This window comes from Lytechinus pictus, chromosome 8 (assembly GCF_037042905.1).
Source record: "Lytechinus pictus isolate F3 Inbred chromosome 8, Lp3.0, whole genome shotgun sequence".
Taxonomy (NCBI): Eukaryota; Metazoa; Echinodermata; class Echinoidea; order Temnopleuroida; family Toxopneustidae; genus Lytechinus; species Lytechinus pictus.
Window position 1 is genome coordinate 2,029,894 of NC_087252.1, and position 130,658 is coordinate 2,160,551.

Genomic DNA, 130,658 nt, shown 5'->3' on the forward strand with positions numbered 1-130,658 from the left:
CATAACTTTTCTCATTTTACATCCGATTTTGATTAAATTGTCAGTGTTATGCATGTTGGATTTTTCTCTTTTTATTCAAATCAACTTTTTGTTGGGGTGGACTTGTCCTTTAAGGGTAGGGTTTCACACGCCCATACTTGTTAAGGGGTGCATTTTCAGAAAATGGAAAATACGTGTTTAGGGTGCTTCTCGAGACCCCATGGTCGCGCATGGTATCCACTTGTCAATGGAAGTGCCCCCCCCCATGGGGATTGATCAATCATATAGCTGCAAGATCCAGGCCAACACGCCTGGAAACGGAACAGAATGGTCCATATTAACTCTAACAGATCTTTCACGTCATGACTGCTCCTGGAGCTGCGCACTCAGGATTGATCCAAGTAAAAGCACCTGGAGACGGAACTAACATGTCAAAATCAACTGCTGCACGTGGCATTAGGTCCGGGAACGGAATGGTGAGCTACCTGTATTATGATCTTCATTGCAGGCTACAGAAAGAAGTGGGTAAACCAAAGCAGAGTGTAATGGTTTTAAAGAGAGCAACTAATTAACAAGGGATACAGTGGTATCCAAGCACTCATTTGAAAATTACCTTATGGCGAGAATTTGGTGTTTGAAATAATTTCAAACTTAGTTGACTCAATCAATTATTGGCCGTCATTCATCTCTCCAAGATCAGAGATATTTAGGTTGTAAGCATACATGACCTCCTGGTGAGCTCTTGTAACCGTTCTTCTACAAGAGTGACCTCTTGTTAAATGTTGATTTTATGAAATTCTTTCCAAGGGCATTTGTAGGTATTATACAGGATCTTAAAGGATATTCCTAGGGCCCCTCTTGAAAAATACATAGTCAAAAATCTCCAGAATGTCAACGGTTTCTAGACTTTTAATGCTCGATGATGCAAATGTCGATTAATTCTACCTCCACTGTCAATCACTCAGATAATTAAACATGAAATCTATCATCATCCAATGATAGTACGTACAATTAAAAAAAACAATGATTTTACAGAAAAAAAGAAAGAAGATTTTGCAAAAAGCAATAACAGAATCATTCTGTAAATTCATAAAACAGGAATTTTTCTGCAACTTAACAGAACAGGTCTGTTTAAAAAGGGGAAAAGGGTGTTTTATCAAAGGAAATTTGTAAGGTTCTATACACCAAATACCAATTTCCTGTAAGATTACGCAATCTGGTAAGATTACAGGTGTTCTCGAGACTCTGCTGCAGGAACTTATTTTATTTTAAGGATAAATTTTCTTACAGTGTAACTAAACCCCTCAAAAAAAAGTTTGGAAATCTGTATTTGGCCATTAATTTCTCCCAATGTTGATGTTAAGGTGCATGAAAATAATTAAAAGAAACCGCTGAGAAACTCACTCATCACCACTGAAAAAAGAACAGTGAATTTCAATATTGTGTCATTTTGCAACTTTTGAATTTTGACCTACATTTCAAGACACTGCACCTCCAGTGAACGATAATCACATCATGTAGGTTAATGTGGAAAAATAGCAACCGTTGCTATGGTGCTCAATGGGTCTACATGGAAACATTCATCACATGAAAAATCTATTTCTGATCTATTCTGAGTAAATTATATTGAACATATTGATCTGAACTATGATAAAAGATTTGTTGCTATGGAAAACGGTCCCTTAGTAACCGTAGCTATGAATGAATGGATTAAAACTGTTGTGATACGAAGAAACATGCTTTATGATTAAAATTTATTTAAAATATCGCTCATGAAAATGTTACTCAAGCCCAATCATGCTCAGTTACCAAGGGAAATATGTTACCTAGCAACCGTTGCTATATTTGGTAAACTCACGTTGGCACCCCCTGCTAAAATATTTTAGAATAACCTACTCTACCTTTGTGCCAATTTTCATGCTTGTACAATTTTCTGAACATTTTTTCACCAATCATATATGTTTCATCTTTATTAATCAAAATAAGTTATACTTTCAACCCAGGTCCATGGCACAGAACTATAACAATATAATCATTGTGCCATTGGCAGGGTGTAATACATAGACAATACATACATGGCATACATACAATAATAATACCATACAAAGATACATACATGAAATAGAAAATGAAACTTTTAAAGACCTAACTTGAACAAGAGATTACGTATTAATTCTATAACAATAAAAAGAAAGTATATTAATTCAATGATATTTCAACATATTAAGAATCGTGTATAAGTTATTCATTAAACAATAATATTACTTAATTTATAATAGGTTAAGATGTTGTAATAAGTTATATGGAGTGGAGTAGGCCTATTAAATTTACAATTGTATAAAATAGTTGAAATGTACAGGGATAATTTGTTTTGGAAATAATTATATCGGTATTATTAACGTATCGTAAATTAGACAAGAAAATTAATGGTATATTTCATTGTTGCACATTCAAAATTTGATAAGCAGCTAGATATTAATATATAAACAAGGTTATGTTCTACGGCAAATGTATAACTACATTTATACAGTTTATTTTTTTTATAATGATATTTCAACGTGGTAAGAATTATGTATGAGCTCTTCATTAAACAATAGTAATACTTAATGTATAATACATTAATTTTGTTTTCCTCATCAGCAATAAGACATGATACGATAGTTCCGTTCGAGACTAGCATATCGGACAGTCACCATTAGGTGATAGTACATTTTATATAAATTCAGGGGTGTCGCTTATTTCAAAATTAGTTGGTCCGGGATTGACATATACGCTATGTCGTTCCAGTGTGGTTAATTTCGTGCGTTGTAGATACCATAAGACGTTACGAGAGCTAGTCTACTTAATGTCTGGCATATGTGTTTGATTTGATCTTTCAGGTTCTGTACATTGACCAATTGGAACATGGCTTTAAGCGTTGCTCTATTCTCTTCGGAAATGTGTCCTCGTGATCCTACTTCGAAACACCATAAAGTACATTTGTAACCAGAGTGCCTTAAGTCATTTACCAGGGGTGTGTACTTGTTCACCTTGTACCGGTGACTATTGGTCATGTTCATCTCGAACGGAACTGTCAATTCGAATATGAATATTTCTTTTACTCTTGGCCGATATATTACTAAGTCTGGACGGTCTGTTGTTGGTAATATGCTAACTGGTATAGTTGAGGCACTGGACAAATTACCTGTCAGGTCTACGTTTACGCACAATTCCCCCTGTGACACTAGCTCAGATAACGTTATTACTTGAAATATGTAGTTCAATATACTATCATGCCTCCATGTATATCGACCTTGAGTCAGCATTGTTTGACAGTGGTTCAGTACACGGTGGAGGGTTTGTGTGTTGGAACACAGATCACATTTACCTGATAACCTCTTGCCCCATCTTTGAAGGTTTCGGAAAGTGGGTAGAGCATCAATAGGAGCCCTGACGGCGAAACTTAGTACCCTTCTTGGAAGATTGTAAATGATACTTTTCCAGGATATATCAGTATCTTGTTCATTTAGTAAATTCAAGTATTGACCTTGTACTACTAGTGTTTTAATTTTACTAGCCCATTTTCTGTCTCTCGCCTCTTTAACGTTGGATTTGACACCCTTTCTCAGCGTTTTCCAATTACTATCTTGCATTGAACTCATGACATTCTCGACAGTAACAGCCGCATTTACATTTCCATAGGATTTGTTGGTGTAAGTTAACTCGCGATCGAGTATTTGTTCTACGGCGGCCTGTACCCTAGGGTCTGCTCTTGTAAGACCATGTGCAATGCTCATACAGTGACATTCAAAATATACATCAGATAATTGTGGAATATCCAGTCCAGTTGGGATATGGATAATTGCAGATGTTGCACCACGTGAGGGAAATTCTAGCCACTTTTTCAAATATCTAGCATTGAGGGAATCTAGTTTGTACAATTGTGTTTTGGTAAGATCGTGCACTGTTAGGAGAAATTTTACAGAAGACAGAATGTATCTCTCGTAGATTTTGAGCTTTAATTCTGGTCTCACAAGAGTAGACTGCACATTATCTAGCATTTTTTCCAACTTGTTGTGAATGAGCTCATACGCCTCTTGGGATGTACCCTTAAAAGTAATATACGAGCCTAGAAACTTTTCTGGTGAATCTTTGACATTCTCAGAACCTCTCCATTGATTGTGAAATTCACTTCCTTTGGTTTTCCACCCGAGATAGACATAGATTTACATTTGCTGATTTTAAGCAGAAAATTCATACTTTCCGTAATGTCGACAATTTCGTTAAGAAGTTTTTGATGTCTTATTTTGTCTGTTGTTATTAAAATAAAATCGTCTGCATATGGCAAGGTGATGTATTTTTGTCCATTGAGTGAATAACCATGCGTATTTTTCATATTGCTTAAGACGATCTATTATCGGGTTAAAAACCAAGATGAATATTATTGGAGAGAAAGGGTCACCCTGGAAAGTTCCTCTTGCAAAGCGGAACTTATCCGATCTCCAACCGGGCCCTTGTACATAACCCGAGAGACGACTATAAAGATTATTCGCGTAGTCGACTTTAGAGGGCGGTATTCCGTTTCTCTCGAGTGTGTGTCGGATCATTTCGTGGCTAACGGACCCAAATGCATCTTTGAGATCAAAGAAAGTTATATGAGCCGTCCGCTTGACATGGCGGGCATGCGCAATAATTTCTCTGAGACACAAAGTATGATCGACACACCCACTTATTCCGGGCAAAAAAGCCTTCTGTGTTTCATTGTCAATAAGTTTGTTTTCGAGAAGATACTCGATTGTCCTATTTGCCAGAATTTGGTGGAATAGTTTAGAAACACATGATGTTAAGCTGATCATCCTAAAGTTCGAAGGGTCATTGGTTTCACCGCCTTTATGGATGAGAGTTATTCTGCGTTGGGACCAAGCTTCTGGGGGGTTTCCGAAGAGGAGCTGTTTTGAAAACATTATTGGTCATAATCTGTAAGTTTGTCTCTCTTCGTTGGCATGCCTACCAAATTGTTCGCACACTTCAATCACTGACGTCAGAGACTTCAATTGTATGTGCGTATCGAGTAGACCAACGAACATAGAGGGCAGCAACACACGACCGAGTTGCTCTAAGGAAGGTCAACTCCGCTCGAAATTTGTAACCTATCCAATAAAAAGGGAAGTCGATTTTTTTCTTTTAAGAGTTGATTTTTTGTTTCATTCGTTAAATTTAAACACGTTTTAATTTTAAAAATGTATATTGTTTGTTTTGATAAATAATATTAAAAATACAATTAGCATTTTTGAAAAACAAAATATTCAGCTTAAATAATCATGATTTTATTGTTTTGCTCATTTTGGACTAATAAGCATTTAACAATAATACGGATGATTCGTTATTTTCTTCTGCTAAATTTTGCTGCACCCCAAAGTAACGCAAAGGCAACCACCGGCCAAAATCAAGGTCGTTCTTCTGGCCTGGATTAAAAAAGATCCCCAAAACAGCGCCTGAAAAACCCAAATTCGACCCCAAATCCCCAAATTGTTAAAATCACAAAAAATTATAAGAAAGTGAGGACAGTTATTTTGGTTATTGCCTAAAAATTGTCAATCTGTGGTTGTTTGTTTACATCACGGCAGATTTGTTTTATTTTATTTTTTTAGGTTTCGATGCAATGTAGATTGGCAACACTACCAATGTATCGTAAAACTAAGTTTAGTCATGTTAGTGTACTGAATTCATCGGTTGAATTGCATAGGAAATGCGCTGATGTGCATTCTATGCATTAACTATCTCCACTGCTATCGTATGCTGTTATCGTTATATTACTGATAAATAACGATTCTTACTGCTTTTCATCAAAATAAAAAAAAAACTAAAATGGATGAAAAATCCCCAAATTTGTTTTTATTCCAAAACATTTTCTTTTCATCCCCAAAGTCTTCAAAAAATCCAAAAAATTCAAATTTTTGATGATGAAAATCCCTAAATGACAACGCTGCTAGTTAGGCCCGCGCTGGCATCTAGCAACCAAACTTCCAAAGGACTAAGGGCCATTCTTCGCATTGCACACATTTTTCCGGGTTTTCTTCAATAATTTTCTAATAAAATCAGCCAATTGAGGCAAACTTATTGCGATCTCACATCGTTTGGAAGTTATGCCCAAAAACCGTTTGGCCAGACATAAATTTAGTCCTAGTGCTAGGCAGTTCTGTCACTGTCTCGGGACAAAAAAAAACATTTTTGAACTTGCAAAAGGCCTATTGCATGAATGAGTGACCTCATCACAATCTGATGCTTTTCTCAGGGCCTGACACCGAGTAACTCCATTCAGTCCAACTATTTTTGACTAACGTTAGATCTATGGTCGCATACAAACAATTTTTCCTTGGCTTGGCAGGTACAATTTTTACATATTCTAAAATTTTCAAGATAGTTTTTCGCGCGAAAACATCATTTGATTTGTTTTCTTTTGAATTGACGGTTCTCTCAATACCAAGACAGCTTATCAAAAATTTTGATCAGAATCCTAGCTCTGAGGCGTCAAAATAGCCCAGTCTTTTTATGGTTAAAGGTGAATCCAACCTGTTATGTACTATTCAAGAAGCTTTGAATAGAAATTTTAGAAATTTTAGAAATGTACGTCCACATAGTGGACTGGTACGAGACGACGTCATTTTTTGGCGTTCCATATGCCTCAGGTCCTCACACACGTCCACTATCAGAATCGAGAACTTCGCCACATCCATTTTGCGGTTCTCCTAAATCATAGTGGACGTGTACTGAGTGACGTCATTTTGACCGTTTCAAGCCCAGCATGAAGATCAACCTTTCCCTTTTAAAACAGTTTTCAGTGATTTTTCACAAAATTAATACGGTGCATTATGTTTATCATATTTGGAATTGCTTTCTGACGTCCAAAATCTATATCGATACATATCCTAACTCGAGTAAAAAGTGAAAGGGCAATGTACAATCAATCTTGAAAATCAATCGTACGATCAATCGCTAACCTTTGTGTTACGGGGCCCCTGTGTATACCCACTTTGTCTAAGTTATGTTTGGCCTCAATCCACAGGGTCTAAAAGTTTATGTACAGACAAATCGTTTATAAAACATTTGTTCTTGTTGCCGTTTAGCTCATTAAAAAAATTGTCTATGTAGACTACAACACGTATCCGATTAGTCTACACCACTTATACGATTAGACGATCAAATCATAGAGTTACAGAAGTAGTTGGGTTAATACTAATGTAGTAAATTCGTGGTAGTCGGTAGTAGTAGCAGCAGTAGGAGTGCTGAATTTTCTAATTCAAATTTTAACTAGACAAATCATCAATCCAAAGTGCAGTCACTTCATTTTTTAGTGTGTGAGAGAGGGAGACAGATAAGGAGAGAGAGGGAGAGAGAGAGAGAGAGAGAGAGAGAGGGAGGGGAGGGGGGAGGGGTAGGGAGAGAGAGGAAGAAGACGGTGTACCAAATGCACGTTTGTATGTATATAACTATGTCACGACATATATATTTGTATTCTTATCATACCAATAGGCGGTAATAAACACTTGACCTTAATACCCATGCTATATAGCTCGTAATGAGCGTAAATGATTAACCAAATCAGCAGACATAATGCTCCTATACAAATACGAACATCATAAACTATATGATATCAACTTGATGAAGCAAATGGAATTTATGACACTGTGAGAGTCAGTGTTTGCATACATTATGTATATCATGCATGTACACATAATAGTGCTAAATACACCGATTGATTCCATCATAATCTTCATCTTCTTTTCTCTTGCTTATCTCTCTTATCTTCCTTTTCCTTTTCTTCTTTATTTTTTTTTCCTATGATCATCATTTTCAATATTATCAATTCTATTATTCTCATTATTTTTCTCATTATTATTATTAATATTATTATTATTATCATTATTATTATTATCTTCGTCATTTAGAATATTTATATATTTATTTATTAATCAATTTATTAATCATTTTATGTTGTTATTTATTTACTTAATATTTTTTGGTTTGAGTGTGAGGGAGGGGGGGGGGGGGGGCTATGATAATGAAGCAACCACCATTTCCCTGTTTCTTATCATTTATTAATTTGACATTACAGCGTATCATGTATGCAAAAAGTATAGTATCATGAAAAAATAATGATTGAATAAGCGCACGTGTCATTGATGTATTTTTTTCAAAGAACTATAGCATTCAATTATTTAAGTTATACGATTACACAGAACAATAATAACATACTCAATATAGATATTGCCAAAGGACCCCCAAAGCAATAAATGAATACAAATAAAAAAGCAGCATAATGATAATAAAAGACCGGAGGTGTTTTTCTTAGCTTAACGTTGACTACTGCATTACCAATAATTGTGAAATTATACTGACGTAGCACATTCCCATTCCCTCCTTGGTAAAGATATCGAAAAAGATCATCGTCTTATAATAATTAAATTTTTCATTTTCATCTTTATTTTACAAACATCATTTTTGCCAGTACTCGTTTCGGTTGCAACATCCAAGCAGATGGTGTCGAACCATTCTTTTTAATACTTCTGACTCTTCGCTTTCTCTCTCAGTAACTTTGATTATATCTCCTGGAACCGCCAACCATGTTGAAGACCGCATACCGTGAATGATTTTGTTGTTAGGCTAGGAAGACCATATACGGTAGGTCCTACTTCTCACTCATTAAGTTCGTATATCCAGTAATTCTACCTCTTTCCAGTATTTCCAGTAATACAGGCATTCCAGTATTTTTATTATCTCAGTCATTCCAGTACTTAAGTATCTTACTCATTCCATTATTTTCAATATCTCAGTATTCCCAGAATTTTACAGCATCTCGGTAATTTCAGTATGTCACTGCACTCATTTCAGTCCTTCTAACATTCAATGAGAATACATGAGAACTTATAAATGACAGATCTCAACGAAATAAGTACATTTGTAGAAATTTACTGAATCATGGTAATTGTCTTATCTTCTTTTTTTTCCCCAAAATCGTGGAAAGTAATTAAAAATGCACAATTAACACTATCACAAGTTATTAAACATAGTTTTTTTCTCAGCAGATATAGTACCTAATTACATTTTAAAGAAAGTCCCTACGTAGTCTATTACAACAAAAAAATACTGAATTTCCCTATGCAATGTTATGCATGGATACAAAATTATTCTACGCTCTCCACCGCTCCGAAACCATACTAAACATCAATCAAACCGTTTATTTTATCAATATATATACATACACACCATCACACACACACACACAACACACCCTCACACACACACCCTCTCACACACACACACACACACACACACACACATATATATATATATATATATATATATATATATATATATATATATATATATATATATATATATGTGTGTGTGTGTGTGTGTGTAGAGAATCACACAGAAAGACGAATACACCCCCACACACAGGGCTCTGGGAACTTTTTTTGGTTTGGGCGCCGAAGTGTTAAGTTGACAAGCTAAAAATAAGTTTTCACTCCAAATTGAAAAGTTGATAAGCAAAACAAAAATTAAAAGTTTTCACTCTGAATTGAAGGTCGTTTTGGCCTCAAGAAATTTGACAAGCAAAAAAGAAAACAAAAAGGGTTTAAAAACAAAATGATTGTTTTATTTTCTCAAATTTTCTACATCTATATACCAGAATTCCAGGGGGTGCTGCCTGTGGGAAATAATACTGTGTATTGTTGATGTTGCTTTGGTTCTCTACATTCTCATATACTTACTGTAACTATTTACTATACAATCTCATTTCTGGTTTGATCATCAGGGGCCCGTTGCAGAAAGAGTTGCGTTTAAACGCAAGTCAAAAATGCGCGCTGTTGATTGGTTGATAATCAAGTTGCGCATGATTTTTGGAGTTGCGATTGATTGCAACTCTTTCTGCAACGGGCCCCAGATCATGTTCAGCTCAAAATGTCGGGAGCCCTGCTTTTATAAGTGATTCTAAATGTTTCCACCACTCACCACTACGTTTACAAGTTTCCGATGCCATTTTCTCTACGTTTCTTGTCCCCCAAAAGCCTTTCACATGCGTATTCGTGTGTTTTCGGTGTTTCCTTAAGCTTTGTCTTTAGTTTTCATAAAGGGTTAAAATTGTGAACTATCCTCGTGTATCATCGAACAAACGAATAATACCAGAGCGCAGTAGTCAATGAATACATTTCCTTACTAAACATGATTTTAATTTGGCATTTTCCGGCCGTTAGGATTTGAATCTAAATCTAGCACCCTCTCTCGGCTATGATTTTATTTGTATTTGTTAATGGCGTTTGAGCAATTGCTTTACATACCTAGTAATTTGATATTAGAAAGCTGCTCAAATTTTCAACGCATTTTATGCTTGAGATGGCGTCTTATTTGAACAAGACAAATACGTAGATGTTATTTTTTGATCGGATACCAAAATCTGATGCAAAATCGGTAAATTTTATTCAATAAAATAACACATTTCTGAATTACATCTTTCACTCCACAACTGTTTCGTAGAACATGAATTAAAATAATCTACCAATGAATTTCGGAAGTGACATCCACTTTTTCGGGGAGGGGGGGGGGGGGGGTAACACTAAACATAGGCTTTAATTATCTCCGACTTGATCTGCTTGGTCTTCCTGGTTTGGTTTTGACAATGACACACTTGCGGTTGTGTCTTTATCGCTGTTATTGCCTCCGATGTCTGTATGGTCCTCATCGGTTGCTTCATCGACATTTGGCTTGGATGTGTTCTGATGGTCGCGATGTAAGCTTTGGCCATGCTGTCCTTTAGGCGACTTTGCCGTTTCTTGATCTCTTTGCGCCTTTGACCTCGGTTTGAATCCTTACGAGGAAAGACATAGAAATACATTACGAACGTCGAATTATATTATGTTACTGTATTACAAATTTGAACAACATTATTGTAGTCATATTTTTTCTTATAGTAAAGTCAGTCAGCGGTTTGTCGTTTTTCTTGCAAAACATACCTTATGCTACTGGTCACAATTTACCTAGATCTTGTTACGTATGAAGTGACGCGTGAGAGAACTATTGAGTGACAAAACAAAATTGGATTAGACGAACCTAGGGCACTCGTAAAAACCATGAGGGATGCTCCAGGCTGAAAATATTTATATTGTAATAAGTAGAGTAAAATTCGCATAGGAATGCTGAAAATTTGATGAAAATCGGATAACAAATAACAAAGTTATTGCATATTAAAGATTTGCATTATTTCGGTGAAACAATTTTAGGCATGTCTTCATGAATATTCATTAGGTGGGCTGATAATTTCATATCCCCACTTGTTCTTTAGTATTTCATTATATGAAATTAGGTTTATTATGCTACTGGTCACAATCTACCTAGATCTTGTTACGTATGGTCTGAGAACACACGTTAAGTGACGCGTGAGATAACTTTTGAGTGACAAAACAAATCGGTTTTCTAGATTAAACAAACCTTGGGCATTCGTGTAATGCGTAGACTGAAAGGGATGCTCTAGGCTGAGGATATTCATATTTCAATAAATAGAGTTTTATTCACAAAATAAAATGCAAAAAATTTAGATCGAATCGGATAACAAATAACAAAGTTATCGAATTGTAAAAATTTGCATTAATTCGGTGAAACAGTTCTAGGCATATCTTCAGGAATACTCATTAGGTTGGCTGATCCTACTTGTTCTTTTGTAATTCATTATATGAAATTAGGTTTATTTAAACATTTTCTCCCAAGAATTAAAACAATTGGATTGACAGCTGATTAAGTGCATTAGTTATTTATTACTGTAACTTATTTCATCATAATGTAGACACACCAATTACAAATGTATGAAAAAAACAAGTATGACTTCATGCAATATAATCATGTAACATAAGAAAAAAGATGTGGGGATGTGACATCATCAGCCCACTTAATGAATATTATTGATGACGTGCAGATAACCGTTTTCACAAAATATTGCTCAACTAAAAAAACGATATCTTTGTGATTTGCTATCTGATTTTGATGAAATTTTCAACATTTTGCTCTGTGAATTTTACTTTATTTATGTAGATGCAATTATTCTCTGCCCGGAGCATCCCTTTAACGGCCAATGTAAAACCGACATGTACTTTATTTTTACGGTGAACATTCGAACTCAGCATGAAAGTCCCAATGGACATTTTACTTCTGAAAGAAGCTTTAAAATTTTTGAACTTGGTATTAAATACACGTACAAAGATTAGTCATCGTAAGATAAATGTTAATAATAAAGACAAAAACCTTGAACAAATTTATTATTATTTTTTTTTATATTGTCCTATCTAATTATCGATAAGCGTAAATTTTTTTAATTTCCTTTTCAGTTTAGATTTTATACTCCACAATAGTTGCCGTTTCTAACTGAGGTCTAAAGAAGGTAAATCTCGTGGCACAGAAGTGACAAGAATACGTTTTAACATGTTCCGTACCGATCATTATTTCCAATGCTAGTTCCTTGAACCCAGCCTTTAGGAGTCTGTTACTCAGCTCTATCTCTTCATCCCTTGCCATAGGATTTTTAAAGATCATTCCTTCCCATGTCTCGAGGACATGCATAAGAGAGTTTTCTTGAGTTTTCCATATCTTTGTCGTCGTTATATCAAGAATCTGAGCTAATTTCATCGTGACCGCTAATTTGTACTTGGCGACATCATCTGCATGATCCGATTCTATCTCTTTGCCTATGTTAAGAATACATAAAAAGTAGAAATTTACATTAATATATATCATAAAACATAATCATTGCACTTAATGAAACTCTAGTAAAAAAAAACCCCGAATCCCCGGCAATTTTTAAAGTACGTGAGTATTTGTCATTCAGAGTTGTAAGAAGCCATATTAAGAAATGCTTGAACATGGAATCGGCAAGACGCGGGGTCAGGTACATAAAAAGTAGCAATGGCTTTTACTTGATTCCGTATGCATAAAACTGAGCGAGAAAATGCTTTTGATAGTAAGTTCAAGCAATCGCTTACTGACTGCTAGTATTTCCTTGAGAATTAAGCTATTGCTAAAAAGCGTATGCGTAAAGCGAGCATTTTGCTTGTGCGTTCTAGCAGTTGCTTGGTTTTTTCCAAGCTCCGTCAGAGCATCGTAAGCGTTTGCTTGACCAGGGCGTTCGAGTTTTTTAATCATATTTATGCAACTGAGAGAGAACCCCAAGGTGTAAAGTACAAAGCAAATGCCAAATATGAAAAAAAAAAAAAACGTATTTTGACACCAAGTCTTAGGAAAAGTTGTTATAAGAAGAAGTGCTAATTTGCACTGCCACATCTTTGCGCTCGTAGTCCTGCCTTTTCTGCGAGTCGCGTGACGTCGCTTTTGTTTAAACCGCTAGCAATTGCTTTCTGAAGGAAAAAGGTTCAAGCACGGTTATGCATAGGCAAATAAAGCAATTGATGAGGCATGATCTTTTGCTTGGCCAGCTGTTGCTTTTGTTTAAATCAACTTCTTGCCACCGATTGTTACTTTTTTAGGCACCTGACTCAATCATGAAAATGAACGTCTTGCCAAAAATTAAAATGTGAAAACATTTTGCTCCAACGTAAGATTGGTAGGGGGGGGGTTGTGGGTCGAGATAAATCTTTAACCCAGATCATTATCATTACGAAGGTGAAAGTAAAACGCAATGTGTTCATTAGATTACATTATCTGGAAAAAGAACGATGACCATATTTTTATCATTCCTACCACTATGAAGCTTAATACGTTCTGATGTAGGATCTGTTGAAGAATCAATGGATATCTTTTTAGCCCTGTCTGTATCAACTGTTCGCTGGATGTCATCTTCAGGAATTGCCACTTCATTATGGGTTTGGAGCGCTTGATCAGGTAACTTATTTCGCTCTCTAACTTCGAGGATCTTCCTGACCAATGATGGCTCGAAAGACTCTATATTATTGATTAACTCCTGAAAGATAGCTGCATTCTTACTGCAATCTCCAAGGTAAGTCCCTGCAAGAAATGAATTGACATGGTAGCTATCTGTTTGATATTGCTATGAATCACACTAATTCTCCAACATAAAAACAAACAAACCCTGATAACATTCGTACTAATGCCAAATAATTCTTTTTCATGAGGACGCATGAGAGATTATGCTCTATGTTGACTGCAAGTTCAAATTATGATACAACTCTTGAACTTCAAAATGCTCAGCTATAATGGAACGTGGAATCTGAATCAGAATGTGGGTTCTTTAGAAGTTCCGTTGGAATTCGTTTTATTGTCTCGTCCTAGTATGAACTTCATATGAAGCTGCCAGGTGTGCTCATCATTGACCGAGATCGAGGAAAGAGGAGAGTGTACATAAGTTATTTACCTAGGATCAAACTTACCGAAGAGGATTCCATCAGCTATGTCTTTACCTTGGACGGGATAGATGGCATCAGCAAGAGACGTTCTTGAATTGAAAGATGGTGGATGGACCATGAACTTCCAATCTCTTATCATGGTAATCACACTGCTCCTTTGGCCCATTCCTAAGTTCTTAGAAATTATATTTAGAGCTTCTTGATTACCCTTTGATTTCTCAACTAGTGCAAATGCATCAGCTAGGGATGTTTCATGGCCTATAATGAGGGGAATAAACATTAGGTATTTAAGGAAAATCATACTTATTACGTAACGTTATATCTTGTTATAACGTTGTTGCATGGTGGTGAAAAGTAAAGAGTAGTTTTTTCCTCCTTCGAAACAATGGTGACGTATGTTAAGGTCTTAAAGGCGACCCGAGCTTAACGTGTAACTCGCCGGGTAAGTTCGCGATAAAGTGTTCCATTGCAATTATAATGTACGCGCGCGCACTGAATGGGGAGTTTGTGCGAGAAAATCACTTCAATTCAGTAGTACACAGTACCCCGACGGCATGGGTGTCGATCACGGGGGGGGGGGGGTGGGGGATATACCCCCCCCCCCAATATTTCAAGTGGGGGGATGGCCTGTATTATCATCCCCCCCCCCCCAATAATTCAGGGTAGAAAAATTGTAATAATGATGATGAAAAAATGAAAAGTTTGATAATGATGATTATAGTGATGATTATAGTATGCCATCAATCAGTTTGTTTCCCTCGCAATTTGTGTATATTGTTATTAAATAAAAACATTCTTTTCCAGGACTTTTAAACAGATGGGTGCAGGTTCAAGATGAAAATGAATGAAATGTTTATGTACCGGTATATGATATTTTTTAAACACATGACATAAAAGGACCCCGACGAAAAAAAAACTTTTGTTTATAGGGTGTTCCATCCCACCAGTGGTGAATAAATTGATTTAAACAAATCAATTAATTCAAAAGGGTGGAAAAATAAACGGGTGGAAAAGGGTGGCAAGATAAACAGGGAAACCTCCATGGACGTAAATCCTAGAGGGGTAGATCTTGAAAAAAATACAAACAACTTTTCTCAGATTTACCCCTCCCCACATCCAAGTGCATGATGTTTGTCCCATTTAATCTACAACCCTTTTGAATATTAAACATTTTATCATGTGACCCCATCAGATACCTCTCATGAAAATATTGAGGTTCAGTGAGCTCAATATAATATGATCATATTTTTACAATTTTTTTATAAGTGAAATCAATTTATGGTTTCAGAAAGAATAATCATTCAGTTCTCTCTAAAGCGTATCTTCGAATATGAACATCGGAGGGTTTTTTTCCATGTTATTCTTGTTATTGTCATGGACTTGAATAACCAAACTTGGTTGATTTTTTCTTATTTTGGCAAAAAGAATTTTTTTTTTGAGTTTGGAAAGGGATGACAGTTTTGCATTCTATATGAGCACACTCATGCGGTATGTTAATTTCATTTTAACACATATATTAGCTGATATTACACACTGATGAGTCAAGAAGATGTTGGAGAAATATCATAAGATGACAGTTGAGTTTTGATTGTTTTTATGTTTGTTTTTGTTTCATGCACTTATAAAACATTTAAAACGTGTTAAAATCCAGGGTTAAAATTGTCTAAGGAATGACGGTAAGCCCAATGGCGCACGAGAAGCCACACAGTTTGTAATTTGTGTTAGTCTTAATTTGTCCGAATCTGCATTTTATCATCATGCATTAAGAAGAAAAAAGATATTGCCAGTCGGGTTAGATTTAAGAGAGAAGTTGTATACATCATGCTCAACAAACAGATCACTTTGTACATGGTCCAGACAATTTTTGTCATTTTTTCTTTCGTATGAGTTTAGAATAGGCTCACTCAGTGGGGTAACTACGGGGGGGGGCATGGGGGGCACATGCCCATGCACCCAATCGGCTGACAAAAAAAAAAACGAGGAAAAGGAGAAAAAGAGGGAGAGAGGAAGGGAAATGTAATGGGAAAGAAGAAATTATTGTTCATTATGATGTTATATTATACTATAATTCTGTTATATTACATAAGACGCATTTTTTTTCATAACTTTATGAAACATAATTTGATTAGGGCCCATGTCTTCATTGTTCCTGGTGCTCACATTGTCTGTTTAATTTTGACGAGATATATAATCCTGTGGTACTAAAACCTCCTGTTTTCAATATACTTCCTCGCACTTCGAATTATTATTTTATGTGCAATAGTATGCTTCTTTTCATGACTACTTAAAGTGATTGCCACATTTTAAGGTCTTAATATAAAACATTTCTTGTCCGTGCTTATGTTCGCATTAGTGAGATATGTCTGCTCTCCATGAATTCCTATAATCAGTCCTTAAAATGCCCCTTTTTCTGATCTCAATACCAAAAATTTTCAGGTCGCGCTTCGCGCTCGCATCATTTGGTTAATGAAATACGTATGGTCTTAGTGAATTCCTACAAACAAACTTTAGAATGCCCCTTTTCAGGTCTGAATTTCCTAAATTTTCAACTCGCGCTTCGCGCTCGCAATACTTGATTATTGCGATGCGTATGTTAATAATCATGATTACAATGACTTCAAGTGCTTCATGTGTAATTTCAACAAAATCAGCAAGCGCTTAGCACTCGCATTAGATGACTGTGGTGAGATATGTAGTGGATTCCTTAAATATAGTCCTTAAATCTCCCTGTTTGGGGTCAATATATACAAAAATTTCAGCTCGCGCTTCGCGCTCGTACTGTTTAGCGAGATAGGTACGTATCATGATTACAAAAAGTTGATTATAATGTCCCTTTTTACGTCCGAATATCAAAAATTTTAAGCTCGCGCTTCGCGCTCGCATTATTTCATCAGTGAGATACATATCTGTTTAATATATGGCACTGTCCTTAAAATGTGTCTATTAGGTCAGTATACCTGGCAACTGAGCGCGCTTCGCGTGCTCACTGACTCAAATTTTTTGCTGGTGCCCCCCGATGCCATGACCCACGGTACGCCACTGGGCTTACTTGTATAACACAAATTGAATTTAAAAAAAAATTATTTAAATACAATACACTGCAACAATGAAGGGATTTCCAAGAACACCATGCATATCAACCACTCCTAAATGTCCTAACTTGTGATTTTAGTGGGGGTAATATTATAAGATCCCCATCCACAAGAATATTTGTGTCAATCATCCCCCCCCCCCCCCAATCAAGAATACCGATCGACACCCATGCCCGACGGTACCATCAATATTCCATAAAACACGTGAGTATTAATACAGAGCAAACTTGTAATACCATTGACGAACCTCTTTGTCTTAGAGCGAAAACAAAAGCACGTGACAAACACTGTTCAACAGTCAAATTTGAGATAGTCTTGAACATATATTAATTGAAATGATTATAAATGAATTCTAGTGTCTTCAAATGAATCCCATTGTCTGATTAAAAACTATCAATGACCGACAACGCGTGAATTTAAATGCACTTTAATAAATTTAAGTGACTCCTAAATGATTTGAACGGAAAAACCTATGATAATAAGTATCAGGGGCAGTGGCAGTGGCGTAACAGGCGGGGGGCAGGGGGGGCAAGTTGCCCCCCTGGCGGATTTCACCGGGAAAAAAAAAACGGGAAAAAGAAAAAAGGGAGGGGGAAGAAAGAGAAGGGGGGAGGAAAAGGGAAAAGGAAAGGAGGAAAGGGAAAATCAAAAGAAAACGAAGAACTTATTATTTTTTTATGAAAAAGGAAGGAAAGCGGGAAAAGGAACGAAAGAAGAACATTCGAGAAAGAACAAATCATTTCAAAATAGGCCTAAGTAAAGCAATAGCATGATGGGAATAAATTTAAAGATGACAAAGAGGCAAATAATAGCGGGAAATGAAGATAGATTTCGTCAAAAGCTAAATTGGAAAACAAAGAACAAGAAAAAAAATACTTTATAACACGACCGGGCTGCCGAGGATTGAATATAAAGAGCGGGAAGAAAGACGGACTGCATGCATATAACATTCTGCTATAGGCTTGCTAAATTTTATTAAAAAAAGCTTTGCCCAAGACCCCACGCAGTAGGGGCTCCTCATCTAAAGGCCTAACATTCAAATGGCTCTATAACGTCCCCCCCCCCCTTGTAGGGACCCTTCCTACATTAAGCTTTTCGTTCAATCACTGGCGTACAGGCGTGGGGTCTTGGTTCCACACCCAAGGGGAAATAAAAGAAATATAGGAGACAAATTAATGAAACGAATGGAAACAATTAAGTGTGTTATTTGCTGAATATAATGGAAAAATCTATCACATAATTATTATTTTTTTCCCAGCTCGCTTGCTCGCTGGCGACTTTCTATAAATTTTCCCACATCGCTATGTTTCGCCCCCTCAAAACATTTGGTTCATTACGCAACTGGGTTGAATGAATGTGTTGTGTAAAAGCTATATCCTGTATATGCCCGCGATTCGATTAAAATGGCGGCAATCTGCGAGGTTTAAATGGCTTTGATATCAAGAAGTTCCGGGGGCTCCGCCCAGGACCCCAACCACATAGCACTGTCGTATGTGAGTATGGAAGGGTTGGGCCATGGCCCCTAAAAGTTCTGCAACAAAAAAGAGGAAAGAAAAGCACAGAAAAAGTGTAGGACTATGATTTTATTTACTGAATATATTGTAAAAAAAATATAGCAAAGTTAGATTCTCATGAAAAGGTGATTTTTTTTTCTCGCTCGCTTCGCTCGCTTCGCTCGGGATTTATATTAAGCAGCTTTTTAGTACATGTGCCATACTGCGCCCCTGTTTTTTTTTTACTCTTCACGCTACTGCTGCAAAAAATCCTATTCACAATGGCATACAGACCACAACAAAAGAAATGGAAAGAGAGAAGATTGATATATATTCTCTGGATATCATGTCAAAATCTATCACAAAATTGATTCTTTGTATTTAAAAATGTCAAATTTTTTGCTCGCTCGCTTCGCATTCTCGCAACATTTAAAAAAAGATAAACTCTGCCCGATCCACAATATCTGGCCCTCTCAAAATAGTCGCCTCATTACACCATTACGCCTAGTACGAGGTTACGGTATGCTATATGACCGGGAAATTTTTGGCTCTTGCCCCCCCCCCCCCCCCCCCCCCCCCCTGGTCACCGACCCCTGTTACGCCGCTGGGCAGTGGAACGTATTTTTGTTGAGGGGGGAAGCAAAAAGGGAACTTATATGTCAAAATGGGCATTTGGTGCAAACGAATATTTTCACCGAAAAATTATCATATGCGTGAAGTAATTGTGAGTTTTGTGGTACTAAATTTGAGCACAGCCTTTTTGAAGGGATTTGTGATTGATTACACATAAATGTATGCTTTATTTCTTCTGCGAGCAAACGATTACCGAAAAATTTAAAAATCTGTAAAAAATTAAATTCGATTTTTGGTGAATTTTGGTGAATATTAATGTCAAAATGTCACCTTTGCGAGATGTTACAAGCGCGAATCACCATCTCAAACTTCTGGATATTTTATGTAATAAGACAAAATAAAATACATTACGACCAGTTTTTGTTATGAAAAAAATGTCTAATCTAATTAAATAACTAAAGAATTTACGCAAGCGCGAAGCGCAAGCATTTAGTGACTGATGAATAGGATACATCTAACAAATCAGGTATGGGAGAGCGGGGCTAATCCGCCCCAGGAGCAAGTCCGCCCACAACTTGATCTGACACTTTGCCGTGACTGGATGAATTACAATTCACAATAATACATACATACATACATACATGATAAACAAAGAATAATTGGATTAAGATGTCAATTTCAAAAAGTGAACGTGTATAGAAAATTAACTAAGTATTCAATAACTAAGTCCAATAAGTCGGAGAAGGTCCCTAGATCCCGAAAATACGAATAGTAGGCATATAACTATAATTTTTCGTAAAATCAAAATATATAATTAGCCCAACACTGCTTACAATGACTGCATATATTGAACAATTACACAATGTTACATATGTAAATACAAATGAGAGGCACAAATAAAAATTATATAAAAGTGCAAAAATAATTGAAATGAAAAAGCTGATGCAAGATTTTAAAAAAAAGAGAGGGAGAGACAGAGAGAAAATAATTCTTCAAGTCAATCACTGTTGAGTTTTATGTATTTGGAAAACGATATGCTTTTCAGCTATGGTTTAAACTAAGCAAGCTTTGGGGGAACCTTTAATCTATTAGCTAATGAAATCCAGAAATAATCTATTGCCCAATTCATATTTTAAGTGGTAATTCAGTGTTCTGTGTTGATCATTTAGTCACACATTGAGATATCACTATATCACAGGGGAGGCGCGTACTTGGAGCAGGGGACACATGACCCCCAAGTGCCCCCCACCCCCCCCAAAAAAAAAATAATAATATCCGCTGGAAACTAATCCTTTTCCAAAATAGGATGCATTTCAAAATTAAATATGTCTTTTTCTAACGAATATACGTTTTTAGAAGTAAATTATACATTTTTGGTTAGAAAATCAATACATTTTTGGCACGTGCTTCGCGCTCTATCAATTATTAGTGAGAAAGGTATACCTTATCATGTTTATGGTTTTCAAAATGTTTAGAATGTCCAGTATCTAAGTTTGAAATAATAACAAATTTTTCCTCGCGTTTCGCGCTGGCATCAATTATTTTTTTAAAACAAATGTTCATTATATATATTTTTGGTTTAAAAAATGTTAAAATTTTCAGTTTTCAGGGTTGGGATATCACAAATATTAAACTCGAGCCTCGAGCTCGCATTATTTCATTGGCGAGATATGTAGGCCTATCATATTCATAAGTCACTAAATGCTGACCATATCAGGTTCCTTTTCAGGTCAGAAGGTCCTATATATAAACAAAATCAGCTCGAACCTACAGCTGGCATTAATTCATTAGTTAGGTACACATCTTTTTTCATATTTAAAAAATACTCGAAATGTTTCATTTCCATGTCTTATTACAAGAAATGTCCGAATGTTTGAGGTCGTGATTCGACCTCAATAATTAGAATTAATGCCCTTTTATCTTAACAGTGAATAGCACCATGAAGCGAGTTTTGAAACTTCAGATTGGAATTTTTCCAAAGCGCTACTCTCTCGCGGAAAAAAGAGCCTATATATCTCAGCAATCAGTTAAAAAAGGCTTTCCTCAACTTACAAATTACTACAAAAACAACCAACTACTCCACGCAGATAGCAGTGTCATATAGGAACATTATACGTTTGCACCAGATGCAAATGGAAACATATGTACCCTTATTATCTTTGCCTCCCCCCTCTCCAAATGAAAATATGTTAAGTGCCGGCCCAGATTTACTTTTTAAATCCATGTTATTCTAATTTTTAAAATATTCACGGACAATACACTCTATTAATTCTGGTTAAGTTTTTCTTCCTTTTTGGTTTGTAGTCCATTCTAAAAATACAAATAAAAAAGAGATTTAAGACATATGATAACCTGGTATTAAAGTACCTTTATTGTCTTTGCCTACCCCCCTCCAAATAAAAATATGTTAAGCACCGCCCCAGCTTTTACTTTTTGAATCCATGTTATTCTAATTTGTAAAATGTTCACGCACGAAACACTCTATAGGCTTCTGGTTAAGTTTTTTTCTTCTTTTTTTTTCGTTTTTAGTCAATTCTAAAAATACAAATAAAAGAAATTCAATACATATAATAACCTGATGAAAATAAGTTCCCTTATGTCTTTGCCTCCCCCTCCAAATGAAAATATGTTAAGCATTGCCCCAGCCTTTCCTTTTTCAATCCATGTTATTCTAATTTGTAAAATATTCACGCACAAACCACTTTATATGCTTGTGGTTAAGTTTTCCTTCTTTTTGGTTTGAAGTCCATTCTAAAAATACAAATAAAAGAAATTCAATACATATAATAACCTGATGAAAATAAGTTCCCTTATGTCTTTGCCTCCCCCTCCAAATGAAAATATGTTAAGCACTGCTTCAGCCTTTCCTTTTTCAATCCATGTTATTCTAATTTGTAAAATATTCACGCACAAACCACTTTATATGCTTCTGGTTAAGTTTTTCCTCCTTTTTGGTTTGAAGTCCATTCTAAAAATACAAATAAAAAGAAATTTAGGACATATAGTAACTTGGTAAAAAAAAGTGCAGCATATTAGAGGCAATCGTGTGCTTGTGCATGTAGAGGATCCTATGCGTGCATCCGATCCCAAACAACACAGAAGCAAACACGGAGGCACTGCGCACACACACTGGACACATTTTCAATAGGCTAGGGAGCGAGTTACGCTATAGCAGTAGTTAACACTTTAAGACCTTAACAGACGTAAACAACTATTAGGTTGGACGAAAATATTCGCCTTTCCACTCTGACTTTCTACATGTCTGTTGTCATGATGAAAAAATGTACAGTCCAGTGATAACGAAGAGAATCACACACGTCTCATGAATTAAATACTGATTTTGCAATACGAGACTAAAGAGAGAGAGAGAGAGAGAGAGAGAGAGAGAGAGAGAGAGAGAGCAGAATAGAGAAAGACAATGGTTTCCTCTATCACGGGACCATGTGGAATATTGAGGAAGAGATTGTCAACATTATACCTATCATCTGATCATACGATAGGTATTATACATGAATGAAACGATTGAATTACCACATCCAATTAATACAGCTATGTCCTTGTATCCAATCTTGGAAAGCTCTTCACTTAATTTCTTCCTATCTCCTTTGATGAAGTCATGAAGTTTTATTAATACAGCAGTAGTTCCCTTAGTGAGATGGTCAGGTGCGTACTGGACTCTGTATTTTGTTAACGTCTCATCAGGAATTTCAAGAGCCTTCGCTAACGGATACACATCTTCGAGGAGTAGGCGGAAGGCAATGTCAAGTAATTCGCATAGCCCTACGTTGTCCGACCTCGAGGTGAGCAGATCTATAGATAAAACAGAAAATTATGAACAAGAATCTAAGCCAAGTGGCGTTGTAAAGTAAACTTCATGTTTGGCATGTTTGGTTGTGAGTAAAGTTAGGTTTATGACAAAACGCAATTCGACGCCTAAAACGTGTTTTTTTTCTTTCAATACTTTTCAGGATAGTTTTGTTCTGTGTGATATTAGTAGCAAACTAAACTGAAAGGGTGATAAACGAACTTTCCCTCAATGGAAGACCTAATAATACATACCATTATCCTGCAAACTACTATATCCTACTCGGCACCATAGTAGTATGTATGGTCAAGATAGACCACATGTCAATCACATGTGATTGACAGGTGTCAATCACAATAGTGAATAGGCTAATCTCCTACTTGATTAATCCCCAACTGGTAATGAATAAGACAAATCCTCTATTGTAATGAATAGGGTAATCTCCTCCTTGATTAAACCCCCAACTTGGTAATGAATAGGACAAATCCTCTATTGTAGTGAATAGTATAATCTCCTACTTGATTAAACCCCAACTTGGTAATGAATAAGACAAATCCTCTATTGTAATGAATAGGGTAATCTCCTCCTTGATTAAACCCCCAACTTGGTAATGAATAAGACAAATCCTCTATTGTAATGAATAGGGTAATCTCCTACTTGTTACTGAATAGGACAAGTAATGAATGGGGTAATTATCCTCATCCCAAATGAATAGGGCCATCTCCTCCTCAATGAATGGGACAATCTCCTACCTAATGTTGATATCAGTGAGGTCAAAAGCGGAGAGTCGTTGTGGGGATGAACATAATTAATTTTTAAATTTATGTTAGACAAAGCGGTCAAGTTGGACATGGAGATTTTTTGTAATGTGTGGAGAGTAGGGATTGATGATGGGACAATAGAATTAGGGTAGTGAGTTGGTCAAGTTCACTCTTTTGAGTGGGGATTTTGGATACAGGCAGATGTTTGCCAATCAGCTCATCTGTGTGTGTGTGGGTTTATGGATGCAGATTTTGGATGCAGGTAGATGTTTGCCAAGCAGCTCATCTTTGTGGGGTCTTGGATGCCGACAGGTGTTTGCCGTTTGCCAAGTAGCCTCATCTTTGTTAGGTTTTGGATAAAGCTATTAAAAGCCAAGTAGTTTTCAAGACATCTGCAAGAAGCCATATTGTAATTGGATAATTATGAATTAACGGTGACCTCGTGAAACACTTGGTTAAGGTGACCATAGGGATGCATCATTGATTAGTGACCCTCGATGGTCATGAAGTTAGAGTGGAATAGTATTATTGGTTACACAGTGAACCTAATTTCAGGGGGGTCGCTTACAATTTAACATGACTGTTTCCACGGTTTCATGCAGGATAGCTGTCACCCAATCGGTATGTCTCATTCCGCCATTTTGGCGTTGCAACGTCTACGGCGAAACATCAGCATCGTCATGATTGTGGAGTTGTGGGGGGCGTAATAAGAGAGTTTAGCTAGAATCCACTTCATTCCCTCACATTATTCCAGCAGTGTGGCGTTGCGGCGTCTAACGGCGTCATGGGGTTGCGGTATAGGAGGATCGCAATTTACCATTTGGCAATGAGTTCGACGATGTTTGGTGATTAATAATGTCAAATGTCGGTCCCAATTATAAATCATCATTTCTCATAGATGCATGTCTGTAAAAACTTATCACACGCACACTCTACATGTAGAACAGAAACACACACTCTCTATTTATCGGATAGTGGGGGTTAACACTTCTTCCAATTGTTGTCACATGACCCTCCGTTTATTTTCAAAATCTTCAACCTCGAGAAAACAAATAATTATTCAGATCGAGTGTCAATTCAAAGAGCAGGAATGTATCAATGTTGTCGATAGACTCGGGGCACTTTATCATTTGGAATACTTTTTTATTCAATTTTGTACTTCCCGAGATCGAAGTTGAGAATATCTCATTTTTATGGGAAATATATTTACAGAGGGCAATAAATCGGATCAAATCGTCAAAGTTTATGTTTGCAAGGATTTTATCAAATAAAACAACAAAAACTTTCACTCTTATGTCTAAGGAAAATTATTTATATTATCATTGTTATAAACACAAACCTCAGTATGACACGATTTTTCAAGTGTCATGTTTGCTGCGCCAATGCAGTGCAAATAACAGCAAGATTAACACAATGTAGACAGAGAGTATGAATGAACTATGACACTTCATGAAGTAGATATTCAGACAATCTATTTCATTGAAAGAATTGTATTGCCAACAGATGGTTCGCAATTGATGAGCTATTGTATTCATTATTTGGATAATGTGGCCGATAGAGGGCGTGCTATATCATTTCAGATTTAATTAGTTTGGAAACTGTACTTTCAGAGAACTTTAGAATATTTCCTTGACAGTAAAATATAATTCCAGATAGAATTAAGGCGCTCAGTCGCATCGGCAAATCTGTAAATTTCATACAGCGCGTCCCTAAAAAATGTCCCTCTGACATAAGGCTGAATTAATTTAAAATATGGAAATTATTCTCGAGTAAAATAATGTATAATTATAGGAAGCTCATCTCAAGTCCTCACTTCTCAAACAATTTCATTGGTCTTGCTTCAGCGGTTTTGAATATACAGTAATTATGTAACAATGGTGCTTTTCAGCCTATTCCAAGTTTTCATACATGCATCAAGTTAGATTATGATCATGATATAAGCTTTCTACTCCTGTACATTATTTTGATTGAATGAGAGTACTACAACACTTTGGAATAACTTCAGCTTGGCTATGTCAGAGGGACATTTTTGGGGGGGACGTGCTGTATGTAGGTCTACATTCGTAGACATGGTAGAGGTGACATGATTGAAAACACTTCATTGCGGCGTACATTGCTCTGTTTTGACGGCGTTACGGCGGCGTACGGTGGCGCTACGGCGCATCTAACGGCAATGAACATTGCGCCATGGCGTCATAGTTTGACAATACTCACCATGTAATATAAAGTGGCGATGCAATTGTTGCACTATCATTTGCAAGCTTAACATCTTCAAGTCAACATGAATACTCTCTCAAACCGATTTGCTTGTTCCCTATGCGATAAGACGTATAGTCGCAGGTTTGACGTGAAGAGGCACGAACAAACTGCGCATCGAGAAATGGAAACGGATGAGGAACCGAATGAAACTAAATCTGAGAATGAAGACTCCAGTGATAATGAAAATATCATAGAGGAAGATTCTAAAATGATAGAATCAGAAAGTGAAGAAGAAGACAATGGAGATCCTGAAGACAACCTAGTTTATCAAGAATGGTTCAAACTGGCTCTAGCAGCAACCGATGAGATGAGAAATGAAAAATACGAAAAATATATCTCACGGGGTATGGATGAGGAAGAAGCTCGAGAGAATGCTCACACAAAAGTTTTATGGGCAGTCAAACGAATCTTCTTCGACCACTACTCTTACTTCTTGCGACATAGCTTGTATCTTGAAGAAGATGACAGCAATCTTGACATTCTATCTGATATCAAAGAAAGAGTAGAGAATGGAATGGATATTCGGAAAGCAATACAACGCGTGTTGGCCAGACACGGAACAAAGTTTGATGTCCTATTTCAATACCAGGAAGAAGAGGAGTATGAAGAAGAGATGGAAGGGATTGAAGAAAGTGACAACTAGTGCACATAATAATACAGAACAAACTTTGTAGATTGTAGAAAGCTGAACATGTATTATGATCATGATGAAATGATATTTTTGTCCATGCTGATAAGTTCCAAGAGAGTGACCACATATAATATATGAATGTACTTTTTGATACCTACAAATTAAAAATATGCATTGCTTGTTAATATATTGTTTCATACTGCAATTAAAATAACAAAATTTGCTGATGTGAAATATATTTTTGCATAAGATGTGTTTTTTCCTTCTCTTGTGCTTTGTCGTTGGACGGATTGATGCGATTAAACGCTTTCTATCAACAAAAATAAAAATTGAATTCATGACTTTGCCGTTAGTTGCGCCGTAGCGCCACCGTACGCCGTCAAAACAGAGCAATGTACGCCGCAATGAAGTGTTTTCAATCATGTCACCTCTACCATGTCTACGAATGTAGACCTACATACAGCACGTCCCCCCCAAAAATGTCCCTCTGACATAGCCAAGCTGAAGTTATTCCAAAGTGTTGTAGTACTCTCATTCAATCAAAATAATGTACAGGAGTAGAAAGCTTATATCATGATCATAATCTAACTTGATGCATGTATGAAAACTTGGAATAGGCTGAAAAGCACCATTGTTACATAATTACTGTATATTCAAAACCGCTGAAGCAAGACCAATGAAATTGTTTGAGAAGTGAGGACTTGAGATGAGCTTCCTATAATTATACATTATTTTACTCGAGAATAATTTCCATATTTTAAATTAATTCAGCCTTATGTCAGAGGGACATTTTTTAGGGACGCGCTGTATGAAATTTACAGATTTGCCGATGCGACTGAGCGCCTTAATTCTATCTGGAATTATATTTTACTGTCAAGGAAATATTCTAAAGTTCTCTGAAAGTACAGTTTCCAAACTAATTAAATCTGAAATGATATAGCACGCCCTCTATCGGCCACATTATCCAAATAATGAATACAATAGCTCATCAATTGCGAACCATCTGTTGGCAATACAATTCTTTCAATGAAATAGATTGTCTGAATATCTACTTCATGAAGTGTCATAGTTCATTCATACTCTCTGTCTACATTGTGTTAATCTTGCTGTTATTTGCACTGCATTGGCGCAGCAAACATGACACTTGAAAAATCGTGTCATACTGAGGTTTGTGTTTATAACAATGATAATATAAATAATTTTCCTTAGACATAAGAGTGAAAGTTTTTGTTGTTTTATTTGATAAAATCCTTGCAAACATAAACTTTGACGATTTGATCCGATTTATTGCCCTCTGTAAATATATTTCCCATAAAAATGAGATATTCTCAACTTCGATCTCGGGAAGTACAAAATTGAATAAAAAAGTATTCCAAATGATAAAGTGCCCCGAGTCTATCGACAACATTGATACATTCCTGCTCTTTGAATTGACACTCGATCTGAATAATTATTTGTTTTCTCGAGGTTGAAGATTTTGAAAATAAACGGAGGGTCATGTGACAACAATTGGAAGAAGTGTTAACCCCCACTATCCGATAAATAGAGAGTGTGTGTTTCTGTTCTACATGTAGAGTGTGCGTGTGATAAGTTTTTACAGACATGCATCTATGAGAAATGATGATTTATAATTGGGACCGACATTTGACATTATTAATCACCAAACATCGTCGAACTCATTGCCAAATGGTAAATTGCGATCCTCCTATACCGCAACCCCATGACGCCGTTAGACGCCGCAACGCCACACTGCTGGAATAATGTGAGGGAATGAAGTGGATTCTAGCTAAACTCTCTTATTACGCCCCCCACAACTCCACAATCATGACGATGCTGATGTTTCGCCGTAGACGTTGCAACGCCAAAATGGCGGAATGAGACATACCGATTGGGTGACAGCTATCCTGCATGAAACCGTGGAAACAGTCATGTTAAATTGTAAGCGACCCCCCTGAAATTAGGTTCACTGTGTAACCAATAATACTATTCCACTCTAACTTCATGACCATCGAGGGTCACTAATCAATGATGCATCCCTATGGTCACCTTAACCAAGTGTTTCACGAGGTCACCGTTAATTCATAATTATCCAATTACAATATGGCTTCTTGCAGATGTCTTGAAAACTACTTGGCTTTTAATAGCTTTATCCAAAACCTAACAAAGATGAGGCTACTTGGCAAACGGCAAACACCTGTCGGCATCCAAGACCCCACAAAGATGAGCTGCTTGGCAAACATCTACCTGCATCCAAAATCTGCATCCATAAACCCACACACACACAGATGAGCTGATTGGCAAACATCTGCCTGTATCCAAAATCCCCACTCAAAAGAGTGAACTTGACCAACTCACTACCCTAATTCTATTGTCCCATCATCAATCCCTACTCTCCACACATTACAAAAAATCTCCATGTCCAACTTGACCGCTTTGTCTAACATAAATTTAAAAATTAATTATGTTCATCCCCACAACGACTCTCCGCTTTTGACCTCACTGATATCAACATTAGGTAGGAGATTGTCCCATTCATTGAGGAGGAGATGGCCCTATTCATTTGGGATGAGGATAATTACCCCATTCATTACTTGTCCTATTCAGTAACAAGTAGGAGATTACCCTATTCATTACAATAGAGGATTTGTCTTATTCATTACCAAGTTGGGGGTTTAATCAAGGAGGAGATTACCCTATTCATTACAATAGAGGATTTGTCTTATTCATTACCAAGTTGGGGTTTAATCAAGTAGGAGATTATACTATTCACTACAATAGAGGATTTGTCCTATTCATTACCAAGTTGGGGGTTTAATCAAGGAGGAGATTACCCTATTCATTACAATAGAGGATTTGTCTTATTCATTACCAGTTGGGGATTAATCAAGTAGGAGATTAGCCTATTCACTATTGTGATTGACACCTGTCAATCACATGTGATTGACATGTGGTCTATCTTGACCATACATACTACTCACCATAAATTACAGATGGGATTCAAACAGCCTCGAAATATGCATTAAGATGTGTTAATGCGCAACTATTCTGCCTTTCCTTCGTTGTCCATAGATCCAACCCAATGTAAACCATGTACACTGGAAATTTTTTTGGTGTTAACTGTTTTTAAGTTTCGGCCTTCAAAGCAACAATTTAGATACTTTCAGATGTATGAATAATGTCTAACAGCAAAATGAACAAACTTTCTACACGCAAATGCATGGAAACAAGATCCTGCTAAAACCAAGACGTCATAATTATTTGGCATGTTTAGAGCGTTTTCGAGTGAAATTTTTGTATTTTGTAGCATTCCAAATTAACTTCCAGAAAGTGTGTAGGCCTTTTTTCTATAATGTCTTCGACCCGTTTCCGCGGAAAAAGTGGTTAAAAAACTAATGACATGAATAAAGCAAGAATATTTTGACCAAATCCTAATATACTACTTGTACTACTCCAAAAGTTAAGTAGTATACATGTCCAATCAGAGTATATTTACCCATAACTTTTGCGGATTTCAGCTTTTCACGGAGTTTATTCTCAAAGTTCTCTTCCGGATGCTCCGTCATCCAACCCCGAGCATACGCTCCTATCACATCCGCACAATGAACACCTTCTTGATCTTCTCCGAATGTTCGTTTGATTTTGTCATGCTTATATGTGGGAAGGCAGGCAGCGATTCTAAGAACTTCGTAATTGATGGAGTCACTGAGCAGAATATCCGGAGTCTTAACGGTGTTAACTGGGGATTAATGTGAATTGAAGTTATCTATTAGGACATTATTGGCATTTGTCAATATTCTTGGTCGAAACACAAAAAGTAGCACAAAGCAAATATACAATTTGAGGAACATTAGTAAATGAACAAAAACATATTAACAGTATTTCATGAAATCTTAAGTTTTCTTTCATTAAATTAGACATGAATAATAGAAAAGAGGGTCAAACATGGAGGGGAAAAAGAGAGATAAAAAGAGAGTGTGTAAGTTAGAGGGGGGGGGGGGGGGTGTGGCGAAGGATGATGAACAGAGTGATATGAAGAAAATAGACGAAAAAAAAATATCGTCAGTCATTACCTGAATACCTAATGTAAAACACAATGTGATAGCCATATAAAGTGTTCAAATGCAAAAAAAAAAATAATGATAACAAATAACGCGTTGCATTTTATTGTTAAGTAAAATAATAAATAAGCCCTAAACAAATAGTCTATGAGGAGGGGATGGCGGATGACAAAACCGATGAGTGGACATTTCCAAATTATGTGGTCACTCCAAATTACAGAATATTTGTAAATAAACGTGTTTAATAGGTGTAAATAATGCCATACCATCATTCATTCTCTGTGATGTTATCAAATAAAGGATGTTAAGGGGTTCCAGTAAACGAAAGACAAAGAAATTAAATAAAACAATATGAAATCTAATTTCACTGTGACATACCGTAGGGAACGAATCCTTAAAAGTTGCTTTCAATATGAATGTAATTTGCCTTTATTTCATCCTCAATTAGAAATATACATAATACAATATATAAGAAACTATTAACAAGTAAAAATGAAATTGAATATGGATAGCGGATTGCATAAAGCCACAAGGCATTGTATAGATGAAGTCCCCCACAAATAGACACATGGTAGATGAGAAGCGCTTAATAAATGTAACTATTAGTATTATTGTTATTAATATTATGATGATGATGATGATAAAGAAAGGATAAGATAAAACATAAAACAAGATATATAAATAGAAACAAAAATTAATGTACAAATCAGGCTTCACTAATTCAGTATGGGATAGAAAAAAACCTCCGGGTTATACATTAGGACGCAAATGATGAAGAAATAGTGGACATTTATCAAGGAAACGGTCACCCCCTTATAAAAATCGCCAATGGTATTTGAATGGTGGCGAATGGTAGTTGAATGGTGATCTGAATGGTAAATGGTACGCGAATGGTATTTCAGTGGTGTTTCAATGGTAAGTTCTTAATGGTAAGTGGTAGTTTATGGTAGCTGAATGGTGATCTGAATGGTAAATGGTACGCGAATGGTATTTAAGTGGTGTTTCAATGGTAAGTTCTTAATGGTAATTGGTAGTTTATTTAATGGTAAATGGTATACCATATACCCAATGGTGTCTCAGTGGTATGTGTCTAATGGTATGATTGGTATGATGAATGGTATACCATACCCAATGGTGTCTCAGTGGTATACAATGGTGTCTCAGTAGTATGTGCCTCTAATGGTATGATTGGTATGATGAATGGTATACCATATACCCAATGGTGTCTCAGTGGTATTCAATGGTGTCTCAGTAGTATGTGCCTCTAATGGTATGATTTGTATGGTGAATGGTATACCATATACCAATGGTGTCTCAGTGGTATACAATGGTGTCTCAGTAGTATGTGCCTCTAATGGTATGATTGGTATGATGAATGGTATACCATATACCCAATGGTGTCTCAGTGGTATTCAATGGTGTCTCAGTAGTATGTGCCTCTAATGGTATGATTTGTATGGTGAATGGTATACCATATACCAATGGTGTCTCAGTGGTATACAATGGTGTCTCAGTAGTATGTGCCTCTAATGGTATGATTGGTATGATGAATGGTATACCATACCCAATGGTGTCTCAGTGGTATACAATGGTGTCTCAGACTCTCAGTAGTATATGTGCCTCTAATGGTATGATTGGTATGGTGAATGGTATACCATATACCCAATGGTCTCTCAGTCGTATTCAATGGTGTCTCAGTAGTATGTGCCTCTATAATGATATGATTGGTATGGTGAATGGTATACCGTATACCCAATGGTGTCTCAGTGGTGTCCAATAGTCTCAGTGGTATATGTGTAATGGTATACCATATGCCCAATATGGTGTCTCAGTAGCATGTGCCTATATAGTGGTATAATTAATGGATAGTTGTTGGATAATTGTAACGCAATTGTGGCTTAGTGGTGTGTGCCTAATGAATGCTATTTATGTTAATGGTGAATGGTATGCCCAATTGCATTACCCAATAACATAATTCCGAAGATTTAAAGAAAAAGAAAATCAAAGATTAAAAATTAGAATTATTAAAATTTTTGAGTTGTGACTTTTATGCGAGCAGCTTCCCCAAATCAGGCCCATTCGCTCATGATGGCAAACATGGTCTGTTGCATTCTTTTAAATTGTCTTTGTCTTAATTAAGTAAAAGGCCTATATGTGTTTAAATATCATTGAACCAGTGCTTAAAATACAATACTATTAATTTGTTATATTTTACAATTGTACATATTACCTTCTAAATTTATATCTGAAGCATTGAGTGCAAAAATAAAAGGAGTCAATGAAATCTTATTTGATAAAAAGGATTTTATTGTACCTTAATATCAACGGACAAATTATTTCACAGCCGCTCCCGAAAGGGAAGAATATAATCATCATTTACCGTAAAAATCTTGAAATTGAAACATGCAAGTTTTAAAGAGCATGAACAAGATGTGTATCGTACTAAATAGAAAATTGTACATTTCACCATCCTTTCTTTTCTCTTTTTGTTTCTTGGTATAATTTGAACGGCACACCACCTCTCCTATCTGTATGGTATACAGTTTTTTTTATGTAACGCCCCCCCCCCCTTCTTGAAAGTTTTGTTCTATTTTTAAATTAATTTTCTTATTTAATTATGGCCACTTTTTATAAAGAGAGCTATGGGGTGTTGCAAGGAAATATTTGCAGTCAATCCCAAAATTCGGTTGCAAATTTACAAGTGATAGACTAATTTCATCTAAAGTAAACCAATTTATAGATTTATTGATGGAAGAAACAATAAATCAGTTGCAAGTTTGCAATGAAAAGTAAGACTTTCAATTGATTTTGGAGTTTGAAATTCAATTGCAAGTTTCTTGCAATGTCCCATAGGTCATTAGTTTGCTTAAAATGAATTCACTGTTGGTTGTCTTCCTCCCCCAACCCCTATTGAAATTCCCATCGGCAAACCCTGATTTTGGTCTGCAACGACCAAAGCCCCCTCCCGGCCAATTTATATATCGCTTCTACTGCTTTTGATCATAAACCGTTCCTTTTTTTTTTCTTTACAAATTGTGTTTTAATTATTTTTTCTCACTCATGGATGGTGTTTATAAAGAGGAGAGCTATTCTAGGCCGATCATTACTTGCTTAATTGAAATGATTTGTCTGTTATTGTCTTGCCCCCCCCCCCCAGTATCAAAATTCCCTGCCGCCAGGCTAGTACAATATGTAACAGAAAAAAATCTAATGAACGAAATTCTCAATTGCAATCAAAACAAAAGCGAAATTAAACAAAGAGAGAAAAGGAAAAAAGAAATAAGTAAAAAATATATATATCGAAAAACAGAAAAATAAATTTAAAAAAAGAAAAGAAAAAGACTAAGACAAAGAAAAGAAAAAAGACTGAACAGAAAAAAAGAAGGAAAAAGAAAAAAAGACAATGGAAAGAAAAAAAAGAAAGACATGGAATTATAGAACAGAAAAAAATTGAGCAAAATTATTTTTTTCATAGATCATTTCAAAGGATAAGCAGTGGCAAAAATTGACTGCATGGTTAATTGCCAACCCAGAACCAATCAAGAAAAAGACACCCCTGATTTGGTCTTACATGCAATTCACTCCTCCCCCATATCGGGATTATCTTGGCTAAGAAGCCCCCTCCCCCTGATTTGGTTTTGATTTACCCCCCCCCCCCCCAATATCGGGATGTGTTGGCTGCGCTGCTAGCTAGCTCGCTCTATATGTACGTATGTAAGTGTTGTTCTCGCACGCGCGCGCGCACGTACGTACGCATGTAACCGCCAATTGCAATATTTGAAAAAAGAACCCGATCAACCACTGTTTTGCTGTTCAGAAGTCCGTCTATAATTCATCATAAACTAAAGGAACACAGGTCAGATTCGGACAACGACTTCAAATTCATTCGCAGAATACGCTAAACAGTAAGTTAGATAACAATTTTCTTTGATATTGTTTTCGTAGTTAGTGGCTCGGCCTGATTTTCTAGAATGTTACTGTTACCGGTAGGCCTACTGTAGTGTTAGATGTCGTTGTACTGCCACGGGGTTTCACTGCCACCGTACCGCCACTGCCCCGTTGGCGCGGGCACGCCTGTCTCTGGCGAAATGGATTATGGGGTGCGTTAATATGCTTTGTATAGGCTGAGGTGAGCTGAGCCGAGCATTATTGTCATTGAGTAGTAATTCGCTCGTATGGCCTGATATCTATTTTCAATGTTTTACAAAACCATCTCTGAATACCGGCGGTATGAATTTATGAATGAAAGACTTGTTATTGTTAAATTAATGCTGTACAGTGCAGTACTGTCATGACATTGACTGTCAAAGACAAAGTGTCAATTAGGCCATTGGTTACTGCACAACATTGACATTGTTTCACTGAAATGGAAACCTTGCCGAAAAATATTGCTCTGGAATGAGGCCTATAATTTGTTGTTGTTGGTAGATAATGTTGGTAAATTAAGATGACATGGACATGGTAGTGTAACAGTAAAAACAGACTGAAGTGTAAGATTTTAGAGTGTACAAACGGTCATGTTACAGTAGTATTAAGGTGAAACATGGTAAGGTGTCCTAAATTTTAAAACATAAAATAAAGCATTAAAGGCTACGCAGGCCCTAAAAAGCTACGCACCACTTATTGCGCATGCAATTTCAATGGTAAAATGTGCACTTTGTGTGCGGAACTGTGACTGGAGAGAGTGACAAACGATTCCTATTCAATTTTTCTAGAGAGACTGCAATAATTATTCAGAGAAAACCTACAACTGTTTGGAATTAACATATTTTAGAAATTGAGGCAGAGAAATATTCCATGATAAATCAAGAAGTGTTCTGAAAACATGGCGGGGTTTTGGTATTAGTGAGTTATGTGATATTTTCTTCTTGGTTAGGCCTAAGGTTTTTTAGAATATTTATTACATATGAATACGATATAATTTGTTCAAATATAAAAATTGGCATAGTTTTTGACGTTTGTAAACAAAATTCGTAGTTTACATAGTATATGCAAATGTATCCCCCCAAAAAGGGCCTATACTAATCTGAACTCAGCCATGCCAGCTGACTAAAATCACAATTTCTGAATTTTTTCCTTGGGATTTTTCCGCGGGATTGGGCGCTAATTTCGCACCGACCAACTTCGACCAAAATTCACCACCAAATGTTGTTCTCAAATGTCATATCAAGACTGAATTGCATTTGAATGTCCATATGCCCACCGCTTTTCCGAATATCGGGAACAGCTGTATATCGGCTTCGATCTCTACGTCATTGTTTGAATCCTCATGCGTTGCTTTGCCGTAATTTTGATATGGACTGAAGTTCGTAACCAAATCATGCAAACTGCCGCAGGCAAATCTTTTGGTCGCTAACTTCAGTCCTTATAAATAATGGCAAAGCCAAGCAAAGTGATGTCTGACTGAGAATTTGAACGATAACGTAATGTTTAATGTTGGGGCCCGCAAAGATAACCTGGCTTGAGCCCGGACCGGAAGGTTTAGCAAAAAAAATTCTGGGTCCTGGATCCGCCTGGAACTCGGAGCCACCGGTCAACAATGCTGCTGCAGCCCTAAGAAAAACCTGGCCCCGCTAATCCCTAATGCACTTTCGTACCCTGCGATGTTAGCGAACTAATTTAACCTAAATATTTGTCCGAATCAATTCACTGAGCATCAGGAACATCTTTATTCCGGCTTCCACCATGATTTCATCATTCGAATTATCAGATTTAGGGTCTCACTCCACCGTATATTTATTTGGATATTTGCTGAAGTTAGCGATTACAACGCGCAAACACGAAGTCAACAGTGTTGCTGCCCTCTGCGTTCGTTTGGCAAAATCTGACTAAGAATTTTAACTAAGACGTCGAGATCAAAGCTAAAATAATGCTGTTTCCACTGCTCAAAGTGGCTGAAATTCATGTAAAGGATGAATTAAGTTAGATTATTCGAGAAAATAGATGAGCTTGGTTCATGAATAGTGGTAAATGGTCACATTATCTTGGTATTTATTTGGTATTTTTCGGAGACATAACAGCTTCTGATCTTCGCTGTCTTGGCTCTCAACCCGGACCGGCTTGGCCTGGGGAAAATCCCCCCAACTCACTGGTCTCTGAATTCCACCCCGGCATGGCTCCCACCATTACGATAATATCGGGAATGGAGCCAAAATACCGCCGTTCCCAATCGTGATGTTTGGAAAAATGGTGGACATATTGTGTATTGACCTGTATATTGACCAACAAAATACGCCATAATAAAGACAACGCTGGATCCATGCGCTTACAATTATGTCACAATAGTAAAGTAAATGAAATGCGCACCAATTTCCGATGCAGAATCGGCTTTCTGTTTACACGTAGTAAAAAAGCCGATTCTGCATCGGCTCGCGGTTCTGAACCTACTATTTTGGTGGTGCAAATTGCTGATTCTGAACCGCGAGCCGATGCAAGTTAATCGTGTTTTACACGCTATGAAAAAGCCGATTAAGTGTAAACACGGTATATATTTCCATTAGAAATATTTGCTGTAACTTTCAAAAGGAGGGACACACTTGTGTAAAGACTCCATATTTACATTAAACACATAGGCCCGAATTCACAAAGGTGGTTTTGCAAACCCATGGTTGAGTCCATGGTGTATGCAGATTTCCTGTATAAATTACGCTTAATTTAGCACGTATCTGGCGCGTGTATAAAAAATGTCCAATTCTGATGCGCGCTTTTGTCGCAGTGAGCCAAATTGACGCCTGTTACCATGGTTAGATATGCTATTTTATTCATGAGTCCACTGTTTGAAGAGTGGACTCATTAATTCAAAACAGTGGACTCGTGATTAAAATAGCGTGGATAACCACGGCAACAGGCGTCAATTTGGCGCACTGTGACAAAAGCGCGCATCAACATTGGACATATTTTGATATACGCTGTAAATAAGCTTAATTTATACAGGAAATCTCCATAAAACATAGACTCAACCGGGGTTTTCAAAACCACCTTTTTGAATTCGGGCCATTGACTATTGCTCTCAAGGGGGGGGGGGGGGGCACAGGTCAATTGTGCCCATCTGGATCCGTTACTGTGATTGTCAATACCAAGAAAAGAAAATCATATTGAATGTTATCAATTAATTGATTAGGCCTACCTTTTGAAAACTGCTGCTCTGGAAATATGACTTCAGATCATTCTTTTTCTATTAGATAATTTTCTCTTGCATATCTACATGATTGCTGATCAAAACACGTTACGCAGCAGAGTAACTGTGTTATATTGATCTATATATTTCAAGCATGCACACACAGAAAATCTTTGATGGGGGAATTTTATTTCTGTGACATCAATTTCAAACATATTTTCAAGTGAATTTGCTGCATATGTTGAAATAAAAATGATCATGATGCTGTATATGAGTGAATCATTGCATTTTGGAGCTTAAAGAAAGTTTTACTATAATAGTATTATATTTTTGTTTTTATCTGCACATGCATATTTTCCAACACTCAAATTGATTTAATTTCATTTAAGATTGGACGACGGATACACTGGATGATAATGTAGATGGTCCAGGATTATCTGGGAAGGAAACTACAGGTGTTGAACACAGAAAACCGTTTACAAGAAAACAACTGGAGTTTGTGAAAGGTAATTGTGTAAGAATTCACTTCAGTGGAAAGAATTGCAAAGCTTCATTAAATAAAACAGATTGTACTCCTGCAGTGGCATAGCTGAAAAAAAAAAACTTGTGAGGAATGGTAAAAATACTGAAAAAGACCAAATGTCATCCCCATTTATAGGATTACACGTCCTTTCTAACACCCCCCCCCCTGGAAAAAAATCAATATGCTGGCGGGGGAGGGGGTGGACACTGGCCCCAGGTATGCATGTGGTATGGTATTTGTCATCATTTGGGCAACCTCCCATTAATATAACGGGTTATTTTCTGCTAATCTATGGTTAAACATGAATTTCTTTATCATATTGTACAAAATGTTTTGTATATTTGTTAATTGGTACTATTCAATTGAAGGGTAGTGTATTATGCAAATTTCTCGATATTTTAGAAAAATATATCAATTTCTCAAGAAAGCTTGCACGCACGACAAGCATTGATGTTTTGAACCCGTAGCTGACATACTGTCCTTTGCATTGTTTTCATCCCATATTCCTTATTACAGCTGCAAGAAATTAATCTTGCCGGGTACGCATTCACTTCACCTTGGTCGAGTGCAGCACAGTGGATAAATGTGTTGCTGAAGGAAAACACCATTGCTAGGATTCAAACCCACGACACTCTGTTGAAAGGTGAGAGTCAGAACCACTAGACCACGACGCATACACAGTTAACAAGCTGATGTCATACTCCCACTTGTTCTTTTGTATCTTATAACAAGAAGTCATGTTTATTCACATTTTGACCTCCAAGAACTAAAAAGTGGAGTGAAGATTTATTTAATGTAAACACATGCATTGCTTGAAATTATTTTATGCTACGTGGGACATATCATACACACGTGTACGAAAATATGAAATTATTATGATTTCATTTTATAACATAAGCCTAACACATATTCCTGACGATCATGTGCACATTCCAGTAATTTTTCCCAAAATGTTGCTAAACCTTCAAATCAAAGACTTTGTTATCAGATTTTAACGAAATTGTCAACATTATGCTTTTCTGATTAATTCTCTTCCTACCTAAATCTCCCCTTTCCTCATGCTTTCTTTCTATGGACCCTTCATTCTCCTTATAACTATGTTATATGTAAAATGTAACCGGTCGTCCAACCCATTTGATTGAAGGGCTAGGTACTCTAGACTGAAAGTTATGTGATTTAAATTCAAAGAGTACATCAGACAAAAAAAACACTGAAAATTTCATCAAAATTGAATGAGGATTAACGAAATTATGACGAATTAAAATTGTTATTTTTTGGTAAAACTGTTCTCTGCAAGTCCTCATGAATATACAAGATCCCAATTTATATATTTTTTTGTATTATATGAATTCAAATTTTGTCCAAGCTAGGTTGTAAAAAATTACGATTGACTACTGATATACTGTGTAAGACAAAAATTATATTATTTCTCACACATAGTTGAGTTATTCATCTGATTCAACACAACAAAAATAGACAAAAAATAAATAAGTGGGAATCTTGTATATTTGAACTATGGGAAATAGTTAAAAAATAGATGTGCTACTAAGAATTATTTTCTATATGATTTGCAAAATATTAAAAAAAGATGTCGCTATTTTCTTGTTTTTTTTCTATTTTCATGATATATTCTTTATTTATTCTATTATTCTATATATTCTATTTTTGATATAGATATTATTTATTCCTTTATGTATCTTTAATGTATTTATGATAAACTTTTGGCATGTTTCTACAGAAAATCATTAAAAACGATTTATCTTTTCCGGACTCGAAAAACCTTATCGCCCTTAAACCAACCTGCTTCTACAAACCTAATAATCTGATTAACTCGCTTTTCGCGTTGCAAATACGGCGGAAATCAGAAAATTCAACCTATAACCTCACGTTGCATTGTACATATGTCCAAAATTGCATCTTCTTAGGAAAATTTTCAAAATTTGTGGTAGATCTCACTCAATGTAGCAGGTATACGTGTTGCACGATCAGCTGGCGAGATCAAAAAGGCCAGAATGTGCAAATTTATTTACTGCGAATTTGCACTTTTGGGATTAAGCACTTCCGCCAGACACGATACGCTATTTTGCCGTGTGTTTTTACAGAAAAGTTAAACGGATTAACATGGCAATAACCACCTCTCAGAGATGGTTATGAGAAACCATATTTTGCTTGAAGCAGTTTATCAATAAACTGCATCGCGTCTGTTTCTACAAAATTCTACAGGAAAGTTTTCCGGGATTCTGGATACTTACGTGGGTAATACCTTTTAACGATTCTATGTAGAAACACGCCGTTTGATATATCTTTTAGGTGAAAAGAAAATAGAGAAATATTAGGAGGTTCTATTTTTATGGGGGTACTATTTTCCCCTCTTTTGGGGATATTTATTTCCTCTAAGTTTGGTACTCTTTACCTTTAATCATTTGGCCATGTGAAGGCTATCACACATTTTGAGTTTAATCTTCGAAATTTGGTGTTCATTAGTTTGTTGTCCAAACTCTGTCTTACATTTAGATTTGTTTATAGGAAGATTAACATAATATCTATGTGGAGTGCAATCATTGACCTCTTGTAGAGTCGTGCAGTCACATGTATTCATAATGCTGGTGCTTTTATGCCATACATGTACTTGTCAATACTGGGTTCCACTCTTTTGTACTTGAACTTATTAGTAAAAAAAATATTTTATTAATGTCATTGAAGTAGCTGTGTGAAAGCAATTACACACAACAGATTTAAAATCAAGGTTATTGTATTACAAGTATCAGGTTTGTTTGCAGAACAGTGGTTTTGCCAAGTACTCAATCCACGTAAAAAGCCATCAGAGAGAACATGTTTATTCTTGGAAATGTTATTCATTTGTTGTGTTTTTCAATTAAACTCTGTCTTGATACATGTTTATTTTAGATACCAAGATTGACAGAGTATAGATGTCAACGAGGAGCAAAGTCATATATATTCATAACTTATGTGCTTTAATTATAAAGTCTATACTTGTGAATGCTGTGTTCCATTTATGCTGTACTTAAACTTCTTATAGTAAAAACATTTGACGTTCTTGAAATAACTGTTTTCATCATTTTTTCTTGTGCATACTTAATCCATTATCAAACCTACCATTAACCCGAGCTATATATGCTGTTCACCATTGGTCTACCATTCACTGTACTTTATTGGCCTACTATACATTGTACACCTTTGGTCTACTGTCTATCATTCAGTGTAAACCATTGGTCTACCATTCACAGTACACTTGTGGTCTATAATGTATGGCCAATGGTGTAAATTGAATGGTTGACCAATGGTATAGAGTGTATGGTATGACAATGGTGTACAGTGAACGGTAGGCCAATGGTGTACGGTAAATGGTAGGTCAACGGTGTATGGTAAGCCAATGGTGTACGGTGATTGGTAGGTCAATGGTGTATGGTGAATGGTAGGGCAATGGTGAACGGTGTATGGTGAATGGTAGGTGAATAGTGTACGGTGAATCGTACGCGAATGGTGTACAGTGAATGGTAGGCGAATGGTTTATGGTGAATGGTACGCGAATGGTGTACGGTGAATGGTACGCGAATGGTGTACGGTGAATGGTAGGTGTACGGTGTATGGTGAATGGTAGGCGAATGGTGTATGGTGAATGGTACGTGAATGGTGTACGGTGAATGGTACGCGAATGGTGTACGGTGAATGGTAGGTCAACGGTGTATGGTGAATGGTAGGCGAATGGTGAATGGTGTAAGGTGAATGGTAGACCAATGGTGTCCAGTGAACGGTGGCTGAATGGTAAATGGTAGGCCAGTGAATGGTGGCTGAATGGTAGTCAATGGTAAACCTGTCTATAGTGGCCATGGTAGATCAATGGTGAATGGTGTTTGATCAATGGTATATGAATGGTAAATGGTGCTCATGAATATGGTAATAGTAACGTCCCAATTATTTAAATTAGTTTGAATGGTATACCATTGGGGCTTGAATGGTATACCATTGGTGTATGATGGGTGCTGTGCGAATGGTATTCCAATGGTATATCAATGGTGTATGGTGTATGGTATTTCAATGGTATACCATTCAATTTTTTTTATAAGGGCCTACTCACTTGTCAGAGACAATATCAAAACGAAATAGTGCCAATGCTTTAAGAGAGAAGAGCAGTGGTAAAAAAGACGTTCCAGTATTCACTTTGATTAGAATGAAAAATAAAAACTGCCGAAAAGAAAGAGTCCATATAAAAATTTTCTCTTTAGGTCTGAAAAAAACTAACTCTTAAGATATATCTTTTTAAGATTCAGTAGCGTAGATATATATTGTGAGTCAACTACGAACTTTTCCCTTGAAACATTATGCATATTCCCTCTTATAACGTTCATGTATTGCTATGTATTGTTTAATCAAATACTGTACATGTACCAACTGGAGTAACCACAGTTCAAAATTTGTTAGAAATATTTAATTAATGAACCACACATTATCTTACAAAAAATATTTCGTAATGCCATAGATAAGTCAAGTAGGGAACACTTACTGTATGTTCAAATAATTTTTAGATAAATTCGAGGAAGCTTGGCGACGGAGAGATCTTTTTTTATAATCACAAAGAAGACCAATCCAAGCATTTTGATATCATTAAAATGAATATATGCCCGAGGCTAACTATATAATATTAATGATTTGATGATTTTTTTTTTAATGAAGAGTGAGTGTATGTGGGAAGAGGGGGGGGGGTGTACAGGCCAATCCCTTATCCGAAAAGTGCGCTTGCGTATGATGACCGGTGTGTTGGCTAAGTTGGTTTAGCGTCCGTCTCACAACCGGGAGGTCGGGGGTTCAAACCCCGGCCGCGTCAGACCAAAAGACGTTAAAAGATGGGAGTTGCTGCTACCCTGTTTGGCGTTCGATGATTAAAGGGATAGAGCCTCGTCGATCTAGCGCTGCACAGCGGCTGCTGGGCCCACGATCAATTGGGCAAAGCAAATTTTCGGAGTATTTAATTTCATGTCTATTTCGAACAATAAAATATGGATTTTCATGGATTATCTATCCCCGAAATTTATGATTTTGTACCTTTTACATGTTTTACAAGGCCAGATGATCTTGTTCCATGTTGAATTCCTAGGTCTCTGCCAGGGTTAAGGTCTGTCCACAGCTCATCTGTATGAAACATATCATACATATGTACATGTAAGATAGGGTAGTTGATATCAGAATTTAAAAAACTATTTTTTTTTGTATTATGAAAAACATTACAACTGAAATTTCAATATTAACGTATTTTAGTCTGGACTGTTAGTGAAATTATGTGGACACAGTGGGAAAAGGCATTATTTCTTCTCCAGACCTTTGTATACATATACGGGTTAAAGACAGGTATGCTAAAAAAACCTGACTGCAGGAAGTGAAAAAAATGGGTCAAAATGTCAAAATTTAAGGATAAAAAGTGGTCTGATATATAGACTAGTAGCAGTGCGAAACTTCGTAGCAGTGTAAAATTTTGCATTTGCTTTATTAGTCTTTAGATTCAATTTGTTTTTTAACAGAAATTTTGTCTGTCCTGAAATCCCAATGCACCAGAATAGTTGAATTCAGATGCATAAACGGGCCGAAGAGTGGTGGTGGAGGGGGCTGTGGTCGTGTGTGTGTGTATATATTGGTTTCGGGGTAAACATGTGCAAGACATATTTTTTCGCGTGTGTTTGAAATTGTGTTGCCATGATAACAATAATTTATAGCAAATGTTAGGTAAAAATCTTGCAGTTAGAATAATTATTCTTTTTTTTAAAATCCATTCTATTTGGCACACATATTGGTTTTGAGGTGAAGATGTGCGAGAGACACTTTCTTGAGTGTGTCAGAAATCTTGTTTCCATGGTAACAAGATATTATAGCCAGAAATGCAGGAAAACTCCTTGTGAATCAGACTAATTCCCCATTTTTTAGCCAGTGCTCATAAAATTTGGCACAAACATTCATCTTGGGCTAAAGATTCATATTCATTATTGTTTGTCTTCAAACCGCATTACAATGATTAGGTCATAGGAACCGTTTAGCCCGTTTATGCACCTGAATTCAACTATTCTGGTGCATTTGGATTTCAGGACAAACATAATTTTTGTTAAAAAGGATTTGAATCTAAAGACTATTAAAGAAAATGCAAAATTATACACTGCTATGGAGTTTTGCACTGGCACTCGTCTATATATCAGACCACTTTACATTCTTAGATTTTGACATTTTTGTCACTGTTCCTGCAGTCAGTTTTTTGGAGCATGTTCTTCTTTTAATCCTCATAAAAATACAAAGGTATGGAGGAAAAAATCATGCTTTTGTCCACCTTGTCCACCTCTGTGATATTTTCCGCGCTAAGAGACCAGACTATTTATGCCTATCATATGAGACAAATCGGGCTAATCGGCTGCTTTATTAGACAATTTCTTTGCTCATTATAACTAAGGCACATACGTCATAGCCATGGATGTCTCGTCATCTATTTTTCATGATGATTCTACTCTCCAAACATTAACCACGTTAACCATCAACATATTTTAGTCTCAAAATCAAGTTTGTTAAATCATATATACATGTAACAATCATACTAATATGACCTTTTATGTCTTGTCGACCAATGCTGACCACTGCCTCATGAAGTTTCAACCTTTTTTCGTAATTGCTACACGTCGCCTGTCTGATCCATTCATTCACCATTGCATCCGTGTTGAACAGTGTGGCATTATTTGCAGTAACTATTGCGTCCTCTTTCGAGTCCATATCTACACACTGCAACAATGATTTGACGTGCCTACTTGTCAGCCTGTCAGCAAAGCCTTCAACCTCACATTCGATGAGGTCCCCTACGAGGTGATGTGGCACTTGAAGTTAACAAATGAAATCGAAATTAAATTCGAATTAAAATATTGTATCAAATAAAAAAAAATAAAAAAAGCTGTAAAAAGTTCAGAATATGGAGGAAAGTGATTAATGGTACAAATTTTTTTCTCAAATTTGAGTCACATGATCAGATAGTGAAATTAAAGTAATAAGTATTGGTGACTATCGCTTTAACAATATATATTGAAAGGACAACATGTATTTAAAAAAACACCCCACAACAATAACAGTTGCGACAAAATGTTTACCTTTGAAAAATGATCTGTCTGTTGGTTTACATTCAGTCTTCTCGAGAGCATGACTTAGCAGGATATATGGATTTTCATCAAGATCTTGATGCTTCCACTCTACAACCTGCTGCGTTGCCTCCTGGATGGTGTTTTGTTGAATTATTTGTGAGGAACCAAAAGATGGGACCTTGCCTGTTAACTTCTGAAGGAAGCGTCGAAGTTTGTCAGGATCTTTTATTTGCCAGAGGATATGTTCGATTGTTTTATCTGCGACATCGTTAGTTCTCTTTTCTCTGAGTTCTGAACAAAATATAATGTGTGAGTTGGTAAAACAATCTTGAATAGATTACAATGCTTTATTTCATACAAAACGCTGTCAGATTTAAACCATAGAAAATGGAATACATGCATGTAAGAAAGTAAATATATGGCCAACATATTCGCTCGAAATTTATCAATGAAATGTTGAGCTTCCAGAGTTCTTCCAAAAAATTGAAAAATCATTTTTTCTTCGAGAAAAGGGGTAAAATAAAATTGTGCATTTAGCCTATTTTTACCTTTCCAAAATCGCGAAATAAACACTACAAAAATTTTCAGTGTTTGTAATTCCTTAAGTTAATATCTCAATAAGTATGTCCCCCCTTTTCGATTTATAATAAACTATGACTTGATCTGATTGTTATGGATAGAATCGCAGTTCCTGTATTAACCCCAGAGCTATTTCAACATTTGCCGTTTTGAATTTGTGTTTTAGCAAAGTCTGCGAGATTTTGTGAAATCATTAATTCTTTTGGAAGAATCTTGGAGCAGTAATCTTCCAAAATAACAAAAACAAAGAACGTTATATATAAACGTCCAACTTAAACTTTATAAATTTCATGTTTAAAGGTCAAGTCCACCCCAGGAAAATGCTGACTTGAATGAATAGAGAAAAAGTAAGCTAGCATAGTGCTGAAAATATCCTGAAAATCGGATGGAAAATATTAAAGAAAGTTATGACATTTTAAAGTTTCGCTTATTTTTCACAAAACAGTGATATGCACAACTAGGTGAGTCAGTCGATGATGTCCATCACTCACTATTTCTTTTGTTTTTTATTGTTGGAATTATACAATATTTCATTTTTTATAGATTTGACAATAGGGACCAACTTGACTGAACCATATAGTATTAAACAATACTAATTCCACATGTTAAGGGAGGAATTAATCGTTGTATCACTTGACACTGAGGAGAAAACTAGAATATTTCATATGATGAAATACAAAAGAAATAGTGAGTGGATGACGTCATAGTCTCCTCATTTGCATATCAGCCAGGATGTGCATATAACTGTTTCGTGAAATTAAGCGAAATTTTAGAATGTCATAACTTTCTTACTTAACATCCGATTTTGATGAAATTGTCAGTGTTATGCTTGTTGGATTTTTCTCTTTTTATTCAAATCATCTTTTTGTTGGGGGTGAACTTGTCCTTTAAATTTCTCTTGGCGACGCACCCATTATATCTTTCCATGCTTCCTTGAAATTAGCCTTCGTTAGTGCATCAAGTAATAGCTTTCCTTGGTTAACGGTTGTGTTTTTTTCTTTCCAATCACACAGATGAACATATATCTCTTCGTCTGTCCTACTTCGTCCTACTCCCAGGGATAAGTTTTTCAGAGTGGCATTTGCTTCAACCATATGTTCAGTCATACTGCGGCTTAATGTCCAAAGTTCAGGGAACGATATCATTCCTGGAAAGATAGGGATATACGAGAACGATTTATTGTATTTGTTATTCCTTTCCCAAATTGAAATTTGACAATAGCACCATTTATGCAAATAATCATCAAACATACATAGAACAAATGCAGGGAATGGTTTATGGTTTTATAAAAAAAATATGCACATATCGCAGCCAATTAGGCTGAACTGCATAAGTTTTACAATATATGATAATGATAAAATGATGATAGCGATCAAACATTACAAATTTACTATTTACAAATAAAACGATAAACACGTTGGGTAACCTGGCAGATTAAGGAAAAGATGACCAGAGTATAAGGTAGAGGGGGGGGGGGAAGATTCAACAGATAGGGATAAAGTAGACGAGGAAGGGCGGGGAAGGTATTAAGAAGGATATAATAGAGGGGAAGAAGAGCAGTAATACACAGCAGATAAAACTATAATAAAGGGGAAAAAAGAGTGAGAAACATAGCTCGTTAAATTAAGAAGGGTTTAGTAAAAGATAAACATTCGGTAATGATATGTAAATTAAATATGCAATGTGTTCGAAATTAAAGACAAGTCAGGTCTAAAGTCTATTATGTAGAGAAGACATGTCGAAATAAAAAAAAGAAAAGCAGGTGAAGTTAAATAATTATACAGATCATATAAAATAATCAAATGAAAAATTACTGAAAAATTTGAGTGCTTAGATATGTTAAGTTTACATAAAATGTGAATATCATAAGACCTTGAAAAAATATACCATACATTAAACTTAAAACAGGAAAATCATTACAGCTGAACAAATAATCGGATATGGAAGGAAATATGCTAAATGGACAGTTTTGTGGACAAGAATAAACATAAATTAACTAGGCCTATATTATTAATAAAACATAAGCCACCTGTGCAGGAACATTTCATAAAGCGCATTGGCATATCTAACTGTCTAATGTCATTTAAAAGCCTCACGAGAAGCAGTAAATCACTATTGTGGTAAAGATCTGTCCTAGCTTGGCGATATTTTTTTGTGTACTGGAGTTGGAGACAACCAGTGAGAAAATCCGATTGTCATTTGTCAGAGAATTCCCAAATTTTGAAGACGGTTACTCAAGGTTGTTAGACCAAGTGTGGATGGAGCACTGTCATATCATGGATGGTACTTCCCTTGGAGTATTATTCGGATAGTGCGTTTCTGGTTCCCTCTAGCGAATAAGCTTGTTGAAGGGTTAAGGCAGCGTGTCACAACGGTGCACAATACTCCAGAATAGGCCCAATTTAACATTGATAAACAGTCATAAGATCGTCATTTGAAGCACCGAATCGTTTCAACGATCTAGCGGATAACATTCAGTTTTCGTGCGGCCTTAGACTTAATGTATTGAATGTGATAATTCCATCTAAGATCTTTCTGGACGATCACTCCGAGGAGTTTTACATTATCACACTCCTGTATCTGATTCCAATTTATTTCTACCTTGACAGGAGAGGGTGGGTTACGAGCAAAGCACACTGTCTTGTCCTGGCACAAGTCTCAAATTGGTTCTTTCACATCAGTCCTGGACCGAATTGACTACCTCAGGAGTTGAACTGGGTGATGTGATATGACGTTTTTCTGCGATGGTCAGATCATCGACGTACTTATATCAATGGGATAAACAGAGTCGATAAAATAAAGAAGAAAATAACCCACAGCAACCACCTTAACATTGCATGGGTGTTTCTAACAGATCGCCATGATTATTATGCAATTGGGACATTAATGTCTTTGAGAAGAAATCTTACCGGCGAAAAAGTTTTTGCTGATTTCCGAGCATCCAGACTTGCCTAAAGCAAGGCTTAGGACAGCATTCGGATTTTCACTGAACCTGCTGCACCGCCATTCCATGAATAGCTTCATAGCTTCATTTGGGTCTTTTATTCCTCCATGTAAATTGGGTAGATCAGCTTGACCAGCATAAAGCTTGAAAAGAAGTTGTTGAATTTTCTGGGGATCTACAATGTCTGTTATTATCTGTTCTACTGTTGCCTGTGAAACTTTTTCATCTGTTCGTTTTCGGTTCTCTGTAAGAAAAAAAGCATACACTGATTAATAATTATCAATGGTTATTCCCATATATTCCCATCTATCGAAACGCAAACACATCATTTATATGCAAAGTAAACAAAACAATTCGAAACACGGTATACTTGTTGACGGGAACTTAAAGAAAAGACTGAATTATAAATCAGAAGTTTGTTATTGGACACCTTCATAATAGCGATTGGGTTTCATCCACTTCCATATTTCATGAACATTGCTCTGATTTAATTGTCTTAGTTTATTAATCAACAATTTATTACATCATGTGTTCACTAAAATTTTACCTCGCATTTCATTACAGTATGGAAGCTTAAAAGTGCCACCGAGATGTCCATATAGTCATCTCGTCATCTATTAGGGAAAATAATAAGATGACGGGGTCTATATTCCGCGTGAGAGATGATCAGATGACAAGATCTTGGATCTCGTCATGTCTAGATCTTGTAGAAGAGATGATCAGATGACAAGATCTCGGATCCAAGATCATGCCATCTGATTATCTCTTCTAAAATATGTAGACATGACGAGATCCAAGATCATGCCATCTGATCATCTCTTCTGAAATATGTATACATGACGAAATCCAAGATCTTGTCATCTGATCATATCTTCTAAAAGATGTAGACATGACGAGATCCAAGATCTTGTCATCTGATCATCTCTCACGCGGAATATAGACCCCGTCATCTTATTCTTTTCCCTAATAGATGTAGACATGACGAGATGATTATATGGACATCTGGATCGCACTTTTAAGCTTCCATATTACAGTGCAGCATTTTCGACCCTGTTCTGTTGCATGAAAAAAAATAGAAATATCTGTTTTGGTAGTAATAGCGAAAGTAGTAATATCAAAAATGTAAAAGTACCACGTAGATTCTGCCATCGCGTCCCAAAATTTGCATTTTGCAACGCTGATTGAAGTTTGTTGGCATGTTTATTTTTTCTATGTTCATCTTTCCATTTGCAGAGAAGATTGTATACTTCAGGTGCCCTCATCTCTTCTGTTGCATCCTTAATACCAAGATTAAGAAGGGCCTGATGTAATTTCTTCATATCACTGCTTGGTGTGTCATACGCGAGTGACCATAGCTCATAGAATGATATGTCTCCTGGTAATGAACAAATCAATTAATGAAACAATCTTGTCAGTTGAAAAGCAAAGTTCGGGATAATATGTATTCAAAATATATAAAATGCACAGGACTGTATGCAAATATTCAATATCCACAATAAAACATGTCTTTACACACTGGTAGTTTGATCACACCCTTAGCATTTCACATTTTAGAAAGTCAATAACGTTCAAAATTCCTTTTTTCTCTCGCAAGGGTACTTTACACATGACTAAAAATAAAGCACTAATGTACTAAGATTGGATAAATAGATCACAGATACAATTTTGCAGCACTATTGAAAATAGTGGAAAATTTTCATTATTTTAATTCATGTATACTTTCACCTTTTAACACTTCAGTTAGAAGTTGAACGAATCATAAGATTGCTACAACAAACATTGCCGACGGAAGCAAAAAAAATTAGGGGGGGGGGGAAACCACCAATTTTTTTTGAAAAGCAAAAAAAAAAGGTTAGCAACCGAAATTTTAGGGGGGGGGGGTGACCGACAAAATTTTTTGACAAGCAAAAAAAGGGGTAAAAATCTAAGGGGGGATCCACCTCAAATTAAGGGGGGGGGACAGGTCCCCCGCTTCCGCCGCCTATGACAACAAACATCATACAGACCTCACTGCCAATCTTACCATCAATATGTGCTTGTTCAATCATAGGGATACTTTCCTGGCCATCATTTCTCGCGATAGTACGATCTAAATGAAATAATGTTTCATTGAATCATTAATAGTACAAATAAATATCTAATCACAATATATTCGTACGTTTGAGAAATGACAAACAAATTACAAGAGAGCGAGATCAAATTTTGCCTTTATATAATTTCAAAAAAATTATACATGAACACAATCAACACAGAAACTCACCCGTCAACCGAAGGGAACATGCTAAGAAAAAAAAATCGAATTAGAGAGAAGCATATTTATTGCAATTCTTTAATATCGGGTTCCTTGATATCATCATACCTCATTTAAGGATTTACTGTCAGCAACATAATTTTCCCTCAATAATGTAAATCATTACCTTCACACTGCTCTGTGGCTATGTTCGAAAGATCGTTAATCCTCAATTACTGTTTATTTCTTGCACGTGCTTAGTTTTATTGGCTTTAATATTGCGCCGTGGATTTTCCCGGCATATTTCGAATAAAGTTTTATATCAATTATCGCCTTAGTCTACAATAAGAAATGGATTAATAAATATGCCAATCAATAACTGCACAAACCAATATATTCAATGTTCATACCCGTTGTTGTAGTGCCATCAAAAGTGTTCTGCCGAAAACACGCAATACGTTTCAACCGAAGAAACACTGCAATCGCTCCAAGAAGAATAAGGACGAACAGTGGAACAACTGCAGATCATCAGTGCGTTGAAAATGATTTAGAGAGGAAAGAAAGTTTTAATCAGCCAGACAAGTCAATAAAAGGTTCGTAAAATATTAGCTGTATTTTTTAAATCAAAGAACATACATACAAATACCATCACGCACATACACATGCAATAAGTTCCCTTTTTCTAATTTCCCTTTTTAACGAAACTGTTGTGAGGTAATAATTTGGCAGGATTGTTACGGCAACCATTCACTAATATGGTGTTAACATTCGATTTATCAAACGTCACGTAATCTAATCGTTCCAAAAGTTACAAGGGACATTCAGGGGGACATGAGGAAATTTATCGATTTCCTGACATTAAATTATTTTTAACAGTTTATTGAGCTTAGTTAAAACGTTGTCATCATTGTTACATTTTTCATGCCAAAATTCACTATTCAATTTCAAAATGAGATCTGATCTTTATCAGCAAAATGTTTCCTCTCATATTGGAGGTAGCAGCCATGTTATGGTTAACATTCCATGCAAAATGCTATAATTTTGTTCTCCTTTGATAGACATGTTTACTTATTCATTTGGTAGGGGAGGGATATTTTCAAAATTGACCAAAACGGTCGATCACCGAGATATTCTTCTTTAATATATTCTACATTTGTGAGTTGTACAGGACCACTTCAGTCAACAAATTATGTGGTTATAGCATTTATGAACAAGGAGTCATGAAAAAAAGAAAATTAAAGAAACGGTCGACACTTCCTTCACACATACACACAGCCAACAGCTGCACACACATGTATCAACAACTTTCCCGTAAGAATAGAAAGTTACCAAGAAATATTGCATATCATTGAATAAATACATAAGCATACTTCTTATTATTATATCAGTTACATTTCTTCTTAATAAGTGCATTGATAATCTTCACTGGAATAGGCGTTTTGTGGTAAATATTTTACGTTTTCCCTTGAAATCGTTTTACAATTTCTGTAATAATAAAGTAACGAATATTACCAATTTTGGCTGCATGGTTACCACTTTTGTCTTCTTTCGTAATATCAGTTGTGAATGCTCTACTCGTTCCTGTAACCGAGTGCATTCCAGTCGATGATTCCACGAAGATCGTTGCGGCTTGCTGTTCTCCTGTCCCAGGAATATTAGAAGCAACACAAATGTATTGAGTTTGACTCGGCTGGGCTTCAATGGAAATAGACTTATTTTTCGTCCCGTCATCATTACCCCATTCCTTGGCAACGGCATTCATCTTCTGAGAACCGTGCAAGAAGAAAATGTCTATCTGAGGGTAGTAGTTCGTCACTGAGCAAGTTAAGACGATGGTTGTATTAGTCAAGACACGACATGATGGCTCTGTGGTATTTAGTCCAGGTGATACTGTATCAGTACACTGGTTGATAGTTGGAAATGGTTCTTGTGGGGGAGCTGAAAATAAAGAAAGAAAAGATACAATGTGAAAATCATATGGCAATTGCAAGGCATAATGAACATATGTATTTGCACGAATTCCCTCGAAGTGCATTTCTTTATGAATAAATTGTTTTTCTTTACGGATAATTATCATTCGCGTTATTGAATGCCAAATGGATTGATAAACATCCTTCATAGAGAAGATGTATTGTGTCATGAGATTCAATGGCACAACGTTCAAAGGTATCTTTGAAGCTTAGCTCAATTTGAAAGCAAAGTCTAAGAGTGACTAGTAACTTCCTATTATGATAATTAGGGGAAATCATGTAGGGCTTAAAAATAAACGCCAGTGGTGGTAAGGTTAAAGGAGAATGAAACCCTTGAAACCAGCTGAATTCATATCAAAGAGAAAAATCAAAAAAACATATTGTTGAAAGTTTGAGGAAGATTGAATGAATAATAAGAAGTTATGAGCATTTGAATATTGAGATCACTAATGCCATGTAGTTCCTCCCATTGGCAATGCGACCAAGATCTGTGATGTCACACACGTACAACTCCCTCATTACTTAAGTACTTATTTCACTTATATTCTCACTTTTATAGAGTCTATCACAAGGTGAGGTGTCCTCTTTATGAGAGGACAAGTACAGAGGTTCTACAACATTATATCATTGATTAATCGTTTGTCATATGATTAGAATGAGCAAAAAGATATGTTTTGGGGTATATTTTCAGTGTCCAAAAGGGAAGAGTTGTTCATCTGTGACATCGTAGATCTTGGTCACATTGCCAATGGGAGGATCTCCATAGCATTAGTGATCTCGACATTCGAATGCTCATAACTCTTCTATTGCTAGTCCTATTTTACTCAAACTTTTGTTGATCTTATTCTTTGATTTTTCTGCTTTCACAAAGCTAACTTGCTCCAAGAGTTTCATTCTCCTTTAACTATCTCAAAATCATTTTGAACAGATTCCATAAAATTACACCCGAAGTGTATTATAAAACCATGAAAAACAAATAAGCCGCATGATTCCGATGAAAAATATGTAATTGCTGAGATATTGGCCAAACAAGCATGTCATTTCAGTAAGATGTATGTAAATAAACCAGATCTAGATGTTTTTGATAAAATTACATGTAATCTCGAACTTTAAAGACTATATGATGAAATCAATTGTTGCTGCAGCTTGCAGCTACTTTCCTTAAGCTTTGAGATCTTAATTCGCTACATTATCACAAATATCATCCTATCCTTACCAAAGATTTTCACATCTGTTTGGTTGTATATCAGGATACCAAGATAGTTCGAGACCCGGCATATGTATCGACCTTCATCTTCTATCCGGGCATCTCTGATGGTCAGAGTGTAATTGGAAGCCATGCCATACCGACTGTCCTCGGTGCATGGTCCGGAGATTTGCCCTACCCCGTCCCTATCTACCCAGATGAGAAGATTGTCTGCAGTTTCCGGTTTATCTCCTTTCTTCCAGTAGACAGCCACGGGCGATCGGTAAAACTCACAGTTAAGCACAATATCGTCCCCCTTTTTGATGGATTTGTGGAGATCCGTGCGAACGAAACCGTCTGGTACATCTCCAGCAACACCTTTGAAATTCATATACATATGAGTACGTTATTCAAAGGGGAATCTAAACCAAATAAAAGCTTCTTTCCAGAGGAAAAGGGAAAAATCAGTTAAGTTGATAGGTGAAAGTTTGAACAATATCGGACAAAAATAAGAAAGTTTTTGAAAGTTGTAGAAGATACTGGTTATCACCCATGGAAATTTCCAATTGGCCGCATAAGTCATGTCATAGTGATGTAAGGCAAGGACTACTCTTCCGTGTACTCAATAACATGAAATGTCTAAAATTTCATTTTTTCAAAAGTTTTACTTCAAGTTATATATTTTTCTTTCATGGAGACAAAACACTAGTAGTACCTTGAATATATTTATATTACTGCCCATGGGGAATGAGTATTTAGGGGAAAACAACACATTCCTGATAATTAGTTACATGGCCTATGGGAAACTTGTCCTTGCCCCTTGTCATTATTTATTTACCCAATGGCCAATTTGATATCTACATAGTCTTAGTGATCTCAATTTTAAAGCAGCCATAACTTTCTTATTGCTTGTCCGATTTCTGTCAGACTTTTACCATTCTCTTTGATTTATTTTTCTCCTTTTAAACACAACATTTTGTGACCAAGGCTGGATTCACCTTTAAAAACTTATTTGATAACAATGAAATATAAGCGAAGGGAGAGCAATAGAGGGAGAGAAAAATGAAGAAAAATGAATGAAGGAAATGCCGTAAATAAACCTGATAGATGAAAATATCATGTTAACAGGATTTTATTTTTATAGTTCTATAAACATTGTACGGCAATTCGGCATGTCCCGTCTCCACCTAATATATCAAGTTGGTTTGCGATTCCCGACGATAAAAAATAACCAAGTCACACACACACACACGCACGCATTCACCTTCTTCACACCCATCTCACCCACATTCTCACGCACAGACACAAACACACATTGCCAAAACCCACACCAACCCGAAAACACAGACCAAGACAGAAGTGTTCATACACACATACGCACCCATACTCACACACGCCACTCAACCCACAGCAGAAAAATGCCCTTCATTACAAATGCCCCAAACATATGCTATATGTGCCCTCCTTGGATGAAAATCCCCAATACTTTCCAAATAATACGCGTACAAATCCCCAGTATATAGGAGAACATACAGGGAGACACACATTGACACACAAGGCTTCATTGATTCACAAAACACAATTACCCAATAAAGAAATGTGCTTAAAGATAAAAGGGTTGAAATAATAGGATGTTTATCTCATTAATTAGTAGTACTTACGCCATATGAAAGATGCAAATAGAAGACACCCCACGCACAAAGAGAGTAATATTTTCTGTGTATTCTCCATTTTGTAGACCTTCTATTACGCGATGAAAATAATGTGCAGTTTCGAGCCGCTAACGCTCAAAAGTTAATATTGACACTGTTAGCTGTCGCATCATTAATCATGATACTTTGATCATGTTTATTCCTATATTTTATGTTCATCGGTAAACAAATGTGTGGCTTAATTTGGCGAGTAAACGATTTTCGAGGAATGAAGGTTACTTTCTTAAAGAGAGGCCCAAAAAATGGAGAAATAAAACTTGCGGAACATTCTTCTCACTGTTATACCCAGGTGTTATACAAATCTTACACTATGCTTCTGGAGGTAGTTCTTGGTTATAGTGATGTGTTGAAGACTTAAGGACCGGAAAATAAAAAATAAAGGAATATGTTAAAGCAATATTCAATTCAAAATAATCAATTAAAAGGATAACGTTAGCAGTGGTGCAATGAGCCAAAAAATTATGAGGGGCCAGATATGGCGTATCGTGCAAAATGTAGAAAAGAGTTGCGATTGAGCAAAATTTTTCAACATATTTTGATGTAGAGGAATGAAGGACATGAATGAGAATATGCTAATATAGCCTACTGCAAAGCATAAATCTGTACAATAAGATATACATGACTAAGAAAAACTATTTGGGTCACTGGCATGGTACTGTAAATCAATGTTTACAAACAAAGACTGAGATATCATAATGGGGAAAATGGCAGTGTAAACCACGATTTTTTAATGGAAGTTTTGAATCGCTTTAATATGGGAACAAAATTTATTAAGTGGGTAAAAAACATTTATTGCGAGAGGAAAAGTTATGTTATGAATAATGGATTTTTAACTAAGGTAATTAATATGGAAAGAGGCATATTCCAAGGGTGCCCAATTTCCCCCTATCTTTTTTACTTGTAATTGAAACAATGGATTTTGCTGTGAGACAAAATGACAATATCAAAGGTATTCCAATCCAAAATGAAGAAGTGAAAATTTTATTGATGGCGGAGGATTCAACTTGTTTTTTGGATGGTTCCTTGGAATCTTTTAATATTTTATTTCAAGTGCTTGATAAATTTGCTAGTAGTTCAGGGTGTAGGCTTAACTTATCTAAGTCAGAAGCTATCTGGATGGGAAGGAAAAAAGGTTGTCAAGATTTCCCATTTGCTGAAAGAGGTCTAACATGGAGAGATAATTCTTTCAAAACATTGGGTATTCAATTTTCGTAGAATTTTAATTCACTGTATAGTCTTTACTATGTTCCTAAACTGAGGCAGATAGAGAATATATTGAATTGTTGGCGCTCAAGAAATTTGTCTTTTGTTGGAAAAATCTGTGTTATTAAAACTTTATTAATGCCTCAGTTGCTGTATTTATTATCTGTTTTGTGTATTAAAATTCCAAGCATTTTTTTTAAAGATCTAAATACTTTATTTTACAGATTTATTTCGAATGGAGGCAAGGACAGAGTAAAGAGGAATTTTTTTTGTAATGAGTTTTCTGCCTGTGGGCTCAAGATGGTTGATCCCTATACATTTTCATTGGCTCAGAAAATGATTTGGGTAAAATTTTTGTTAAATGATAATTACAATAGTGGATGGAAATTAATTGAAGTTTCCTTTTTTAGACAAATTTAATGCAATGAGGGACATTTTGTGGAAGGCCCATGCACCTGAACAAATTTTGAATTATTTGAATTGTTCCCTACTTGCAGACTCAATCCGGACCTGGTACTTGTTTAGAGATAAAGCTTCCAGAAAAGAGTTTGGTTATGATTATTTGTATTTGGGTTATTCACATTGTATTTGGTTTGACAGAAATGTCAGATCCAAATCTAAACAATTTTTCTTTTTATGAAAATTGGTTTAATAAGGGCATAGTTTTTATAAGTGATCTCTTTAATCCACCCCATCCAGGTTACAAGTTATATGAAGAGTTAGTTCTCGACTTTGAAATTTCAGCAAAAGATAGAAGAAAGTATATTTTTTTATTACAAAATATTCCTGGTCCATGGTTAGATTGGCATAATAATCCAGATTTAGATATCCATTCTGAAGTTGTAGATAAATTATTAGAGGAAAGGAAAGTTAGCAGTTATGCATACTCGATATTTTTCGATCAATGTCTCCCAGATAATTGTATTTCCTTTTGGGAAGAGTCGTGCCCTCCTAACGACAAAGTAGACTGGGAGAAAATACATATGCTGAATTTTAAGAGTACTATTGATAGCCGCCTCAGATCATTTTATTTTAAGGTGTTTCATAAGACAATTGCCCTTAATGCATTTTTATTTAAAATCAAGAGAAAAGATTCCCCAAACTGTTCATTCTGTAAAAGAGACCCTGAAACAATTGTACATATATTTTGTGATTGTCCGGTGGTTAACATTGTATGGGACGACCTGTTATCTATAATAAACCAAAAACAACATTCAAATATTATCCTTTCCCCCTTTGTAAAGATTTTTGGTATTCAAGATGATAATTGTCTAGCATTCATTTTCCTTGCTTTCAAATACTATGTTCACTTTTGTAAATTTAATAACAAAACCCCCAATATTGTGGAATTCAAAGCTCATATCCAAGGTATTAAGGATATTGAATATGTTTTGGCGAAGAAAAATGGTAAATTACCTGTACATTTTAAAAAGTGGAGATTTGATATCTAATTTGTTTTATGTATCTGTCTTGACAAGTATATACCTACATGTATGTAAGTGCTGCTCTGTTTAATCATGTAAAAAGCTTGTTGATTTGTTTGATTTGTACTGTGAATTATTTTTTGATCAATAAATATTGAAAAAAAAAAAACATAGACTGAGATATGCGTTTAACTATTTTTATCAATGTTTACAAAGTCTGAGATAGACATGACTTGTAACATATACAGTCCTCCATTCTTTATCCCTAACCCTTCTGACTCTATCAATTATCATCATCTAGAACAGAATGGGTGTAAGAGATCTAAACTCAAATAATATTAGTTCAGGTGGTCAAAGCTTGATGGAGTTCAGTTCCATTTGGGCTATATCTAAGAGCAATGCTCGTCGATTCATGGACCAGTTCGGTCAATGGTCGATTCAACAAGTTCAGACGAGAGAAAACAGTAAACAGCATGAATGTAGAACCTTGGAAAATAGACCATTCAGCTTACCAGTCAACGAGACTTATCGGACACAAACTCTAAAACGTATTTTTTATTCCACAACTCCTATAGAATGATTCGTTGAAGAACGCAACGCTTGAGATACACACCTCCATGGGCGTATCCAGGATTTAAAAAAGGGGAGCACATGTTTTCGAGGAAAAAAATTGACAAGCAAAAAAAGGGGAAAAAAGGTCTTTACTTTCAAAAGGGGGGCACACTTCTGTTCTTATGGCATTTTTACATTACAAATTTTAATTTTGCTTCTCGAAAGGAGAGGGGGCACGGACCGACTGTGCCCCCCCCCCCCTGGATCCGGCAGTGCACACGCCATTATTCTATAGTGAGATAGAGATGGACAAAATTTTGACATGACCGTCAAGTGTGGTCTGAACTTTGTTTTGCTCATATTCGTAGTCATGGACCTATCCAGGGAGGATTATTCTATTGTTACTGGTGGTGCTGAGTATTGTCACAGCACCCCCAGTAACAATAGATAATCCTTCGTGGATAGGTCCATGGTCGTAGTATAGGACATCTACTCATTTTTTTTCTTTTGACGGCATCAGCCACGCCAATTTTCAACTTTCCTCTTATTTAGGATTTTCTTACTTTAAAGAATAAGCATTTCGCGTTTGGTATCAAATTAAAGCCAATTGCGACGGAAAGTTATTTATCTATATGCAGTTTATGGAATGAAGATATCATACGTGTTATCAAGCTATAGCTAATTAGCCAATGGAATGTTAATTTTTAATACATTTATTTGTAGAATCTGATGACACCGATATCCTTCCCACATGGAACGTGTTTCAAAACTTCCTAAAGAGTAACCACTATGTGATGGACAAGGTACATGAGCTTCCTTCTTACTAAACTACATGGGACGGACAGTAAGGTTTGCCGGGTGACCTTCTGATTAGTTGTTCTCGAGTTAAAGCTCCTGAAGACAAACACATTTGACACGCTCTTTTGTAGGAAAATTGTTAATATTTGAAGCATCTTTATTCTTGCTAAATAATAATGAAAAAGAATAATGTCAGATATTCTGTTTCATTTCCACATTTTATCAGTGAAAGGAAGTATGAATCACAGTTTTTAACTAGTCTACTTCTTCTGCATCAGGCTATATAAATTTAGATGGTATTGAAACAGTAAGTACAGTGTGGAAATCTTTCCCTTGCCGAATGGATATAATACGGTTTCACATCCGGAAATGTCATTTTTTTTTTCTTATACAGTGCGTCCCAGAAAAAACGAAACCGAGATTTAGCGATGATTTATCATAACTTAATCATAAATAAAATAGACAAATGACCTACCAATGTAAAGCTTAGAATCTCCTCTTTTATCTGATACTACTTAGATTATTCCTCATTCACGCATGATTGAGCAAAAACAATTCGAAGAAAGGATGCCAAAAACTCATTTGGCGGGGGGTATCTGAATTTCAAAAAGAAAATCACATGACTAAAAAGTTCAATATCTTCTCTTTTCTTTGATACCTAAATCACAGAAAATGGTCAAGTAGTAAAAAAGTTATGATCCCTCGAAACAATGCTTGTATTTCCATAATTTCATTAAATAAACGTGTTTTCACCGGTTTCCCACTGAAGCTATCGCACGGTAACAAAAGACTTAATGCATGGCTGAACGTCAACAAAACGGAGTGTCGAGTGAGTTTGAACGCTAGCCTGTAAAACCTCTTCATTTTATGAAATTATTGAAATTCAAACCTTATTTCAAATAACCAGAACTTTGTTATTTCTTGACCATTTTCTGTAATTGAGGTATCAAATTAAAGAGCAGATATTGAACTTTTTAAAAATGTGGTTTTCTTTGTAAAACCCAGATACGGCCCGCCAAGTGACTTTTTGAAATCCCCTTTTAAAATTGTTTTTGCTCACTCATGCGTGAATGAGAAATAATCTAAGTAATTTCAGATGAAAGAGGAGATTCTAAGCTTTAAAATGGTAGGTCATTTGTCTATTGTATTTGCGATTAAGTTATGATAAATCATCGATAAATCTCGGTTTCATTTTTTGTGGGACGCACTGTATACACTTAAAATAATACTAGTAGAACACATTAAATTGCATGTGCCCTCAGTGAGGACTTATATGTGCTTCTTCAGAAGACAGTTTTCACGTCAGCCTCTTGATAATCACGATACTCTTAATCATGTCATATATAAGCTGCATTTGATGGTTGGTTCTGTTGACATCGTGTTACGGCAGATTTTGGCTACTGTTCATATCGGTAAGAGAAATTTGTAGCGAAAATGTGCAGTTATATATTGATGTGCCTGTACAGTGGATAATACGCAACATAACTTGAAACCCAAATTTGACAGTTATTAAGAACTAAAGGTTGATAATTAATGGTATTTTTATACTTCGTGTACCTAGTCTACTGCAGATGATATTCATAAAATGGTGATTATTTTTCATTCTTATTGGTCTGCTTAATTAGTTTAGGGTTTGATTTACTTGTTAAATGGTTTGTATTTCCATTAATAAGAAAAGCAAAAGATGAAAAAAAATCCACAAAGAAATACATAAGCAATGTTTAAAACAAAGAAATAAATCAGAAAAAATGACTTTTGCCATTTTTCTTTATGGAATTCCTTGAAATGGATTTCGAAGATGACATCGGGGGAGGGGGGGGGGTGAAAATTTGCGATGAAATTGGGTGTTAACTATACAAATAATGTTTTTCCTGAATAAATTTGCATTTTTTATACTGGCTTGTAGTTTATGTGATAAAGAATGTGCGAGCTGAAATTTGGCGCGATCGAGATCAGAGTGAGGGGGGGGGGGGGGGGGTCATGCTCCCAGCCTCGATACATCTCAAATAGCCCAGTCCTTTTAGGATTAAGCAGTAAAGAACACTTGAACTTGATACCCCACGCCGTAGCGTGTAATAAACGCAAATGATAAATGAAATCAGGAGACATGATACATGTACCTGCACACCTCGAAAAGACGAACATCGCAGACTATACATGTACACATAAACTTGAAAGCAAGTAGTATTTATGATTCCGTGTGAGTCATTGTTTACATAGTTATATTTCTAAATATACAGATTGATTACAGTCACCATTGATCTTCTTCCTTTTGTTATTTTCCATTTTGTTCTTCATTCCCTCCTCCACTTCTTCTTTCTACAAGAAGGCACTGGTCCATTTGTTCAGCAGTAATATTTCTGTCAGTCCGAGGTTTAAAGTTTTTGTCTTTCATCACGGTTAAGTTAAGCAGGATAATAATAATAATAATCCGCTTTCATATAGCGCTTAATGCATCGGAACAACGTGTCTAAGCGCTTTACAGATATATTATTACCCCGGTCATCCGATTCAATCGTCATTCCCGCACACAATGTGTGCAGGATAATAATAATAATAAGAATCCGCTTTCATATAGCGCTTAATGCATCGGAACGACGTGTCAAAGTGCTTTACAGATATATTATTACCCCGGTCATCGGATTCAATCGTCATTCCCGCACACAATGTGTGCACATCCTCCACTCCCTGGGGAGTATTCCAGTCAGTCGCCGGTGAGGCGCATACAGTACTGGACAATATACAATGACTTTCACATCCTACCGGGTACCCATTTAGCACCTGGGTCGAGAGTGGCAAAGTGCGGATTACCGCCTTGGCAAAGGACGCCAGACCGCGGTGGGATTCAAACACACGACCCCCTGTTTACACGGCGATAGTCAGAACCATTACACCACAGCTCCTCCGTGTAATGAGATTCCCTTTTCCCGACTCTACTGATGAATGAATAGCTTTTTCAACTTCTACGAAGTTCAGTAATATTGATTTTATTCTACATCTGTTTCTAAACAGATCAAAAGAGTACCACCCTTATCTTTTTTAAAAACATCATAATTTTAAACAAAGTTGACTTTAGGAAAATAATTGTAAAGCTTTTGATTTGTTTAGACATTCGTGAAAGTGCACTCATAGCAGAATTAACACTTCAAAGTCACCAAGGTCAATTTGAGGGATTTGTGATCCACAATATTTTTTTTTCATGATTCGTTTTTTACATTTCGATCCCGGGTCAATGAGTTCAAGTTGACAAGACCACCTTTCTACAACTTTGAAATGGTAAGGTCCATTTAGTTTATTAAAACAAATATCAACATTATGCTGCACTCGATCCAGGTGATGAGAATGGATACCGGGCAGGATTAATTCCTTAAATGCACTGAGCGCCGTTGATGGTAGCTCGAGCTAAAGCCGGGGTAAAAAAAATAGCAAGCACTTTGTACCCTCAGGCAATTTAAGTGCTTTATATATCCAGCTATAATTTTTTTATTTTCATCAAAATAAATTTAATTATTTCCTTGAAAAATAAATTGTTCTACTTGAATGAACACCGGGCAATGTAGCCAAGACGTGGTTCAGTAAGTATAATTTATGAATGAAAAAAATATGTTTCATGTATGAAAGGGGAACAGGGAACGGCAGAGATAACCGAGAGAGCGTGTTGGGTGTATGAGTAACCTTTGTTCAAACAAACATGTTAAAAATTATACAGAGACCGAATATTATGAGACAGGCCAATGAGGTCTTGACACTAGTTAATAATCAACTACGATGATGGGACCGTATGTAATATAATCGAGGTAAATATAGCTACCGCGCGTTTTCACCTGGTAATATTGTAAGAGCTGAAAATGGAGGATCGAAAAGGAAGACTGGAACTGTCTCTTTGTGTGTGCTGTATTTTGTCAGTATGTGTCACATCTGGAATATCAGGTAAATTTTAAACGACCTTGAATTAATACAGAATGTCTTAATAAACGCCCTGATTTTGGGCATTGATTGCTAGCTTAGTCTTAATGCAAGTGAACACGATCGACGAAAAATGTCGCGGAAGGTGGTATGTTTACAACACATGCATGCTGAAGGAAAGCAATATATTGCTTTATTTCTTTGTTTTAGATATGGTTTGTGAAGGTTGAATGCAAAACGAGAGAATGAAATGAACAAGTGAAATCGTAAGGTGTGGTATGGACAAATGTGGCGTCATGCTATGATGACATTGTCACCATATTATCTTGACTATCAGTGCTACTATTGTTTTCTTTTTATAATAGCTTGAAAAGCATATTTTATTCAACATGTGGGAATTCATTAAAAATGATATGAATGTTCAGTAAAGTTTCATCTTGACGCAAAATTTACTCGTTGTTATCGTTTGATGAGCAGTATAATATTATCAAACTTCTTTCTACTCACATGTTTATCACTCTGTTTATGGATAGTTATCTAAAAACCATGGTAGGTTGGCATGGTTGAGGATTCCATGTCAAGACACTAAAGCAGAAAAAATAGATTGTGGTATTTTTCTAAATCGCTTGATAAAAAAAAGATCACAAGTTCCTGAAATTACCACATCGTCCAGACAAATAACCGAGGGGTCTATGAGAGCTGCTTCCCTTATTCATTCTAAGAAATATATTTTCCGACTTTTTATTTCTTCCTTATTCAAGAGGAGTGTTTTCATCCCTCTTCAAGGTTCCTACATGTACTACCCATCGGTTCCTTATGTTATTATTACTTGCCTTCAACCATTCTCACTCATTTCAAAATTCTTATTAATATGTCTTTTTTTGTATTTAGGGGTCGCTGGAGAGATCAAAGATGGAATTGTTTTAACAGACCTACACAAGACAGTTCAGAGAGGAAACGACGTCGTGCTAAACTGTGAATTTTACAAAGAACCTGTTGCCGTCTATTGGAAGAAAGGGGATGACCCTGAGGGTGGAGTTAACGTTGTAACGTGGGTGGACGGAAGAGAGTTCTCTGGATACTGCATGAACAATGAGAGATGTGGGATTGGAACTACAAACTACTCACTGATCATCAGAGACGCCCAGATAGCAGACCGAGGTCGATACATATGCCGGGTTTCGAACTACCTTGGTATCCTGATTCACAACGTCACAGATTTAAAGATCTATGGTGAGAAATTGCAAAGAAGTAATTCCCTCGCATTTGAGAGAAACAACGCACTGAATTTACTGTTACGAATAAGCCATAGTTCCAAATTCTCTGATGTTTTTAAGCAATCTTTATGTTTTCGCAATAATCTGAAAGGTTTTTGCTTTAAAGATGTTGTTTAGTTAGTAGTCAAGGTAATTGTGTGGGTCATAATTTGGCTACTTTTCAAGTAGCATGATAATAACTAAATATTTTATACACTGTAATCCGTAACTAAAATATTATAGGCCTGCACAAGTGTATATTAATAATGAAATTGTTTACAAATGCATATTATGTTAAAACAGATTCTTGGTCTTGAAAGTTTGTCTCGTACAAGTACTTGTGCAAATAACTGTAGGGAACTAGTTTGTACATTATCCAAGTTTATTGCAGCCTGAGTTCACAGAGTTCTTTAACCCCTCTCTCATTTTCAGGCCCTTGCTCTACTCCAAAATAACCCTAATTTAATTTCCCCTTTTCTTCAGTCTCCATCAGCATTCTTGCCTTTTATCCTCATGTATCTTTGTTATCCCCATCTCCTTTGTTATCCTCATCCATCCTTCATCCCTTGCACCCCACACTTGATAATTTATTTATCTCTTGGTCCTCTCAGCTATGTTACTCCCCTCCTCTCTCTTGGTTGATTGAATCATGAATATTTATGTTGTAAGACTCCTTATGTGTGATTGGTTCTTATTCATGATGATGCATTACTTCTGTTATTGTCATCCTCCAATTTAATTTGAATATGTATTGAAATCTAGTACCTTGTACAAAGAAAGCCTAGAGAGGAAATGAATAATAAATTATGCCCTGCCAAGCTAAGGCAGTTGAGCACAGACCTTTAAACCAACAGCATCTACCTCTTCATCTGTTCTTGTTCTGTGTTGGAAGAACCCGCGTATACTTAGAGCTAATAAAATATAAAATACAGCTCCTACAACTGGTGGCAGCGGTACTCCAACTCAACAGACAAGTTTTGCAGACAGAATTATTCTTCGAGCAAGAAATTGTGAATCTCCCTTCTTCGAGGAAAGCTAGTAAAGCTAAGCAAAGCATCCTTCTTCTAGTGTTTCGCCCTTCTTCTTGATCAGCTTGGCAAGCCTTAGATATAATTCTCCCTTCATCTTCTTCGGTGAGCAATTTCTCAAACCTAGGTCGATAGTCTGCATCTTCATTCAACACCCTCCTTCAAATTAGGTATGTCGATATTAGATGATACATGTTATAGCCCTTTTTTTGTGCTCATTGATACAGCAAATTTTAAATTGCATGTCTGCAGGTTTGTGCCAGCCTGTTTCATTTTGCAGTTTCCTATACATTACTTCATATAGAAGGTAGCTACACCCTACTTCATTTTGCAGTTAGTTGTATTACAGTTACATAAGCTATCTGCTTAAATTTGTCAGCTGTATCTGCACGATATGAATCAGCTTACCTCATTTTTTTTCAACATGGTTGCTGTGTATTAGACAATTCTCCCTACATCTTGAGATATTTATAGCTACATTAACCTATCACTGTTTTGAATACTATAATTAATTCATAGCAGTCAGAACATTGTGCTCATTTGCAATGTGAACGTTTAGAATGGATTTACCCGAGATTTTCTCTGGTGAAGAGGGTAAAGACTTTCACCAGTGGATAAAACGTTTTGAACTGGCAACTGAATTTATCCCTAATGCTTTTGATCAAAGGCACATACTATTGCCAGCACGATTATCTGGACCAGCTTTTATCATCTGGGATGGTCTCCCTGAATCGGAGAAGAAAGACTTTGCCAAAATCAGAGACAAACTCTCCCAAGTCTTTGGTAGAACTCAGTATATGCAGTCCTTCAGATCATGTATTACTGCAAGAAAGCGACTACGAAATGAGCCACTTGAAGTTTACGCATCAGCCATCATTACAATGGTAGGAGAAGCTTTCCCCAAAAACGACGCTGAAGCGAAAGATGGTGAAGCATTTAAGATATTTCTCGCTGACCCAAAGCTACAAGTTAAGATTCACGAGATGGGTGGAACCACACTATCTGATGCACTGAACATTGCCCTTAGAGTAGAAAGAGCAAGCGAGCAACTTTCTCCAACAACAAACGCCACCATAGCATCAACAGAAGTAACACCTACGCAAGATATCGTCTATCTCTAAGTCCTAAAGCGATTAGATGAACTGGAAAGAAAATTTGAGGAACTGAACTTTTCACAAGATCACAGCAAGCCAAGTGATGAGCAGACTACACACACTCAGAGATTCCCAGTCCCAGAGACAACCGCCCTGCCTCACCAAACCATCGCTCAAGATGCTCCCAACACTACACACACAGGCCATCCGATAGACAGAGTATGAGCTGGTATAGATCACCAAGCCCTATGCCATCAAAGGATGACTACCGACATAATCACCATCATCCTCCATCTAGTTCCCAAGATAGATATTCCCGTCAGCACAGACAGGATCAACGATCTCGATCGCCAAGTCCACGACCAGAATATCGCCGCAGATCCCCAAGTCCTCATGCCCACCCCTACCAACATCAAAGCCAAACCAATGAACATTTTCCGAATAGATATTCTCAAGGGTATGGCAATGCAAGCGACAGATATGACAACCGCCGATACTCCCCAAGAAGAGGTGACAGACAACCCCAAGAGAATGTTCGCCCTAGTCGTCATGTCCAATTTGCAGAATCAAGGCCGGAAAACTTCTACTAGTTGATGATGAGGGCCAGTCGTCAGCTGCTACGTCAACGGCCCAAACCAACAGACGCCATGATCCATCAAGTGAGCAAATACCACCCTACATCCCAATCATCTTAGAAAATACCTATGTATTAGCTTACGTAGACTGTGGTTCCTACACTTCGCTCATTAACAGTGACTTTTGGGAATCTATCCCAAAACATCATAGGAGTCCTCTCACCAAGTCAGCCATGACAGCTACTTCAGTAACGAAAAACCCCTTAGACATTCTGGGCACCGTTGAGGCATCCTTACATCTAGGGAACACCACCAGACAGCACACCTTTGTTGTCGCCAGAAACATTTCACACCAGGTCATGATTGGATTGGACTTATTTTGGAAGTATGACGCCTCAATCTCCACGACAACCTTCATCATGCCATGAGTGAATATACCTCTTGTGAACAAGCACCAATACAAAACCCCGTTGAAGTGTAATGTGTGTCTAGTGGGAAAAGCAGCCATCCCTCCTTCATGCGAGACACATGTAAATGGAAGATTTGTATCGACACAAGCCGATGTCATCCCCACCAACTATGATGGTATCTTTGAACCTAAATTTCAATCACATCTACAAGTTGCAAGTGCTAGAAGTCTATCTAGACCTCAGGACGGTCTCATCCTCATTCGACTCATCAACCCATCACAAGATGCTGTCGAGATACCAGCCGACACCAATCTTGGCCAGTTTTACTCTATGACGGGTGAAATTCAAGAAGAGTACGGAATAGTAGATAGTATTGTTGCAAGTACACAAACAAGCACACAAAAACCCAAACCACCACTTAAAGTTGCATCCATGCTCCCTACTTCAGATATGACTCCAAGTCAAAGAGAGAAAGCAGAGCAACTACTCTCCAAATATGATGATGTTTTCAGTTTTCAGTTCGTCATCTGACGATATTGGCCAGACTGACTCATCCTACCATCACATCAACACAACGACCGAGGTACCAATCCAGAAACGAGCATACCGGACCTCACCAGCCTTGCGATTGGAAATCCAGTCACAAGTAGATGATCTACTGCGCAGAAGAATAATTGAAGAAAGTCATAGCCCCTGGGCAAGCCCCATAGTAATGGTTAAGAAGAAAGACAATACGTACAGATTCTGTGTAGATTATCGTGCCTTAAACGCAGTGACTGTAAAAGACTCACACCCGATCCAAAGGCAAGATGATTCTATTGATGCACTATCATCCTCAACCTACTTCTCTGTCATGGACTTATCTAGTGGTTACTGGCAGATTCCACTCAATCCTGATGATAAGGAGAAGACAGCATTCACAACAGGTACAGGGCTGTATCATTTCAATGTTATGCCCTCGGTCTAGTCAATGCCCCAATGACGTTCCAACGCCTGATGGAAGCAGTTCTCCACGGTCTCCACTGGTCTACTTGCTTAATTCACTTAGATGATTGCATTGTACTGGGAAAGATATTTGACGAACACCTACTCAATCTCCATAAAGTACTCCAACGCTTCAGAGAAGCTGGACTTAAACTCAAGCCATCTAAGTGTCAGTTCTTTTGTAAGGAAATTACATACCTGGGTTACGTCATCAATGATAATGGTGTACTTCCTGACCCCAACAACATCAGCAAAGTAGCATTTTTGCCAAGACCAAAGAACCCTACCAATGTCAGATCCTTCCTTGGACTAGCCTCCTTTTATCGGCGATTCATCAAAGATTTCTCAAAGATCGCCTCTCCCTGCGAGGACAAGAGTTCACTATCTTCACAGATCACCAACCAATCCTTGGCTTCAACAGAGTACCAATTCAAGACGATGTTTCAGGTCGTCGAGCCAGATGGATAGTTGAACTCAGTGCACACACTTTCCAAATCAAACACCGGAAAGGCCGTCAAAATAGCCATGCAGATGCCTTATCCCGACGACCACCATCCTCTGAGCAGAGCGTTAACCTGGTAGATGTACTAGAAGACAGCCCAAGACCAACTGAAGTAACCAACCAAGCAGAGCATACATGTAACATGGTACAGACTCGTTCAGCCTCTCGTCAAGCCATGAGTAAAGAAAGCCGGACCATTGACAAACCTATGCCTGCACCACCTAAAGTACCAACTGAAGCTGAATCTACCGACACCCCCAAAAAATTCAGTCTTTCAGGACAAGATAATGAGTTACGCCTACATCAACAACAAGACAAAGATATACAGGCAGTAGTTAGATATTTGACTGATGAGAAATACGCAAAGAAACTCCCGGTATGAGACGGTACTTATGGAACTATCATCGCCTGACCATCGTCAATGATATCCTCTATCGCCGGATACAAAATAATATTGATGAAGCTACATTCCAAGCAGTAGTACCGCACTCCATGGCCTCAACGGTTCTCAACCAACTACATGGTGATCCAGCTGCCGGACATTCTGGTACCCGAAGAACACTTCAAAGGGCCAAATCCACTTGTTAGTGGCCATTTATGCACAGAGATATTGTGAACTATTGCCAGACCTGTGCAGCATGTGAGTCGATGCGATTGCCAAATCCCAAGTACCGAGCACCTCTTCACAATATCACCACAGAGCGTCCTCTCCAGAAAGTATTTGCCGACGTTGCAGAGCTCCCAACTTCCAGAAAAGGCTTCCAATATATACTGGTAGTTGTTGATCATTTCAGCAAGTACACAAATATCTACCCAATGAAATAGCAGACAGCACCAACCATAGCTAAACAATTCTTCGAGGACTACATCAAAGAACATGGTGTACCAGAAATCCTCCACACAGATCAGGGAAGAAAATTTGAGTCAAGACTAATACAAAACCTATGCAAAAAACTTGGCATAAGAAATACACGATCATCTCCATATCATCTCTAAGGAGCGGGCCTAGTTGAAAGAGCCAACAGAGTAATCAAGGAACAGTTAGCCAAATACCTTGCTGACAATGGTGGAGAATGGGATGCCCATATATCCCAAATCCAACTTGCATACAACAGCAGCATCCATTCAAGTACGGGTTTGTCACCATATTACATCCTACATGGTAGAGAAGCAAGGATACCACTGAATGTAACCTTTCCTATTCCTCCTCCGTCATACTCATCACCACAAGAGTATGTGACCAATCTGCAGAGCCGATTGAAGAAAGCATTCAATCATGCTCAACAACAAACATCTCAAGCTCAACAAATGCAGAAAGATGACTACGATCGTAAACTACGTCTGACCAAGTACAGTACTGGAGATCTAGTATGGCTACACGATCAAGTTAAGCACAGAAACAAGCTTGAACCAAACGGAAAAGGCCCCTTTGAAATAATTTCTTCCTCACATGATGGACTAAATTACAAGATATCTGATATTCATTCACACCACAACAGATTGAAAATGTTTCGTTCCAGAAGTTCACTCCAACGACCACTGTCTTTTACCCAATCGATAACAACTGAGACTCCATCTCTTCGACCACACAAAATCCAAACCACAGGAATCATTCAGTATAAAATAGTCACTCTCAGAGGAAGAAGCAACATCCCCACATCTCGTGTCTGACCAATCTTCATACGTCAGATTCCAGAAAAACCTGACCAACAGCAAAGACCAGGCACATCCTCTCTTCATTCTAACCATGATGAAAACACAGCTCCGTCTAGGAAATGAATTTATATCTCATCGACAGAGCAGAGAAATATGAATTAATATAAACTTCTTGTTGACGACATCAGGAAATTATAATTAATATTGATATGAACTCATCCTTGACAACATATAAATTATGAACTTATTCATAGCACATGATATTCGATGAAGAAAATCTAGCCACATGGACGTTTTGAGACAAAAATTGAAATTGGAAGCACAAGAAGTGAAATATATATGATTTAAAAACTGATCTTCATAAACTCAATATGGACACTTAACTGCACCCAAGTGATATGAACTGATAGTCAACGTCTTCACGAGTGATATGGACACTATTATACATATGTTTGTGATACATTACATGTTTACTGAGATTTAACATTTAATATTTTTGTATTTTTTTATAACGTTACTTTCGTGTGAATTAATAATTGATATTTACATTTGATGCAGAAATTCCAAAAAAAAAATCAAATTGGATATTCTTTATCTTGTAAAAAACCAACATATTTTCAATTTTGACAAAGAGACTTGACATTTTTTGAATAAATTAAATGTATATACATATATTACAAAATGGTGTAGCTCACCGATATGCGTATGCACTAATACAGAGATGCCTTTGGTCAATACTACAAACTGATCTACCAAATTGATCAATTATTGTTAATAGTGTATTTCTTTGTCTAACAAAATGTGAAAAAGGACTCTATACTTGATACAGAGATTAGTAGTATTTAGGTCTATGATTATATTATATGACTACTCTACAAGACCTAGTGAGGAAAAAATGTGTTGTTGACCAAGTTCGAAGTAGAGTTATAAGAAATTATATTTCTCTTGATATGTAAGATGTAATTCCAAATAGACAAATGCATTTAAAGCCCACAAAGATTTACGGAAAAGAGAAAAGACTCTATCATGTGTATATGCTAGAGTACCAAACCGCACGAGGTGATATTTAATTTTCATATGACCACATGTAAACAATTATGTGATTGCGATATTTCAAATTATATTCATATATATTTTAACAGAGTTTCATTCACATACAAAACTCTGCTTATTTTGATAAAATTGGAACTTGTTAAAGGAGAATAGTCGTATGTTTGAGTATACATGTATGTTGTATAAGATTATCATGGACGTTGCCTTAATGTTAAATACAAAATAAATAAAAAAAATATAATTGATTTAATATTGGAATCCCGTTTTATCATTAAAATCATTTACCTTTGATAATTTATTTGCCCACTTATTTTGTGTAATGTTTTCAAAATATGACAATCAATGGAAATGATGAAATATTAATTTCTATCATACATGTATGCACATATCTGAGACAGGATTTTAATATTCTTAGAAAAAGGAAGAAATTGATTGCATGATTATTTTTACTGAAATTTGTAAAAAAAAAGAGTACTATTACGGACAAGTTTGTCATGTCAACATGTTGTATTTTTGGTTGATGAAACGTTTATAAGAAAAATATACAAACAGAAAAAGAAATAAAGTTATTAGTTTGAATAGGTCCAGGCATAGAACGAGGATTTTATCATGAAATGATTTCTTGTGTACTTTATGACTTGAAGATTCTGATGGAATATTGTCATATTAATGATTTACAGATTTGAAAAATCATTTTCTGTGTACTTTTATATTATAGTTTATACATGACCATGGTTACTTAAAATTTGTTTTGAGATCCTAAAATGAGAACATTTTATTTGGAGAAAGGAATATTATGTAGGCAACTAGTTTGTACATTATTCAAGTTTATTGCAGCCTGAGTTCACATGATTCTTTAACCCCTCTCTCATTTTCAGGCCATTGCTCTACTCCAAAATAACCCTAATTTAATTCCCCCTTTTCTTCAGTCTTCATCAGCATTCTTGCCTTTTATCCTCATTTATCTTTGTTATCCCCATCTCCTTTGTTATCCTCATCCATCCTTCATCCCTTGCACCCCACACTTGATAATTTATTTATCTCTTGGTCCTCTCAGCTATGTTACTCCCCTCCTCTCTCTTGGTTGACTGAATCATGAATATTTATGTTGTAAGACTCCTTATGTGTGATTGGTTCTTATTCATGACGATGCGTTACTTCTGTTATTGTCATCCTCCAATTTAATTTGAATATTTATTGAAATCTAGTACCTTGCGCAAAGAAAGCCTAGAGAGGAAATGAAGAATAAATTATGCCCTGCCAAGCTAAGGCAGTTGAGCGCAGACCTTTAAACCAGCAACATCTACCTCTTCATCTGTTCTTGTTCTGTGTTGGAAGAACCCGCGTATACTTAGAGCTAATAAAATATAAAATACAGCTCCTACAATAACAAATGAGGATATTCTTTTAGTGGAAATATATTTTCAGATCCACTGTCCTACATGTACATGTCCTGCATGTCATAGCGTAGTCGTTGATGACAGATGTGTAAAATGGGAATATCTAAAAGTCACAACATTGTGTGGTAGCATGGACCTATTTGTAATAGGTCCATGGTGGTAGAGTGTAAAGTGAGACCTTTGATATCTATAACCATCCAAACCAATGCATGAGCCATATGTTTGTTCCGTTGTAGCTCGTCCTGATGAACCTTACCCAATCATCAACGAATGCGAGACGAATGGAGGTTCGTCTTCTGCTACTCGTACAGGAGACTGCAGGATCTCAACCAACTCCACAGTTATGAACATCACATGCTCAGCCTCCGGATTCTTCCCGGATGTTAACCTGTTCTTCCTACATGGATCTTCAAAAGTGATTAACATCGGGAGCAATGGGTGGAAAAATGAAGACGGTTCTAAGAGCAGATCTATAACAATCAACGCAAGGGTTAGCGACAAACAATACGTGTGCGTTGCGTCAGACATACCTGGTTCCACAGAGGAGAAAACGGCGGGGGTATATATTGAGAGTTATTTTTCTTCTCCAAAAAAATCAGACAATGCATCACGTTCATTCGAGAAGACAACTGCCAATCCAAATGAAGCTGAGATGAGGAGTGGCACAAATCCTGCAAAGATCGGTAAGTTAACTTAATATATCTTTGTTAAGGAGACGTTCGATTCGATCGATGGACTTCACGCATTGACCTACAACTTAAGATAACATTTTACCATCAACATAAACAATGCTCTCACAATCTCTAAATGGATGTTGATCGAACTATGACTGTCTCTTTCAAGCTTTAATAAACATTGCCAGTAAAAATACAATTTGATTGTCAATTAAAAACCCAATTTAATTCATAAAAAAATTTGAGTGGCCGTCATAATTTCCATTGCACTGATTCAAAAAAAAAAGTTTGGCCGTTGTAACAGGGGCGTCAAAATTTTTTCATGATTGATCAAACAAAGAACAGGGGGTGGGGGTAAGTCATTGTTAACTCACAACAGATCACTCCTCCTAAATGTCCTACGTTTTGTCTCATTCCATGCATTCCATATGTTTTATAGGAACAACACTTAATATTAACGAATACAAAAGACCCTCGCCTCGCTCTATCCACCTTTTAATCTAAGACTCTGTGATTTACTGTTTGGAATGATCTAGATCTAAAGTGTCGCCGATTATGTATCTACACACACTTAGATTGTCTGACTATGAAGTCAAGTTGCACAAAAAAGTAATAATGTCTGAATTTTTTTCTTTCCAGTTGTACCAATATTAATGATACTGTTTGTCGCCACGGCAAGCGTGGTATTCTTGTGGCGGAGATCAAGGAAACGGCTGGCCAGAAGTCACATAGGTAAGCACTACCATTCCTTCCGCGATCGATGTAATCTCGATTATCATTACCACAATCTTTAAGTAGTCACTACTGGTATACGGATTGGGTGGGGGATTCTTGCTTCCAAAGAGCTGCACAACCTAGGGGGGGGGGGGGTGAAAAGTAAGGACAAGGATGGGAAAAGGGTTAATATGATTCAATATGTTTAATACAGTGCGTATCAAAAAAGTTTAAACTTAGAAAAAATCCTGTAAAATTGTACATTTGTAAAATCCTGAAGATTTTCCCATGTTTTAACATTGGTATATATCCATTTAAGCAAATGACGATAGAACTGTCGAAAAGTATTTCCGCTTGAGTGAGCACCACTTACTTTTGAAAAGTTAGTGAAAAATTATTTGCGAAGAACTTTGAAATAGTTATGCGAATAATAGTAGACCTTAATCATGAAGAACACGTTGAATTTAGCTAGTAAAATTGATCTGAAGATATATTTTACCTATTTAACTTGTTTCCCTGCCAAAAACACTTCGAAGAGTGCATTGCGCCCCATCCCACTCCCCCAAACACCGAGGCCATCGTGACGATATTTACTTTACACTGAGCTGTGATTTACATGAAAATGGCTTAGGCTTGATTTTCATTTTGTTAATCATTGTCAAGCTTGAAAAAGAGTGGAGAAACAGGTATTAAATGAAAGATGAACTGTAAACCCACTTTAAATGCTAAAAACTTAGTGAAAAAATGCTGGAGATGTCTGATATAAACTTTTGTTCAGATTTAGTTCTGTCCTCAGATCCAGCTGGCACAAAAAAGGGTAAATGTTGTGCTTACTAAGTGTTGAAATTTCAATTTGGGTGGCAAAATTGTTACAAAATGCTTGGATGTACCCATGTATTACAGTTGACAAAAAGTGCAATGGGAAATGTATGAGAAATGTTTCGCAGGGTAAACTTGATTTCGCCCTTTCCTTTGACACAGCGTGAAAACGAGCATTTCTAGGCAAACAGATTTTTGCGAGCTTTACAAAAATGGACAGTGCTCACTCAAGTGTAACATTCTGTCAATACTTTTACTTTCATTGGATAGCTGAGACCCAAACCCAAGGTTATATGTGAAAAATTACCCATATGTCGTATATTTTTTAATTCCCAGGGCTTTTTCAAAGTGTAAGCCTTTTTTTGATACGCATTGTATAGTGCCCAAATTTATGTCAGAATTTCATTTCCATATAAAAGAGCCAAAAATTTCGCTTTCGAGTTTTGAAGAAAATCCCCGAATCCATTAAACAGCGTGTCGTGATACTAAAAATCAATAAATCATCGGGGGGGGGGGGCACAACCGGCCGGACCCCCTCCCTTGAGAGCCATAATTGAAATTTGTAATGTAAATACCGTTTTTTCCTCGAGTGTGCCCCCTTTTGAAAGTGAGGATGCCTTTATTTTTCTTGTCAAATTTTCATCGGAAAATGTGCCCCCTTTTGGGGAAAATTCTGGATCCGCCCCTGCATCACCGTGATAGTTTGGCTTTAAACTGACGGACTAGAATCTCAAAATTTGAAATACCGCACCGTGAAAACGGTATGTGATATCTGAAAAGGATTCCTTTCATTCATTAGAATTTAAAGACCAGCGGATCGTTTGTAGCAGTCATAATATATCAATTCGACATTTTTTCACTGTAGGTAAACGTGATGTCGAGGAGTCAGAGTTATTGATGCAAAAAGTAAAGGTACAAGGTAAGTGTTGCACGAAAACACATTGGCTTAGCATTGAATATTATAGGGAAGGAATTGTCTTAATCCTGATTCCTCATCACCATGTGTGATTATTATCCAAATTTGACACCTAGATAGATCTTTGTAATTTGATTGGTTGTTTGATATCGTTCAATCAGCCCATTTTGAAATGAGGTTATCAACCGTGCAATTTTGGATCCATTCATCGTGCAATTTTGGATCCATACGATTTTGTACATTACACGCGCGCACCGAGACTGCTTGCAGCTAGGCACCATCAGTTCGCATGTTTTAATGACGTAACAATGAACAGACCAAACTCGCACTGCATGAGCATGATTAACATCGAAATTTATAAATTTCATATGAAAAAAAAATAATGTTTTAGGTGTCATATAAACCAAATAATATTTTTTTTTATCCGTGCAATGGACAGAATACTTCATTCAGTGAGAGATGAAATAATGATCCATTCAACTCGGCTACACCTCGTTGAATGCATCATTTCATATTTCACCTTATGAAGTATTCTGTCCATTGCACTCATAAACATTCATTATTTGTATAATATGGCACCACGCCGACGCGCTTGGTGTAAAACAAAGAACGGAATCAAATGATAGTATAATGTCAAGAGGAAATAACTTAAAATCGAAAAAAAAGGGTATTAAATTCACCAATATGTAGCTTAATGGGGATATATCTGTGAAAGCGTCCAAAAACACCACAATACTTCTTTATTAAGAGTTCCGCAATGTCCTAAGGAACTAAAATGCATGTACTGTCTTAATTGATAGGGAATTATTGATAAAACTCAAGCGCAGTATAAATCATAGCAAGTTAATGTTTTGAACTAATATTTTACAATTTTTTCATGTACAGGGGTTGTCTCGTTTTATGAACTGTGGCTACTGGCTTATGACACTCCGAATGATGAGATGGCAAAGGTATATACTGCTCTTGTTAAGCTGGGTATTAAGAATGTCAAGGGACAGATGGATAAAGGACTTGTGTATGATGCTCTTTGTAAATGGAAAGAGAGATCATATGCACGTGACCAACCACAGATGTTAAGAGATGCCTTAGAGGAAGTGGGCCTTGAAACTAGATGGCAAGAGATTTACGGTATGTATTTTGATATCTTCCATTAAAAATTAACAACATTCTTATTTTCAAACAACTCGCCCTTTATCATGCGGTTTTACACCATTGCCTACATGGGTTTTCACAATAATGTTACCTTAAGTTCGTCACAATTTCTATGTTTTACCATTTAGCAGCATTATATTGGCTACAGCACATGTTCCATCATTAATTATTTCCTACATTATTCATTGATTATTTCTCACAATGCAGACCACGTACGGCAAGGCAATGATGTTACCAAAGTACCTGAAGGAACACTCGAACAAATCCTGCTTGACTTGAAAGGCAAAAGTTCAATAAAAAAGTTCCTGAATAATTTGTTACAACGTGAAAGTAAAGGTTTACAAAATGAGATAATCGTTGTCGCCCATGGCAGTGAAGAGGACAAAGGAAAGTCTGCCAGTGAAGAGGGCAACATAGCTATGGAAAACACAGCTTCCGTCAAAGAAATCAGTGACACCAATGACGGCGAAGGGAACAATAAAGTCTCAGTTCCCGTCAAAGAAGTAAGTGACACCCATGACGTTGAAGGGAACAAAGGAAACACAGTTTCCACCGAAGAAACCATTGACGGTAAAGGGAACAAGGAAGACTCAGCTCTCACCAAAGAAACCGAAGACACCCGTGACAGTAAAGGGGACAATGAAGACTCAGCTCCAGCCAAAGACACCCATGACGGTGAAAGGAACAAAGGAAACTCAGCTTCCGCAAAAGAAACCAATAACGGTAAAGGGAGCAAGGAAGACTCAGCTCTCACCAAAGAAACCAATAACACCCATGACAGTAAAGGGGACAATGAAGACTCAGCTCCAGCCAAAGAAACCAAAAACACCAATAGCGGTAAAGGGAGCACAGGAAACTCAGCTTCCGCAAAAGAAACCAATAACGGTAAAGGGGACAATGGAAACTCAGCTCCCACCAAAGAAACCAATAACCCCCATGGCGGTAAAGGGAACAAGGAAGACTCAGCTCTCGCCCCAAAAAACAATGACAACCATGATGGTAAAGGTAACACAGAAGCAACAGCTCCCGCCAAAAAAAACGATGACACCCATGACGGTAAATGGAGCAAGAAAGACTCGCATCCCGCCAACGTATCCAAGCAAGAAGAAGTCTTTCAGGCAATTGAAGGGGTCGAATACAGTGACGGCATGCACAAGTTGAAGGAATGGAATAATGGTCCTTTCAAACAGAATCCGTTTGTTCTAGTTAGTCTGGCACTCGAAAGAGCAGGGTATCTCCATATCTCAAAGACCTTCTTTGACGGTGAGTCTCTATCTATTTGACATATCCAATGCAACTAATACGGTTCACTTATAGTCCATAGTCCATATAATTCGGGTTTAACTTAGACCGTGGTCTAACTCTGTGCTAAAATTAATGGAAGCCAAAATGTCAGAATTTTGTTGAAATTATATCTTTCCAATGTTTACTGTATTTTTGTCCTTCTAATTCTGTAATGGAGACGACACTATCTTATTCAGCCTTCCCAGGCAGCTAAGGATGATTTGAAAGCCAAATGAGCCGATACATTGAACCTTTATCATTAGAGATTTATGCCACAATTGGCTATCCATAGTTAAACCACAACTTTAAACTAGAGTTTCATTGGAATCTGACATAAGCATACGGGCCATAATGTTCATCTGATTGGTGTGATGACTTGAGAATATGGATTTTGCAATCATGGAATTTTACGTCAATAAGCTAATTAGTTTGTTTGCAATACTTAAAAATGACACAAAAAAAGATGATATTTTGTGATTGTGGAAAAAGGAACCCTTTTGTTAAATAAAACAAAAATACGCCAGGTTTTTCTTCATGATCTAAGTGGTTTCAGGTCTACACTAACTACAGTCTGCTTGTTTATTCCGATTTAATAAAAAGAGAAATTTGTGGTACACGATGATTTCAGGGGAACAACATTAAATATGGTGGATTGTAGTGACTTGAAGGTTCAACAGAATAGTACGTTGTGATGATTTAAAAGTACGAATACAACCTAACTGTCAGAACAAGCCTACATAATATATCGTTTTAATAATGCATGTACTGTATAGGTCCTATTGTACATAGGCATAGGGGGTGGCTAAACAAGGTAAAATCTATCGAATTGTGCCTTGTTTGTCATATTAGACGGTGAATAAATATAAAGATTAGACACAATATATATTTCGTTACTTTGTTCATGAATGTGAATGTACAAAAGAGGCATATATATTATTAAGCACGCTCTAACACGTTTCCTTGCAGGCCCTGTATCATTTTATGAACTTAGATCATTAATGTACAACGTGAATACACCTAGCCTAGAGAAGCTAAGAAAAACAATTTGCAAGCTAGACATGCTAGAAGTCGATGCGACGAGTGCAGATAAATTCGGTCCACAACAAATCTACGACTCGCTGTGTCAGTGGAAAGAGGGACACCCTCAGGTAGATCAAGGAAAGATATTACATGATGCACTTTTAAGAGCCAGACATGAGGAAGCATGGTGGAAAATTCTAGGTAAGTTAATCGTTCAACCTTTATATACATTTTTGTTTTTTTAATTAAATGTCCATATACCGGAATCTCACTTATCAAATATAACACACCGGATTAGTATACTGCCATTTCATGTACAAACTCGACAACACAATTTTGACCGAAATTACTCCATCATCGGAGGTTTCATTACCAAAAATCCCACCACACCAATGAAAAATAAATAAATGTACTATAATAAATTTAGAAACAGAAGGAACACAAAACAGGCAAATATAATGTAAATACAACAACATGTTCTATCGTATGATCTCAGGCGCGTAGCCAGGGGGGGCGCCCCCCAAAAAAAAACGTCCCCAAAAAGAAAAAAAAAGAAAGAAAAACAAGAGGGGAAAAGGAAAAGCGAAGGGAGGAAAGGGAAGAAAGGTAGCTTTGTGGGTTTTTTGTATTCTTTTTTTTTTTTTTTTCAAAAGAGAATCTCCTTTACTCTTGCTCTAAATTTATATATGAATTTTGCTTCCGCGCTGCGCGCGGTTAAATGACAATATTGCAGTTCTCCATTGTTTCCCCCACCTTTTCTCTAAACCTGTTTTTCCACTTCAGCTATATGTGTTTCTTGCCAGTTAAAGTTCAAATGTGTACATTAGGGCATGGAATTCGAGTAAGGTTAGGCCGAAGTATATGAAGTTACCTTTTTTTAATTCTTTTTTTTTATTGATCGCGCAACTTATGGTCAGGTCTGCTCCGGGCGGGTAAAATCTTTATATCAATTTCTGCCGTCGCCTCCATATAGGCAACTTCTCCCGCTTTTCAGCTCATTACTAAGCAATCATAATTTGGGGGGGGGGCAAACAGGTTCCTAATTTAAAAAGAGGAAGGTATAAATTCGTGTCGTATTAAATAAAAAAGTACAATATTTTTTTTTTCAAATTCTATTAAACTTCCGTGTCATTTCCCTGCACATTCATCTCCTGTTCTTTCTTGCGCACTCAGTTTGAAATTTTGAATGACACTTAAGTTTCGTTATCATTCAAAATGAAAGCGCTTCAGGATAAGTCAAAGAAATTATACATATCCATTTTAATATAATTTCAATAAATCACATGCAGAAGTTTCAACTTTTTGCGCACTATTTTCCTTGTAATGAAGTTCAATAATCTTAGAAAATCAATTGAATTAGAGCCGATGGGGTATTAGAGATATCTGCATTTGATGAAACGTCCACCCTTTGAAATATCAGAGTTTCATTGCTCTACGCAAGGAGGAATATCTTCCTCCCGGCATATACACTTCTTCTCTGTTTTGCGAGTTAAAAATATGCACTGTCGCTAAATTGTTTGTAATCGAATCTGATCTTTCCAAGGGAAGTATTCAATATATTTTAAAGAATGCCCTTTTCTCGGGACCCTTTTCTTTGTAAAAAAAATTGATAAAACGCTTTAGCTTCCGCGCTTCGCGCGGGGTTATTATTTTAATATCCTCCATTGTATTCCTTTTTCGTGCGTTCACAATGTTCAAAATCACAATATAGTCAACTGAATTGGAGCTGATATAGGTACTAGAGACAAGAGAGACGGCTCCTTTTCATTTTAATTTATGAAACACCGAAAGCTTCGCGCTTCGCGCGCTCTGTAAGTGTTGGCACGCTTCGCGTGCATTTACCGCCCCCTCCAAAATTAAATCCTGGCTACACGGTAGTATTATGTAGGTGCGATTTTAACGAACGAAACATTGTAATTACGTTACGTTATAACAGCCCGTAGGCAGTAGACCTTCTATATAAAAAAAGGCTTATTACTTCCATACAATATGACAATCTACATAAACATATATGTTGTTTTTAAAATAGTGAATTAATTTTATGATACATCTTTCCCTTTAAGAGCAAAGAAAGGACAAATCAAGTGTATGTGAAAGTATGTTCAAGAGAATACTCCGTGATATCGAAGACCCAGCAATGATACAGCAGCTCCTGCAAAAGCTAGCCCCAGACTTGGCAAAAGATGTGGGAACCTCACTGGAAACAGATTTTATGGAAATAGCCTTGAAAGCACTGAAAGAATGTAATGAAAGTTCTCACAATGAAAATAGGATGATCTTGCTAAGCCGTGCCTTGGAGAAAGCTAAATGCAAGCCAATTGACAGGACTTTTCTCTCTGGTAAGAGGTAGTGGATTTAATTCTCTTTCACCCATTTTATTGCTGTATCGCCTGCATTGCAGATCGAGACTATAGGCGTCGCTTTTCCGACGGCGGCGGTGTCGTCAACATTGAAATCTTTATCTTAGGTTAAGTTTATGCAATGTCATCATAACTTAAAAGGTATATGAACCTAGTTCATGAAACCTAGACATAAGAGTAATTAAGTATTACTAAACATCGTGCTTGGTTTTCAGGTCGCATGATCAAGATCAAAGGACATTTAGGGTCAATGAACCATAAATTACATTTTTCAATTTTTGGGGCATTAGATACATTACCAGAACTTTGAAAGTCACAAGTTATGGATGTAGTTAATGACGATCGGTCATACATGTAAGAGTATTCCCCGAAAACCCTGTTCGAGTTTAAGGTCAGATGACCAAGGTCAAATGTTATATATGGTCAATAAAGTTAGATTATGTTGAGGAAATCAAAAACAAAACTTAACAAAGGTTTAGTTTTGAAACTTTGATAACTTTGAAAGTATAGTAGTTCCTGAAACTTAGGTATAATAATAATCAAGTATCAGCAAACACCCTAAAAGAGTTTCAGGTCACAAGATCAAGGGTCATTTGGGGTCAGTGAACTTAGACCATGTTGGGAAAACATCAAAATTGTAACCTAAGCTTAATTTTTGTAAATGTCTTAACTTAAGTTGTACAAACCTTCTTCATGAAACATTGACATAACTGTAATCAAGTACAATAAACATCCTGTCTAAATCTTAAGTCTCATGGTCAAGATCAAAAGTTATTGAGGGTCAATAAACATAGTATTTCTATTACCATATGAATGGTGTTTTTTTTTAAATATATCGTTTCCGGAGTAAGCACTGCTTCTAAAGTAAATTCCTTATGCAGTCAAGACTGCCAAAGGTGTTCCACTTGTTTTAATTAGGTAGGTCTTGTAGAGTTTAAATGAATAATTTAGCGTAGTACATGTATATACGGGAGTTGTTTTTCTTGATGAATAGAATATCCTTATTCCACCTGGAGACGGACAAAAGATGAATATGAACATGTATTATTCCATCAATTTCAAAGATTTGATATATATTTATAGATAAAAACTAAGATCTAAAATTGCTAATTCCTGCAAATTATATTGTCACTTTCTCTAAAATCAGAAACAATGTCCTTTTTTGAGTTGTGGTCAGTGGGTCATTTCGACTTTGATGCTGGTGTGAAAACGTTACCATTACGTGACGCTTTGAAGGCGATGGGAATATTTGGTATAGAAGAGACAATTAGTCAGCATGAGCTTTATCATCTTCTTTGTAAATGGAAGGAAGAACACTCTAATTGCGACCAACGTCTGGTGTTCAAAGTTCATTTGCTTAACGAAGGACTTTACAAGGAATGGGAAAATCTCAGTGGTAAGTGATATGGATTTATTTCAATTCGAATAAAAAAAACACAAATAGTTTTTTAAAAACATTTTTTAAAAGGAATTTATTCTAATAACGGCATGCAGGAGGGTGGGGTTATGAAAGATAAGAAATTATAGGTGTAAAGTTAATTTTCCCACCACGCTTATCGTCGGTGCTCTAGTAATAGACGCCAGGTCTTAGTGGAATTTGCGTAACGCGCGAGTGTGTGTATGATGATTATGTGGAAGGTTCCATGACAAAGACAGGCCACAATTTCTCCGTTCTACAGTGCGTATCAAAAAAAGGTTATACTTTGAAAACGCCCTGGGAATTAAAAAATATACAACATGAGGATATTTTTTTCACATATAATCTTGGGTTTGGGTCTCATCTATCCAATTAAATAAAAGTTTTGACAGAATGATACATTTGAGTGAGCAATGTCCATTTTTTGTAAAGCTCGCAGAAATATGTTTGCGCAGAAATGCTCGTTTTCACGCTGTGTCAAGGGAAAAGGGCGAAATCAAACTTACCCTGCGAAACATTTCTCATACATTTCCCTTGCTTTTTTAGTCAATTGAAATAAAACGGATACATTCAAGCATTTTGTAACAATTTTCCCACCCAAATTGAAATTTCAACACTTAGTAAGCACAACCTTTACCCTTTTTTGTGCCAGTTGGATCTGAGGACATAACTGAATCTGAAGAAAAGTTTATATCAGACATGACCAGCTTTTTTCACTAAGTTTTTATCATCTTAAGTGAGACTACATTTTATTTTTAATTTAATACTTGTTTCTCCACACTTTTCCCAAGCTTTATAATGATTACCAAAGTGAAAATCAAGCCTAAGCCATTTCATGTAAATCACAGCTCAGTGTAAAGCAAATGTCGTCACGATGGCCTCGGTGTGTGGGGGAGTGGGGTGGGGCGCAATGCACTCTTCGAAGTGTTTTGGGCAAGGAAACAAGTTAAGACAATTTTACTAGCAAAATTCTACGTGTTCTTCATGATTAAGGTCTACTTTTATTCGCATATCTATTTCAAAGTTCTGCGCAAATCATTTTTCACTAACTTTTCAAAAGTCAATGGTGCTCACTCAAGCGGAAATATTTTTCGAAAGTTATATCGTCATTTGCTTATATCGATATGTACCAATCTTAAAATGTGGAAAAACCTTAAGGATATTACAAATATATAATTTTACAGGATTTTTTTCTAAGTGTAAACTTTTTTTGATACGCACTGTATATTCCCCACACTAATCAAATGGCCAACTTCAATGTTTAACATTTTACCCTACCCTAACCGTAAACATACCATTAAACCATATTGCAACCCTAACCCAAATTTTTTGACGAAATCAATTTGAAGCCTTGAGCAATTGTCGCATAAACAAATGTCATGTCACCGTGGGGAAAGGGGATATGCGGTACTACTTTTATAATTTGTGTCTATTCTGTAATTAAAATTGGTTGAAGACTTATGAATGACATGGACGCCCCCTCCTTATTTCAGATCTGATGTTTGGAACAGACCGGATCATTTCTAATGATACACTGGAACATATCTTGTGGCACTTGAAAACTCCAGGAAAGATCAACCATTTTCTTCATAAGCTGACCAATACCGACCAAGAACCAATACCTGAAGATTCAAATCTACCAGAGGGCATCGGAATTGCTCTGACTAGATTGGAGCTGTGGAAGAAGGGCCCCATTGATAAACATCCTGTGATTCTATTAAGCGAAGCGCTGGAGTCGGCAAAGTGCTCTCACGTTGCCATGACCTTCTTTCAAAGTAATTATATCAAAGAAAGAAGGTTCAGTCTTGTCTATTTATTCAAGCATGCATTGAGGACATCAGATATCTCATTTGCAAAAACAAGCAAACACAAAAAACGCCTACCGGAGGTGTGTTCCAAGAATATTACATATGAAAAAATTCAGAAAGTTAAATGAGCAACTAGACCAAAAGCTTCAGTCTCTGTTTTTGGTTGTTCAGCTGCGTTGCGCTTGTCTCTATATCGCTAATTGTTTTGTGCGTCCGTTCAGAACTTGTCGCTAGCATCGACTGGCCAGGGTATCGAAAATTTTAATCGGAAAACCTTGATAAAAGCCTAACTTAAAGGAGAATGAAACTCTTAAAGCAAGTTAGCTTTTGTGAAAGCAGAAAAATCAAAGACAAAAGTTTGAGTAAAATAGGACTAGCAATAGAAGAGTTATGAGCATTTGAATGTCGAGATCACTAATGCTATGGAGATCCTCCAATTGGCAATGTGACCAAGATCTATGATGTCACAGATGAACAACTCTCCCCTTTTGGACACTGAAAATATACCCCAAAACATCTCTTTTTGCTCATTCTAATCATATACATGTATATGACAAACGATTCATCAATGATATAATGTTGTGAAACCTCTGTACCTGTCCTCTTATAAAGAGAACACCTCACCTTGTGATAGAATTTATAAAAGTGAGAATATAAGTGAAATGAGTACTAAAGTAATGAGGGAGTTGTACGTGTGTGACATCACAGATCTTGGTCGCATTGCCAATGGGAGGATCTACGTGGCATTAGTGATCTCAATATTCAAATGCTCATGACTTTCTTATTATTCATTCAATCTTCCTCAAACTTTCAACAATATGTTTCTTTGATTTTTCTCTTTGATATGGATTCAGCTGGTTTCAAGGGTTTCATTTTCCTTTAAGGAACGTAGAGGGCAGCAATACACGACTGCCAGTGTTTTCTCTCCGGTAATAAAAAGACGAATTAAAGAAGAAAAAAGGAATAAATCATCGGTAACGTATATTTCCGCTATTTCATTTTAAAATGCGTTGTATCAAAAGAAAGATTAGAGTCTAAAGAAAATAGTGAGCCATTGTTCAAGGTAATGTAATGTCATTTCAACCTAAAAAAAAATCTAGACAAAACACTATAGGCCCGAATTGGGCAAAATGATTACACATGTCAGCATTTGGGCTCGCACTAACGTGCTACCGTCACACCTTGGGCCGAGGCCAAACAAAAGTGCGCCAAAAGTCATTTGTTGGCAATTTCAGATTTTAAATTTTTGTCATGCCCAGCTGAAAGACAACACTTTGAAGAATACTTCAGCAAAATATTTTATTCAGGAATGTACATAAAGGTTGTTAATTTCCTACCTCAAATTGTAAAATGTGACATTTTGCGAAATGCCGTGTATATGACAACCTAGTTGAAAAACAGGCCATTTCACAGGAGTTTTTTATGTAGGAGTCTGAAATGGCTCCCACGTAATCCTGATATATTCTTTCTTCGTGTGAAAGGGTTCAAAGTAGATAAAAGACACCTTTCAGGAGGTTTATAGGATAAGTATACCTCGTAATAGGCTGATAATCGATGTTTTTTGCATTTACATTAGAAAGGTTTCAATTTCCGTGGACTTCCATCTAAATCCTATCAGCATCATTTTTTCCAAAGTCTAAGCTTTAAGTTGATACCAAATTTAGCTGCCCGTTTTTGTCCGGTTTTATGTTAGAGCCGATTTTAGTTGACACATCACCCCGGCACATCACCACCAAAACGATCATTTTTATACCGCGCAGTCATTGCAGCGCACCGTAAGGGGTGTACATTGACATTCATTTTTGCGCGGCGAGGTCGATTCCCCTTCCATTCCATGAAAATTACATAAATTCCGGGCAAAATGTAAACGAAATGAAGGTTGATAACGCATATAAGGGCTACCCACCCCTCTTCAAGAGATAACAGTTGTAGAATCACTTCAGCCAAAAACCCTCCTCACAGTGATATATTCGTGGTGTTATATATACTCTGCGTTTTACCCAATTAAGTCTACACAGCTTGATAAAGCACGGTTAATATTTTCAGATTTTAGAATATTTTTTCTATTTAAAGGGGAATCCAACCCAAATAAATACTTGTTTTTATAAGGAAAAGAAAAATCAGACAAGTTGATATGTGAAAGTTTGAACAATATTGGACAAACAACAAGAAAGTTATGAATTTTTAAAAGTTTTAAATATTGGTAATCACTATACCCATGGAGACTTCAAATTGGCCGCATATGGGATGTCATAGTGATGTAAGGCAAGGACTACTCTTCCATGTACTCCAATACATATTATGGCTAAAATGTCATTTTTCTCAAAAGTTTTATTTCAAATTATATTTTTCTTTCATGAGGACATAAAACAATATACTACCTGGGTTATATTTAGATTACTGCCCCAGGGAATGGGTACTTAGGAGAAAACCACAAATCCCTGATAATAAAGTACATGGCCTATGGGAAAGTTGTCCTTGCCCCTTGTCATAATTTACTTACCCAGTTGCCAATTTGAAATCTACATAGTATTAGTGATCTCAATTTTAAAACAGCTATAACTTTCTTATTGCTTTTCCGATTTCTTTCAGACTTTCACCATTCTGTTTAATTTATTTTTCTCCTTCCCAACACAACATTTTATGGCCAAGGCTGGATTCCCCTTTAATGATAATTTTGATGCCATAAAAATATTTTTCAGGATCTCATACACACTCTTTAGGCATGTGAGAACCATAAACCATCATTCACTCATGTCAATCTTAATGTAACACATAACACAAAGGTTATATACTACACATGGTTTAGTGTAATTTGCCTTTTCACATATAGGTTTTAAGTAGCCAATCAAAATTAGGTATTAAGGTGAAGTCATATCGGCTTTAACTTTTCATCGTACACCTCACCTGTCTAGAGAGTTTTCTTAAAAACCCATTAAATGAATTTACAGTCTATTTCATGAAAGGGATGGAGGGTGGCAATATTTGAGTTAAACCAGGTGAACCAAATCAAAAGAAAAAATATAGTCTAAAGTAAACATGTAACAAATAGAGCCACAATAGAAACGCAACGCAATAATATGAGCGAGTCAGGGAAAATAGTTTTGTGCTTATGTACCTTGCAAGCAGTGTATTTAATATATAAGACATTTGTTATATGTAGAATCACCTTAGACTCTTCAGTTAGAATTTTTTTTTGTCAAAGACATCCTATTAAACATTTGCAAAGCGGCCTTTCCATCTAAGATCATTTTTTGTATGTACATTGTAGATATTATCATACTCAATGTCAGGATATAAATTTAAAACTTTTATATGAATAGATAAATTTTCACGGGCAAGGCTTTTATTGTAAGATCTTTACAGTGACATTATCAAAATAAATTTTAAACTGAGTCCTTCTTATCCCCCCTTTAGTACCAGTTTATCTCCAAAAGACTATTGGGGATGAAGAAGTAAGTGAATTCATCCGCAGACTTACGAGTAGGCATCGCAAGCGATTGGCAAACCAGACACCGGCCACTGAAGACAATAAAATATCCAACTTTGCAGAGGAAAATAATGACATGTTGTTTGATGCAAAATCTATGGTTCGAGACTGGATTGAAAGGGAGCAATGCTGCAATTATGAGAAGAGATGTAATCTGGATGACATGTTGATCGAAATTGGTCGACATGATATGACAGGTAAATATCCGATCACAAATATTGTGATTGACGTATCATATATGTATTTGTGTCACTTGAATAGTCTGTTCTTAAATGAGAAGGACTATCATTTCATTTAATAGTAGCTATTTCCCATCGCGATTGCACAAATATTTATAAATATGTGAATTATCACATTTATGGATTTTAAATCTACCTCCTGTTAAGATTAAACTCTCACATTAAAGTAATCTACTTCCCCATAGTGCCACATGCAGGTTATTTTATTGTACTGTATACTTCAAATTTGGGAACATAATCATCCTGATTTAAAAATGCACGTCAATAGCTTAGACACTAATAATAATGATCATAATGATAACGATAATGATAATAATGATAATGAATAGTGATGATGCAAACGACGACGACAATGATAATTATAATGATAATAATATTTGAAATTATTATACGGTGCGCCCCCCCCAAAAAAAAAAAAAAAACTTAACACTCTGAAATGGTTGCCAGATAAAACAAAACCATTACTTTGAGGGAAAGACTTATATATCTGGAAAGCCAATAAAGTAAACTTTCAAATGACTCAAAACAAGTTGGAAATTTATTCATGTTTGAGTGAACACTGCCCACTTAATAAACCAGGGGCATGACAATGAGGCTGGGCAGGAATTAACCTTCCAATTTCTTTCGGTTTTTTTTTGTTTGGAAATTGCAAAGTTGAGGGTTTCGTTAGGGATTAATATGGCACGCCTATAGGGAATCAATTCAATATGTATTTCACTTTTTAAAAAAAATTTCTCTTCCACTAAACCATTTCACTCAAAGAAATTTATATTTCACTTTTAAAGATATATTCTACTTTATCAAAGAATGTATTTCACTTAAAAAAAAATGTTTCACTTTTCAAAAAATATGTTTCACTTTTCCAAAAAAAAAAATTCCCTTTTCCTAATTAATTTTTCCAAAAAATATTCACTTTTAACAAAATATATATATCACTTTAAAAAAAATATATATTTCACTTTTCAAAAAATATATTTCACTTAAAAAAAATATATATTTCATTTTTCAAAAAAATATATTTCACTTAAAAAAAAAAATAAAAAATTCACTTTTCAAAAATATATACTTCACTTTTCCCCCAAAATATGTTTCACTTTTGAAAAAAATATATTTCACTTTTCAAAAAAAAAAAAAATTTCGAGGAAGAATCATTTCACTTGTTACATTTTAATTTTGAGAGAAAACAAATCCTTTCACTTTTGTTGGATAACACATGCGGCTGCCGTATTGGACCGTACGTAAAATTATTTTATCTATCCATCTATCTACCTACTTGATATATCTATCTATCTCTATATATTTTGTTTGTGAAATATATATTGTTTGATTCCCTATAGGCGTGCCATAGACTAATGATAAACTGTGATCAGTTTGTTGCTTGAGAAATTTTCATGAGTTATCGAATTGAAATTTAATCAATGAGTACTCATGCTCATGAATTGCAATTTTTAGTGCAGCATTTCAACTTTATCATGTGGATCTCAGCAATGTGTTCATGAAAGTCAGGAGAATAGGGGGTAAGATAGGATTTAAGTAGGTGAAGTACGTTGATGAGATAAAGGTCGACAGAACATTAAGCCACCCCTCCCTCCATCTCTACCCCTCCACTCCCCCCACACTTCTCTGCTTCTAAGAGACTAAGCTGGGCAGGAATTAGCCTTCCAATTTTTTGAGAGGTTAGTCCTTGGGAACTTGCAAAGCTAAGAGTGTTATGCTAAATTAATGAGTGAGGTAATTTTTGGTTTCTTAGGCAAATTTTATGAGTTACTAAATTGAAATTTAATGCATGACTGAACAAGAATTTCAATTTTAATGTAGCATTTTACGTTTATCTTGTGGACCTCAGCAGTGTGTTCGTGAGAGTCAGAGTAATGTGATGGTTGTACGAGTTACAAACAAGAGGGCGATATATGGTAATAATTGGTTAAAAGGGCATTCCTTTTCTTTTTTGTTACAAATTACAAATCATATGTCCCCCCCCCCTCAACCTCCATTTCCCCGGCTCCCTCTCTCTTTGTCTTACATCCTGAAGACTATTCAAAACTTAACTGCCAAGTGACCAGTGGCTGATGGTCAGTTTTTTTCATTGAATGATTACCATGAAATTGACTGATTGTGATTATTTATGAAATCATTTATTGGAAAAAAAAAATTAATGTTTAATTGATCACATGGCGCATTGAAAGGTTTATTGATAAATTGTTGATTAAATGATTCAGAATTTATCATTAAATCAACTTTCTGTTCTGGACTTCATTCGTACATGTAATAGCAATCAGTCTCTCAACAGAAGGGGAGGGCGGGCGGGAGAGAGAGAGAGGGGGGGGGGGCTAAATGTTCTGCTGACCCTTATTTCATCAACCTACTTTCCCCACTTAAGTCCTATCTCACCCCCTATTCTCCCGACTCCCATAAACACATTGCTGAGATCGACATGATAAAGTTTAAATGCTGCCCTAAAAAGTATAATTTGTGTTCACTCGCACTCATGCATTAAAGTTCAATTTAATAATTCATGAAATTTGCTTAAACAACCAAAACTGGTCACAGTTGATCATGAATTCATCACAACACCCTGAACTTTGGAAGTTCCAAAGGATTTGCCTTTCAAAATCTGACAGAAATTGGAAGGCTAATTCCGGCCCAGCATAATTTCATACCCTTTGTTTTTAGCAGGCAGTGCTCGCTCAGGCATGAATAGTTTTCCAACTATTGGTGTCATTGAAAGTTGACTTTATTGGCTTTCATTATGTAGGTGTTTTCCCCAAAAGTGATATATTTTTTTACTTGGCAGCCATTTCAAAAGTTTTTTTTTGAACGCAATGTATATTTTAATAGAGTGCAACTATTTGTACATATTTTATTGCGCAGCAAGAGTCCCTTATATGTTATACATAATACCAGAATAAATAGGTTTTTAATTTAGAGTGCATGGAGAATATATCGTCCTAGTCAGGTAGATATGATCGAAATTTCGACATGACCGTCAAATTGGGTATACATGCAATATTTTTGCTCAGAGTTGTAGTATAGGGTGTATTCTTCAAGAAGCCCACTTGGGGAATTTTTTATATTGACGTCATAAGCCACGCCCACTTTTTGGCACAATTTTCTCAATTGTGATTTTTTTTATTTTACATAGTAAACATATCATGTTTGATATCAATTAAATCTTATGACAAATCAAATATAAATATATGATTTATATGGCATTTTGGCCATGTACAGGTCATTTAAATGTCATTTTAAGGTCATAAAAGGACAAATTATGACAAAAAAGGTTATACATTATAATAGGGAGACTGTCATGTTCTGAAAGCTTACATAAAGAATATTATTTTTTGTTTTGCTGACGCTTGTAGTCGAGATTGTGTATATTAAAAATCTGACAGTTGCCATCTAGGCACTCTGAGGATAGTGTCTTTATTCACATCATAAGCCACGCCCATTTTTTCATATTTCTCTTAATTGCGGCTTTTCTGTTTTACAGAATAAACATTTGTTTGATTTTGAATTAAATCTTAAGAAAATTAAAAACTAAATACATAAATCTTATGGCATTTAAGACTCGTCAATGTCATTTAAAGGTCATTACAGGTCGTGAAAGGTCAAATTTGGTCTCAAAAAGTTTTTCACATATTGCAGAACATCTCGTGTTTTAAATACAAAAAAATGAAATATTATATACATTGTTACTGAAAGTTGTAGTCGAGGGTGTGTATATTAAGAATTTGATGTGTACTACCTTGTCATCCATGGGCAGTTTTTCATATTTTCTTATTTTAGGAACCCTAACCCCAATCCTAACCACTTTTCGCATAGGCATATGTCAAAATTTATACGGAATGCGACATACCGGTATATGAATGAATGAATCTTTATTTCGTTTCAATTCCGATATTAAACAGCATCAACAGTAAATCATTGCAGTGCAAGTAAATAGCACAGAACAAAATTGAATAATTACAGAATAATATACATAATACATGCGCTACTTTTTATGGAACATTAGCAACACCCATGAGACAAGATGGAAACAAAACCTGGTGACCTACTTAGAAGATTAGCTTGTGATATGATATGATGTACATGTAACATGGAATAAACATGATCATGTTTGATATCAAATTAGATCTACTGAAAATCATAAATCATACTACTATACAAGATTAGGCATTATGGCATAGGAGGTGTTGCATATAACTGGTTTCAAAACCACCTTTCTGATCGCAAACAATTTACTTTTTAAAAATAATATTAAATCTAATACTGTATTTTGCCAATAACATATGGTGTCCCGCAAGGAAATGTACAATGTCATTTGTTGTTTTTAATTTATGTTAATGACATTATTTATTCCTCTAAAATATCAAAATTTGTACTGTATGCAGATGATACTAATACTATATTGTCACATTAAAATGAACTAGAATTGATTAAATTAGCTAACAGTGAACTTTTGCCCGTTGCAAATTGGCTTAAAGCAAATAATCTGATGATTAACATCAATAAAACCAATTATGTAATATTCCGTTCATTAAAAAACATTTGTCTCCAACTACGCAGTTAATATTGATAATACTGAAATCGAAAATTTTCACAGCATAAACTTTTCAGTTGTAATAATCGACGAAAGACTAAATTTGGCAGAACATGTTAATAATATCGATGGGAAAATAGGTATGTACATAGGTATCATGCGCAAAATTCGTCATTTTATACCTTTAAAAGCCTTATTCATGTTATACGATGCCTTCATCTTGCCGTATTTAAGTCATTGGGGAATAGTTTGTTCAGGTACTAATTAAAAAACATTAATCGTTAATTTGTTTTGCAAAAGGAAGCAATTCGACTGTGCAGAAAACTCGCATTACCTTGCTTACACTACTATTCTTTTAAAAACCTTAAATACATTAAAGCTGTCTGATTTGATTAACCTGAAATTGGTAATCTTTATGTATTCTCATTTTAACGGCTCACTACCTCCTATTTTAGATGAGTTATTTTCTAATAGTAAATTCAAGCACTCATTTAATACACGTAATAAGAATAACGCTATCTTGCCACATTGTCGTATAAATCTCACTCAGCGTAACTCCATCATCTTTAAATGTACTAAGTTATGGAATGCTCGTACATCTGAAATAGAAAAAATACATTGACAATATGCTTTTATATCTAAATATAGAAAATTTATCATATATGCATATAACAAAACCTATACAAACATGTGTGAGTGTGTGTGTCTGTCTTTTGTTTGTAGTCTGGTTGTAATTGGCCTATTGTAGATCGGATTGTTATTTGAAGTTATTGATTTACCATGTCATAATTATGTAAGGGGATCACTGTTTAGCAAGCCATATGCTTTTGTTGTGATTCCCATACACATTTCATTGTGTATATATCTGCTTTGCACTTTATGACTTATAAATAAATTAAATTGAAATTGAAAAAATTCAAAAGTACACACATACACGAATCTCATGGCATTTAAGAACTGTCCAGGTCAGTTAAAGGGCATTTAAAGTTATGAAAGGTCGAATTCGGTCACAAATGTAAGTCTTTACATAATGCAGAATTATCGTCTTAGAATACAAACATGTCAAGCATTTGTACTGAAAGTTGTAGGTTGGGGTGTGTGTATATTAAGAATATTTTGGGTGCTACCTTGTCATTCATGAGTTTTTGTTTTAAATATATTTTCTTCCTTTATGAACCCCAACCACTTTTCACACAGGCATACATGTATATCTAAATTTGGATGGAATATGACATGTAATATGGAATAAAGGTAGTGAAAATTATAATACAAATAATATGGATCATCATATATTAAAACGTTTGCAGTAATTTCTAGGTAATTTAAGCTCTTTAACTCTTTAAATGCCGTTGGCAGCTATGCGTGCCCTTAGCCCTCTAATGCCATTGGCACGTATGCGTGCCCAGATAACTTTATTTTTTTAAACCAATTTTACAGCCAGAAAATCAACACCATATTCTCTGTTTTTTATGTTGTTATACTGGCCAGGAATTCACAATTCATTTTATCATATAAAAAATAGTGGTTTACATAGACATTTTTTGAGTAAAATTGTATTTTTGCATCATTATTTTCAAGAGTTGATTTCGGATATTGCTGCGATCTGAATCAAGATTTCCCCTATTGACACGTGTGATATAACGGTTGTGTGTAGCAATACACGTACTTCTATGGGCAGAGCAAAGGCGAATGTGCGAAGACATTCAGCTCGGAATTGACCAATGACCGAGCGGTACGATGTTCCTCACCCAACACTACTCGCCCATTCGCTATTGTTACATGAATATTCATGAGCTATCGATCAGGTCTTTTGCAGGCCTGTATGGTAGTATTCTTGTGTCAAGGCTTTTTTCTGCCTGCAAATGTGCACGGTTTGGGGATTTTTTTTTTTTGGGGGGGGGGGGCGGGGGAAAGGTCTTATACATTGTTTTTAGCATTGTCACAAAATTGTTCTCGTTATAAATATATTAGTAAAGAAGCCTGTCATTTCCAACTCTCGTCTGCGCACTGCAATCATCACACTCATTATTTATTTATTCATTTATTATTGTTATTAATATTATCATTATTAGTATTAGTTGAGAACACCAATGATTGATGCAATTTAATGTGTATAATTCTACATGTTTGTTACGTAACATTTATATTTATATTTTATTTCTGATTGTAAGCGCTGTGATACTTTTTGTGTATAAATAACCATTATTATTATTATTATTATTATAATTATTATTATCATTATTGTTATTGTTATTGTTATTATAATTATTATTATCATTATTCTTCTCTTTCACCTTCTTTTTAGTATAAAAGGGATGGTCCCGGCTGAAAGTATTTATAGTTTTATATACAAAGCAGAATTCACTGAGCAAAATACCGAAATTTTCATCAAAATCGGATAACAAATAACAAAGTTATTGAATTTCAAAGTTTAGTAATATTTTGTGAAAACAGTCATAAATATTATAATTATATATTATGTCATAAAATGATTGTAATCATATCAATTTCATTTCCGCTGCAGCCAAACTCTCTCTTCATAAACTTAAGATCAGGTAAATAATGGTTCATATTCGTTTGTGTTTTTATAGCCCATACCATTATAAAAAAGAATTATTGATATTGTTACGCTTATTAATATCATATTCAAACTTCTCACAAAAATATTAATTGTTCAATTTTCTCCTCGAATAAAATAGGACGAAGAAAAAAGAGAGTGATAATTAACCCTTTGCGTGCGGGCCCGCGAATCCCGATACCTCTCCCTGCGGCGGAGCCGTTTTGGTACATTGCTGGTATTTGGATCTGTGGCGGTGTTTTCCGAATCAATTGCTAATTGCGCCAAACTAAAGTATTTTCAGGATTTTTAGTAAATGTAAATATGAAAGAGCAGACATTTTTTTCTTTCTAGAAACAAAGGTATTGCTTCTCAAATCAACAGAATAGTTAAGAAATTTACGAGGAAAAAGTCGTGTTATTTTGTAAAATCTTCGCTTTTCCCCAAGTCATGATGACCGTTTTGATAGATTTAATTGTGACATACTTAATTTTTGAGAATAGGACCTCCCGCCTTCGGCACATATACGTTGGAATTATGGAATTCATAAATGGCTCATTATAACCATATTCACTTTATACTCCCTTTATGCCAGCAAAAAGATGATGGGTAAATTCCCCTACACGCTGAGCTCTTATGTCAAATGTGATATCATTATACTACTAAATGAAAAAAATGAATCAAGCAAATTTGATAACAACACCAAATAATGTACCAAGTTTGGTGGAAAAAATAAGCATCAAATTTGCATCGGTTACGGAAGAAACCTAAATATTATTTTGATCATCAACAAAATATATGATGTCAATGTGGCAAGGGCGAAATAAAAAGTATGATGTGTGTAACGAAGAAAAAAAAGAGAAAATGGGAGTGAGCGAATCAAGCGAGTAAACGCACTTTTCATGATCTTTTATTTACATAATTCTGTGAATGTCATGCATTTTCCGTAATGCTTTTTTTATTCTTCCTCATTTGTTTTATTAGCGAGAAATAATTTATATCAATCAATGCATAATTTCTTCCGATGTTCCGCTTTCTTTTGTTTCTCCCTTTTTGCCAGCAAAACGATGATGGGTAAATTCCCCTACACGCTGAGCTCATATGTCAAATCTGATATCATATACTACTAAATGAAAAAAAAAATGGATCAAGAAAATTTGATAACAACACCAAATTACGTACCAATTTTGGTGGAAAAAATAAGCATCAAATTTGCATCAGTTACGGAAAGAAACCTAAATATTATTTTGATATTCAACAAAATATATGATGTCAATGTCTAAATTACAGGGATTTAAAATAAGTCTAGATGGATTGTAGTTAGGGACCAATCGATTTCTGGATTTTGTTTTAATCCTAAAGACTTAAATTTAAATCTCAAATGATTTAAATTCAAATTAAATTTAAATCTTTCGAGATTTAAAAAAGGAATCTGAAGGATTCAATTAAATCCGGAATTCGATTGGTCCCTAACTACAGTCCATGTGGACTAATTTTAAATCCCTGTAATTTAGAGTGATGGCAAGGGCGAAATAAAAAGTATGATGTGTGTAAGGAAGAAAAACAAGAGAAAATGGGAGTGAGCGAATCAAGCGAGTAAACGCACTTTTCATGATCTTTTCACTTTTCATAATTCTGTGAATGTCAATTCTGTGAATTCTGTGAATGTCATGCATTTTCCGTAATGCTTTTTTTATTCTTCCTCATTTGTTTTATTAGCGAGAAATAATTTATATCAATCAATGCATAATTTCTTCCGATGTTCCGCTTTCTTTTGTTTCTCCCTTTTTGCCAGCAAAAAGATAATGGGTATATTCCCCTACACGCTGAGCTCATATGGCAAATCTGGAAGCATAAACTGGATTACTACTAAATGGAAAAAAATATATATATATCAAGCAAATTTAATAATTGGAAATGTAAATTGTACTAACATATCGAGTATGTTGATTGTGCATAAGTCCTACTGCATGAATATTGACAATGCACGGTATAAAGAAATTTAGTGGTGTCACTTATATATCATTTGAACAGCAAATAATGTCCATTTAATTTATTATTTCAGGGAAGGGGAAGTAAAAATAATCCTTACTAGATTGATATTTTAATGACGGGGTAATTATAAATATCACAAATAAAGAGGTGTAGAAAATATAATTTCTGATATTGTCGAAAGCAATATCTTACTTTTCTGATAGATGATCAATTACAAACATATTATTTGAATAAACAATCGTAAGGTTCAACAATTTATAAAGATCTAAATTTCTACAAATTGTTAGTAATTTCTACCTTCACACCCCATTGCTTCGTTATTTATGTTCCCTCTTTTATCTTTCAATTTCCTGTATTTTTGATTTGTCAAGGATTATATAGCCTATACATTTCTTCAATCTTAAATCTTATCTTTATCCTTTATTTCTAAATTTGCAAAATAGGCTTCAGCTACAAGTTAATTAAATTATTTTAAACTATTTGTTTTTCTTTATGCTTTTGATAAGTGGAAGTAACAATGCCAGTGTTTGTGCTGGTGGTCGTGGTGGTGGAGGTGTGCTGTTTCCCCGTGATTTCATTCTCGACATTATCCATGCCATCTTTACCATCATCACTATCATCATCATCATCATCATTTAGATTACAGGAAATTTGACGCATATTGTCGATGCTAAATGTCTTAAAGTCGAAACAGTGTTGGGGAAAGAGACAGAGGAATCTTAATCTTGATCTCAACGGAGAGAAAAGCTATTGTGCGTATCGGAACCTTTGAAAGTATTCAATTGTCAAATCAAAAGACGCGCGCGTGGCACGATTTCTATGAACATCCTGTGCTAAATTGCTCTCCTCGATAATAGGTCAGGAGGGAGTGCGGATTAGACATTCCTCATGAAAGAGAGTCTGGGGATCTATTGTTCATGACTTGGTGGAATGAACAATAAAAATGCAGTCGCTATCAGACAGGTGGCTACTTTGCTCGCTTGCGGAATGAATGAAGCCTAAAGTTTGAAAATAATCAATTATTCAAAGACATAATATGCAATGGGGCCCTTTTTTTGTCTAAAATTTCCATTATATTTTCATATTCATATTGCATTATATTATCCACACGAAAAAGAATATCCGGCATGTATTGTCCATTCCTTGGCATGTACGAGATGCATAGTTGGCCCAGATTACAGTCTGTAAATTGTCAGAATACCAGTATTATAATGACTGTAATCACAAAATTCTAATTGCGTAATTATTCATTATGTTTATCTTAATTTTGGTTACCCTGGAAGCCGCGGGGGGGGGGGGTCTCTTACTTCAAAACGGCTCAACATTAACATTTTTTGACAGTTTAAAAATGAGTGTTCACAAATATCAACGTTCATAATATTTTAATACTTTGCCAAAAACGCCCATATTATTTTGTGGGATTTTACACCCCAAACCTGTTAGTATTGAATCTGTCCGATCCCTCTTTATCTATATTTCGATATATCATCTTTAGTTTTCTATATTTTGTCTCCTTCTGACTGGCAATAACTTTGTTACAGTCGAAAGCCCGTATAGTATGTACGACGAATCGACCCTGACAAAATATGGCCAAACTTTTCACTGATTCATGCTTTAGAACGATAGTTGAGTGGGTCGCAAATGTTTGTTGCCGACACTGGATAGAAATCGCCTACATTATCCAAAACAGTATATAGTTGAGTGCATCGCACACCACAACTCGTATCCAGGTTACGATTTTTCTAAAACATGTTTTGCATTACGACAATATTGACAAGAATTGAAATGACATAAAATTTACACTGCGCTAATAATTTTGTTTCCCCAATAGCGGTAGTTTCGGAATACCGCGCATTCTGAAAAATTACAGGGTCTTGTTTTGAAGACTACACGAATGTAAGGGTACGGTTGGCTGCACTGTGAAGCTACATGGCTCCAATATATTATTGTAGATTGTGTGTGTTTGCGTGGGGATCGCAGCTGTGCTGTGATTGGTCACTTGATCGACGACAATGCCCTTTTTTGGAAAGGTCGGTTTCAATTTCGTGTGTATAAACCCTCTCACATTTCAGAGGAAATAACTTGAATAGCAAAATAGTATTTCATTAAAAAGAGCATTATTTTTCATATTTCTGTTTGTTCAATTTCATCAATAGATACGTCATTTGAAAGGGTAAACATTGAACTTTCATTTTATCCTCTTAATTTGTTGGTATCTCTATAATTACTGAGGTTATTTACTCTTTGAAATGTTCATGAAATCATAATTTTCTATGTTTTACTTATTGAAAAAAAACGATGTAAAATATTTCATCTTTTCTCATTTTTTCCGATTGCAAATATGAAAGGTCATAACATGATCATAAAGTTCATGAACCATGCATCATTTCATATGTAGAAGGTTTCATTATACAACGTACGGGTAAAGAGATATGACCGTTTTAAAATCGGTCTCTGCTTACGTTTCGGTCAATTTAGGATTCCCTCGAATATCCCTGGCACTAGAGGGGTATTGGGCATGGCATAGTAAGAGTTAAATGTCTTATTTGGGCACAAAAAAGAACACAGCATATTATTCTTAACATGTCATATTTTATTTCTATATTACTGAATAATCATTTCATCCAGTCTCACCTGCTTTTTTTAAGAGTATTAAAAATGGGCGTGGCGTATGATGTCAATAGGAAGTAGTGCCTTAGAGTGCCAAAACTGTCAGATTCATAATAAACACACCCTCAACCACAAATTACAGCCAACAAATGCTTATAATTATGCTTTATGTTAGCTTTCGGAACATGACAGGCTCCGTATTGTGATGAATTGCCTTTCTGTGTCCTAATTTGACCTCTGATGATCTTCAATTACCTTTAAATAAGCTGTAGGCCTACACGGCAAAATGCCATATCAGTCATATATTTATATTTGATTTGTCATAAGCTTTAATTTGGTACCAAACATAATACATTTATGTAAAATAGAGAAATTATATTTAAGAGGAATGTGAAAAAAGGGCGCGGCTTATGACGTCAATACAAAAAATTCCCAAGGATGCCCAGGTTGCACCCTTCGGATTCTTGAAGAAGACACCCTATACCACGATTTTGGGCAAAAAAAATCATATATACCCAACTTTACGGTCCTGTTGTTTGTTCTACTCGACTATCACGATTTCATGATATGAAAATGAAATGCAACTTGTTCTTGTCTTTCTGAAAACTCTCAATGTCGACAGATTTTTTCGCCACAGTTCGCTTTCGGCGAAATACAGATCCCGAACTATCGGCAAAATTGTATCCGGAGACACAAATATTCCGTAAGTGTTTATACCGTATATTTCATTATATCTTCGAGTTCTATTTTGTTTTAAATAAGGCAAATTTGCGACGATAAACATTTGAAAGACTTTCCTTCAGGAACTATTATCATGTCTAAGAAATATCACAATTTATTTTTTTAATCGTGATGCAGGATCCTTTCTTTATTAGTTCTATATAACCGAAATGGCTACCCTATTAAAAATGAAATTACTAAACCTTCTTACTCACCTTGTAGAACATATTTATCACATCAATGACAATTATGCAGAATGTCTAAAACTTTACACTTTTGAAATTGCTGCAAAATGAAGACGAAACATGATTCTGGGGAGAAAGTTTTTATGTTTGAAAAGCCCATCGTACTCGCCTTTCATTCGACGTCAATTTGATCAAAAGGTATTTGCCTAAGCACGAGTATTTCTTTTAAAAAAATTAACGAAAATTAGGTTGAGCAGGAATCAATAAAGATTTCAGCATGAACAATATTTCCGACCTTTTTATGACAGGTGGAAATAAAGTCATTGAGCTATCAGTATCAAACCTCTTCTCCAGGAATCATGAGTTTGTCATTTAACACTTCAAGAAAACTTTTGATTTCTTAATGATATTGTGGAAACAACCATGGATTTTATATTAATGCATTATTATAGATCTTGTGACGATCTTCGACGATGACTTAGTCCAGTTACGGATGCTAATGGCTTGCCTCGACGAACAAATGATGGAAGAATTCTGCAAGAAAGTAGACATACCTTTAGATGTAGTAGGACCAAACAAGCAGAGACCAGACAATATCGATCTTCGACGATGGAGAGACAATCACTTACAGTATACAGTGAAAGTCGTCTTCTCAGAAATAACTGGATTCATGACGAATAAAACTAAAGGTATCGGCCGAACGGAGTTGGGTGGTTTGCAGCTCCAGACTCTTTTTTATGAATAAGTCTGTTTCCATATACTAAAATTGAGTGGTGCGTACAAGTAAACATATTTATTTCATGCTTAAAAAAAGCAAAACAAGTGTAAATTCCTAACGGTATGTACATGTATAGTCTTAATTGTTGAACATTTTTCGTTTTATTGTATACATAAATTTGAAGAACTGTGCTTACAACCTTTCGCAAATAAATACCTGGGGGGGGGGGCGTTTCATAAAATTGTTCGTAAGTTCAGAGCGACTTTAAGAAAGACTGGTGAACCTTTCTTACGCGCTATCGCCAATGAATGTACCTTTTACCACAAGAAATGATCACCAGTCGTTCTTAAAGTCGCTCTTTACTTAACAGCTTTAGGAAACACCCACCCGATCAAATTAACCCTCTTTTGATAAGATTCAGATAAGAAAATAAAAAAGAAAATGATACAGATCATATTGCACATCTAGGCTGTATTCTGAAGTCGGGTTTACATGTAATTTAAACTATGGTTGTAAGTTGTGGTTTAACTATGGAAAGCCAGTTATTACATAAATCTATAACAATAGGGGTTCAATGTGTCAGCTCATTTGACTCCCAAAACATTATTAACTGCCTGGGAAGAATAAGTGTGACAATTGTCTTCACCATTAAATAATTAGTAAAGAGCATAGTAAACATGAGAAGCATTCACTGTTAACAAAATTTCGAAACGTTTGGCTTCCCATGATTTTAGCACAGAGTTATACCATAGTCTATATTAAACCTGACTTCAAAATACTGGCCGTAGTGTAGAAGTGATATAATTAGCTTTCTTAACGGCCTAAATATGAAAATTGAAAAGATGATAATATCGCATTTCAATCAAACTTCACATTTTCAGTAAACTTTGTAACGGATGAAGAACTTGATTGGCTGGTGTTTCAAGTGGCAACCGACGGCAAGGTGGAGAAATGTGTCGGGAAAAGATCAAAGAAGTTTGCAAAAAAACTAAGGGGTGAGCTAATACATGGTCAGTGATTCTCTTTTTGACGGGGAAAGGGAGAATGGCTTAATATTATGATAACGTCAGTATACGAAATGAACATTCGCATTATGGCATTAACTATCATCTACACTTTATATTGAAACTCAGGACCTTATACACATATCACTATATATTTTACAATAAAATTCAATTTTAGTAACAATTTATATAAATTAATCGCCCAAAAGAAGATATTTTTTATCGATTTGTGAAAATCGATGTCCTGTTTCATGTTAAATGCAAGATGCCATGACTAATTCATCTGCTAAATGTATAGTTGTATATTCTAACGTGTATTTTACATCGAAGTATCATGATTATTATTAAATGAAGCTACACACAGCTTATTGGCTGACGAGCGGGATGGAGAGTCTCAACCTAAGTTTGAGCGATTACATTCACAAGAAGGACATGAAGGAGCAGTCGCCGAAACAGCAGGTTCTCACAAAGAATCGCAGGAGGAAGATACATCATCGGATGCTCTGCTGCAACAGCTCAAGTTATGGAGAAACAACCATAAAGAGAAGAAATGTCGAAAATCATTGAGATCAGCTTTGAAGCATGTAGGGCTAGAAGGTAAAAGCGATTTGAAGTTACATTAGATCATCCTTTCCCTGTTTTTTTTTCTTCATAGGCTGTACACTCATGCGTTTCCTTTTTGTAATAATAGGACACTGGATTCTATGATAAATGAAACCATCAAAACGTAAACAAAAAATATTTTTAATGGATGGTATTTTAGAGTTTGAATAGATTGAATGTTTGTTATGTTCAGCCCTAATTGTTCGTAGTCCACCCCTAATTGTTTGTAGCTCCATTGATATACTAGTAATTACAACATGATATAATTTATTCATATTTTGTTTGACACACGCTTTCCTTGTCATTCATATTATTCATTGGCTTTTAGTGACATGAATCATGAGATTGATATGATTGTTATTATAAGTTTAAATAAAATCCTATGATTTGTAAAGAAAAAGGTAAAATTAATTTCAAGTAGGACTATTGAGTTGGGAGTATCACACAAAATAATGATCATCTATGCACATTTGATTGATCCCAATAGAATGCATCGTAAACAAGACGCCACGGGAAAAGGTGTATGAAGTAGAGATTGTACGAGCAGCCTTTCACATATTGATGAGGGACGTTTACCCCGTCATAGAAGAACTGGGCATTGACCGGAAGACGATCCCGAAGTACATGAGACAGTGTCCTGTTATAGGCAAAGGATCGTTGGATCTTCTGTTTAAGATCTGCGAAGGGAAGGACAAATCGAAAAGCTACAATCGTCTTGATTTCTGTGTAAAGCTCACAAATATGGGTTATGTCGATGTTGCAAGATCTATATATTTAGGTACGATATCACTGACACAGGGACTGCGCCAGGGTATTATGATAATGATGGGGAAAGACCTATTATTTCAATCGACTAACATGGGTACTGCTCTGAAATAATTCAAGAAATGAAATATGTAATCAATTATATTAGCCTCATATTCCGATTAGTAGAGTGGAAGCGCCGTGGTGAAGCGGTTCCAATTCTCACCTTGTAATCAGAGGGTCTTGTGTTCGAATCCCACCACGGCCTAGCGTGCTTTGGCATGGCGTCAATCCACACTTTGCCATTCTCCACTCAGGTGCTAAATGGGTACATTGTAGAATGCGAAAACATATGTAGTATGCTTAGCAATTGAGTCATGGAACTCTCAATGGAATACTTTCCAGCAGGGGCAAATGCAGGATTTTCCAAGGGGGGGGGGGGTTCACATCCCCCCTAAAAAATGACAAGCACAACAGAGGTTTCACTAAAAATGAAGTATTTCGTCCCACGTAAAATTTGACAAGCACACTTGAATATGAGTGACATATTTACATTTAAAATATTGGGAGGATTACGGGTCTGATGGATCAACGACTGCTCCCCAAGGAGTGGAAAATGCATACATTTTGGGCGGCCATGGATATAATAATAATAACATAAAGCGATTAGAATCATTAAGTGCTAAATGCGAAAAAATGTTATTACTATTCATATTATTATCAATATTGATTTTTTTATTATTATAATTATCATTATTATTATAATTACTAGTGTCAATTATTACTAGTGTCATTATTTTTTGTTAGTATAATTATCATCAAAGTTATTTTGCCTTCTTTTCAAAATATCAATAAAGATCACGAGATGAGTATAAGTGAGTTAGCTAGTATTGCCTCCGTACTGCACAGACGGGACCAAGCAAAGTTTGAGCCTCTTATTCATAAATTGGATTTGAGACCTGATGAACTTCCAGAAGATCATGGAGCACAGTTTGAGACATACTGTTTAGAAGTGCTAAGGACTTGGAAGGAGAAGATCAGACCCGTTCCGTACCACTACAGACGTCACATCGTTGAGGGTCTCCAAGCAGTTGAATGTTCTGATCTTGCTGATGAAGTTCTGACAGGTAGTCTTCGTATTTCATTCAGAATTTTCAGTGACTTATATCGGGGAGGGGCAGTAATCAAATTTGTTTATATGCAAAAAATTACTTTTGTTCTAAGGTCACATTTAGCTTGGCTGTGAATAAAATTAACATGCTCGATCTGCAATGGAACATACGTATTGTTTCAATGGGAAACACATTAATTTTTTGAAAGTTTTTTTAATATGGTTAATATTATTTTGCTCAGTTCTTATGCATTAATTTGAATTGACATTATGTCATTTTAAATAAGAATAAATGGACTGAACTGAAGACTCTCGCAACACCCATAAACTATGGATTTGTCCCTTAATTTGATTGACTGGATTTATTCCTTTTCATTCAAATTCAACAACAACGTAATATACATAAATAAAAAAAAAAACCCTCTGAATGACAAAGCTGTTTAATGTGGCTTCCCTGCAAAATCGATTAAATATTTTTGTTAAATTTCTATCAAGCAAAATATATATTTTGATTCCTAATTGTTGTATCTAATTCAATTTTTATCTTCACGTCCGTTCGGTGATAAGTGTCTATGGATGACAAGGGGAGCGTAAAATTGCTGAATATTCAGCGTTATAATTTTGAAAGGTGTCAGAATTTGCTTCTATATTTAGATTGTTTCATTTGTCGAATACACCTCCTCCCCCACAAAAAAACACACACACGCAAGAAGAAGAAGAAAATAAATCATGAATCGTTTTCAATTGATTAGCCGAATTCTCACATCCTCGGCTTTATAACCTGGAACTAATAGTTTTGGCTATTTCTTTCACCAATGCTAATAATTTGCTTGAAATCATTGTTTCCTACTTTCAAAGGCCTTTATCGACATGAATATCCCGACGAAGATGTCATTGAAGATATCTGCAGTAGACTTGATGACGGTCAAATACGGAATCTTCTTCGAATCCTGAAACTTAAGCCTGATCATGATGAACAAGATCGGAAAAAAATAAACAAAATGATTGTACGCTGGGCGGACAAGTGGATGAGAAAGTATGATTCCTCGGCTATATCATTTAAAGAGAGAAGATCAGTGAACGATGAGCTTGTTAGAGCAGGGTTTTATGAGTTAGCCCATGAAATCATGGTACTAGAATATTCCAAGTTCTAATATAGGAACCACATGCTCAGTATTTTTGTCTTTATTGTTAGATATTGATGGGTTCTGTTTCATCTGTAAAAATGTGAAATCTACCTTTAATGTATGAATTTGATAGTTTCGTCTGTGTTTTATTTGTTATTCTTCAACAACATGAACAAGAGATTGCTAGCGTTTCCGTGTTCAAAATGCAGAATTGACGTGCATACTTACACTGTACCAAACAATATTATTGTACGTCATTGTACAATTGCGTGTAGACACGAAAATAGGTTCGATCTTTATAAACTTTTGAAATAAACTATTTCATGAAAATTAGAATATAATGAAAAGCATGCATTGATCACTGATCAAATCAAGTGATGAGTCCAGTGCTTCTCCAGGTAACATTAATCTCTCGATCCATTTGAGCATGAGTAAACATTAATGATTTAATGACAGCTTTTTAAGAACTAACTTAAATCATGATAGATTCGAAAAATAACCAAAAGAGTGATAAGTTCCGTTATTTGCACTTAGTTGTAATCCAAGTTTTACCGCAGCCGATCCTAGAATGTGATGGGATTGAGGACGGAAAGATGAATTGTAGCAGCAGCAGTAGAAGCTATACATGTAAGAAGCGGATATCATAACATGTGCTTTTATAAGAGCCCGGTTTCTATGTATTAATGTGCAATTAAAGTGTTTGCTGTATTTTATGGAAAAAAATGCTATCTCAGCTTTCCTATATGAATGTAAGATACTAAAGCACATTAATCATTCGAATGCTTAGATTAAGGGTAGGCGTAATATGATTTCAATCAGTATGACTTCACAACTCTCTGCTTTATTTGTGTACATATTGTGTGAAAGACGGTGAGCGATGATCACTGTGTAATATAAAAATATGTTGTCGTGCGTGCCAAAAATATCCGTACAAAAATAAATAAATAAAACAGGCAATTGTGCATCTCTAAAATAGGAAAGAAAAACAAACTTTATCTTTTAACTTAACGTTAAATCACCGATTAAAAAGTAGGTAAGTGGTTAGATTGAAGCTGTCTGACTTCAATGTAAGAGCAAGCCCATGGAATCTAAACTTTTATTAAACTTTTCGATTTCTATTCATTGTGGTCAAGACAATTACCAGCAGACCAAACTTCCGATTTCATCTTTACAGACATTCGGAACCTAATACAGAATTCCGTCTAAAGATAATACAAATGCCTACTCTTTGATCGAAGGTAAGGGCATGGTCTAAGTCTGTTTATAAATTATGGAAGGCCAAACATATCAAAATTTTGCTGATTGTTTCTTCTCATGATGAATGAGGAAGAAAATAAATGTGATTGCATTTTTTTTTCACAATAAGTTTATTGGCGAATTCGCTGAGTAAAAAAGAAATACATTTATCCTGGTTGGGCACCCTTTTGCTATACACATCAAAGAGTTAGACTGCGGTGTAAGATTGACCTCGGGTCAAAGGCAAAAGATGTATACCTGTTTGTTGTATATTGTTGGTGTGTGTGGGGTGCGTCTGCATGTGTGTTTCACTCCATTTTGATAGGCCCTGGATGCATGTTATTTTAATTTCAATGAATTTCTAAATATTACGTTGTATTAACTTCCTGATTTGCAAAGATTGCAGAATCGTTTACTGCAAAATGATTATGGAAAGATATTGCTGACAAAATCGATCAAAATCAATTCGGTAATATAAGAAATTTGTATATATGTCAGTATCTTATCGGATTACTACATGCTTTATACGGTTACGCTGAAAAGCCTCTTTCTGTATCCACAATTTTTTTGACTGATTTCTCGAAAGCTTTTGATTGAATTAATCATAATTTGCTCGTCAATAAATTATTAAACCTTCATGTTCGACCATGTGTAATCTCTTTGGTAATTGATTTCCTCCCTCGATAGTCGTCAGCAGGTTGTAAAGTATAAAGGCCAATTATCTTATCTTAAACATAATGGTGTAGGTGTGCCACAAGGGACTAAACTTGGCCCGATTCTATTTCTAGTTATGATAAACGATGCCTGTAGAGATTCTAGTATGTCATATTTCACATATGTAGACGATCTGACGATAGTAGAATGTAGATTAAGATCACAAACACCACAGTTGCAAGTTCAGTTACAATGTATTCATTCATGGACCTTGGCAAATAGTATGAAATTGAACCCACTAAAATGCTGTTCAATGTCATCTTCTTTCTCTAAGCGACCTTAACAACCATAGTTTTTTTTGTATATTGATGGCATCCCATTACCTTCTGTTAATAGTCAAGATACTTTGCGTCATGATCCAATCAGACCTAAAATGGAATGCTCATGTTTAAGAAATTATCAAAAAATGTAACAAAAAACTATTCATGTTACGTAGATAAAAAATCTACAACCTTCCTGTTTGTGATCTAGTCACCGTTGATATTGGCTACGTAAGACCAACCTTGGAGTACTGTGTACCTCTTTTTACGTCTGGTCTTACTAGCAGACAGATTAATGATTTGGAATCTATACAAAAAAGAGCTTGTCGAATTATTCTTGGATCATCAAAATACAGTTGATATGATGATGCATTGGTTGAGCTGGGATTACCAACTTTATTGTCCCGATGAGAAAAACTTACTCAAGATTTTGCTATTTGTTTTGAAAAAAAATTACTTATGTCAGTCTTGGTTACCTCCTCAAATAAATAATATTTTCCTTCGAAATGCAAACAAATATACAAAATTCAAATACAAGACAAACAGATTTGAAAACTGGGCCATCCCTATTCTTGTACGTGTGCTTAACAAATATTACAAATCATAACTGAAATAATTTGAAAATTCTTAAACTTTTGATATAAATGCATGCTTAGAAATTGTGAATTATTTTTGATAACCATTGACGTATTGTGTTTTATTAAAAGTTGTATTATGAATGATTTTATCAATCTATCATATATCCATCTTTATAAATAAATTATTGTGCAAATGTATGTGAATAATTTTGAATGTCTGTATTTTTTACCATGTATTTTTAATTGATACCCTGTAAAGCATGTGTAGTTCAGTTTTTACTGCGAAACATGTCTATTGAATAAACCATTAAATGAATAAATGAACATACTGTATGATAAGGTCATAGCATAATTAATTGGTGACGTGATGATTCAAATATTTTTTGAGTTGACATTTACCGCAGTGATTGCATGTCAGTCTGCTCTAAAATATTAATATAAGTCTATCAGTAATATTCATCAATTATCAATGTCTTTGTAAAGTTTAGTGTTGAAACACAATAAAGAGAAATTCATGCAGTATCATTTTGTTTCAAGAAGTTGTAATTTTATTGCCTTGTGTGAATAAGATTGCATCTTTGGGATGAATATACCGAATGCAAATCTTTGATGCAATATACTCAAATTCTTGTAAATGGCATTATGACACGTGATTTATCGTCTGGTCTCCCTAATAGCGACTAATCGTGCACCTTCATTATAGTTCAATAAGGTAGTTGACCACTTGACTTTCGGCTAAAATTCATTGAAAAGGAAGAAATGATTTTGTAAAATTTTGTATCAAATTGTGAATCAAATCATAATTCTCTATCAATATTGTGATCGGCATATTAGAAATAACTGTTAGCATTCATGCTTTTTACAGTGACGCATTAATTACCCTAACATGTAGTGATGTAGCATGAGCTCACAACAGTCCGCCACGAGGGGATTCGTTAATTTTGAGAATTCTTTCTAGATATTTCCATTGTTGATGAGGTCTATTATCGATTGGTCTAATGCCAACTAAATACCAACTCGTCATTTGGTCTACCATCATTTTGTCCACTATCCACATGGTATAAGTGCCATTTCGTCCACTCACCATTTGTAATTAACAAGTTGGTCCAATAGCCATTTAGTCCGTATACCATTTGGTCTAATTGGACTAAGTGCTAATTAGGCGAAATGAAATGGATATTAGACCGATTGGTTATGAATATGAATGATAATTGGACAATATGGTTAGACGAAATGTTGATGGACGGAATGGCTTTAGACTATTAAAAAGAAGGTAGACCGTGCAATGAGTGGACAATTTAGCAATAGACGAATTGGCAATTCACCTTGATAAGGGGCCGATGAGGTTTGTCAACGGTTCATTGAGGTTGAGGTTATGGTCTTTACATTTTTTTTTGGGTAGAGGAAGGCAACTGCTATCAGTAGATGGCATTATATGGTAGGGTGTCATTAGTGAAACAAAATATATATTTGTACTAAGAAGAATGGGCCTATAAAATCCGTTAAAAATTTATGTTATAAGAGAACAATGTTAGTCAACTGAAAATAAATTGATCTAACAAGTTAAAACCAGAATCAATTGCAATTCAATTCAGAGTCATTAAAACTCATTAAAAGCAATTTGCAACATGAAATCATCTTGAATGGTGCATTGTGATCATGGAAATAGCAAGGTTCCTGTGCAATACAATATTGTGCGAAGATTCCAAGACAAACATAATTCATAGTTATTTATGATTATTCGGTAATCACGCATTTCATTTGCATTATAAATCACCCGGTATATAAATATGGTAATACAAACATTGAACTTGGTTATGTATACATGATTTATGGATATTTGTGTTTGCTTCCTAGTACAAATATATGCTGTTGCACTAATGACACGCTACCATATTATGCTATCTACGGATAGCAGTTGCCTTCCTATATATATATATATATATATATAAATATGTATTTACATTAGACGGTATAAAACAAACAAAAGACCATAACTTCCACCTCAATCAACCTTTAAAAAATACACATCGGCACCCATCAAGGTAAATTGCAAACTCGTCCACTCATCACACGGTCTACCTTCATTTAGCCTAATGCAATTTCTTTTGAAAATGATATCCAAACTGTGCTAAAGATATTTTACTTTAACCACATGAGCATGAATGTAAATCAATAAAACCTCCTTCCATGAGCTTCTTTGTAAGACTGTTCTACATGAAACATGCAATTTGATGTCAACAAAATATGAGCAAAGTAATCATAAACGTTTATCATCTGATCCAGGGTGGGTATCAAGTTCAAGTGTCTACATTATTGAGTCGCAATGATAACCAACGATGATAAGAATGATAAGAGTTTTTAAGTTCACCCTCTCCATGTAGTCTCTTTGCCATGTTCACGAAGATGAATTTGAAATTATATTAACGATTGATGTCTAACTTTTGTATCACCTGCATAGCAGAACGAGACTGTAGGTGCTGCTTTTCCAAGGTTAAGTCTTTGAAATATCATAACTTCCAAAGTGTATGAACCTAGAGTGCGTCCCCCAAAACCAATACACTTTTGAAATGGCTGCCAAATAAAAAATATAGCACTATGGGGAAAAACACTTACATATATGGAAGCCAATAAAGTCAACTCTCAAATGACAACAAAAAGTTTGAAATCTATTTATGCTTGAGCGAGCACTGCCCACTGAAACAAAGGGTATGAAAATTAGGCTGGGCCGGAATTAACCTTCCTATTTATGTCAGTTTTCGAAAGGCAAATCCTTTGGAACTTGCAAAGTTAAAGGCGTTGTGATAAATTAATGATCAATCGTGACCAGTTTTGGTTGTTTAAGCAAATTTCATACATTATTAAACTGAACTTTAATGCATTAGTGAAGACAAATTACACTTTTTGGGCAGCATTTCAACTTTATCACGTGAATCTCAGCAATGTGTTCATGGGAGTCGGGAGAATAAGGGGTGAGATAGGACTTAAGTTGGAGAAGTTAATTGGTTGATGGAATAAGGGTCAACAGAACATTCAGCCCCCCCCTTCCTGTCTCCCGCTCTCCCGGCCCCTCCTGTTGAGAGACTGACAGCTATTGTCATGTACGCGTGAAGTCCAGAGCAGAATTTAATGATACATTCTTAATTGGGACATCAACTTATCCTATATCAATCATTTAATCAACAATTTATCAGTAAATCAAGTCATTCAATGTGCAATGTGATCAATCAAACATTGAGGTTTATTTTCAATAAATTATTTCATTAATCATCATAATCATAAATCTTTTAGAATCGTTGAGTGAAAAAAAAGACCACCAGCCACCGGCCACTTGGCAGTTATGTTTTGAATAGGATACAATCCAGGAAGTGAAAGAGAGAGAGAGAGAGAAAAAAAGTGGGGAATTGGAGGTGAAGGGGGGCGGATGCCTATGACTATTAATTTGTGAAAGGACGAAAAGAAGAGGAATGCCCTTTTAACCAAGTCTTAGCATATCTCGCCCTCTTGCTTGTAACATGTACCATCACATTACTCTGACTCTCAGGAAACACACTTCTGAGGTCCACAAGATGAATATGCTACACTAAAATTACAATTCCTGTTCACTCATACATTAAATTTCAATTAAGTAACTCATGAAATTTGCCTAAGAAACTAAAACATATCTCACTCATTAATTTAGCATAACAACCTTAGCTTTGCAAGTTCCAAAGGACTAACCACTCAAAAAACTGTCAGGCTAATTCCTATCCAGCCTAGCCGAGCTTAGTCTCTCAGGTGGACAGAAGGGGGGAGGGTCGAGATGGAGGGAGGGGTTGCTAAATGTTCCTTTGACCTTTATCCCATCAACGTACTACACCTACCTAAGTCATATTACCCCTATTCTCCCGACTCTTATGAACACACTGCTGAGATCCACATGAAAAAGTCAAAATGCTGCACTAAAAATTGCAATTCATGATCACTCATGCATTAAATATCAATTTAATAACGCATGAAATTTTCTCAAACAACACACTGATCACAATTGATCATTAATTCACCAAATACAACCTTTAATCTTCACGTGATTGAATAAACAGAAAACCTTATATACATAATGCAAACTTTATGTTAACAAGATAAAAATGATCTCGACAGAGGATGGCTAACTACAAGACAGGTACAGCTATACAAATGGCGGTCAAACGAATACACCTCTCTCTGTGGATCATATCTGCTTTTGTTATCTACTTCTCTTTAGGTATGTAGTGATTTATTTATATTGTATGTAGTATTTTTTAAATGTCTAATGACCGAGTAGTTACTAGGCTTAACGATGTTACGTATAAGCCTTTAGAGCAGACACATTCATATCAAGGTAGTTTGGCCAAAATTACGTTGTAACGCTCCACCCACACATACATATAAAGCTTCGTTTTGCCTCTATCAAATTCGAAAGGGGAAGGGGGTTGTGGAGCCGTGATATGTGATATGTGCAAACGCCGGGATATGTGCAAACAACGGTATATGTGCAAAATTTCGCCGGGATTTGTGCAAACGCCACGCTGGAAAATGTGCAAATCTGTCAAAATTTATCAACGGCATCTGTTCAAACGTGACGACGGGATATGTGCAAATGAACAATTTTCACGGGAAAAGTGCAAACCTCCGGGATATGTGCAAATTACTGTTTTTATCCATATTAAGGATATTTATCATGAAATGTTTCATAACATTACTGTTAAAATGAGAAACATGCCTGCATAAGGGAGAAGCTACAGCTAGTGTCATCGGCAATGAAACGCTTTTCAGAGAGGCAGTGGGGGGGGGGGGGGGGCACCAGGCTTAGTGGACATTTGCTCTGGCGACAATTGCTCCGATGGAAATTCTAAACATTAAGCGAAACATAAAAGCTAACCTCCAAAACTAAATACACCCTAATCGTAATCATGACAATATTCTGAACCAAAAACTCTATCACAATCCTAAAACTTATCCTATGCCTTCTGAGATATTAATTGTCGCAATTTTCGCAGGAGTATATGTCGTGTCACCTTAAAGGGACATTTAGTACTGTTTCGAACACTGCATGGGGCAATTATTAAAGGGGGTGGGAGAGGCAAGCATGATTTCCACTGATGCACACATTGAACTTGATCTGTTGATTTCATTTCCAGATTTCATCAGAAGTTGTCGAATTTCTTTAAAATTTAATTATAAACCCAAAATGTTTTGATTACTATGCCATTTGATATTAATTTTTTTATGAATCTATGAACATTCAAACAAGACATTGTTTCCTATCTCTTTTAACACACCCAAAGTGACGTCAGCTTGTGTAATATCAGCCACATGTGTAAAAACACTGTACCCACTAACGTATATAAAAATATTTCCCACACAATCATGTCATACTAGCGCACTTTACCAACAAGAGGCATTAATTTTGAACTATATACCCACAAATGCGATGCACTTTACTCTCTAAATGAAATATTTTTAGGTTGCAATTCATACACCTCGATTTTACAACGAATGTTCCATATGATATGAATGCAGGGGCTGCGATCCGGGGGAAGGGGGGGCAGGGGGTTCACAGTGCCCCCACTTTTTGAAGCACTAAACAGTTTTCCCTTTTAACCCAAGAACTTTGCCCCTTTCATCTTAGAAGGACCTGTTTATGTGTTAAAGTGTGCCCCTTTACCTTTTTATAAATATAAGTGCCCATTCTCGTATCAGATAAGTTTCCATTCCTTAAAACCGTTCTTTTCATGCCCTGTCATTGTCCGTTTTCCTTATTTCGCGTTCTCATCCCTTCTAAAAGTGCATATTTTAATAATAAAAATCATTTTAATATGTTCCTCTCGCCCCTTTAACCCTATCTAAGCCGGGGGGGGGGGGGGGCCTCGGAGGCCGATGCTGGTAGTCTCCTTTTCCAGACCCAATGCGACCTTACCCTACAAGATGAAGGTTATTAGTTTACTTTTTAATACTCAGTCTTGGCCATATATTCTTCCAAACAACAGGATTAACGCTATACCTGGACTAGCTAAGCGTAGTCTTTACTCAGAACCCGGTGGTTAAAAAGAGAAATAAACTTTACAATTTAAACCTCACCATCTTCTAAACCATTGCCATGTCATCAAGCATATGGATATAGAGTTATTATTTTCTCCAGACCCAGTCATTTGAAAAAAAAAATCAAGAATCTTCGAAACGTCAATCCCGTCATCTTCAATACAAGAACCTGTAATGTAGCACATGGGTATACAGCGTAATTATACAGTGGGTGTACAGTGTAGTTTTTTTAATAAATGGATTTGGAGTAAAGGCTATGCTATAGGTACCCGTGCTTTGTTATACTTATAGACTATTAGTTTGGAAGATGATGGGGTCTTACTATTTAAGTTTTTTTTATCACCAGGTTTGGAGTAAAGACTACACTCTATATCCATTTTTTTCCCACAGATATGAGACGGTGGGGTCGTCAAATTGAAGATCTCCTAATTTTTTTTAATAACAGCGTCTGGGGTAAAGACTGTGCTCTTATATCCATGCTTTCTTACAGGGTCTTATTTTTTAAGATTATAACATAATTTTTTTAAACGGGTCTGGAGTAAAGACTACGATATGTACCCTTGCTTTATAACGGAGTCTTAGTCTTGGGTATTAATTCTGAAGGTTTTTTAATCAAACCTCTGGAGAAAAGACAACGCTTTATATCCATCTTTTTCACAGGGATGAGACTGTGGGGTCTTGAAAATTTGTTTAAATAAACGGGTCTGGAGAATTGAGAATACGTTATATACACGTTCTTTATAACAGAGTCTTAGTAGTGGAAGATGGCGGGCCTAAAGGAGAAATATATTGATTATGAATGTGGTCTTATTATATATGAATGGAAAGGTAATGATGTGGGGATTATCAGTGGGTCATTAAAAAAATACCGAAAATAATACATTAGGTGAAAATCGCCGATTAAAAAACGCTAAAATGCCTCTCCGAAATATGCCTCGCATCGGTCTCTGAATTGACTCAAATTTGATGACGTCAGTGTCTGTACGAAAGGCGTGATTGGCTCTCCCACGTGAAGCTCCACTTGCATGCAAAACCAGTTGCGAGGGTACGTTTTCTCCACACTGTCACTGAATACTTCGATCACGAAATGAAAGAAAACCCAGAATTTTATCTAGATTTGGATTTTCAAATTGATGATTTTGAAGATGAAGAGAATGATGATGAAATGAACAACAAAGTGACATAGTTGGAGGTAAATTGGGGGAATTACGAGGTTTTATCGTAATTTAAAAAATAATACAAGATGTTACTATATTTTTATATAGATAAATGATTCCCCGAGTTTCGTAATTTTGTAAAATTAATGAGATAAAAATTACATCTAACAGAACGAGTGACAATCTATCCCAGCCACATGAAGTTTATCGTCGGTGCATACCGTCTGCTGCTATTCGTTGATTTGCCTTCAGGTTCGGATTATATTCACTTGTTTGTAAGTACAGTTATATCATTATTTTCCTTCTTCATAGTCACAGAGGTAAGAGGGCATGCCGGTAAGAGACTCTGTCTGGACAGTGTGGTAATTCATTTTCATGAATTCAATTTGGCCCGCGCGGTGTAGCTAGCACTTTTAGCAGCTACATGAGTTGGTAGCGAATCGGCATGTGATCGTGTTGCAAGTTGAATTGTCCGACTCATCATCATTTTTGTTTTGAATAATATTTTATTTTCTGTCTCTTTCAAATCAATAGGTTTACAATCACAATTCATATAAATAAAGATTATTTGTATGTATACAATCAATAAACAATCAAACAAATAAATATATCAATATCAATGAGATTACGAATATTTTTAAAATGATTACAAATGAAATTAAACTGCTAAATTTCTCTTCTATAACAATGTGAAAGCAGAGGGGAAAAACCCGTATCAATCGACAAAATAAAAAAAACGTACTTTGTAAAAAATGACTTTTTCCCTGAATAGAATAGAAATAATCTCTTTCGCACATATTAATTGTACAAGAAATAAAAAAAGGATAAAAGATTATTTTGAAGGTTAATTAGAGGAAGGTTATCCTAAAACGTCCCTACACACTCACCTTACCCCATACCCCCTCCCCCCTCATCTCTCTCCCCAGACACTCACACAAGCTCACTTCAACTCACCACCACTCACAGCTCCCCCCCCCTCTTCCCCGTCACAAAACTCACACATCCATCTACACACGTACACCCACACACAATCGGCGTAATTCCCCCAATTTACCTCCAACTACGTCACTTTGTTGTTCACTTCATCATCATTCTCTTCATCTTCAAAATCATCAATTTGAAAATCCAAATCTAGATAAAATGCTGGGTTTTCTTTCATATCGGGATCGAAGTATTCAGTGACAATGTGGAGAAAACGTACCCTCGCAACAGCTTTTGCATGCAAGTGGAGCTTCACGTGGGAGAGCCAATCACGCCACTCGTACAGACAGTGACGTCATAAAAAAATCCCCAATTTCGCGGACATAATTCTGCGTGTTTGAAGCATTCAGAGAGAGAACTTTAAACTATCACTAACTGAGTTTCATCGGTCTCCATGATAAATGATGTACACCATCGTGTTCTTCTTATTTTCTCCTTTAATTTGATATATGATTCTCCATTTTTACGATTTTCAATATATTTCTTAAATAGTTTTGAATTTGTTTAATCACCCGGTCTGGAGCAAAAACTACACTCTAAACCCAGTAACCACCGATAGCTCAGTTGGTAGAGCGGAGGACTGTAGATGATTGATGATTAACCTTATGTCGCTGGTTCGAATCCGGCTCGGTGGATGTGTTTTTTTTGGCGCAAATATTCACTACTGAATGACACGCGCCGTATAAGCTAAAACAACAACAACAACAACTTATTCGATAGGAATTAGACGGTGAGGTATTAAATTATATTTTTTTTTTATTGATACAACAAGGTCTAGGGTAAAGATTACATTCTATATTCATTTCTACAAGGTCTTAATTTGGTAAACGGTGAGGTGTTGCAGTTTTTTTTTATTATTTTTGAATGGCTATGCTCCTTATGTATGCTTTAGTACAGGATCTTAGTTCAGAAGGATCTTCAAATGATTAAATGACCGGGTCTGGAACATTAAAAGACTACACTCTACATCCATGTTATTCCAAACGATAGTGGGTCTTCAATTTAAGGTTGGTGCCCCCCCCCCCCCCCCCCCCGCCGCCTCTCTGAAAAGCGTTTCATTGCCGATGTCATTGTAGCTTCTTAATACCAATGAATAGACCATTTAATTCTCTTTAAAATGATACCCTACTTTATTGATATTGTTTTTCCTACAAGATATATAGGGGTGGTACTTGCATGTGACGTCACAAATGAAAAGACAAAATTCTCGTAATCTAAGTATTATCTTTGATTCATTTTCCTTAAATTTTCTCCAATATATTTCATGATTTTCTACTAATTTCTACAATAAAGTTTAGGTGGCATTCCCCTTCAAAGTTTACCTGACGCTTTAGAAGAGGCATTGCTGTTTCTACAGTGCGTCCCAAAAAAAACTATACACTTTTGAAATGGCTGCCAAATAAAAAATATATCACTTTGGGGGAAAACACTTACATACATGGAAGCCTATAAAGTCAACTTTCAAATGACACCAAAAAGTTGGAAAACTTTTCATGCTTGAGCAAGCACTGCCCACTAAAACAAAGGGTATGAAAATTAGGGTGGGCAGGAATTAGCCTTCCAATTTCTTTCAGTTTTTGAGATGCGAGTCCCTTGGAACTTGCAAAGTTGAGGATGTTTTGATAAATCAATGATCAAGCATTATCAATTTAGGTTTTTAGAGCAAATTTTAAGAATTATTAAATTGAAATTTAATGTATGAGTGAACATGAAATACAATTTTTCACTTTTTAAGTGGATCTCAGCAATGTGTTCATGGAAGTCAGAATAGGGATAGGACTTAGGTGGGGGAAGTAGGTTGACGGGATATGGGTCAACAGAACACTTAACCCCCCCCCTCTCTCTCTCTACCCCTTTCACCCCTCCTGAGAGACTAGCCTTTGCTAGGGTGAGCAGGAATTAGCCTTAATTCCTTATTTTTTTTTGAGGTGAGTCCTTTGGAACTTGCAAAGTTAAGGGTGTTATGCTAAATTACTGATAAATGGAGATCCGTTTTGGTTTCTTAAGCAAATTTCACGAGTTACTAAATTGAAATGTAATGCATGAGTAAACAGGAATTGTAATTTTAGTGTAGCATTTTTCGTTTATTATGTGGATCTTAGCAAGTGTGCTTGTGAGAGTCAGAGTAATGTGATGGTACCTGTTACATGCAAGGGGATGAGATAGGGTAAGACTGGGTTAAAGGGACATTCTTCTTTGTGTTCTCTTACAAATTACATGTCATGTACTCACCCCGCCCTCCACCCCTTTCTTTCTCTTGGTTGGTATTGTGGTAAATTGAATTTTCTTGCAAAATCATTGTTTCTTAGGAGACACCTTACGAGAATTGTAAGCGAAAGTGAATCTATTTTTGGTCGGCATTTTCCGTTGTTTAGTCACCTGTTACGTAACGTCAATGATGTTGTTACTCAAGAAAGTAAAAGTAGTTCCTCAGATTTATAGCTGATTATTCTCATAAATACATGATGTGTATGATTTTTGTGTTAAAACCATAGTTGTTTCCATTATACTTTCCATTGATACTAAATGTAGTAATATGTCATAAATATTTGTGATGTTGTGGAAGGATATTTATACCAGGTAGCGTTCAAGTGTAGGTGGCGCGAAAGAATAAGCGTTTTGGTTGTTACGGTGGTAGGATAAATCAGATAGCAATTGGTGACGACAGTGTACGTTAGGGTTACATGTTCGCTCTTCCAAGTCAAGCTCGACAAGGAGGCATGTAAGTTTGAATCTAAAATATATCGTTTGTCAGTTTAAGATTTTGACTACGTTGATATCATTCTTAAGAAAAACATTATTACGGAGAGTAGAGTTGAATGTCAATTTAATTTTGTATATCTGATACAAGATCGTTATATGCTTCATGTTATTGTTATAGTCAATTTCACATTCTAAAAGAGAAGATTTCTTATGATCAGTTTATAAAATGAAATTATATCATGTTTGTTTTCTATGAGATCGAGTATATTAAGCGAAGTTGATTTTCTTGTCAGTATTTTGTCATGATCAGATTTGTATACCCCCCCCATTCGCTGTACGTAGAAAATGAATGAACTTTATTTATTTTGATTATATTTGGCGAGTGATAGCAGTAGTCTTAGTAATTCAGACTCGATTAAATTAGATGAGTTTTAGGAAAAACCATACTAGTTAATTTTGTTATGTCAATTTTTAGGGAATTGACGTACCATGTATGAGCGATGCCGAGTGAAATCTCCGGAGGGTGACTTGGTGGATGTACCCTGTTATCTCTTGGCCTATAGTAGGGTGAGTTAGTTGGTAGGATGGCCAAGTTATGGTTATTTTGTTGTGATTTACATGTATAATAAGGCAATAATTGTTTAAATATTATATTGTAATGTACTTAAAAAGAATGATTTTTAATCTGTGCTGTATTATTGCTATTATCATTGGTTAATTGGAATATATTTTTTTGTAATAATTACGACTTCATTGAAAAGTGATCAATAACTCTTCTTAGTAATGTTATAGACTTATGAACAAGAAATGAATTTATGTATATTTACATGCAATTTTTGTTGTATAATTTCTGCGGATTATTGAATTAAATTCATGATTACATATATTATCATGCATTTGATTAATGAAATACAATTTAATGATTAATGAAATATAATTATCAAAACATGATATGATAATCACGTGATCTTGGATCAGTATTGATGAACTATTATATTCATTGTATACATATTGTTCCCTTTTTTACAGGGGTTTTTCCTCGTTTTGTACGATCTACCCGGCTGTCAATAAATGGCTGACCCACCCCTACTTCTTGTCTATGGTTGCATTCCTGACTGTGTAAGGAACCCCAACCCATACTACCGCTCGAGCCCAGTTTACTACAATGGTGTCAGGAGTGGGATCACCGGTTTGAGATTGATGCAACCCCCTACTACGTCAGAGGACTCCAGCAGGTCAAGAGGATAAGAAGACACTATTAGATATAGGTTATTTTAAGGTTAGAAGGTAATCTGGTTAAAATAGTCGAAAGAAGTTAAGAAATTATAATTGTATTTTGTAAGAAGTTGTGTTGTTTTCAAAATTGTCATAGATTTCTTTCCCCAAATAAACCAGCAGGATGCCTGGAGATAATGTTGGGACTGAGGCTGGTGCAACCCCTAGCACTAGCCTCGAAGACATGATTGCTTCTATGACTGGTGCGTTCCGAAGTATGTCCATGGCTAGGTCAATGCCCTCGATGAAGTTGCCTAAGTTTAAGGGTATTCCACAAAAGCCTGGTGATTTGACTGTACGTGAATGGTTTGATGAATTCGATGAATACTGCCAATATTACCAGTTATCGGAGAGAGAGAAGGCACAAGTTCTTGTGACTCATCTAAGTGGTCCAGCCAAGGATGAGATCATGTGTAGGGAGGCAAGTCTACGTGAAGATCCGACTGGCCTGAGAAGGGTGCTGACGACTCGGTTTGGCTCAAGAGAGAGCGTCCAAAGCTTGAGTAGTGAACTTCACAGTCGTGTTCAACTTGACGGAGAATCACTTGCCGATTTCAGCAGTGTTCTTATCCGTTTGCATGATAGAATGGAAGCAGCCGCTTCGATACCTGAGAAGGAGGCTCTGCAAAGATTGAGAGACATGACCCTCAAGGAAAAATTCGTGAGAGGGGTGCGGGACAAACAAATCCAGAGAGAACTGAGGAGGATCCTAATTTCTAGCGGATCTGGGACATTCCTGACGATGAGAGAAGAGGTCCTGACTTTATTTCAAGACACAGATACGGTCCCAAGACCAAGGGTGAGAGAATGTGAAGTAGAGACTGCAAGGGTCGAAGCATCTTCTGAGACAGCTGAGATAAAATCAATGAGGGAGGAAATATCTCTTCTTAAAGAAGGACTTAGTGAAGTTGTCAAGGAAATTCAGGCCCTACAGTTCCCCCCTCATCTTCGACAAAAGCCAAAGAAGAAAGGAGAGTTACATTGCTTTAACTGCAAACAGAAGGGCCATGTACAGAAAAATTGTGTTAAACCACCTAGATGTTATGCCTGTGACAAGCCAGGTCACTTTAAGAAAGGTTGTCCAGAGGTTATGGAAACGGTGAGGAGTAATCCTGGAAATCAACTGAGTGAAGGATCCGCTGAAGTCCTCACAGTATCCAACTCCTCAAATTATCTTTCATCGCTAGTATCAGAGAGTCCAAAAGCCATAGTCAAGATAGCTGGAGTAGAGACTGGATGTATTCTAGACACAGGTGCCGAAGCGAGTCTGGTTCCACTGAGTTACTATGAGAGATGTTTAGAGGGGATCATCGGGGATCTCGAAGGTACTGATAGCGGTTTAAGAGTGACTGGCATCTCAGGAGCCGTCCCAATCGTAGGTTACTTCAGGGCACCAGTTACAGCCAATGGGAAGACTGACGAAGTAGGATTTCTCGTGATTAAGGATGTAGTCCCTAGTAAGAGAAAGGAATACCCAGTTTTATTAGGCTCCAATGCTCTTTATAGCTTTGTGGGAGATGATGAGTCCCAAAGTAGAAAAAGTGACTGGCAGATGGTTGCGGAGGTCTTAAAGGCATTTCCTAAGCCTGTGTTGAACCAGGAGACTTCAACTGTGCTGAAGACAGGAGATAACGATGAGGTGATACCACCACTCACTGTCAGGAGATTAGAGTGTCACGTGGACAATGCAGCCCAGTGGAATGGTCGAGATGTTCTTGTCCAAGCTGTACACGATGAGTCAGAAGACATACCAAGACTGAATTCGATTGACCTCTTTGATGGTTGCACTCAGGTGAAGGGAGAAAGACTTCATGTGACACTAGCCAACCGGAGTGAGCAGCAACTTGTCATTGAGCCCAATACAATACTGGCATCTGCTACAAGGATTGAAAGAAAGAGTGAAATAGTACTACAAGAACAAAACGATACAGTGGAAGTCATGGTCACTGATATAGAAGTTGAGCCTGGCGCAGTTGATAATGAGGCTCCAGTGAGTGATGCGATTGACGGACCAGAAACTGATAGCCGAATCCACACTTGCCTGGACGGTCGCAATCTCAAACTACCTATGGGGGTTAATTTAGATGGACTGGAAGCTGAGAAAGCCGATGTTATTGCTTCGCTTTTGGTCAAGAATGCGGCTGCATTTTCTGAATCAGAGATGGATTTGGGTTGCTGTACAGTCATTCCGCATCAAATCCAGACGTCAGAAGGTCCACCTATCCGGTTGCCATACCGTCGTGTTCCTCCTAATCAGGCTGCGGAGATGAAGAAGTTACTGCAAGAAATGTTAGATAAAGGAATAATCCAGCGCTCCAGGAGTCCGTATGCAAGTCCGGTAGTTCCAGTGCGAAAGAAAGATGGCTCGTTAAGGCTTTGTATAGATTACAGACAGTTGAATGCTCGTACAATTCGGGATTCCTTTCCCTTACCACGTATAGAGGAAACCCTTGAGGCCCTAGGAGGAGCTTCATATTTCTCCTCCCTAGATTTGGCTAACGGATATTTTCAGGTAGCCATGGACAAGGATTCCATAGACAAGACGGCGTTTCGTGTTCCTTGGGGGCTGTTTGAGTTCAAGAGGATGCCACAAGGCTTAGTTAATAGCCCCAGTACATTCCAGAGGGTGATGGAATTGGTCCTTGGAGATTTGAATATGACGCAAGTAATCATATACTTAGATGACATACTTATCTATTCAACCACATTTGAGGAACATATAGAGAGGCTTCAAGCTGTTTTCACAAGATTGACTGACAACGGTCTTAAGCTCAAAGGGAAGAAGTGCAAGTTCCTTCAGGAAAGGGTGAACCATCTTGGTCATGTGGTGACTGCAGAAGGCATATCTGTAGATCCAGGGAAGATTGAACGAATCAGGGACTGGCCAACCCCTAACTCACCTGAGGAACTTCGGTCATTTTTGGGTTTGGCATCATATTACCGTAGATTTATCACAGGTTTTGCACAGATTGCCTCCCCTCTTCATGCCTTAGTAGGGAAGACACAGAAGTCATCGAAGAAGTCCAGGCGGTATCAGAAGAAGAAAAGTGACGTATCAGCAAAGTTTGAATGGACAGATGAAGCAGAGAAATCATTTGCCACACTCAAAAGATTGTTGACATCGACACCAGTTTTGAGCTATCCAGTATTCGGGCGTGAATTTGTCGTAGAGATCGACGCTTCACTGAAGGGCTTAGGAGCCTGTCTATCTCAACATGGCGATGATGGGAAGTTACACCCATTAGCATTTGCTAGTAGAGGTTTGAGAAAGGCCGAGAAGAACTATTCAGATTATTCTAGTTTTAAGATTGAGTTATTAGGGCTAAAGTGGGCAGTCACGGAGAAGTTTAAGGACTATCTGATTGGGAGCCACACTGTGATACTTACGGATCACAATCCTCTAGCCCATCTACAGACAGCCAAGTTAGGAGCAACGGAGCAGAGGTGGATCGCCCAACTAGCTCCCTTTGACTTGGAAATCAGATACAGGTCAGGGCGTTCCAATAGGTGTGCTGATGCACTTAGCAGGTGTTCAGTTCTTCCAGTGGAGTTGTCGACTGAGTCTCAAAGCAAGAGGAAAGAGTTAAAGGAAGAGCCATTGCAAGCAAGTGGCCCTGGAATCTTTCCTTCGTTCAGCCTCGAAGAACTGAAGAAACTCCAAGAGCAGGATGAATCACTTGGGATGATTTGGGACTGTTATCGGAAGGGATGGCAACCAGGTCAAGTAATCTCTGAGGATAGTAAAGAGGTGCGAAGTTGGCTGAAAGAGTGGACACAATTGACTGAGAAGAAAGGAGTACTATATCGACAGGTCCAAGTGATGGGGAATAACATCTTACAATTGTTAGTTCCTGAGAAGCTTCGGAAGACCATACTTGAATCCGTTCACGACAGATGGGGACACCAAGGAGTGACACGAACCTTGAGTCTATTGCGTGAACGGTGCTTCTGGCCTGGTCTACATGGAGATGTAAGACGTCATGTGAGGAACTGCTTGAATTGTAATGTGGCCAAAGCTCCATCACCAACAGTGAAGACACCCATGAGACACCTTATAGCTTTCAGACCATTGGAAGTGTTGGCCATAGATTTCTTGAAGGTTGATAAGGGGAGAGGAGGATATGAAGATATCCTAGTCATGTCTGATGTCTACACGAAGTACGCCCAAGCTGTTGCGTGTAAGGACCAAACAGCGGTGACAGTAGCAAGAGTGCTTCGTGACTCATGGTTCTCACATTATGGTATACCACAGAGAGTACACTCTGACCAAGGCAGGGACTTTGAAGGGAAATTGATACAGGAGCTATGTAAGTTGTACAATATCAGCAAGTCTAGAACCACCCCCTACCACCCAGAGGGAAACGGGCAAATTGAGCGTTTCAACCGCACCTTGTGTACAATGATTAGGTCGATGGATCCTAGTGAGCGCAGACGCTGGCCAGAGATGTTATTTCATTTGGTGTACATATACAATAGTACACCACACCGAGTTACTGGTTACTCACCTTACCGACTGATGTATGGGAGGGTCCCATCAATACCTCTTGATCAACTCTTATCTCAGCAACAAGGAGACTGGGGTCAAGACTATGTTGCAGCTCAAGCTGATGCTCTTACTAAGATGAATGCAATAGTAGAAAACAACACGAAGAAGGTAGCAGAGTATAACAAGAGTAGGCATGATCTTGGGCTGAAGGAAAAGAAGATCAAGATTGGGCAACATGTATTATTGCGAAGGACCGCGTTCAAAGGAAGACATAAGTTAGCTGATCATTATCATAGAGACAAGTATGTCGTAGTTTGGATCAATCCTGAAGAAGATGTGTGTAGCATCAGACCTTTACATGGAGGCAAAGTACAGACAGTGAACAAGAAGTATCTATTGGATTATCCGAGAGAATCTGAAGAAGAAGGGGATCCACCAGAATTATGGCCTCCAGTAGAAGATGATGAAATGTCAGACACCTCTAGTAGTGATGAGGATGACGAGAACCATGTTATGCTCCCTAACTTCAATGATAGACTTCCAGTTCGGGAGGAAGTAGGTCAGAGGCAACTACGACGCTCGACGAGAGTAACCAAGGGAATGCATAGCAACCCTTATAATCTGCCCAGGACGGCAGTGAAATGAATTTCACTTTTTCTTCTGTCATTTTTCTTTCCATAATGTTGGATATTTACATTTTTCATTTTGGAGATATCAAAACTACTCAGATGAGAATTTTTGATTGAAGTTTAGGTATAGATTGAAATATTTCATAATAGGAGCATATTGAATAATTTATATGGTAAAAATGCAATTTTTGTAAAAATTGTAATGTTTATTTAAAGAATTGAAAAATAATTCTAGGAGAATGAATATTATCAATAATATTGAGAAAATGTTATTTCGTCAGGATGGATTGTGGTAAATTGAATTTTCTTGCAAAATCATTGTTTCTTAGGAGACACCTTACGAGAATTGTAAGCGAAAGTGAATCTATTTTTGGTCGGCATTTTCCGTTGTTTAGTCACCTGTTACGTAACGTCAATGATGTTGTTACTCAAGAAAGTAAAAGTAGTTCCTCAGATTTATAGCTGATTATTCTCATAAATACATGATGTGTATGATTTTTGTGTTAAAACCATAGTTGTTTCCATTATACTTTCCATTGATACTAAATGTAGTAATATGTCATAAATATTTGTGATGTTGTGGAAGGATATTTATACCAGGTAGCGTTCAAGTGTAGGTGGCGCGAAAGAATAAGCGTTTTGGTTGTTACGGTGGTAGGATAAATCAGATAGCAATTGGTGACGACAGTGTACGTTAGGGTTACATGTTCGCTCTTCCAAGTCAAGCTCGACAAGGAGGCATGTAAGTTTGAATCTAAAATATATCGTTTGTCAGTTTAAGATTTTGACTACGTTGATATCATTCTTAAGAAAAACATTATTACGGAGAGTAGAGTTGAATGTCAATTTAATTTTGTATATCTGATACAAGATCGTTATATGCTTCATGTTATTGTTATAGTCAATTTCACATTCTAAAAGAGAAGATTTCTTATGATCAGTTTATAAAATGAAATTATATCATGTTTGTTTTCTATGAGATCGAGTATATTAAGCGAAGTTGATTTTCTTGTCAGTATTTTGTCATGATCAGATTTGTATACCCCCCCCCCCCATTCGCTGTACGTAGAAAATGAATGAACTTTATTTATTTTGATTATATTTGGCGAGTGATAGCAGTAGTCTTAGTAATTCAGACTCGATTAAATTAGATGAGTTTTAGGAAAAACCATACTAGTTAATTTTGTTATGTCAATTTTTAGGGAATTGACGTACCATGTATGAGCGATGCCGAGTGAAATCTCCGGAGGGTGACTTGGTGGATGTACCCTGTTATCTCTTGGCCTATAGTAGGGTGAGTTAGTTGGTAGGATGGCCAAGTTATGGTTATTTTGTTGTGATTTACATGTATAATAAGGCAATAATTGTTTAAATATTATATTGTAATGTACTTAAAACGAATGATTTTTAATCTGTGCTGTATTATTGCTATTATCATTGGTTAATTGGAATATATTTTTTTGTAATAATTACGACTTCATTGAAAAGTGATCAATAACTCTTCTTAGTAATGTTATAGACTTATGAACAAGAAATGAATTTATGTATATTTACATGCAATTTTTGTTGTATAATTTCTGCGGATTATTGAATTAAATTCATGATTACATATATTATCATGCATTTGATTAATGAAATACAATTTAATGATTAATGAAATATAATTATCAAAATATGATATGATAATCACGTGATCTTGGATCAGTATTGATGAACTATTATATTCATTGTATACATATTGTTCCCTTTTTTACAGGGGTTTTTCCTCGTTTTGTACGATCTACCCGGCTGTCAATAAATGGCTGACCCACCCCTACTTCTTGTCTATGGTTGCATTCCTGACTGTGTAAGGAACCCCAACCCATACTACCGCTCGAGCCCAGTTTACTACAGTATTTAAAACTTAAAATGCCAAGTGACTGATGGTTGATGGGTCTTTCTTTTCCATCGAATGATTTATTAAGAACTTGACTAATTATGATAATTTATGAAATCATTTATTGAAAAAGCTGAATGCTTGATTGATAATTTATTGAAAAAGGTGAATATTTGATTGATGACATTGATTGAGTTTATTTACTAACAGATTGTTGATTGAATGATTGATAGATAAAAGATCTAATTTTCAGAATTTATTATCAAATTGACAGTCCGCTTTGCACTTAATGCGTACATGTAATAGCAATCAGTCTCAATCTCAACAGGAGGGGGGAGGGACGGACCTGTAGGAGGGAGGCTAAACGTTGTGTTGACCCTTTTCCCATCAGCTTACTTCACACACTGAAGTCATTTCTTACCCCTATTCTCCTGACTCCAATGAACACACTGCTGAGACCCACATTGTAAGTTAAAATGCTTCACTAAAGATTGCAATTCATGCTCACTCATGCATGGAATTTCAATTTGATAATTCATGAAATTTGCTCTAACAATTTAAATTGATAATGAATGACCATCAATTCATCAGAACACCCTCAAGTTTGCAAGTTCCAAGGGACTCGCCTCTCAAAAACTGAAAGAAACCGAAAGGCTAATTCCTGCCCACCC

The 130,658-nt window shown here is 36.2% G+C and overlaps 4 protein-coding genes, 1 long non-coding RNA gene and 1 other non-coding gene across 6 annotated transcripts; 4 read left to right on the forward strand and 2 right to left on the reverse strand.

The window, feature by feature from the left end:
- Positions 1-9,597: 9,597 nt before the first annotated feature.
- LOC135154970 (uncharacterized) lies at positions 9,598-31,275 on the reverse strand. Its single transcript, XM_064103222.1, has 7 exons — positions 31,266-31,275; positions 30,435-30,677; positions 23,017-23,295; positions 14,352-14,585; positions 13,705-13,968; positions 12,444-12,695; positions 9,598-10,828 (listed from the first exon to the last, which is right to left on the reverse strand). Exons 1-7 carry the CDS (start codon positions 31,273-31,275, stop codon positions 10,590-10,592), a joined length of 1,521 nt encoding a protein of 506 aa, XP_063959292.1. The 3' UTR covers positions 9,598-10,589.
- A 3,481-nt stretch (positions 31,276-34,756) lies between these two features.
- LOC135155020 (uncharacterized) lies at positions 34,757-40,250 on the forward strand. Its single transcript, XR_010294358.1, has 3 exons — positions 34,757-34,904; positions 38,506-38,622; positions 39,156-40,250. It is a non-coding gene; the product is annotated as an uncharacterized LOC135155020 (long non-coding RNA).
- A 3,077-nt stretch (positions 40,251-43,327) lies between these two features.
- LOC135154837 (uncharacterized) lies at positions 43,328-56,438 on the reverse strand. The gene is made up of 11 exons (XM_064103027.1): positions 56,334-56,438; positions 54,703-55,050; positions 53,029-53,454; positions 51,927-52,034; positions 51,310-51,375; positions 50,419-50,661; positions 49,252-49,530; positions 47,253-47,489; positions 45,773-46,054; positions 45,242-45,505; positions 43,328-43,790 (listed from the first exon to the last, which is right to left on the reverse strand). The coding sequence occupies exons 1-11, from the start codon at positions 56,401-56,403 to the stop codon at positions 43,690-43,692; spliced, it is 2,424 nt and encodes an 807-aa protein (XP_063959097.1). The 5' UTR covers positions 56,404-56,438; the 3' UTR covers positions 43,328-43,689.
- A 7,718-nt stretch (positions 56,439-64,156) lies between these two features.
- On the forward strand, positions 64,157-90,524 carry LOC135154838 (uncharacterized). The gene is made up of 12 exons (XM_064103028.1): positions 64,157-64,291; positions 65,159-65,500; positions 74,462-74,908; positions 75,539-75,631; positions 77,298-77,351; positions 78,234-78,476; positions 78,708-79,763; positions 80,751-81,005; positions 82,868-83,143; positions 84,312-84,560; positions 86,075-86,356; positions 89,807-90,524. Exons 1-12 carry the CDS (start codon positions 64,210-64,212, stop codon positions 90,175-90,177), a joined length of 3,750 nt encoding a protein of 1,249 aa, XP_063959098.1. The 5' UTR covers positions 64,157-64,209; the 3' UTR covers positions 90,178-90,524.
- Positions 90,525-102,432: 11,908 nt separating this feature from the next.
- LOC135154971 (uncharacterized) lies at positions 102,433-110,549 on the forward strand. The gene is made up of 7 exons (XM_064103224.1): positions 102,433-102,523; positions 103,178-103,414; positions 104,325-104,438; positions 104,802-105,044; positions 105,538-105,828; positions 106,652-106,921; positions 107,764-110,549. Exons 1-7 carry the CDS (start codon positions 102,433-102,435, stop codon positions 108,057-108,059), a joined length of 1,542 nt encoding a protein of 513 aa, XP_063959294.1. The 3' UTR covers positions 108,060-110,549.
- Positions 110,550-119,567: 9,018 nt separating this feature from the next.
- On the forward strand, positions 119,568-119,653 carry TRNAY-GUA (transfer RNA tyrosine (anticodon GUA)). Its single transcript is given in 2 exon segments — positions 119,568-119,604; positions 119,618-119,653. It is a non-coding gene; the product is annotated as a tRNA-Tyr (tRNA).
- Positions 119,654-130,658: the final 11,005 nt, after the last annotated feature.

Bases quoted from the DNA above. Each gene is read 5' to 3' on its own strand.
- LOC135154970 (XM_064103222.1), bottom strand. The intron at 23,296-30,434 runs GTAAATATACTC...TTTTATCTATAG, and splicing joins GAAATCCGCAAAAGTTATGG to ATCTGCTCACCTCGAGGTCG. The intron at 10,829-12,443 runs GTACGGAACATG...TTTCCTCGTAAG, and splicing joins AGCATTGGAAATAATGATCG to GATTCAAACCGAGGTCAAAG.
- LOC135154837 (XM_064103027.1), bottom strand. From the start codon at position 56,403: ATGGAGAATACACAGAAAATATTACTCTCTTTGTGCGTGGGGTGTCTT. The intron at 52,035-53,028 runs GTAATATTCGTT...GATGATCTGCAG, and splicing joins TAACCATGCAGCCAAAATTG to TTGTTCCACTGTTCGTCCTT. The intron at 50,662-51,309 runs GTAAGATTGGCA...GTTCATTACCAG, and splicing joins TGAACAAGCACATATTGATG to GAGACATATCATTCTATGAG.
- LOC135154838 (XM_064103028.1), top strand. From the start codon at position 64,210: ATGGAGGATCGAAAAGGAAGACTGGAACTGTCTCTTTGTGTGTGCTGT. The intron at 77,352-78,233 runs GTAAGTGTTGCA...TTTCATGTACAG, and splicing joins GCAAAAAGTAAAGGTACAAG to GGGTTGTCTCGTTTTATGAA. The intron at 86,357-89,806 runs GTAATTATATCA...TCCCCCCTTTAG, and splicing joins TGCCATGACCTTCTTTCAAA to TACCAGTTTATCTCCAAAAG.
- LOC135154971 (XM_064103224.1), top strand. From the start codon at position 102,433: ATGTCGACAGATTTTTTCGCCACAGTTCGCTTTCGGCGAAATACAGAT. The intron at 104,439-104,801 runs GTGAGCTAATAC...TATTAAATGAAG, and splicing joins GTTTGCAAAAAAACTAAGGG to CTACACACAGCTTATTGGCT. The intron at 105,829-106,651 runs GTACGATATCAC...ATATCAATAAAG, and splicing joins TGCAAGATCTATATATTTAG to ATCACGAGATGAGTATAAGT.